This window comes from Lygodium microphyllum, chromosome 15 (assembly GCF_053477565.2).
Source record: "Lygodium microphyllum isolate KBCC chromosome 15, Lygodium_microphyllum_v1.1.10, whole genome shotgun sequence".
Taxonomy (NCBI): domain Eukaryota; kingdom Viridiplantae; phylum Streptophyta; class Polypodiopsida; order Schizaeales; family Lygodiaceae; genus Lygodium; species Lygodium microphyllum.
In genome coordinates, this window is record NC_141149.1 from 21159607 (window position 1) to 21303785 (window position 144179).

The following is a 144179-nucleotide window of genomic DNA, read 5'->3' on the forward strand; positions in this document are numbered from 1 at the left end:
AAACGAATTTTTTTGAAGTCCCTTCCTGTTGTACCCTACAAACTGAAATAAACACTCAAAATAATGCTTCAATACCTCTGAAGAAATGCCTTGAGGGTGCCGAAATGGGCCGGGTAGGTGCTCGGGAAGCCGAGGAGTGACGGGAGCTCGAGAGAGTCAGCTATGGCTACCGGGAAGGAGACCCAATGAGTGTAGGTAATCAATAGGAAGCTAAAGGAGTGACGTATCAAGCTTGAATGCTCAAGCAACCATGCTCTGATACCAGTTGAAAGGTGAGAAGGATCAAAGCTTGCTTGGAAGAGCTATGGCGGGAGAGCAAGAGCAAGAAAGAGAGAGACACAAAATGGGAACTCCAACAGTCACAATGCGTGACCAAGCCTTCCTTTATTCAAATTATCACTAAAAGAATAAAGAATAAAGTGACGATGACGGGCGCCCGCTACCTTCAGTGTGTAGTGGCGGGTACTGTCAATGTAGTAATACACGGGCGGCTAGGCAGAGGCGCCTTTACCCCCAACAGGCCTAACATGATGCTGTAATCCACTTCCTTCATGACAATGAAGTTCACAAAAAACTAAACACCTACGATCTTCAACGACCAATTCTTCAACACTCCAAATGGCCTAACTTTCATTCCATTGGCCGTGTAACATTATACCTAGCATTCTTGACTGGTGGGTTATCCCAAGCCTGGAGTACTACGTGGCTGAATACACTCACTCCTGCTCTTGTGTTTACAATTCCCTTTCTTGTGGTGTCTCTAGAGCTAGGATCGGTAAGGCTGCATACATTTTAATGCCTTCCCAAACAGCATTACGTGCAAGGACTTGGGCACCAAGTGTAGTGTCAGACTCAGTATTTGCATTTTTGCATCGTGCTCGTGTTGGTCAGCGATAGTCTACTCCGTCAACCCTTCAACCCATTTCTTCAGCTATTGCCACAGTGTCGGATGCTGCCTAAGTAGATCTCCTAAGCTTAGAGTCACTAAGGTAGTCACTAGCGTGGTGAGGAGGTTGTTAGTTGCTTACCTCTCTCCTAACTGTGTGTTTCTTGGCCAATGGCCCTGACTGGTTTGGTGGCCCTAGCATGTAGGCTTTGTTTAAGCAGTAATGCTTGTAGTACAGTTGTGTTTCTCGACTTTGGTCATGGAGGGAAGACTGGTGTGCTTACGCTTGAGAGATCATTGATCTCATCTTTCAATATGGACTCAGCATCCTTTAGGTGCGCCTAAGCTTCTTTTACTCACTCCTTAACCTTTTTGATGGCTTTGAGTTGGCGCTTTGGGTTGGGGTACTCCCCGACCTTTGCACTCCCCTTCTTAGCCATATTTGGAGTTACCGTTTTCTACCTCTGTGTGTCTATCACCTTTTTTCTGGTATGTAGTGTCGTGGCACTCTCAGTTTTTAGTGTGACCTTTGTATGAGCTTTCTTTCTCCTTCACCTACGACTTTTCTTTCCAATTGAGGTTGCATCTAAGTTGTTGGGCCCTCGTAATGATATGCTAGCTTGCTTTGTCTATGCGTGGGTCGTGACATGCAACGGGATAGGCATGGCCTCCCCATCTAGTGTCTCGACACAGAACTACCCCAATGGGACATATGGTATAATTGCTGAACTAGAGGATGGTTTTCACTTAGGGCAATGTGCGAAGAGATGAGTGATTCCACACTCAGCACATCTAAGATCGACCTTATCGCGATTTGCTTGCTCCCTTTCAAGGCAGAGCATGAGGAGATGTGTCCTGGGTGACCACAAGTCCAACACAAGATTGGTTCTTGGGTCTGCCTCCAAAGTCTCTACCTCTATCTCTACCTAATGCCATCACCGTTACAGGTCAGTAATCTACAAGGATTGCAGTACCCTCTTCGTCATAGAGATGTGAGGGTGCACGTAAGGCTCTTCATTGTTTAGTGCCAGTGGATGGGTTACGTAGTGTCTAGGTGGTCTAGGTATGCCTGTGGGGTTTATCTCCATCCTAGGAGCGGCTTTGGCGTCATTGGGTATTGGGAGAGCCAATGGGGCTTCCCTTTCAAAGAGGTTTTGCAGCCTATTCATTAGGTAAGGTTGTCCGTATGGTTGCGAGTACTGGAGTCTCCTTGGTAGCTTGCAATGCAAGGTATCATGACTGAACCTATTGCAATTGGGGCAAGATCGGGACCTAGGGTCGTGACACTCGACTGGCAGGTGGTTTCCACCACAATATATGCAGTGGACATGTGGGTGCATTGGTCTCCTCACCATTTCTTGTAGCCTTGATATCTCCATCTTCATCTCTGCTAGCTCCTAGTTCTGATCAACTCTTTCCCTTATCCTGGCTATTTGGGACCGACAGTTCACTAGATGTGGCTGCCCTTTCTTAGGTTCTAGAGCTATCCTTGTCTTGGTTTGAGCTCCTGGAGCTCCTCTCCTTGAGCTGGTCATCCACTTGAATGGCCTTGCTCTGAAGACCCTAACTAGTGCATCTTGTTGCAAGCTTGAATTCCCTGCAAGGCTTTGTAGAGTTCCTCACTTCATATCCCATTGATGAAGACTATGGAGACCGCTCTTTCAGTGGGTCGCTTGCCAGTTGGGATTATCTTGAAGAGACTCTGCATGTGGATGACGTAGTCTCTAATGTCCTCATTGTCTTTCTGCTTGACATTCATTAGCTGTACTAAAAGGTTATCGGAGTGCTTGGGCTCAGAGAATCTCTTTATGAAGAGACTCTTGAGGTTTCTAAAGTTAGTTTGCTCATCAACGTCTAGACTTGTGTACCAGGTCCTACCTTTATCGCCTAAGCATAGACCGAAAGCTTGCGAGTGTTGAGTAAGATCAGTGAGGCCATTGGCCTTGTAGACTTGCTCGAACTGCTCTACAAGGCTGTATGGGTTGTTGTTTGGCTAGTAGTTGTCTAATTGCTTAATCATGATAGGAATTCTCAATTGGCTCTTAAAGCCCTAGTTAACTTCTAATCCTGCAAGCAACGAGGTTGCCAATGCAGCGTCGCTCTACTTTGCTGACAAGTTGTGTAGCAGTCGCTTGGTAACAAAGCTCGCTCAACATGAGATCACCTTCTAGCACTCTTTCCCTCTCTACATCAGGTCCTGTCCTATTTCTACTTGCTAGGGCTTGCACTTATTGAATCTCGCACATTTCTATACTTTGACGTAAGCTCCTAGCTTGTTGCTTATGATTGTAGACTACTATGCTCTAGAGGGCCTTTCACGCTAGTCTCATCTCCTCTTTGAGGTCAGCTACGATTTTCTCATATGGCCTACCGTGGTGGTCCATTTGGGTTTGCAAGTTGTACTTGCTCACCATCTGTTGGATTTCATTCGGAAAATCTCCGAGATCAAGCTCTTCGTCACGTCAGTGGTTCATGCTTTTCTCTATTATATCCACGGTCTCTTGTTCCACTAGGGTGTTGATGAGATTGATCAAGTCAGGTAGATCCACTACTCCAATGGTGTTGGTTCTTACTGTGTCTGACTCTTGTGCTGCATCCTTGCTTGGTCCTATACTTGGGGTTCTCAATCACTCGGCTATGTTTTAGGGTCTTCTCCTACTGGTGGGTTCATTCTGATTGTTAAGTTTGAGCGAGTTCCTTATTATTTACAAATAGTCCTCAACTTACACTCACTCGGCATGTGTGCATGCTCTTTTTTGTGCACTTTGCAAAATTAGGCTTTTAGCTTTTCTTAAGTGCACTTCAAGTTCCGGAAAACAATGTGGGTGCGAATACAAAGTGACATTATAGCTCTTGCACTCTCATTTATGTACTTGGCATAATGGGGCTCTATGATTGACTCCTAGCCAATTCCTGGCCGTTCTTGCTGGTGATTAGGGTATGTACTACGTCATTCAGCTCATTCAAGGTCAAATTGAGGTCTACTGGTTAGCCTACGGCTCTAAGCATGTCAAATATGCTGATATCAGTGTTAGCACTATTCCTGGCTATTTGGCTGTGATTTCTAGGGTTAGATTTGCTTGTAAGGCTTTTGGTGAATTCTCTTGCTGTGATTTGTACTCTCCATCGTCTCGAAGGCAGCAAATTTGTCAATTTTGATGTGTCAAAATCTGGTCCAATTTTAGGAATCAGACGTTCGATTTGATAGGTGTCTGATTTTAGTTGTCCGATTCTGAATGGTCCAATTTTCGTGTCCGATTATGGGATATCCAATTTTCGAAATCGGACAGGGTATGTCCAATTGGACAGGATGGATTAGTTCAATTTGAGTGTGTCTGATTGCCAAAATCGGATAGGGGTGGTGTGAGAGTCCAATTTTCAATATCAAGCGAGGTCACATGTTTGAGTGTTTGATCCTTAGGATCGGACACATGACCGTGGTCCAATTGTTTGGCCATTCGATTCTTGGAATCGGACGGGTGTAGGGTGTCTGAGCGTTTGATTCTTGGAATCGGACACTGGTAAGGTGGTTTGATTCTGCTAGTTGAGGGGTTGAAATGATGAAAAATCAAATTGACGACACGATTATGAGCAAGCTAGCAGTCGAGGACTTCCAGAATGTAGCTATGACCACAAGGCAAGGTTTGTATATACCTGGGATGCGCTAACAATGCCGATGGGAGTTGATCGATTCGTAGAAAACCCTGGCTATCCAAGCTCTCTCTGTCTCTGTCTCTGTCTCTCTCTCAATGCCACAAGTGAAAATGAGGCCTTCCTTTGCTTCTCGGGGTCTTAAGGATTCAACCTTAATTTTCATGATCACTCCCCATGTGACTCTAACACCTCTAAGCACTCTTTTTTCCCATTTTTTCGTGTTTGGGCTTGTTTCACAGCAGTAACCCTAAAGCTTCTCGCTTCAATTTCTCGGTCCTATCCTACTCTAAATGCAACAAAAATCGAAAGCAAAATATGGAAATGATTTCTCCTACTTGCCTAATCCTGAAGAAAACCATAATCCTACCTATCTCAAGCTCCAAGTTGGGGATGAAACCCTTACTTTGTCGCTCAATTTGAGGTGTGCAAGTGCTCAAGCTTGAATCCGTTGGTCTAGACAATGAAACCAAAATGTAGAGGTGAGCTCACGCTTAACTGCCAAGACCCACGGACCGCTTATTGTTCAAGTGTTTCAAGCGAACACCTATGGCTATCTCTCACCTAGCCGACGCACCTTCGATCATATTGGTGTGTAGTGAGCTAACCTCAATGCGCGAATGAGTTGCCTCCTCCCTCAAGCACATCGATAGCTCCACGATTCGAGATGCGAGCTCAAGCATCTTCAAGCCTCCACCTCCAAACTCCATCCTCCATAGCCGTGCGCGAGACAAGAGAAGAGAAGAGAAGAGTAGGTGAGAGGAGATGATGGAGAGCTTCACCTCTCCAAGATCCCTCACCCTCACGCAGTCACTCCTTCACACTCTCAAAATCCCTCTCTCAAGCACACACAAGAAAGCAAGAAGAAGAAGAAAAGAAGACGAGTCCACTTTGTCACACACCAAAGAATGAGCTTCTCATTCACTTTTTGAGTTTATATACAAAACCCTAATCCCTTTTGGGTGGTCATCCCCTTTTTTACATGGCCGACCGTGGCCTAGGCCCTCTTTCCCATTGTCTTCCTATCTTCCTAGTTTGCTTTCTACATTCAGTCTACCCTTACAATTTGCACAGGAGGGATCCTAGCACTCTTTTACAAAAGTTTTAGGGGCGCGTTGCATTTACAAATGTGCCTTTGCCTTTGACTTAGCTTTTGAGATAGTCCTTGCACTTTTTTGACTGTTTCCCTTCCTACTTCTTCTTATGTGTACGATTTCCTTCTAGGTCATGTCTTTCAGCTCCCGACTCGCGCTTTTTCACATTTTTCACTTTTTCTTGTGCTAAGGTTAACATCTACACTTGTTAAATTTAATATTTGCATTTGTCATGTAGCTACATGTGATATAAATACTAGCATACATGTGCAAAGATATCAACTATGGAGGAATAGTCCATTCGAAAGTCATAATAATTGTATAATAATGATTGATTAGATGCAAGATTTGACAAGAGCTCTCATGATAGGTTAGTATAAGATCCCTTGTTCTCAAACTAAGAGAGGTGATTTTGAACCTTTAATGTAGTGTTAACACCTTAATATCAATAATGCATGCTATAGGTGGTATGAAACATGGCATGACTTTTTGGAGGGCAATCTTGCATACATACACAAGAGAAGGGGACATAATCTTGGATTGCAGTGACCTTGCATAAGTAGCATTGGGTTTTGGAAGAGAAGTCATATGCTTGTACTGCTCTACTAAAGAGGGGAGATTTTTGAGAACAAAGGTGACATAAATAGCTAAGCATATATAATGACAAAAGTTGACAACACTCCTTTTTTTATTCATAGCAATGCATGTGTGGTTTTACATCACCTAATGTTCATTTGTAGCTACCCCAACAACAAGGAAGCTTGCCATGTTTGATGTAAATAGGGTGCTTCTACATAGGCATCTCAAGAAAAAGGGATCATTACTAGTCAACAAACCCTTGGAGATAGGTAGATATTGGGTCATCGTAGGGCCAAGCCTCGTGCTGTTTCTAGTGGACATACATGCATTGTTTGATATTTCCATATGGATCTCAATGAAGGAGGAAAGCTTGAATGAGCTACTTCAAGTTGTAAGAAGAGGTTGTATAAAGAAAATTGCATGATCACCACAATTTATCTTTCAATATGGTCAAGGCAAGTGCAAGATAGTTCCTAAAGCTTAGTCTTCAAGAAAAACTCAAGCTATGCCACACTTCCTAAAATGTTTCAATGATATTGAATGGCCACACTTTAGCCCTACAACAACTCTATTTGTGGATGCGAATATAGAAAAGATGCAACATGACCCACCTACCTTCTTTATACATCCACCTCCATTTGAGGGAAATACTATGGATATTGTTTTATTGAAACATATGCTTCCCTATCTGATTATGTTAGCAAAATTTCATGGGGGTGTCTAGGACTTTGCTAGAGAATACCTATTTCAATCTCCAACAATGGAGTTCATTTAAATTTAATATTTGCAATTAATTTAATTCATTTGCTTTAAGCATAATTTCTTTTTCAACTTGTAAAATACCACATATTCTATTTACCCTTGTGAGGTATATTAATGCAATGCAATGTGAAAGACTTTTGTGTTTTGAAAGACACGTATAATTTTACTTTCTAAAGTTTGGAATGTGATAGTGTGCATTCCTTGGAGGAATATTTGACATATGTAATGAAACAATGCAAATTTCAAGTGCTTCTAAAGAAAATGCAAGGATCTATTGCCAATGGATATATGAGTTAAATCCATATATATGCACAAAGAGAGAGAGAGAGAGAGAGAGAGAGAGAGAGAGAGAGAGAGAGAGAGAGAGAGAGAGAGAGAGAGAGAGAGAGAGAGAGAGAGAGAGAGAGAGAGAGAGAGAGAGAGAGAGAGAGAGAGAGAGAGAGAGAGAGAGAGAGAGAGAGAGAGAGATGCTGAGTAGAGAGTGGGGTGGGGGGGAAGAGATAGATGGATGTTGGTGGTGTTGGTGGTTGTGATATTGATGAGGAGGAAGAGAAGGAGATGTTGCTGGTGGTGCTAACAATGGTGTTTGTATATGCCTATAAGAAAAAGTGGAAAAAGTGGCCTATGGAATAAAAATTGGGGGTTTCCATGAAAAACTTACTTGAAAGCTCGCTCTAAAAGCTTTCTTCTCACCCGCACTCTCTTAGCGTCTACTTAGGATTCTCCAAGCGATGCCCATGCATTGTAATGCATGCAAGGCCCCTTTTCGTGTGGAAGAGCTACCATGTGGTTGCTTAAGTAATATTAAATAAGTGTTCATAATGGTTATTAATACATTTAAATGCCACTATGCCACCATATGCTTCCTCCCAATAGCCACCATGCCACTACATGCTTCCTCCCAATGTTGGTTGTATGAATTTCAATTTATTGTTAATATAGCGTGATAACAATCTTCCTTATTCCTGAGCATTGTGAGGCATTATTACATGTAAAAACACCAATATATAAATAGCAATATCAGACAAGCCATAATATATAACTAATATCAGTCGATTTGCTTAATGCCTTTTGGAATATGAGCCACTACTACTAATGAGCTTAAGTTGGTCAAATAGATTGTGAGTCATTAATGATTGCATAGCTTATTTCATGAGTGTATATACTTGTATCATCAATATACTCTCATAATCACGACGATGTGTATTAGCCGTGAACAATTAGATCATTAAGTGTGTTGCTTGAGTCAGTAGTTGCAATATGCTAAAATATTTGGGCTAATCAAGGAAGAGGGCTGACAAGCAATGCAAAAAATAGGTCGTGTAATAGTTCAAGAAACAAGTGCATAATTTTGATGAGGATAGTACCACTCATTTAGTAGCTAAATAGGCCTTACTATGCAACAAATACTTGTTTTCAAGGTCACAAAATCAATAGTATACCCTGTGAGTAGTTCAAGAAATGAGTGCATAATGTTGATTAGGATAGTACCACTCTTTTTTAATAGCTAAATATTCCTTACTATGCAACAAGCACTTGTTTTCATGGTCACAAAAACCAATTGTATAGTAGTCTTTATGAATAAGATACCCTAGTCAAAATCTAAGCAACTTTGTCCAAAATGAATTCGATATGATGAATAGAAAGGTAAGGTTTGGTAATTCAAAAGAACTTGGTGTCTTGATGTAGTTTCCAAGCTCTTGCATAGCTTTTGGTGCTCAAAAGAAGTTTGAAGAGGATGTGTGTTGAGGTTAGCATGCTCTTGGAGAAGACACACAATAAAGTTTTCACCTTGCCAAAGTAGGAAGAAGAGGGTATGTTTGAACCTCAAAGAATTGAGTGGCATGTCTTTATAAGGACACAAGTGCATGGAATCTTATAGTAGGCAAAATCAACATTACACCCTTTGGCCAATAATCTAAGCTACTTTGAGCGGCATGTGGTTGATTAGCACGAAAGCTTATGGAGTCTTACCTTAGCCAAGGCCTCATCTTTTGGCCAAGAATAGGTGCACCACAAAGTGAGTACAAATGTCAATCTAAGTAAGTTAAAGAACTGATAAAAAAAGGGCTTGCCTAGTTGCACCTTAAAACTAGGTGGGGCTCAAGTACAACTTGGAAATAGGTAGAACTTACATGCATCTGGTTGTGTTGCAAACATTTTTTAAGCAAGAAATGGGGCTATAAGAATGCTTAGGATGATTGCTAACACACTTATGTTATAATGAAAGATATACCATAAAATCTTGAGATATTAGCTAAAACATGGAAATAAAACTTCAAGAGTAGCTCACACGCACGCACACGCACGCGCACGCGCACACACACACACACACACACACACACACACACACACACACACACACACACACACACACACACACACACACACACACACACACACACACACACACACACACACACACACACACACACACACACACACATGCGATGGCTGATTATAAGGCAAAATAAAGGCTGGTTTGCTTGGGACAATAAAGCTAAGTGGTATGATCAATTGCTTCAATTATGGAGGTCAAAGCTTCCTTGCTAGAGGAAAGTTTTTATATAAAGGCTTCTTGTTGGGGATCTCTCCATTGGGAATATGCTATGTGGTTGCAAGAACTCCAATCGTAGATGTGTCTTATGCATTACGTGTGATGAGACTCTTGTTCATCCTTTTATCTCTACCCTAGTTACTAGACAAGTTTCGGGTGTCATTTCCCAAGTTTGGACTTCAATGACATGTCAACACACAATAATTTGTTCTTAGGTTTTGGGTAAGATGTCATCCATGACCACTTTATAGTTAAAGCATCCCTATCTTTTTCATTTTATGTGTGTTGGATTGGTCTTTAGTACATCTAGTGGACATGGAACGCATTGATTTTTTGGATCCAACGCAAGTTATCCGCAGTTGTGTGGGCCATGGTTGATTGTTGCTATTATCGTAAATTAGTTCCATAGTTTCCATTGGTGTGATTCTAAGAGAGATGGTTGTTCCAGAGATGTATATCATTTGGACCACTCCAATTGTGTGTTTTACGATCAACTTCTTCTATTCTCATAACCCTGTGATTTTCTACCTATCTTTGAGTCTCCTTGGTCGGTCACAATAGCCTTTGTAAACATTTCAATTCAATAATTTAGAGAAAAAAGAAAAAAGAAGAAGAAAGAAATTGGTTGGCGAATACGTGTGCGTGAGCGCCACCTTGGCAACCATCTATCCACACACAGACTCTCTCTCTGACTCACATACTCCACACACACACACACACACACACACTCTCTCTCTCTCTCTCTCTCTCTCTCGTCTGTCTGTCTGCGTCTGTGTCTGTCCGTCTGCTGGCTGTTAGGACGCGAGGCGCTCCACTGTGACTGGGCATGGCGTCTCCTCTCAGCCTGCAGGTGATAGAGGCGCGCTGCTCTTTTGGCGAATCTCGGATTTTTCTGTCCTTCAATGCTTCATTCTTCCTTCCAGGTTTGCAGAAGCTCCCCTTCCACATGTTTGCAAGCAACATCTTCGCCTTTTCTATTTGGAAGGAGGCGTTCGCTCTCGCAGAATTCCTTTGGTTCCACAGGTTAAGTCTCTCTTTTTTAAGATGTTTGCTCTTCTTGGTTTCATGTTGGAAATTTCAGTTGTGGTGAATATCCGATTCATCCTATCGTACATAGACACATTCATTGTGTAATCTGTTAGAAAAACGTCTCATTCCTCATAATCAATGATCACTTTCACTTGGGAGAATCTGTAGAAGAATGTCTCGTTCTTCATCATTAACAATTACATTCACTTTGTATAATCCGGTAGAATTTGTCTCGCTCGAGATAATCTGTAGCCTACGGCCTTATTGATGTCCTGCTTGTTTGATGGCTATTTTACAGCTGACTGACTCCAACTCATTTTGCCTATAAAAGAAAGGGGCGGGCTACATTACAGTTTTACTGGCAGATTCTTTAGTCTCAAGAGTTAGCGTTCTACTTGTACATTGAGATTGCAATGTATGTGCTTAGTTGTCGGAAGGGGATATCTCATAGGGACAGATTTCGCAAAAAGTCACTCTGCTTGTATCACGTCACTGTTTCACCTGTGGTTCTTCTATTATGTGTGGAGCTTCTACAATGCTCCATACCAGTTTTGACACCAGTCGATACCTTCATTGTACATAGCCTCCCCTTGTTGCAAGCTTCTTGCTGTTCATCTGCCTTTCTCATCTCCTGGGCCATCTTGGCCCATTCTCAACTCATCCTCAGTCCATTCGTATCCCATTCTCAACTCAAATTAGCTCCATTGCAGCATCATGTTTGAGGCGGCAGAGGTAGATAGTTGATCACTTGGCCATGTTAAAGTCAATGCTGATCGCCCTGGAAGTGGTGGTAGATCATGTGGATGGTCAAGCAAGCTGTGCACTCATAGGTGGACACATGAGGCTGTGTTTGACATGACATCAGGCATGAGCCACAAGGGGGCTCCAAGTTAGGTCTGGCAAAAAGATGTATGGAATGGATTGCTCGTTTGATGATGTTGCTGAGATGCGCAGACCACTTCAGTTCTTACTACTCCCAAGGACCCACAGCCTCCCAAGGAGTCATAACGACAGTAGCCTACACGCGATCCACCAGCCCTGCAGGCCTTTGATGCTGATGGTCGAGTGATTATTCTGTGGGATTGCAAGTACCCAGGTTCTACCTCCCACCCTGCAGATGGGCCTTCCTCTTCACCAACTGATGCTTGGTGGCCCGATCCTTTTGCAGTGTTAGGATACTCCTTTGAAGATGTTGTGCTGGAGACATTGGCAAATGAAGGTCCAGACTCATGCGCCCAAATCTTGTCTGCACTCTTGATCTTGTGTGTTGTTCAATCCCGGGGTGCCTCTTGCACACTCGTCCTTTTCTATTTGTTGAATCCATTGTAACCGTTTATATATGATGGTGTAGAGCTATGTAAACCTGTTTTCCTGTTACGTTTTTCATAATTAATATAAATAACCCATTATGAGAGAGAGAGAGAGAGAGAGAGAGAGAGAGAGAGAGAGAGAGAGAGAGAGAGAGAGAGAGAATGAGGGACGTGGACGGAGCGATGGCGACCTGACCTTCCGTTGACCCTGTCGACGCCTGCAAGCCTGCGGTGTCCTGCTCTGTGTCAGCGCGCAGAGCTGAGGCAGCCGTGTTGAGAGAGAGAGAGAGAGAGAGAGAGAGAGAGAGAGAGAGAGAGAGAGAGATGGGGACCCGCGTCGTCTTCGCCTGGCTCGTCGTCGTCACCTGATCGTCACCGCCTGGAGACGCCTTTTGCTCGTCGCTTGCAGGCCCGTCGCCTGCCCCTGACGCCCTGTCCACGGCCGCTGAGTCCCCTGCCCTGCGTTCGGAAGGCCCATCACCTGCGCCCCTCAACCGCCTGAGCTGCGACCTCTGCGCCTGCCTCTTGCCCCTTCGCCTTGTCAGTTAGGGTTTCGCTGACGACGGATCCCTGCCCTGCGCCCCAGACTGTCCCGCTCTGCCATTGAGACGGCCAGGCCTTTGTTTCGCCCTTCTGCTCCTGCACTGCTAGATTTGTGCCTTGCCATAAGGGTTCTTGGGACAGGCCGCGATTGAGGCTGACAGGTAAAGCTCTGCTTTCATTAGCTGCCCTTGCAGAGTACACCCCTGGACAGCGCCTCTGTACAGAAAAGAGGGAGAGAGAGAGAGAGGGAGAGAGAGAGGGTCAGTTCTCCTTTGAGATCAGATCGTGATACACGATGGCTGGTTTGGATCTGGATTTCATAGACCAAACGGTGGTAGCACTTGGCCCAGATTCTGATGCTGAGGAACATGAGGATATGGTTCCGTGCACTGAAGAGATGCCCCCCGGTGCTGACATCCAGCCTGCGGGTAAACGTACCAAGCATACTTCGGAAGAGATAGGTGTTCATTAGGATCGTTCATATGCTCAGGTTGCTTCGGATTCTGTGGACTCTCAGGATGTTGGCTGGGAGCATTTGCTGGAATTTGCCAACACTCTGCTTGGCGATTATGTTCACCATAATCAGGAAGTCTTTTCTGACTCTGCACCTGACGATGTTTTGGAAGCCACCGTGGACCCAAAAACTGTCCTACGCTCCTTTTCGGTGTTTTATGATCGCGCTGTGATACTCTTCTTCACTGGTCGAATCCCGCTGCTTTCCCATATTCGCCAGTGGCTGCACAGTCTGCTACAAGGGGAATGTGTTGAAGAGGATTTTGTTGGCTCCCGAGGTTTTTTTGAGGTCCTGTTGAAATCTGAGACGCACCGTGCTGCTCTCCTGTCTAAACTGCCTTTGTTTTTTGATCGCCGGTTGGTTCATGTGGTTCCATGGCGCCCAATGGCAGATTTTCAGCGTCTGCTGCAACGTGAATGCCCTGTGTGGGTAGAAGTGGAAAATTGTCCGGCTGTTTATTGGCCACTATTGAAGGATGCTATGGCCGCTGTGGGCACTGTTCTGGTCCCTCCCAGTCTCAGGGCTGTGAATCGCAACCGCTTGTGTATGTTATGGGACACTGCAATTAGAAGGCCTGCTTGGTTACGCCTCAATTGCTCTGGCATGCATCCGTTACACTTTCGTTTGAAATGGGGTAATTTTGTAGGACATTGCTTTTCCTGTGGACAGTTGGGGCATTTTATGGCTGAATGCCCGGAACAACAACACACTTCAGATGTTGGCCATGTCGCGCCGCCCATGGAAGATATGGTGTGTGATGCTCCGTCGCTGGATACTATCCACCCGCCCCAAGTTCTGGCCAAAGGTAAACAACAGGTCTCGGGTTTGGATTCCCGTCCCACTGATTGGGTTGAAGTATATGCAAAAAAAGGCAACAGGGTTGTTGCTGGCATGGAGAATTCTGTGTCTACTACCTCACAAGATTCCATGCGTAGATATATGCGCAGGAAGGAAATGTTGTCTTCCGAGCGCTTTGCTCCTGCTATGGTTTCCTCTGCCCCCGGTCCTCAGTCCGCCAGGAAAATGTATTCGGATCGTCCAAAGGGTCCACCTGCTAAGCTGGCTTTTGATACCAGAGGCAACGTCATTACCCCATGGGACCGTCGTTATCCCCGTTCCAACCCCAAGCCAGCAGATATGCCGTCTACTTCCAAATCTGGTCCTCAGAACTCTTTTGCGGTGTTGGCGGATTTCTTGGATGAGGGAGTCCTGGACATTCTCGCCGACAAAGTCAAATCGAGGCAAGCTGTGCCTTGTACCTAATTTTGTTTTGAATACACATGAAAATAGCCACGTGGAATGTGCGAGGAATTTGTTCTCGACACAAGCAACATGCCATGTGGACTGTATTGTATGAGAATCAGTGGGATGTCCTTTGCGCTGTTGAGCACAAGAGTCACGGTGAAGCCGGAAAAGTTGTGGATTGCCATGGCTTTCGTTTGTTCTATGCAGGGACACAAGCCATGCATTATTCGGGTGTGCTCATGATTGTACATGACAAATATCAACCTGTTCTTATTAAAAATGATGTTCATGGCCGCTTTTTGGTGATTGAAATTTTATTCGAAGGGGAAATCTTATGGTTACTTGACCTCTATGCTCCGAATGATTCGTTATCTCGTCAGGAGCTTTGGCAGACTTTGCAGACCTCCTTGTCACTTGGCAGACGGGGCTTCTTCATGGGGGATTTCAATATGTGTGTTGATTCTTCGCAGTCCACATCGGAGCATTCGGTAATGGATGCGCCGGAAAGTTGTATGTGGCATGAGTTGGCTCTTGCTGTTCTTAGCAAGATCTCTGGTCCTGGCTACACCCGTCTTCTACAGGGTTTACTTTCCATTCTGCCCAGTATGCAACAACATGGTCGCGGTTGGACCGTATATCTATCATGCAGAATGATGATTTTCTTCCCGAGATGCTCGAAATAAAAGTGTTGCAGCAATATGCCTTGTCGGACCATTTCCCTCTGCAGCTCGAGCTGCTTGCACAACCCATTGCACCTTTCAAGCAATTTCTGGAGAGACTCCCTTTGCGTTTCAACTCGTCCTACTTGAAGCATGCAATCTTTCAGGGCTATATGCAGCAATTGATTGACAGATTCTTCTTGGACTTCTCCTCTCAGGGCACTGCGTCATTTGAAAGATTGCTCTCTAATGTGCAGCGGGTTGCTCGGCAGTATGGGATCTATCATGCCTCTCTTTGTCGACGGCGTCGATAGGCAGCGGAGGACCTGCTGATTTTGGTTCGTTCTCTGCTGGTGGACACTCCGGACGATGCATTTCTGCTCGCACTGGCCATGCGGGTGGCTGATCTTATTAAAGAGTTCCAGTAGAAATCATATCAGCAGGCCAAATTGCAACATCTGACGGAGACTTTGCAAGATAGTGCATATTAGACCCATAAGTTCTTTCGAGCTCTCCACGCCTCTCCTGCTCGAGAGAATATGACCAGACTTGAGGATGCAGAAGGCCACCTTATCCTGGATCCGCAAACTATTGTGCATATGTGCAAGAATTATTTCCGCGACCTTCTCGGTTCCACTTCTCCACCTTCAGCCCAAATTACTCAGGCCCGTTCGGTTTTTTATGACCTGGTCCGCAATCAGCTTCCGCAGGACATGCAAGCTACTATGGAGTCAGATATTTCTGAGGCAGAGGTTATGGACGTCTTGTTACACTTGCCTAAGGATAAAAGTCCGGGTTGGGATGGTCTCACCAATGAGTTCTTTGAAGCTTTTGCTACCCAACTGGCGAAACCATTGCAGGCTTTGTTTCAGCAGGTGTGGGAAACGGGGATCATGCCTTCCTCATGGAAAGAAGGACTTATTAAACTGCTTCCAAAAGTCCCTTCGCCATCTAAGTTGATACAGTGGCGCCCAATTTCTTTGATGGGTTCAATGTACAAAATCTTTTCCAAAGTAATGGTGAATCGGCTCCATAAGCATCTCCCTGCCATTGTGCACCCTCTCCAGTATGGTTTCATTAAGGGCCGAAATATTCTGCACAATGTATTGAATGCTCAACTGGCAATTGATTATGCAAGGCATTCTAATCAGGAGGTAGTACTGATTCAACTGGACCTGGAAAAGGCTTTTGACTATCTTGACTGAACTTATGTCTGCTATGGGCTTTGGTGTTCGGATGTCTCGTCTAATCTACACCATTAGCGATGCGGTGTCTTCGCGAGTCATGCTGAACGGAGGTGTAACTGAGCCATTTGTCCTTGCCCGTTCTGTCAGACAGGGGTGCCCTTTGAGCCCTCTATTCTTTGCCCTTGTGACACATCCAGTTCTTTCGATGTTATCTCATATGGCAGCCTCTTCTCAGTTGGCCGGACTGTCGCTTCCTACAGGACAGCACTTCATTAGCCAATCCCTGGCGGATGATAGCTTTATGATTTTGCATGCGGACAAGGATAACCTTCGAAAAGCATTGGATGTTTGGGATCTCTTTGGTCAGGCGTCCGGCCTTCGTATCAATGCGCTCAAATCAGCCATTCTCAGCTGCACGGAGTCGGATTTGCAGTCCTTGGACTGGCAGGGTCTGGTTGTTCCTCGTGGCTCCATTGTCAGGCATCTTGGGTACCCTTTGGGTGTTGATGTTCCCCCAAAGCAGCTTCTGCACTGGATTTCGCAGAAAATGGTGGCTAAGTTTATGTAATGGAAGTCTCAGGCCTGGCCCTTCCATGTTCGCCTCAAAGTAGCCCAGACAATTATGTTGCCAATGCTCACATATTTCTTGCCATTATTGCCCTGGACTACTACGACTCTGAATGCTCTTACTCAGTCTATTCGTTTCATGCTATGGAAGAAGGACTCATTGCATGTAGGTATTTCCTGGATCTCTTGGTCGCATGCGTGCACCCCCAAACGCATGGATGGCGAAGCTATTTTAGATGCCCAAACTCACATGCAGGCACTCCGTTGGTCTCTTTTCCGCGCCATGTGCTCGGATCATCATCCATGGGTCGATATAGCCCGTTATTTCCTTGAGGGCCATCGGCTTCTGCATGGCAATACCCAAATCCGGAGTTCTTGGTGGCATGTTCTTAATGCTGATTCGCGGTTCTCCAGTTCTTCTTCATCGCTGCTTACTCATTTGGTATGTTCCTGGAAACAGGTCCTCCAGAAGGCTCAGTGGCATCCAGCGGAGGATCGCTTAGCTACTAACTCTTTTCAATTGGAATTGCTGGCAGTCTCGCATTTACTTTCATGGGAAGGTAAACATGAGCTTAGACCACAATTCAACCGGATGGCACGTTTGGGCTTGTCTTCAGTTGCGGATGCCACCCTTGCCAGTCGCAATGTGCTTATATCGTTTCGTACAGCTAGGAGGATTTTCAGGATCCCTCGTGGATATAGGCCTTTATGGGAACAGCTTTTGAGGGTGCTCCAGAGCAGACAACCCTTTCCTACCCTTGCTTCGGATCATCCCTGGCAGGATTGGGACCTACAAGGCTGGCTGAATTTAAGCAAAGCTTCTGCTAACCAAGTGTATCATCTTCTGATTAAAGATCATCAATGGCTAGTTACTAAAGCGAATGCTTTATGGGGATTGTGTAAATCCCGGTCATGGTGGAGGGCAACTGTGATGGAGGGCTGGTTGAACAAGACACCCTTCAAATATAAAGTCTTTCTTTGGAGAGTGATGATTGGTGGTCTTCCGCTTGCTTCAGCTCTTTCCAAGCGACGAATCTCCAATGGCAACTGTTTCTTTTGCACCACTACTGTGGAATCTGCCCGCCACCGATTTATTTCTTGCCCCATCGCTAAGAAAGTCTGGTTATTTTTGTCGGCTGTTTGGCAAGGGGTGGTTGGTTTCACCCTGCGCCCCTTTGATTGGGTTTTTGGGCAGCCCAAATACCCCACTCCGGCACAGCCACATATGAAGCTCATGTATCACTTTCTTCGATATTGGGGCTGTTGGCATAACTGGACCATTCGGAATGCTTTTCTTTTTGACTCCGCCTATAATGTTCAGCGGCATATTGTGAGGCTTAAGGGCCTCTTGTATTGGCAGTTAGATCTTCTCCAACATTCTGATTTGCTCTCTAGGGAGGACTTACGTCCCTGGCATATCGCAATTTCCTCTGTGTCTTTGCCATGATGTTGTAACCTGTAGTACTTAGAACCTCTTCACATGATGGCTTAGATTGTCGTCATGTATCTTGTAATAAAGTAATCTTGTATTTTTTTCGTAATTAATACAATTACCTTTTACGAAAAAGAGAGAGAGAGAGAGAGACCCTGTAAGCAGGTGCAACCTCCAATGTTGCTGCCTCACCCAGCCTGCACACTTCTCCAGGTCAAACAGTGACTAGAGGGATATGCCCTAATAGCACAACGTATCAGACCTGCAATCGCCCTGCAAATGGAACTACTGACAGCGTGCTATTGAATGGCCAGGAGAGAGAGAGTTCGCGTGCAGTCTGTGCAACCTTGCTCCTCAGGTTGCCAGGAGAGAGAGAGAGAGGTCACCTGTAGTCTGTGAGATCCTGGTTAGGTCGCTTGCAGGCATACAGTAACAGGAATTGGAGAGAGGGAGAGTGCGCCGCTTGAGCTCTTCTCATCGGCCTATGTAGTGGCCATCCTGCTCTATGCCCAGACTTAGGGTTGCGCCTTGCGCTATGTGTCGTCCATACTCCTGCAGGCCTGTACACCCATTGTCTTACCTCTATTGAGTGTAGAGACAGCCAGTGTCACACACACACACACACACACACACACGCACGCACATGTGCATGCACGCACACACACGGATAAAAGAAAGAAAGATACATTAACATCTACAAAAGGCCAATGTGGCCTATGAGACAAAACCAAAGTACATCTCTGTCCAATGTCATCTCATCACGAAAGTGGAAGAAAAATGCATCCTAGTATTAGGCTAACATCTAAAGATCTCTATGTCTAAAAAACTGAATGTATAAAGTGTCTAGTTATAGTAGCTCCTCTCTAAATGTCAAGAACAACAAACGATCCCAACCATGATGTAATCCAAGGCCGCCATGCCAATGTATTGAGGGGCAAGTCTCATGTGTCTTGTAATGATGGCTCTAATCTGACTATAGTATGGGCCCCTCAGTCATCGGCCGCGTGGTCGAGGTCACCATGCTCAAGAAAGTGCAATGGCCCTGTCTAGTGTGACTCCGTGGTGTGGAGTAGGGATAGTTTGGTGAGATGGATCTGTGTTTGCTGAGCTAGTAGTGCCTGTGGGTCTATGAAAGAAATCTGTCACTGCTCTCTACTTGGGTCCCTCTAGGCGAGCTGGTCTCTTGTCTCGTAGTAGTGCCATGCAGCATCTTTGGAGCTCTAGGAGTAGAAGCCCTAGACACCTTTGGTCCTTATGCTCCGTGACATGGCAAAGAGGTCCAAAGCCCTCATGGAAAAGGCAGTGATACATTCCCAATATGTCATAGTACACTACATCTGCATATGTAGTGCTCCTCCATCTCAAGCTCTTTGTCTTACAGAGCTGGCATATCCTATCCTCCACTGGAATATCTGTCCATCTGCCTGTCTCTATCCTCAACTGATGGGAGGAGACACACATCTGTCCAATAACAGCCCACATACCGTGGGAGAGGTGTGTGTCCATATATTGTGGTAGGGCGGACAATAAATCCATCCTCAAAGAGGTGTAGGAAGTGGCTCTTATAAAACTCAATCTTTGGTTCTAGAGGGAGCGACGGTTGGATCCAAGTCCTCCTTGTCTCAACTCTCAAGACATCAGTTCTAATGATTGAATGTAGCTCAGATCGACTGAGAGGGAGTGTAGGACAGACCAAGCTATAGTCAAAGAGCAGGAGTTGGTTGACGTCTAGCCCATGTAAGCTAATCCAAGTGGCCATCTATGAGCACCAGCAGTCCCTCTCACCTATCTCTGCTAGCTTTTAGGAGGAAGTCAATGCCAATTTGGGATATTTGTGGCACAGAAGCTCCCATATCTTGTGTAAGAAAGTCACTGCTCTAAAGAGTGCCTCCACAACCATAGGCACTCCAATCTCTTGCAATCCCTGCATAAAATGTGTTTGAGGTACTGTGTCAAATGCCTTGTGAAAATCCACAACGCAACACTAAATCCTCTTGTCTCGAGCTTGGCCCTTCTCAATGATTGCCGAGAGAGAGAGAGAGAGAGAGAGAGAGAGAGAGAGAGAGAGATGAAATGAAATGATATATTAACGTCTACAAAAGGCCAAACTGACCTATGAGACCATGAGTTACAATCATGTGTATGATGGTACAACTGTCTGGGCAAAATATGTATGTAACATAAAGCAAAATAAGAAAGGAAACTAACTATGACTATGTGTAAAACATAGAGCTCTATCTAGTAACAATGAGCTCCAAATGGTACAATCTCATGCGGGTATGGAGGACCTAGCTCTAGCCCGAGCAATAATCCCGTGTATCCGCCTATGAAGGTGTCGTCCGTGTCTATGTCGAGGCCTAGGACGTTTGGATCAGCTAAGAAAGAAAGAAAGATATACTAACGTCTACATAAGGCCAATGTGGCCTATGAGACAAAATCCAGAGTACATCCATGTCTAATGTCATCTCATCAGTAAGGTAAAGATAACACAAAAATAAGCGGGTGGCCTATGAAACCATGCTGAGAATAACTATACAATGGGACTATACTAGGATTGAACCATGTGCAGTGTTGCCCCATCGGTAGAAAAGAAAAGAAAAGAAAAGAAAAGGAGAACCAAATCTGATAGGACCATGTACAAAGACTATAGGCTATAGCTGATCTCAAGATCTGCACATGATCTCAGCTATGATGCAATCCCTAGCTACTTCACCGATATGCTTGGTGGTGAGTCTTCGGTGTCTTGTGATACTGGCTTTGATTCGACTGTGATGCGGCCTCCTTGAATGTGGTCTTGATAGACGGGGTTGTTGTGCTCGACGAAGGGAAATGACTCTATCCAATGTGACTCCACAGCGTGGCATGCAAGGTGTCTGGTGGGATGGCTCTGTCTCTACTAGGCTAGTAGTATCAGTAGGGTTAAGTGTGCGGAAAAAGTCTGTCCCCGATCCTAGAGGGAGTGGTGGGTGGATCCATGTCCTTGCTGTCTCAATCCTCAAGATATCAGCTTTGATCACCTGGTTCAGCTCTAATCGGCTGAGAGAAAGTGTAGGGCAGTCAAGGCTATAATCAAAAGGTGGAAGGTGGTCAATATCCAAACCATGTAGGCTCATCCAAATAGCCATCTATGAAAACCAATAGTACTTCTCGCCTCCTGCTGCTAGTTGTCTAGATGAAGTCAGTGGCCAATTTGAAGTATCTATGACATGAAAGCTCCCATAATTTGTGCCAAAAGGTCACTGCCTTGAAGAGCGCCTCCGTAACTATAGGTACTGCCCCTAGCTTTGCTATGACAATGGGATCTGGGATGGAGGCTTACTCCTAATCATGCGTGCTATCATCATGATCAATGGCCTTTCCATGCTATCCCAGCCATCATAATAATCCCTCTCTGCTCTAGTCGGATCAATGAGTGGGCTAAGACGCCTATGGTAGAAGCTGCAACCCCTTACCTCTACTCCATATAGTAGTATAGGTGTGACACTGGTGTCAAACAGCCATAGTTTGGTGCAGGACTCCTGGAATTGTATGTGAGCACATTGACTCTCGAGTGCCCCTAGTACTGCATATTCTCGTGGCGGACCTGCCTTTGATACCCCTCTCAATGAAAATCGTGGGCCTGAGAAGGTGACTCACAGGTAGACATATTCCCTCACATGCTTCACTATGTTGCCCCCAAATGTGAATTGGCACATAGATCTAGTCACCCATTCTATTGAAGTATTGAAAACCATGGTTTTGGTCTTCCCAAGGTTCACTGTGAGGGCTCTATCTCTATAGAAGATGTGCAAAGCATCTAGGTGGCACTGCAAACTGTAGATATGTGAGGTATCTTCTATAGTATTTGGGATGTTTAGGGAGGCATGGTGTTTCATGTTACATATGTCCACAAGAGAGCATGAATGTCAAAATAGCATGATCTGTTGCTGTGCCGATTGGTCTCTTAGATATCTTAAAAGTTTTGGATGTCTGGTATCAATGTTGGTGAGCCTATCAAGTAGTCCACAGTACTTGCCCCTCCTTTGTGATTCCAACATGTCAAAATGTTAGATCCTGGCCATTGTGGTAGACCATTAAAGATGGCTAGTCTATGTGTATTTCCCAAAGCCAATCGGTGTGTCCCATAGGTACTCACTTCTTTATCCTGGGCTCTCCTGTGTAGGCCTATTTCATCTTTGTCGATCTCTTTGAACATGGTATTATCATGCATATAAAAGTCACTCTATCTATATCCAGTGCATGCATTGAAATCTCCTACTAATAATATGTCCCCAATGCTAGCATATCTCATTATATCCTCGTAAAGTACATCAAAGGGAGATCCATCCCGTGTGCCATAGATAGAGTTTGCAGGAGGAAAGTAACATATTGCAATGAATATATCCCGTGGCCTTCCTGCATGTATCCTAATCCATAAGTATCGTGCATCATCATCTCTCTTCATTACTTGCACTATCCCTTTGAGGTCTTTCTAGTATAGTTGAGGTCTTTCTAGTATAGTATGGCCATAGCTCCAAAACCCCTGGTGCTTTCTGGTTTTCTAGCTGTTGGACGAAATGCACTTGCCCACCTGTATTCCCACACATTTGGTAATCAACTACCTTTACATTGGTGTGTTTCTGTGTACATTGCTATATCTATGTTTCGGAAGCTATCTTCAAAGTAACTAGCATTCAAGCTTAGGGATCCATTACAATTCTATATTGACATCGGAAGTGTCTCATAGGCCTCGTACTGTCATGAAGCAGTTTTATCAGTAATGATAACTTATCCATCCCTAGAAACAGCCCATTTTCCCTCTTTGCGAACCTCCAATACCTTGGGCATGTATTCTTTGCAATGTGCTATTTGTGTTGGGGTATGGTCCTCATCCAAATAAATCTTCTCACCTTTGAGGGCTCTCCTCTTAGAGAGGAATGTCTTTTTTTTCTATGTCCCCAAAGCAAAGAATTAGAGCCTTGGACCGAGTCCTCTTTCTCCTCTCTCCAAGCATCAACTATAGGTACATCTAAGGCCCCAATTTGGTCGGCAAATGTCTTAGCATCTTCCTGTGGGCTGCTCTTCTCCTCCCATCCTACTACATGTACATGCAAAACCCTAGCCTCTATCTCCTAGCCTCTTCTTCCAAAGTAGCATTCATTGCTTCAATCTTGTTCACTGATGTTCCCTTATTCTTTTTTACTATCTCAATCCATGGGCTGGCCTCTTCTATGTGCTTTAGTGTTGTCTTTGCCACTTTTGCCCATGAGTGAACCTCCCTTTCGCATGCCTTTAGTGCCTCTTTTTCTTTTTCTAGTTCTTCTTGCACGTTCATTTCTTTTTTCTTAAATGTACTCAATTCTTCCCTCAGTTCTAAGATTTCAGATTTGTAGGCATCTACCACTTTATGCATTTCAGTTTTCAGCATGTGCATTTTGGACAGCATTTGTGCCTGTAAGTCATTCTTAATCTTTGTCTACGTGTCTTGCATTTTTGCCTTCTGATTTACTATTAGTTCGGCTTTGACCTGCTCTCGTATTTCTTTTTCCAATTCCTGTCTCATAATTTGTACATCAGAGCAAATCATGAGATGTATTTCTTTGCACTTCCTTTCATTCATGGTCTGTGAGGTCTTTCCATGCTTGTTAGATATTGGGGAGACGGTCCAATCACGGACCCTACGGCCATATGTCTTGTACCGTGTGTTCTTAGAAGGGGTGTTGAACATTGCTTCCATGGATGATTATGTTAGTTCTTGATCAGATTCATCTCCCAGATATTCATTTTCCATGGTTTGATGCTTACATTTGTCTGCATTATCCATCTCTCACGCACTGTATGCAAAGCCATCTCTCACACACTGTTTGATGCTGACATTTGTTTGCATTATCCATTTTTCACACACTGTGCAAAGCCACTCAGCTTGTACTTTGTACCGTCAAATCAGAGCAATGTCTGTGATTCCTGCAAATTTTCAGGGTTTCCCTAAACCCCTCACTAAATTTTTGCAAGCCCATTAATCTTTTATGAGCCCAAATGCCTTCACACTGTTTACAGTCACTGCAGGAATACAAGTCGCAGCCCCAGTCACTGCATTACTGCATTTTCCAAGACTGATCAAAATCAAAGTCAATGCATACATTGCCTAGTGCACAAGTTAGTGCATCAATACATTCACCCAGGTCTGCATTCATGTCATTCTGAGTACATTCATGTCATATCAATTTGAGTACGTCTGCAATCTCAGTACATTACTCAGGTCTGGGTTCAAATCAGTTGGCACAGCATGTCAGGCTTCTGAGTACACTCACGTCACTATGCACAGCACAGCAGTCACTCCAGAGTCACTGAAGACAGTCAAGCATGACCAGAATCAAGGCATTCCCTTATTCACTGTTGATCAGAATCACTGCATTCCTGCGCAACCAGAATCACTGCACTCCCTTATTCACTGCATTCCAGTGCAACCAGAAACACAGCTTCAGCTACAGGACCATTGTGTTAGCATCGACGAATGTTAAAATTGGGAAAGTCAGCATGAGGTCAGGGTGTCAGAGCATCAGGTGTCATGTCCACAACAGGCCATCAGGTGTCATGTTAGAGCATCAGGTGTCATTTCAGACCATCAGGTGTCATGTCACGTCACGTCAGAGAGAGAGAGAGAGAGAGAGAGAGAGAGAACTCTTGCAAGTACACAACAAGATGGAGAGAGAGAGAGAGAGAGAGAGAGAGAGAGAGAGAGAGAGAGAGAGAGAGAGATTCTGTGCAGCACTCAAAGGTTGAGCTTTGATATGGGGAATATGCATGCATCAAGTGGTATTGATGTGGATTTTCTTGACCAGCATATTGGGCATGGGGATGAGAAAGAATCGGTGGAGTCAGATGGTGACTCTTTGGCTGAGGATTTTGGGTAGTTGATGGAAGGGGATGAGATGGGAAAATGCTATAAGATGATTGTTGATGAACCGGTTTTGTGTGCTCCGAATTTGCCTCAGCAAGATGTGCGTGTTTCTTGCTCACAGACTGATGTATCTTTCCTTTCTTTCTCATCCCCATGCCCAATATGCTGGTCAAGAAAATCCACATCAATACCACTTGACACATGCATATTCCCCATATCAAAGCTCAACCTTTGAGTGCTGCGCAGAATCTCTCTCTCTCTCTCTATTCATCTTGTTGTGTACTTGCAAGAGTTCTCTCTCTCTCTCTCTCTCTCTCTCTCTCTCTCTCTCTCTCTGACGTGATGTGACGCCGATATCGAGCAGTCTTCTCCCACTTCTGTTCGTAGGTTTCAGGCTGGAGGCTCGTGCAGATTTCATCTCTGTCTGCAGATTTCAGGTTGGAGATCGTGCAAACTGCAGCGGACTTCGAGGTGAACAGCAGGTTGCATCGTCGAGGTGGAGACACTCTGTCCCGTGTACTGCACCCGTGTACATATCTGTATATCTTTGTATACAGCACACTTTATACAGCAGGTCTTCATCTTCCACTGTCTCTTTCTCTCTCTTCTCTCTGCGTTCTCTCTCTCTCAGTCTTGGTCCCACTCTTTTGCATCGCTGCACTCTGACTGTAGGTACCCTACTCGAGGCTTGGCTCTCCTTGGTGGCGACACGGCACGGGGCTGTTGCGCGTCACGCTTGGGCATGGTTAAGTGGCTCGGGGCATCCCATCGGAAAATATAGGAGGGAAGGTGAGTGACTTGAGTGAAAAGTGAGAGGGGGGGTTTAGTTTCTTCTTGGGTTGAGAGGTGAGGGGGTTATAGGGAAGGGCTGGGGTTTCCACCCTAGGCTCTTGCGTGAGCACCAAAAACTTTCGTGTTACCTTCAAAAAGGCTCCATGCACGTTTGGGGGAGTTTGAAAAGCTTGTCTTTTGGCCCGAAGTTGAGTTGTGAGCTTGTTCCATCTTAACACTTGGTATCAGTCAGAGTGCACCGATGCGGAAGCGTGGGACCAAGACTGAGAGAGAGAGAACGCAGAGAGAAGAGAGAGAAAGAGACAGTGGAAGATGAAGATCTGCTGTATAAAGTGTGCTGTATACAAAGATATGCAGATATGTACACGGGCGCAGTGCGCGGGACTGCGTGTCTCCACCTTGACGATGCAACCTCCTGTTCACCTCGAAGTCCGCTGCAGTCTGCATGATCTCCAACTTGAAATCTGCAGACAGAGATGAAATCTGCACGAGCCTCCAGCCTGAAACCTGTGAACAAAAGTGGGAAAAGACTGATGGAATATCGGCTATAAATAGCCACAAAATACGCGCCTAGTAAATGCAGGTCGGTTGCATTAAATGCAGCCGACTGTCCAGCAACAGGTCGGATTGCCATGTGGTAGTCCGACTGCACTCCGACAGGATCTGAATCTGATCGCTAACACCCCCTCTCAGAGCGTGGGCGGGGCAGAAGCCTGAGGGATCTGGCATGTCTCTGAAGTAGAGCCTGGGGAAGTGCCTTCGTAAACAAATCTGCAAGATTGTCCTCCATCTTGCAGTACTCCACAGCGATGGTCTCATCCAGACGCTTCTCTCTGATGAAGTGGTACTGGATTTCTATGTGCTTCCTTCGGGCATGGAAAACAGGATTCCGTGCCAAGGCAATGCAACTCTCATTGTCACATTGCAGCAAAGTAGGACGAGTCTGGGGGCAACCAAGCTCCTCCAACAATCTCCGAAGCCACACAGCCTCACACGTGGTGGAAGACGCGGCCCGATACTCCGTCTCAGTAGACGAAAGGGCTACCGTGGGCTGCTTCTTGCTACTCCATGAGATAACACTAGCACCCAAGGTAAAACAGTAACCTGTTGTAGACTGCCTGTGGTCCACATCACCAGCCCAATCCAAGTTGCTCCAACCTGCAAGCACAAGATCTGAACCACCTGTGCCTGCTGGATAATGAATCCCTAAATCAGATGTCCCCCTCAAATACCGAAGTATCCTCTGGGCAGCCTGTCAATGCACCGTCTAAGGTTCACTCATGAACCCCGCCAAGAGACCAATAGCAAAACAAAGATCAACACGAGTGTTGAGAAGCCAAATCAATGATCCAATCAACTGACAATAGCGGGAAGCATCCACCATGGGAGAAGCTGAATGTGAAGTGGCCTTCCAGTTCAGATCCATAGGAGTAGAAATGGTTCGACAATCCTCCATTGCAAAAGAAACCAAGAGCTCCTGTACATATCTCTGCTGAGAGATGAAAATCCCCCTCTGAGACTGATAAATCTCATGGCCCAAGAAGAAATGGAGTAGGCCCAAATCTGTCATCTCGAACGTTTGATGTAAAGCTGCCTTCGTCTCTTTGACCTTCTGTGCGTGATCACCTGTGACAATCAAATCATCAACATACAACACAAAAAGCACACAACCAGCCTCCTAAGTGTGTATATAAAGTTGCGGATTGGCCTTGGAACGCCGATATCCCAACTGGGATCGAAGAAACGAATCAATCTTCTCGTTCCATGTACGCGGAGTCTGCTTGAGGCCATACAAAGCCTTCTTCAACCTGTAGACTTTCCCATCTGAAGATCCAAAGCCAAAAGGCTGCTCTACATAGATCTCCTCCTTTAAATCACCATTGAGAAAGGCCGACTTCACATCCAACTGGTAGACAGGCCATCTCCTATGGCCAGCCAAGGCAAGAACAGCTCGAATAGTCGCCATACGAGCAGTGGGGGCAAAAGTGTCATGACAATCAATCCCTGGGCGCTGTGCAAAACCTTTAGCAACAAGGCGAGCCTTGTGCTTGTCCAAAGAACCATCGCTAAGGTACTTGGTCTTGAAGACCCATTTGACGCCAATCACCTTCTTATTCGGGGGGCGAGGCACGAGATACCAAGTGCCATTCCTCTCAATAGCCTCCAACTCGGCCTCCATAGCTTTCTTCCATGGTGCGGATTGTAAAGCCTCCTTCACGGAGGTGGGCTCTCGATCTTGCATAACACGGGTCATCAAACAATAGTTAGAGCAAACAAGCTCCGTAGAATGTGCCTGGTGCCTCCGTGACCGTCGCGGACCATCCTGCGGTCCCCACTCCTCAGGGACCCTCTCGATCCCTGAATCACGGAGTGTGTCACGGGCCCAACGAGGAGGAGGCCAGACTTCTCCTCGTCTCTCTCCATTAGCTGAAGACTCTGGGATATCCACCGCTGGTAACTCCTCGGGGGTGACCGGTGGAACAGTAGACTCTGTATCGGAAACAGAATCGGAGTCAAAAGACGCGGGCTCCAAAGGAACTATCTCGGGAGCCCAACTCTCCCCTGGATCTCCAAGAATGGGATGCTCCTCACCCGCTGCTATGGTCGGAACCTCCACGAACCGCACATCTTGATTGATGTACACATCCTGCTTGACGGGATCATACAAATGATAGCCTTGGGACTGAGAGTTGTAGCCAACAAACACCTGTCTTCAGGAAGCTGCTTCAAATTTATCATGATGAGCCTTGGGAATGTGAACATAGGCATCACACCCAAAAACCCTAAAATAAGGAACATCGGGCTTAGTCCCAAAGTATGCCTCAAAAGGTGTCATCCCATCAACGGCCGAAGTGGGGGATCGGTTAAGGATGTGGATTGCAGTAGCCATAGCCTCGGTCCACAGAAACTGAGGTGTCTGTCGGTGCTCCATCATAGTGCGCACCATCTCGATCACACTTCAGTTCTTCCGTTCAAGAATGCCATTTTCTTGAGGAGTGTTGGTATTAGCAAACTCCTGGTGAATAACTTTATCTGCACAGAAACGAGCAAACTCATTAGAAACAAATTCACCACCCTTGGCGGAACGCAAGGTCTTCAATCGCCGGCCCGATCGGTTCTCCTCAAAGAGAAGCCAATCCTTGAAGTGGGAGAAGGCCTCCGACTTCAACGCCAAGAAATAGGCCCAAGTCATCCTGCTGTAGCCATCTACGATCAACGTGAAGTACGAGCTGCCTCTCAAGGACTCGTTCCTTATAGGGCCACAAAGATCCGTAGATACCAGCTCCATCGGTGATGAAGACCGTCGCGAAGCTTTGTTGGGAATGGCATCCCTATGCTGTTTCCCATGAATGCAGGAGACGCACGGCTGTTGGCTCACCACTATGTCCGGCAACCCTCGAACAAGCTGTCCACGTGACGCCCTCTGAAGATAATCATAGTTGAGGTGACCAAACCGAGCATGCCATAGCTCTGACTGTGTCTGAGAGGTAAGAAGAAGAGTAGGAAGGGCGGTTGAAGATGTCAATTTGTAGATGCCGTTCTCCTGATATCCTGATGAGAGAACCTTCCTTGACGCACGATCAAGGACTCGCACCGAATCACTGTCAAACTCCACCAAAAGTCCAAGGGAACAAATCTTATGAACCGAAAGTAGATGATACCCTAAACCTGGCACATGCAAAACCTCTGAGGTATGGGTACCACCACGTCTATCTGAAATAAGCTGCATCTCACCCCGTCCTGCAATAGACACCGAAGAGCTATCTCCAATGAGAATCTACCCCCGCGAAGATCGCAACTGGGCAACACCAACTGATGAAGGAGTCATGTGCCGGGAGGCACCATTGTCAACGATCCACTCTCGAGTCTAGGGAGCTGTCATCGCAGCATCAGAAGGATTCGAGGTAGCGTCCTCAATGACAGCTAGATGAAGAAACGCAGATGATGAGGGTGCAACCACCACTCCAGAATCCTTCGTGTCCTTCTTGTTGGTGTCCTTCGTGTCTTTGTCAGGGCAATCCTTCTTCCAATGGCCAGTCTTTCCACAAATATGGCATGTGGATTCTTTGTCCTTGTCCTTCTTTGACTTGTTGTCCTCCTTCTTCTTCTTTTGGTCCTTGCCCTTCTTCTGAGAGGATTGACCTGTCAAGGCTTCCGACTTGGAAGCATGCAGTCCCTTCAATTGTTCCTCTTGGTCCAAGACCATAGGAACCAGCTCTTCCCACCGAAGAGTAGACTCACGCCTCGAAGCAATAAGGGTGGAGTAGAAAGCACCGAATCGTGGCGGCAACTGGGACAAAAGTGTGATCGCCATGTCTTCGGAGGAAATCGGCTTCCCCGCATTCTGAATCGCATCTGAAGCTGTCGAAGCTTGTTGATGTGCTCCCGTAACGAAGAAGACTTGTTCACGGACAAGGTCCGCATCTGCACCTCCAAAGAAACCCGCTTCATAAGGGTCATCCGGTTATACATCTGATCAAGCTCTAGCCATATCTCCCGAGCCACCGTCAAGTGCTCTATATGGGCTATCACGGCTGTAGTACAAGACAGAAAAAGAAAATAACGAATCCGGGCATTCAGTTTGTCCCAGTGAGATTGTGCCTTGGCCAACTCCACACGAGCATCGGAAGAGAGTTTGGACTCATCTCTCACCGAGGGCCGCTCGATCTCCTCCTGTACAAGCTCCGCCAAATCGTAGGACTCAAGGATGGCCAACATCATCACGCGCCAAATGCGGTAATTGTCGCCATCGAGCCTTTGATCTGCGGGAAAAGCCGGTAAGACAGGCACCTTCCGGTCCATGATCGTCTGAAACTCCAAGTCAATCTCTGTAGACATCTTCACCTGTAATGCCTTCACAAGTGCAAAAGCAGCCCCCTCTGACTGTGAAAATGCAGCCTGCTAGGGCTCTTTCTTTCGCATCGTGAATCTTCTTCACCCGCCGGAGGTGATGAAAAAGCAAAACCTGCACTTGAAGACTGAAAACACAGCCTTCCTCCTCTTCAAACAGCAGCAAACAGCAGCAAATCCACCAATTGGACTCCTTTCCCTCGCGCCCACGCTCGCTTCAACCTTGTTCCGAGGCGCAGCCCTTCCGCTCACTCTCAAACGCTGGAAACGCAGCCTTGTGTCGCGATGGAAACTCTTCTTCAGGTTGGTTCTTCACTCAGTTAGCCCTTGTACACTGCTTTGATACCATGTTAGAGTGCAGCGATGCGGAAGCGTGGGACCAAGACTGAGAGAGAGAGAACGCAAAGAGAAGAGAGAGAAAGAGACAGTGGAAGATGAAGATCTGCTGTATAAAGTGTGCTGTATACAAAGATATGCATATATATACACGGGCGCAGTGCGCGGGACTGCGTGTCTCCACCTCGACGATGCAACCTGCTGTTCACCTCGAAGTCTGCTGCAGTCTGCATGATCTCCAACCTGAAATCTGCAGATAGAGATGAAATCTGCACGAGCCTCTAGCCTGTAATCTGCGAACAGAAGTGGGAGAAGACTGCTGGAATATTGGCTATAAATAGCCACAAAATAGGCGCCAAGTAAATGCAGGTCGGCTGCATTAAATGCAGCCGACTGTCCAGCAACAGGTCGGACTGCCACGTGACAGTTCGACTGCACTCGGACAGGATCCGAATCTGATCGCTAACACAGGTGTCATGTCATGTCATGTCATATATATATATATATATATATATATATATAGAGAGAGAGAGAGAGAGAGAGAGAGAGAGAGAGAGAGAGAGAGAGAGAGAGAGAGAGAGAGAGAGAGAGAGAGAGAGAGATGTTGCCGCCTGTGCGTGCCATTCGGTTGTTGGTCCTCTGACCTGCGCCTGTCGTCACGCTTGTTCGTCACGCTTGGTCTTTGGCCGTCACGCCTGACCGACCCGAATCACGCCTGTTCCTCTTCGCCTGTCGTTAGACCTGCGCCCGTCACCCGTCCGCGTGAGCCCTGCGCCCCTCGTCAGTCCTACTCCCGTCCTCTTCAGACCTGCGTCCGTCGTTCGTCGTCGTCAGCCCTGCGCACTAGACCTGTGCCCGTCGCCCGTCCGCGTTAGCCCTGCACCCCTCGTCAGTCCTGCGCCCGTCCTCTTCAGACCTACTCCCGTCGTCCGTCGTCGTCAGCCCTGCGCCCGTCATCAGATTTGCGCCTGTCGTCGGCCATCGTCAGTCGTCATCAGACCTCCCCGCTATTAGACACTGCCGTTGGACCCGCTTGCACTTAGACCCGCCCGCCTGAGAGACAGAGAGAAAGAGAGAGAGCGCGCCCTCTGCCTGGACGTTCTGTCGCCCTCTGCTTGCTGCCCGCCCTGATTTGCCCGTTTTGCCACCAAGGGGCAGCAACCAGTCACACCCAGGTTGCCACACAGAGCGCGCAACAGCGTGAGCAAGCAAAGGGAACGAGCCCTTCTCTGCCTGTGGATGTGCCTTCTTTGCACAGCGGCCGTCTGTTTCTGCGCACGCGCTTCCCAAGCTTCTTCGTCAGGTCTGTTTTGCCTAAGAAAGAGGGAGAGCGGCCTGCGCATTTTTGCCTCCCGTGAGATCTTCATTCGGCCTCTGACCGGCATACGCAGTGATACAATATGGCTGGTCTGGATCTAGATTTTACAGACCAAACGGTGGCAGCGCTTGGTCCGGACTTTGATACCGAGGAACCTGACGATATGGTTCCGTGCATTGAAGAGATGCCCACTGCTCTTGACTTTCAGCCTACAGGCAAACGCACCAAGCATACTTCGGAAGAGACAATGGATCATCAGGATCGTTCCTATGCTCAGGTTGCTTCGGATTTTGCGGACTCTCAGGATGTTGACTGGGAGCATTTGCTAGAGTTTGCCAACACTCTACTTGGCGATTATGTTCAACATAATCAGGAAGTCTTTTCTGACTCTGCACCGGAAGATGTTCTGGAAGCCATTGTCGACCTGAAATCTGTCTTGCGCTCCTTTTCAGTATTCTATGATCGCGCTGTGATACTCTTCTTCACTGGTAGAATCCCCTAGCTTTCCCGTATTCGCCAGTGGCTGCACAGTCTACTACAAGGGAAATGTGTTGAAGAGATTTTTGTGGGGCCTCGAGGTTTTTTTGAGGTGCTGTTGAAATCTGAGACGCACCGTGTTGCTCTCCTATCTAAACTGCCTTTGTTTTTTGATTGCCGTTTGGTCCACGTTGTACCATGGCGCCCAATGGCAGATTTTCAGCACCTGCTGCAATGGGAATGCCCTGTATGGGTTGAAGTGGAAAATTGTTCGGCTGTTTATTGGCCATTGTTGAAGGACGCCATGGACGCTGTGGGCACTGTTCTCGTCCCTCCAAGTTTAAGGGCCGTGAATCGTAATCGGTTGTATATGTTATGGGACACTACTAGGAAAAGGCCTACGTGGTTACGTCTCAATTGCTTTGGCATGCATCCTTTACACTTTCGTTTGAAATGGGGCAATTTTGCAGGACATTGCTTTTCCTATGGAAAATTGGGGCATTTCATGGCTGAATGCCCAGAGCAGCAACACACTTCAGATGCTGGGAATGTTGCGCTGCCCATGGAAGATATGGTGTGTGATGCCCCGTCGCAGGATGCTCTTCACCCACCTAAAGTTTTGGATAAAGGTAAACAACAGGTTTCGGGTTTGGATTCCCGCGGCACAGACTCAGTTGAAGTACGCACAAAAAAAGGTACCAGGGTGGTTGCTGGCATGGAGAATTTTGTGCCTTCTGCATCACATGATTCCATACGTACTTATATATGCAGGAAAGAAATGTTGCCTTTGGAGCACTCTGCTCCTGCTATGGTTTCCTCTGCCCCCCGTCCTCAGCCCACTCGGAGAGTGTATTCGGATCGTCGTCCAAAGGATCCACCTACTGAGCTAGCTTTTGATACCAGAGGCAACGTCATTACCCCGTGGGATCGTTGTTATCCCCGTTCCATCCCCAAGCCAACAGATATGCCGTCTACCTCCAAATCTGGTCCGTAGAACTCTTTTGCCGTGTTGGCTGATTTTTTGGATGAGGGAGTCTTGGACATTCTCGTAGAAAAGGTCAAATCGAGGCAAGTTGTGCCTCGTACCTGATTTTCTTTTGAATACACATGAAAATAGCCACGTGGAATGTGCGAGGAATTTGTTCTCGCCACAAGCAGCATGCCATGTGGACTGTATTGCATGAGAATCAGTGGGATGTCTTGTGTGTTGTTGAACACAAGAGTCACGGTGAAGCCGGAAAGGTTGTGGATTGCCATGGCTTTCGTTTGTTCTATGCAGGGACATAGGCCATGCATTATTCTGGTGTGCTCATGATTGTACATGAAAAATATCAGCCTCTTCTTATTAAAAATGATGTGCATGGCCGCTTTGTGGTGATTGAAATTTTATTCGAAGGAGAGATCTTACGGTTACTTGGCCTCTATGCTCCGAATGATCCTTTATCTCGCCGGGAGCTTTGGCCTACTTTGCAGACTTCCTTGTCACTTGGCAGACGGGGCTTCTTCATGGGGGATTTCAATATGTGTGTTGATTCTTCGCAGTCCACATCGGAGCATTCGGTAATGGACGCGTCGGAAAGCTGCATGTGGCATGAGTTGGCTCTTGTGCTGTTCTTAAGCAAGATCTCTGGTCCTGGTTGCACCCGTCTTCTACAGGGTTTACTTTCCATTCCGCTCAGTATGCAACAACATGGTCACGGCTGGACCGCATATACATCATGCAGAATGATGATTTCCTCCCTGAGATGCTCGAAATGAAAGTGTTGCAGCAATATACCTTGTCGGACCATTTCTCTCTGCAGCTTGAGCTGCTCGCACAACCCATTGCACCTTTTAAGCAATTTCTGGAGAGACTCCCTTTGCGTTTTAACTCGTCTTATTTGAAGCATGCAATCTTTCAGGGTTATATGCAGCAATTGATTGATAGATTCTTAATGGACTTCTCCTCTCAGGGCACTGCTTTGTTTGAACGATTGCTCTCTAATGTGCAGCGGGTTGCTTGGTAGTATGGGATCCATCATGCCTCTCTTTGTCGGCAACGTCGGCAAGCAGCGGAGGACTTGCTAGCTTTGGTCCGTTCTCTACTAGTGGACACTCCAGATGATGCATTTCTACTAGCATTGGCAATGCGTGTGGCTGATCTTATTCAAGAGTTTCAGTTGAAATCGTATTAGCAGGCCAAATTGCAGCATCTGACGGAGACTTTGCAAGATAATGCGTGTCAGACTCATAAGTTCTTTCGAGCTCTCCATGCCTCTCATGCTCGAGAGAATATGACTAGACTCCTGGATGCAGAAGGCCACTTGGTCCTTGATCCGCAGACTATTGTGCATACGTGTAGGAATTATTTCCTCGACCTTCTTGGTTCCACTTCTCCACCTTCAGCCCAAACTACTCAGGCCCGTTCAGTTTTTTATGACCTGGTCCATAATCAGGTTCCACAAGACATGCAAGCTACTATGGAGTCAGATATTTGTGAGGCGGAGGTTATGGATGTTTTGTTACACTTGCCCAAGGATAAAAGTCCTGGCTGGGATGCATTATGCAAGGCATTCTAATCAGGAGGTTATACTGATTCAATTGGACCTCGAAAAGGCTTTCGACTATCTGGACTGGTCTTTTGTTGCAGAGCTTATGTCTGCTATGGGCTTTGGCGATCGGATGTCTCGTCTGATCTACATCATCAGTGCAGCTGCGTCTTCGCGAGTCATGTTAAATGGAGGCGTTACCGAGCCATTTGTCCTTGCGCGCTCTGTCAGACAGGGGTGCCCTTTGAGCCCTCTCTTCTTTGCCCTTGCGACTCATCCAGTTCTTTCGATGTTATCTCATATGGTAGCTTCCACTCACTTGGCTGGATTGTTGCTTCGTTTTGGACAGCATTTCATTAGTCAATCCTTGGCTGATGACAGCTTTATGATTCTGTGTGCGGACAAGGATAACCTTCGCAAAGCATTGGATGTTTGGGCTCTCTTTGGTCAGGCTTCCGGTCTTCGCATCAATGCGTTGAAATCAGCCATTCTCAGCTGCACGGAGTCGGATTTGCAGTCATTGAACTGGCAGGGTATCGTTGTGCCTCGTGGCTCCATTGTCAGGCATCTTGGGTACCCCTTGGGTGTTGATGTTCCCCCAAAGCAGCTTCTACAGTGGATTTCTCAGAAACTGGCGGCTAAGTTTCTGTATTGGAAGTCTCAGGCTTGGCCATTCCATGTTCGCCTCAAAGTAGCCGAGATAATTATGTTGCCGATGCTCACATATTTCTTGCCCTTGCTGCCCTGGACTACTACTACTCTGGATGCTCTGACTCAGTCTATTCGTTTGATGTTATGGAAGAAGGATTCCTTGCATGCAAGCATTTCTTGGATTTCTTGGTCACATGCGTGCACCCCCAAACGCATGGGTGTAGGAGCTATTTTGGATGCCCAAACTCACACGTTGGCCCTCCGTTGGTCTCTTTTCCACGCCATGTGCTCAGATCATGATCCGTGGGTTGTTATAGCCCATTATTTCCTTGAGGAGCATGGGCTTCGGCATGGTAATACCCAAATCGAGAGTTCTTGGTGGCATGTTCTTAATGCCGATTCTCGGTTCTCCAGTTCTTCTTCATCACTGCTTGCTCATTTGGTATGTTCCTGGAAATTGGTCCTCCGGAAGGCTCAGTGGCATCCGGCGGGAGGATCGCTTAGCTGCTAATTCTTTTCAATTGGAATTGCTGGCAGTCTCGCTGTTACTTTCATGGGAAGGTAAACAAGAGCTTCGATCACAATTCAACCGTATGGCACGTTTGGGCTTAACTTCAGTCGCGGATGCCACCCTTGCCAGTCGCAATGTGTTAATATCGTTTCGTACAGCCAGGAGGATTTTCAGGATCCCTCATGGATACAGGCATTTATGGGAACAACTTTTGATGGTGCTCCAGAGCAGACAACCCTTTCCTGCCCTTACTTCGGATCGTCCTTGGCAGGATTGGGACTTTGAAGACTGGCTGAGTTTAGGCAAAGCTTCCGCTAACCAGATTTATCATCTTCTGATTAAAGATCATCAATGGCTGGCTACTAAAGCTAATGCTCTATGGGGATTGCGTAAATCCCGGTCATGGTGGAGGGCAACTGTGATGGAGGGGTGGTTGAACAAGACACCCTTCAAATATAAGGTCTTTCTTTGGAGGGTGATGATTGGGGGTCTTCCGCTTGCTTCGGCTCTTTCGGCTCTTTCCAAGCGACGAATCTCCGACGGAAACTGTTTCTTTTGCACCACTAGTGTGGGATCTACTCGTCACCGATTTATTTCTTGCCCCATCGCTAAGAAAATCAAGTCGTTCTTGTCAGCCGTTTGGCGAGCGGTGGTTGGTTTTTCGCTAAGGCCCTTTGATTGGGTCTTTGTGCAGCCCAAATACCCAACACCGGCACAGCCACATATGAAGCTCATGTTTCACTTTCTTCGATATTGGGGCTGTTGGCATAACTAGACCATTCGGAATGCTTTTCTTTTTGATTCCGCCTGTAATGTTCAGCGGCATATTGCTAGGCTTAAGGGTCTCTTGTATTGGCAGATAGATCTTCTTCAGCATTCTGACATACTCTCCCGGGAGGACTTACGTCCCTGGCATATGGCAATTTCCTCTACGTCTTTGCCATGACTTTGTAACTCTTAGTACTGGAACCTTTTCACATGATGGCTTAGTGTCATCATGTATCTTGTAATCAAGTAAACTTGTACTTTTTTCGTAATTAATACAATTACCCTTTACGAAAAGAGAGAGAGAGAGAGAGAGAGAGAGAGAGAGAGAGAGAGAGAGAGAGAGAACTCTTGCAAGTACACAACAAGATGGAGAGAGAGAGAGAGAGAGAGAGAGAGAGAGAGAGAGAGAGAGAGAGATTCTCGAGAGGATTTGCATCCCTGGCATATGGCAATTACCTCTGGGTCATTGCCATGATTGGTGTAACATTTTTAGTGCATTAGTACGGGGATTTCCCACACATTGGCCTAGGGCCCTCGTGTCTCTTGTAATCATGTAATCATGTAATCTTGTACCTTTTTTCGTAATTAATACAATTACCTTTTACGAAAAAAAAAAAGATTCTGCGCAGCACTCAAAGGTTGAGCTTTGATGTGGGGAATATGCATGCGTCCAGTGGTATTGATGTGGATTTTCTTGACCAGCATATTGGGCATGGGGATGAGAAAGAATTGGTGGAGTCAGATGGTGACTCTTTGGCTAAGGATTTTGGGTAGTTGATGGAAGGGGATGAGATGGGAAAATGCTATAAGATGATTGTTGATGAACCGGTTTTGTGTGCTCCGAATTTGCCTCAGCAAGATGTGCGTGTTTCTTGCTTACAGACTGATGTATCTTTCCAGTTTATGCTTGCCATTGCCAACAATCTTATGTCGGATTATGTTCATGCCAATGAGGGTAAAGTGAGCTCTTTACCTGAAGGGGATCATGTGGTTGCTGTCATGGGAACTAACTTGGTTTTATAGCAGTTTTATAGTAGCTTCCTGCCTTTCATGAGAGGGCAGCCATCCTTTGTTTTAAGGGAAGGACTCCTTTGATTGCTAGGATTTGTGCTTGGTTGTCGGAATCTACCTCCTCAAGATAATTCTTAGGTCACTGTGGTTAGATGTAATGCTAGACAGGAATCTTGTTTGACTCCTCCACACCCATCTCCTCACCTTATTACTTAAGACTTTTCAACGCAAAGGTAGGGGTTTTTATATGAAACCTCAATCTTCACGTATACCTACAGTAGGTGATGTGGATGATAAATGAAACCAACCTTTCTTCTGTGGATGGGTGGTAAATCCTTGATTACAACTTAATTATAGCAGCAAACAATAAATGCAAATCTGAAAATACAAAATTACCTACTGATCTTGGACAATACACACCCGATTGGCCCCAAAATTGGCGCCCCTTTTGGTATTTCTTTAGCTTTATTGAAGAAGTTGTTTTACAATGGGATTCTCCTGATCCCCTTCGCAATCCAAACTCCCCTTGCTGTCCAAAGTGACGAGCAAGTCTTCAATCTGTTTTGCCCCCTTGATTCGGGCGCTTAATTGGCCTTCATCCACTTCATAGACGATGAAAATGCCCCAAATTCAATAGCTGGCTAGTCCTCCACCCGAATCTAAAATTCACCTTCAGCCTTGAAAAATTGAAGTCTTGGAGCTTCCAATTTTTGGCATGCTTCTTGAAGTTGTTGCTAAACCCTAATTTCTGCTGTAAATTAGGGTTTACAAAGCAAATAAATTTGTAGTTTTTCAGTCTCCAAGTGTCCAAATACTGAGATCTTTGGAGCAAGGCTGTGAAATGACTGGGAGATGAGAGAGAAAGCTGTAGAGAGAGAAAATTCAGAGTTTTGTCTCAAAGAATGACTGAAAATCAGTCAAATGCAGTTGCTGCCCTACCACAACAGCATTCAATGCTGTCGCCTATAGTTGAGACATCCAAATCAGCTGTCACCTTGTATCTGAATGCAATTGCCCAACTTTGGAGGGTCCGAATCTGCAATCGCCTCCTCAAAACTCACTTGCGGTTGGCAACAATGGCTGAAAATAGGCTGGCCATGGCTGTTCATAGCTCTCCCACATTTGCTACAACAAGAATGATCTCGTTTTTTTTTCTTCTTCAGCCTTTTACTAGCCTATATGGGCGAGTTTGCCAAGTGGCAGCCTTCCCAAATGGTTTTTCCAACATTGTCCATCATTAAATATTAACTTTCGGCCTTTAATTATTGAAAATTAATCTAATAATTATTTTGGTGCAAAAAAATATTTGATTGGCCAATAATTAAATTGGCTAGGCATCTTCCACTCCTGACTCTCTCTATGCCATCTTTAACCATTAGATCGGTGTTAGGTACCACTAAACGCCACATCTCTAGTGTCACCAACCAACTAATACTTATGGCCAAATGAATGACCTAGGCCAACAATTGACACCATATACCATCAAGCACTTGTGCAACATAACTTATAGCAACTTTTGCCTTTGACATCCTGTGATTTTCTCGGGTCTCAGGCTCGTAAATTTACTCTAACTTCAGTTGCACCTCACATGTGCAACATTTACTTAATCATGTGATTAAAAATTAATCCACATGTTAAGTGAGGTTTCGAAAATACATGTCCTCATGACAGTAAAAGTGCTTCGGATTTTGCTTTGTGCTTTGACACACGTGAGAGGCTTTTGCCTCCTCGGAATGTTTTTCATTCTTAGCAACAATAGTTCCCCTCTCGTGCTTGGATTGCTAGATTGTAGAGGTTAGATTTTGTAGATGTGATCTAGAGTGAGATGGAGAGATTCCAGGCTGCTAAAGCTACAGATTCTAAAGGGAAAGGGAAAGTGATGATTCAGTAGTTTTCTCTCTTGTGGTTTATTATGAGACTTGCTTTATGGAATGTTAAAGACATCTCTTTGGGTAGTAAGTAGTGTCGGTTGTGGAAAATTGTGTTAGCTGGTAATTGGGATGTTTTTTGTGCTATGGAGCATAAACAACATGCTTTGGTAGGTCCTTCTTATGTATACAAGGATTATACATTGTTTTTTAATGGTCAGGTTTCTCATAAATGTAGAGGTATGTTGGCTGTTAGATCTTCCTTGCAACCATCATTGGTTTCTTAGGATGCTCGCGGCAAATTTTTGATGTTGGAAATCATATATGAGGGTGAGGTCTTGTGGCTGCTGGGCGTGTATGCTCCTTCTACTACTCAGGAATACCGTTAGCTTTGGGATCACTTGCATTGCCTCTCCATGGCTCGTCAAGATTTTGTTATGGGTGATTTTAATGCATGTGTTTGCGGATCACGCAATTTCACCACACTTGGTCATGGATGGCCTTGAGCGGTAGGCTTGGGATGCACTTGCGGTTGTCTTTGAAACAAGACATGTGGTCTTGGATGCATCCTTCACAGTCTGGATATACTTATTGTTCTCTTCAGCATCCAAACACTTGGGCCAGACTTGATAGGATCTACATTTGTCAGAGCAATTCTTTTATTCCTGCAGTGATTGATATGTGGGTGGAGCGATAGCATGTCTTGTCAGATCACTATCCCTTGGTTTCGGATTTGGCTCATAGGCCGGTTCATGCCTTTAAGGCTCTACTTGCTCGTTTGCCTCTACATTTCAATCAATCTTTTCTGCTGCAAAATCAGTTTTTGGAATGTATCTAGCAATTTATTGCTTCTTTTAACTTGAGGGTCCTATCTGGAGGTATGGAAGCATAGGCTGTTTTTAGGGATAATGCACGTGCGTTGTCCTGACAGTATGATATTTAGCATACTTCTTCTTTTTGAGCTGAATTGTAGCATTCCCAAACTTTGTTGGGTCACTCGCTGTCTTTGTATCAGTCAGGGGATACTATTGATGACTTGGTTACATGCATTGAATGGTTGAAATGTAAAGTTGAATCTCTTCAAGAGGAGGAATATGCTAAATACAAATTGCTGGCCTGAGTGGAAGCTTTGCATGATAATAAGTGTCAATCTCATCAGTTCTTTGCTCGTTTATGGCATAAATACACTTAGAAAATATTATGCGTTTGTTGGAGGAGCAAGGTGTTATGGCTACTGAACTTGCCTCTCCCTTGTTTAAATGTGCATTGACTATTATAAATCTTTGTTGGGTCCACATGAGATTCTTTTTTATGCTATTCACTCTGCTCGTCGATACATTTGTGACTTGGTTAGTAATTAGGTTAAGCTTGAATGGGTTGATTTGATGGAGGCTGATATCTCAGAGGCTGAAGTGGAGGATGTGCCGTCCCATTTACCACGTAGGAGAAGCCCTGGCTGGGAAGGGCTTCCTAATGAGTTATTTTCAGCCCATGTTGAGCAACTTAAGGACCCATTAACTTGCATGTGTCAGACTGGAAGATTGATGTGATTCGGTTGTTGCCTAAGGTTCCTTCTCCAACTTCTTTGACACAATGGAGACCCATTTTTATACATTTTTATATAAAATCTTTTCTAAAATCATTGCCAATAGATTGCAGAAAGTATTCTTGCACTTGGTTTATACATGTCAATATGGTTTCATCAAGGGATGGAATATAATGTGTAACATTTTGAATGTTCAACTTGGGGATTGATTATGCCAAAGCCTTAGGCCAATAGGTTGTTATGCTTCAGCTTGAACTTGAAAAGGCATTCGATCATGTTAGCTAGTCTTTCTTGTGGCAGCTGATGTCTACCACGGGATTTTGTCCTTGCATGACCTCTCTTGTTGATACAATTAGTCAGAGTTTGTGGCTTGTATTGCACTTAATGGGGGAATTATAGATGAAATTGGCTTGTCTCATTCTCTTCGGAAGGTTGCCCTCTTAGTCCTTTGCTATTTGCCTTAGTCACTCACCCAATGCTCTCATTGTTGGATAAGTTGGGTGATCAAGGTGAGATTATTGGTTTGTCTCTTTCTAGTGGTGCCCAACTTTTGGGTCAATCTTTGGCTGATGATTCCTTTATGTTTCCTAAGACTGATCGCACAAATGTTAATTGGGCAATGGTTACATGAAATCTTTTTACTTTAGGGTCGGGGCTTCATATCATGCTTAGAAATCTACCTTGATTTTTCGTACAGAGAGTAATTTGCTGACTTTGGGTTGGCAAGGAGCTATGACTTCTAAAGGAGATATTACTTCTCACTTGGGTTATCGTGTAACCAACCTTCCTTCTATGGATGGGTGGTAAATCCCTAATTACAACTTAATTACATCAGCAAATAATTAGTACAAATCTGAAAATACAAATTTACTTACTGATCTTGGACAATGTACACCTGATTGGCCCCAAAATTGGCGCCCCTTTTGGTATTTCTTTAGCTTTATTAAAGAAGAAGTTGATTTACAATGGGATTCTCCCAATCCCTTTCGGTATCCCAACTCTCCTTGCTGTTTAAAATCACCAGCAAGTCTTTAACCTGATTTGCCCCTTGATTCGGGCAATCAATTGGCATTCACCTGCTTTGATAGAGATGGAAAATGTCCCAAATTCAATTATTTGCTGGCCCCTCCACTTGAATAGGCTAAAAAACAGCTTCAGCCCTGTTGAATCCAAGTTTTGGAGCTTCTAATTTTTGGCACGCGTCTCGAGGCTGCTGTTAAACCTTAAATTCTGCTACATACAGATTAGGGTTTATATCAGAGAAATCTGAAATTTCTCAGCCTCCAAGGGTCCAAATGCTGAGATCTTTGGAGCAAGGCTATGAAATGGCTGGGAGATGAGAGGATAAGCTGTAGAGAGAAAATTCAGAGTTTTGTCGCAAAGAATGATTGAAAATCAGTCAAATGTACCTGCTTCCTTGTCACAACAGCATGTAGATGCAAAAAATTGAAGAAAATCAGTCATTTACTGTTGCTGCCCTGTCTCAATAGCCTGTAGGTGCTGCCACTTGCTGTTGGTTGGTCTTCTTCTCCCCCCTGACTGCCTCAGAAGGTCCTCCAATGGCTGCAAATCAGACCAGCAGCCTTCCCGTCCTTTCTCTTGCAAGCTGAATTTATAAAAATGCTTCTCTCTAGTCTCCAAAGACGTTTTTCAGTCTTGTTTGGGCATTTTTGACGAGTAGTAGCCTTCCCAAATGGTTTTTTCAGCATTTTTCATAATTAAATATTAATTTTCAGCCTTTAAATACTGAAAATTTATCTAAGAATTATTTCGATGCCCTGAAAAATAATTTGACTGGCCAATAATGAAATTGGATAGGCAACTTTCATTCCCGAGTGTCTCTGTGCTATCTTTGACCATCAAATTGGCGTTAGGTACCATTAAATGCCATTTCTCTAGTGTTACCAACTGACACTTATGGCCAAATGAATGACCTAGGCCAACAATTGGCATCAGATACTACCAAGTACATGTGTGGCATAACTTATAGCAACTTTTACCTTTGACATCTTGTGATTTCTTGGAGTCCCGGGCTTGTAAATTTACTTTAACCCTAGTTGCACCTCACATGTGCAACACTTACTTAATCATGTGATTAAAAATTAATCCACATGTTAAGTGAGGTTTTAAAAATACATGTCCTCATGACAGCCCTTCCCCTTGAGATCCTTGCAATTGTCCTCGATTGCACTGCCAAATGTATCAAAAGCAAAGTACTACACTGGAATTTCCATAGGGCATCATAGTCAACACAACATTGCGCACTGTTGTTCAACCATTCCTATGCCCAACATATGTTGAAAATTACGAGCCAACATAACATAGCATAAGACTCATAAAGAATCTCAAAAACATTGCCAGATTATCTTGTGACATGTCCATTTCTCATGAGCTCAACTCATCTGTCAAAACTAGACCATAGTATAGCGAAAACCAAGCATAAACCATGGCTAATACATCTCACAGTGACTAGTACACTAAGTAGTGATCTCATGGCAAACATACTGTCAGCGCAATACCTTGGATGCATGCTGAATACATTCGAGATCCACTACATACGAGAGCTGTTCATAGCTGGAGGAGGAGAAATGCTACCTCCCCCTTGAGCATTAGGCAATACTCCGGACCCTTGCTCTGTTGAACCTAATGGAGCCTGCAACTAAAGTCGGCTCTAACTGAAAGGCATCTAGGCAAAGCTGCAACAACTGAGGATGGTCTGCCAAGTCATCCTTTTTCATCCATTTGGCATCCATTGGTGAATAATTATGAAATTTCACCAAGTAACTTCTGGAAGCTTTACCTTTGATCTTTCTTTCCTTATGTGCCAAAATCTGCTTAGATACCAAAATCTCATCTAGCTCCTCAACCTCAAGTTGAATTTCAGCAGACATATCCTTTGGCACATCACCATGAAAAGGCCTTAACAATTTGATATGAAAGGCGTTGTGTATCCCCCTATGTGAAGGCAATTTCAGTCGATATGCCACATCGCTGATCTTCTCCAACACCTGGAAGCACCCATAGTATCTCATACTCAACTTCGGATACAATCTTTCTCTTCCTTTCATCTTTTTCAGCCTTACCTTTTTAAAACGTAGCAATACATAATCACCCTTTGCAAATTGCAAAGGACGTCTGTGGCGGTTAGCTGCCCTCTTTTGCTTTTCTTGCAATCTCTGATGTGTATATTTTATCTTTGCATAGGCTACATCCAAGTTTTCCACATAACGATCAGCCTCAAAGATTTTATCCTTTGTTTGCAGAATAGGTGGTACCTTTTTGCGACCCTCAACCACCTCAAATGGAGCTTTGCCTATAGAACTATGCATTGTGTTGTTGCAAGCAAACTCAACCAAGGGCAAATACTACTCCCATTGTGTCTTGTGGTCTGAAACATAGCACCTCAAAAGATCTAACACTGTGGAATTTGCTTCCTCAGATTGACCATCTGTCTGCAGATAGAAGGATGATGAGAATTTCAGCGTGGTACCCATATTCTCAAACAAGCCCTTCCAAAATAAACTGATCATTCGGGGGTCTCGATCACTGATGATCGACTCTGGCATACCATGATACTTAAAGATGTGCTGCAAAAACAATCGTGCCATATGATCAACCTTTATTTTCTTCCTCACTGGAATGAAATGGGCTTGTTTGCTAAACCTGCAAATGATAGTCCATATCCCATCATTCCCTGTAGGTGTCTTAGGAAGCTTAAATCTAAAGTCCATTGCAATGCTCTACCAAGGCCTATCTGAAATAGGCAAGGGCTGCAATAAACCCGACATATTTTGCCTATCATGCCTCCTTCTAGCATAGATGCATGTCTTAACAAACTGTTTTACATCATGCCTCAAAGCTGGCCAATAAAAGAAATGCTCCACTTCCTTGAACATGACTTTCAGTGATAGCTCTAGGCCTTAACTGCTTTGTGAGACATAGTCGTCCATGCATCATCAGAAATCCATCTCTTAGCACAAAGTGTTTATGCCTTTGGCCATTGCAAAGCTAATTATAAACATTAGCAAAGTTCGAATCAATAACATACTGATCTTTCATGGCATCAAACTTAGTGTGATAAACCATGCTAACGGTTGAAATTTGTGGCTTACGTGACAACGCATCAGCCACAACATTCTTTTTACCATCAATATATACAATTTGAAAATGAACTAGAGAGAAAATTTGCCCATCTCATATGCTTCTCTAACAACTTTGTTTGCGTTAGAAAGTACCTCAAAGTTTGATGGTTTGTCTGCACTGTAAAAACAGTCCCCAATAAATAATGTTTCCACGTAGACAGTGCATAAATTACAGCGAAGAGCTCTTTTTCTCATAGACCTGCAAATTCTTTTCTGCACCGTGGAGGATTTGGCTCTCATAAGCCATAACTTCGCCGTCTTGCATAAGAACAACCCCAATGCTGTTACCCCATGCATCACATTGAACTATGAATGACTTCCTTAGATCGAGCAACACAAGCACAGGATCCTAAGTCATCTTTTTCTTCAACTTTTCAAATGCTGAAATTTCCATTGCTATCTATCTAGTGGCACATCCTTCTTCTGCAAGGCATGCAATGGAGATGCAATTTCAGCGAACCCGTGTATATACTTCCTATAGTAAGAACATAAACCCAAGAAGCTATGGATCTCATGCACATTCCTCAAAGGTGGCCATGATCATATTGCTGCAACCTTTGCAGGGTCTATGCGAATACCATTAGCCGATACAATATGCCCCAAAAAGTGGATTTCATGCAAGAAGAATTTACTTTTCTTGTCATTGATAACTAGCCTATGGTCACGCAGCTCATTAAACACAATATCCAAGTGTCTTCTATGCTTTGCCTCGTTCTTTGAATAGGCAATCATGTCATTAAAGAAAGTGCCCATAAATCCTCTATGTGGCTTGAAGATACGATCCATCATCCGATTAAAAGTGGGAAGAGCATTCGTAAGTCCAAAAGACATAACAAAAAACTCATACAATCCAAAAGGTGTCCTAAAAGCTGTCTTAGGCACATCTTCTGGTCTAATGCGTATCTAATGATACCCACTTTTCAAATCTATACGGCTAAATATGGCTGCCCCTTGCAATCTATCCATAACATCATGGATCCAAGGAATTGGAAAGCGATTCTTTATTGTGATCTTATTCTTCAGAGCATGATAATCAATGCATATATGCCATGAACCATCCTTTTTCTGAACCAAAAGCACTGGAGAACAAAAAGGAGATGAGCTGGGCTGAATCAACCCTTTTTCTAATAGCTTATTTACGTGATTCATAATCTTCTCTTGTTAGGCTGCACTGACTCTATAGGTGGCTTATTAGGTGGGCTACTTCGAGAGATAAGATCTATGCCATGATCTTCTGGCCTTTCAGGCGGTAGCTACGTTGGAAGTGATTGAGAGAAGCAATCAGCATACATTTTCAGAAATGACATGCGATCCTTCTCTAACTTAGACATGTTCCCAACATTCTCACTATCATCTTTATCCTTAGTAAAAACCAAGTACGTTGAAAGATGATTTTTCATTACTTTAGAAATGGCAGCTGCAAATACAACAGGGACAAGTTCACCTTTCAACTTTACATCAAGTGTGAGTACCTTTCCCTTATGCTGAATAGTGATCTTTTTTGCACGAGAATCAATCACTGTATGCATACAGTGACACCATGGCATACCAAGCAATACATCACAACTGTGAAGTGGAGCAATGAAAAACTCTTCACTGTCCACATATCCTTGTGTGTGCAACCGAAGCTTTCCAATGAGCGGTGTGACAGGCTCTGCATGGGTCCCATCTCATCCTCTCTGATGCCTAGACAGGTGGCCATGTCAACAGAGATGAAGTTGGCTCGTGCACCATTATCAAAGAAAATCAATGCATGTTGATCCCTAATTTTGCTCCATACTCTGCACAACTCAGTAGCATCATCATTGGATTGATCACTAACAACATCGGGCACCAATCCCAATGATATTTTAGGCTTCTTTCCTTTAGAATTTCCCTGATTTTCTGATTTTCCAGCTTGTTACCTATTGGGACAATCCCTTGCAATGTGACCCTCCTGTTCACAAATAAAACATTTATTTGCAGCCATCAATTCCCTACGATGTGCCAATGTTTTCGAGCCCTTTCTTTGTTGTTTTAACCTCTTTTTAGACTGATTTTCAGATCTGTCCCTTTTCTCAGCCTTAAACAACTTTTTATTCAGCTTCTCCCCACTCTCTAGGAAGCCCAAATCCTTCCCACGCAGCAAAGCATCGGCTGTAGCAGTAGTCTCTATAAGTTGAGACATACTAGACGCGGTGGATTTAATGGAAAAATCCCTGATTCCTTTGGGTAGCCCAAAAACATATTTTTCCACTTGCTCATGAAGGGGTACAGGGCGATAAGAACTAATTTGGCAGCAATGCATCCCAAAACTTCTTATTATATTGCTTCAAATTCTTACATTCCTTAGTATCTAGCTTATTCCAAGCTATCATGATGTCCACCTCAAAGGTACTCGTCAACCAATTCAATGCAAACATTTGCTTGAATTGTATCCATGTTGACGGTGCTCTACCTTGCATCAAAAGAGTGGACCACCACTGTAATGCATTCCCTTTCAAGAAAGTGGTTGCCTTTCAAATCTTTGAGGACTCCATGAAGTTCCCCCTTGAATAGGCTGCATCAAACTGTTGAATGAAATTCAAAGCTTTCAGCCTATCTTGTACACTGTTGAAGGTTTCAAACTTCACTCCTTTTCCACCCTCATCATAGTCTTTTACTGTCCCTTTGGGTGTCAAATTGTCATATACTAGCTGCTGCAAAAAGGGTGCATTTGTTGAATTTACATAAAAACCAGCGCCAAATGGAGCATTTGCATGACCAACATTCATTCCTTGAGCCCCATAAGCATTTGGGGATGTAGATGCAGTATGAAACATGTTACTTTGTGCCCCAAGCATCAAGCCAATGCTGCCATACATAGGGTTTTGCATATTTCTAGCCATACCCGAATCATTGGGCCTTGCACTCCATGCATTGGTTATTGCATACCCTAGGGATTTGTGCTATACATTCCCGTACGCGGTCCTTGTCCAACCATAGCATGAAAAATCGTGCTTCCACTAAAACTTGGCTGCCCCATCATAGCATGCATGCCTGGTTGTCCAAAATCCATTGGATCGGCACTTCCGTGATGGCCTTGCATTTGCATTCCTTGCCCCGTAGGTACCAATTGTTTTATTTCATTAGCATCTTTGGGAGCTTCAAATGAAGGGTTTGGCATTATCTTCGGTGCATCTTGCTGTCCCGAAGGTATAGAAGACGTCTTCTTCTTCTTGCCTTTGCTGTCCTTCTTTGGAGAATTTAAAAATCGGGTAGATTGAGTATCCTTTGCTAATTCAGCAAGCAGATTTGTTGCTGTCCTCATCCGATTCTTGAACTGGTCATCAAATTCCTCTTCACTTTGTTGGTCATCAGCTTCCTTATGCCCTGAAGGCCGTGCATCTTGCCCAACGGCAACATTTTCAGCTTGCTGTCCATGGTCTGAGCCAAGGCATTGCATTTCCTTTATTCCCATGTGACCGTTCATACTGAGAGGCATCATCATTGCTTGAATGTATGAAGACATATTGCTGTAATTTCTCAGCTAAGAGTAAAAATCAGCACTAGCACAAAGCTTTGGCTTGCAATTAGGTGCCTTGGGCCCACCTTATCAAGGGATTGAGCGGTATCCCGGCAATGGTACCATGTAACCAGCCTTCCTTCCATGGATGGGTGGTAAATCCCTGATTACAACTTAATTACAGCAGCGAATAATTAGTGCAAATCTGAAAACACAAATTTATCTACTGATCTTGGACAATGCACACCCGATTGGCCTCAAACTTGGCACCCCTTTCGGTATTTCTTTAGCTTTGTTGAAGAAGAAGTTGATTTACAATGGGATTCTCCCAATCCCTTTCGGTATCTCAACTCCCCTTGCTGTTTAAAATCACCAACAAGTCTTTAACCTGATTTGCCCCTTGATTCGGGCAATCAATTGGTATTCACCCGCTTTGATGGAGATGGAAAATGCCCCAGATTCAATTATTTGCTGGTCCCTCCACTTGAATAGGCTAAAAAACAGCTTCAGCCCTGTTGAATCCAAGTTTTGGAGCTTCTAATTTTTGACACACGTCCTGAGGCTGCTGTTAAACCTTAAATTCTGCAGATTAGGGTTTATATAAGAGAAATCTGAAATTTCTCAGCCTCCAAGGGTCCAAATATTGAGATCTTTGGAGCAAGGCTATGAGATGGCCGGGAATGAGAGAGGAAGCTGTAGAGAGAGAAAATTTAGAGTTTTGTCGTGAAGAATGACTGACAGTCAATCAAATGCAGGTTGCCCTGCCACAATAGCATGTAGATGCAAAAAACTAAAGAAAATTAGTCATTTACTGCTGCTGCCCCTGTCTCAACAGCCTATAGGTGCTGTCACATGCTGTTGGTTGGTCTTCTTTTGTCCTTGGCTGCCTCAGAAAAGGTCCTCCAATGGTTGCAAATTAGACTAGCAACCTACCCTCTCTCTCTCTCTTGTAGGTTAAATTTATAAAAATGCTTCTCTCCAGCCTCTAAAGACGTTTTTCAGTCTTGCATGGGCATTTTTGACAAGTAACAGCCTTCCCAAATGGTTTTTTTCAGCATTTTTCATAATTAAATATTAATTTTCAGCCTTTAAATACTGAAAATTAATCTAATAATTATTTCGGTGCCTTGAAAAATAATCTGACTGGCCAATAATTAAATTAGCTAAGCAACTTCCATTCCCAAGTGTCTCTGCACCATCTTTGACTATCAGATTGGTGTTAGGTACCATTAAACGCCACCATTCTAGTGTCACGAATTGACACTTATAGCCAAATGAATGACCTGGGCCAATAGTTGGCACCAGATACTACCAAGTACTTGTGCGGCATAACTTATAGCAACTTTTACCTTTGACATCCCGTGATTTCTTCAGGTCCTAGGCTCGTAAATTTACTTTAATACCAGTTGCATCTCACATGTGCAACATTTACTTAATCATGTGATTAAAAATTAATCCACATGTTTAGTAAGATTTCAAAAATACATATCCTCATGACATATCCTATTGATGTGGATGTAGCTCCTTGTGCCTTGCTTGATTGGATGTCATCTCATTGTTGGAGGGGTTTTTGTCGAAAGGTCGTATCCACCGGGTATCAGAAATAGAAGGAATTAGAGATAGAAGATGGAAGAGAAGAAAAAGAATAGACAAGAGATAAACATGATAAAGAAAAAGCACAATGAATCAAATCACTATGTGTTGATAAAACATGAAATCCCTTGTTTGGCACTACTCATTCAGAAGCAATCTCTAAGCATTAGATCTCCTGGAGCTTCTTTGTAGACCAAAAATGTGCCTAAAAATAATAGTTTCTTCTTTGCTGCACGGAACCCAAATCTGATGGCTCCATTGGCTCCGTTGGCTTTGAAAGGGGGGTAAAACCCAGGACCACTCCTTCTGCCAGTTCAAAGTGCTGTTTACTGCCTGTCAACTGCGATTGCGATAGGTGCGATTTCGCCCATCTTTCTTTTTCATGAAAAATCCCAAAACTAACTGAAAAAGCAACTTGCTTTTTATATGCCACCCTAATCTAGAAGTTTTCCTAGCTTTTTATGATATTTATAAGAAATAATATCAAAAAGATAAAAAATAGGCTAAAATTTTACAAAAATCTAGTATTTTTGGATCATCCATGCCACAGACACTAGCACTAATAACTCAGATGACATTGACTCTCTAGATTAATAAGAAAGTCGGATGATGATGCACTCTAGAGTTTTTCACACTGTGTTCGCATAGTGGCACAACATCCATCCCCTCTGAACTTGCACATCCTCCGGTACATATCAAAATCCTAGTTGTTGCCAAATTTTGAGTCCTCCTCATCCTCTACAACCATATTCTTTGCTTCTTCATGTTTCATATCTTCCTGGCTAGCCCCTGTATCATGGCCACTATTTTCTTCCAATTCTGGCAACTTATAGGTAGTAGATTCTTGCCTCTTGAATAATTAGATTCTTTTTCTTGCTACCGGAAGTTTTATGGCTGTCCCATCCAGCTCATTTAATGCATAAGTAGCATTATTAAACACCTGTCTTACCACATAGGGTTCAAACCATCTTTTGAAAACTTTACGCATGGCACTATGCTGGTTGTCTAAGCTGCTATCATAAACCAATACTCAATCCCCATCTTGTATGGTTCTTGGACTCTATCTATGTCATTTGTCAAACCGTTTCTTGTTCTGTATCCTTGCTGTCCTTAATTTTGCAACTGCTGCCTCTATGTCTTCTAACTTTCTTTCCAACTATCTAATGTAGAAGGCCAACAACTCCTCTCGATTCAACGCCTCTTTCCAAGGTAGCATATTCCATGTGACTGTCATCTCTTCTATTGGCATGATAGGTTTTTGATCATATATCAATTCAATAGGCATATATCATGTAACGGCACTATGAGTTGTTCTATCAGCCCACAAAGCATAAGGGAGCAATTGTGGCCACTCTTTTACCTTCTCTCCACATGCTTTTACCAATGCCTTGAGAATAGGTGGATGATCTCTTTCACTTTACACACACTGCATTTGTTGTCTTAGTACGTAGACTCTAGAGCTCTCCCTTCTACTTGATTAGTCAAGACTTCAGGAGCAAGTACAAGAAATCTCATTTGCCAAAGACGTGTAGGCTTCGTGACTAAATCCACCACCCACTTAAAATGAAGAGACGATGGATATGTGGACTGCAATCCATCCCGATGTCTCACATATGAATACATTTGACATGTCGTACATGTTTCCACAAAGTGAGCGACATCTTGATTCCTTATATATACCTTGCAACCAATATCTTTCTTTGATCTTTGCAAAAGTACCCCAAATACCTCTATGGCCAGCCCACAAGCTTTCATGAAATTCTTACATAACATTTACTTATGAAGCTCTGTCACTCAAAACTCGCTAAATTCACTCTTACAACATCATTTTCAGCTGCAAGAAAGTCATCTTCTTCCTCCTTATCCATCATCCCATCTTCATTCTCATAGCGTGCCCGAGATAACATGTCTGCCACTGGGTTATCTCTTCCTGCAATATGTTGAAATTTAGGGTTCAAAGATTTGATGTATGCAATCCATCAAAGCATAGCAATTTCCACGGTAGCACAACTAGAAATCATGCCTAATACCAGCAAAAAATCGGTCTCAATGACTACATGAGCATCCATAAAATACTCCTTATCACATTTAAGGGCTGCCACAATTCCCCATAATTCTCTTTTTACCTATGGATACCTTCTCTGTCATTCAGTCACTACTTTAGCACCAAAGTAAATTGCATACCTTTGCCCTTTCTCATCATCTTGCCCAATTGCCCATCCAATCCCAATTAGGCTTGTATCAATAGTAATAATGATAGGCTTTCCATGTGAATAATTAGTCATTGTCAATGTAGGAGCAGATTTCAAGAGCTGCTTCAATTTCTTCATTGCTTTCTGATGCTTCATTTTCCAGTGAATCCTTTGACCTTCCCTCAAGACCTGATATAGAGCATTGGCTACATGTGCAAAGTGAGGGATCCAAATCAAATAGAGCACACATGCTCCTAAGAATCTACGCACCTCTGATACATTCGTGCATACATCTTGCATTCTATCAATCCCATCTATTTTTTTGGTGGTCTTTGCCCATAGGGCCTACACATATGCCCAACAATCAAAACCTATTCAACTCCAAAGACAGACTTTTGTCCAGAAAGAGTTAAATGCACCTCTTTCAGACGCATCAAAATCCTTTTACAATCCACAATATGGTCTGCAACAAACTGTCTACACCCATGAGCATCCATCTCTTCATTCTTTTCATCCATTGTACACCCTTTGATTGGAACATCATCCAAGAAGAGCATTGTCAATTGTGGTATAAAATCCGTGAGTACTCTATTCATAGCATTTGTTATGTGTGCCATGGAGTTTGTTGCACCCTTCGGGAGAGTGCACATCCGTACTAACCCCAAGGGAGTCTTCATTGTTGTGATATCCCTGCTTTCAACTGCAAGTTGAAACTGATCATACCCTGAGTAAAGATCACCCAAAGAATAGATCACTTTGCTTGCAAAAGCCTCTACAAATTCATCAACCTCAGTACCTGTACCCACATTTCTTATGGTCACTTTATTGACCAGTTGCATGTCTTGAGTAAATCTCAAAGCCCCATTCTTTTTGGGCATAGTAAATCAACGATTTGAGTACGGGGTTGAAGAGCGCTCCAAGATTTTCATGAAAATCTTCTCATTTAGAAAATCCATTCGCTGTGGCAAGTAAGCTTTAGGCACTAGAATAGGCCTCAAGTTTTATGGTACATGTGGCATAGTAAATATTACCATAGGAGAGACAATATTTGGATCCACACAACCTATTTCAGTTGGTTGAAATGCAAACGCCTTTTCATGCCTAGCCAATATATACATAAAACAGTTTCTGTCAGCAGGCAAAAGAAACCCTTCTATACTAACTTTCAATTCCTGTAATGTTTCAGATGTAAATTGATGACCTATATCTTTAGGATCCCGTAAGTTTTTTGACTGCCTTGACACTTTTTCATAGAGACCCTCACTTTTTGGTGGAAGTGGCAAAGCAATTGGTTTCACCTTTTTGTCAACTGCCTTATACTTTGTCTCCACAAGTGCTTCAGTCCATTGTAATCCTTCGTGCTAAGCAAACAATGCTATAACATCATACATGTCCAAAGAACATTCTAACAACACTGTTTTCAGCCTCATTTTTTGCATGTATAGTTGCTGAAATATCAGCCATAGTGTCATTAATATTCAATCTATAAAAGATGCTTGAAATGCCTTCATTTTCAGCTAATAGTCTCAATGCTCTCAGTTCTTTAGTAGCCGTTTTATAGATATGCATTCAGCCTTGCACATAGCTTCTATAGGCTTAAACCAACATGAACTATTTGTTGTAAACTGAGAATAACCAATAGTAAATACATGCTTCATTCCATCAAGAGGCAAGTATATCCTCTGAATTGCACTACTGTAGCCTTGCATTACAGCAGTGCTTAATGAAAATCCAGGTCTTTGAATTCCCTTGCATTTGGAGGCAAAGGAGAATCTCGAAGCGTATCTCGATTTCTAGGATGATTAACACAAATAGTAAGAAATTGGACTGCTTTTCTCCCATTCTTGCTTCTGACTCTTGCATAAGCAGAACCATCATCAAGCATCTTTGTTTCCATACGTACTCCTATAATATAGGGCTGTTCCAAAATCACAGCATATGAGAAATTATCTTGCACTAAGAGTGTTGCTCTTCTTGTACATCACCAATCGTCACTTTTACATTAGGACATGTAGCATAGAGCTCTCCCAAAGAATTATTTACAGCCCTCATACGCTAACCATGACCAGTGCCCACAGGCCATGCACCATTTTAATACAATCCATGCTCAGTGACATTAATCTCAGATCCATGGTCAAGTAAAGCAACACAAGGAGTTTCACGCTCCCCTATTTTTACTACCGTTTTAGTGGTTGCCTGGACTCAGTGATTTCTTGTGTAATGACTTCGAGGAATAAATCCTAGAGTCTCTTCCCCATATTGCTACATCTGCCTTACTCCACCATGTATATTGCTACAAGACAATGCATTTTCAGGCACTTTCTTCTCTTTTTCACATGTTGTCCATTGATTAAGTAGCATCCTGCATAGATAATCCAATACTTACTTCATGCTCATATTCAACCCGAATACCCAACAAACGAGTTTCCTCTTCAAATTGTAGCAATGCACTAGTGTTATCACCAAGAAACATACACTTCCTCTTAATTATGTTAATGATCTTATCATAAAATTCTTGCTTAGTAATGCTAAGCACCTCTTTGAAGGTGAATTCCACGTGACTATTTAAGATCCGTTCTTCAAGAACCTTCTTAAGATCTGTGAGACTGTCTCAATGTCAGACTGCAACTTATATCGTGGTTGCTTGCCTTTCTTTTTTCCCTCTTGTTTACTATCCTGTTTTGGCTCCTGACTGACCTCTTCCATAACATGCTCGGGAGGTAGCTAATTTATAGCTTTAGGTTGATCCACACTTTTTCTTGTTACTCTTTTAGATGTCCCTGCATTATCTTCATCTCTCTTTCGTTTCTCTTCCACAAGTACATTCGTGTTTTGTACCTTTGCTAAATATGTAGACACTAAATATGCATCTACTGGTGATTCCCAACCAGTTATGTCACGAATGTCTTGCCCTACATGACACATTTCACTATTAGTAACTTTTTGCTTTTCAGTTGCATGCAAAGCATATGTTCATATTGCAGCCTTTGGACCAACCATCACTTAGCCATGCAATCGATCCTGTAGACCAAAAGTAGAAGTATGTACAGTCGCATAAGCATTTCGGACAGCCAAGTCTTCCAACAACTTCTGCATACCTCAATTTTCAAAATTCAAAGCAAGAGGCAATCCGGTTTCTTGTGCATGGATCTTGCCATCTTTCCAAAAGATGAGCTGTCGTGCCAAGGCCTCGTGATAGGCAGTACAATCCTTTCTCTCATGCTGCAAACTATCACATCACATACATCTTTTTCTTGGCTTAGGGACTGCTATCCGTCCCCTTTTCTCTTGTCCTTTTTTATCCAATTTTGCGACCTTCAACTAAAGATCGTGCATGCCTTTGACCAATTCATCTAATATATCTTTCCTAATAGTGGGAACAATAGCAGGTACAGTCATAGGGTTAGCCACAGAAGTGGGTGGCTTATTGGATACATAAACTATTTTGCCCATAACAGTGGGCAAGCTAGAGACATGCAATATTTTTCTTCTTCTATGCTTTTTCACAAGTGCAGTAACAACTTCCTTGACATGTCTCCATTGTGTTTAAAGACTTGTCTTTGTAGTCTGATTCTCTAGCAAATTATCAAGCTTCTCTTGAAGCTTAGGATCTGCTGCTTGTAGAAACAATTCAATTTTTTGACTTGCAAGAGCTTGTGGCGCAATGCATTCATTTTTGATACCACCTCAGGCATTTGACGTCATGCTGTGAAGCTTAAAGGACTTCTCTAGTGGTAGCTTGACCTTCTATAGCATATCTTTGCAAAGGTATTGGCAAATTGTCTTCACGAGCAGTTACTTGGCCTAGTGCATCCTCATGAGTATGGCTTCATTAAGGGTAGGAACATTCTGAATAACATTCTCAATGCCCAAATGGCCATTGATTATGCACAAAATACACAACAAGAGGTGGTCTTGGTGTAATTGGACTTGAAAAAGGCCTTTGATTTTCTAGAATGGTCTCGTGGATCTTATGCAAGCTATGGATTTTGGGCCTCGTATGGCTAGGTTGATTTGTACCATCATTGTGGGGACTACATTCTGTGTTATGATGAATGGTGGTGTCACTAAGTCCTTGTCCCTTGGACGGTCGGTTTGCTAGGGCTGCCTAGTGAGCCCTCTTCTTTTTGCACTTGCCACGCATCCCATTCTATGTTGTCGCATGTTGCTAATATGAGACAATTGGGTGGTTTACCTCTTCCTTCACATCAACAGTTTATTGGTCAGGCACTCACTAATGATATCTTCATGGTTCTGAAAGCAGATGCTACTAATTTTTACAAAGCTTTGGATGTTTCAGATTTCTTTGGACATACATCAGGTCTCTGTATGAATATAGAAAGTTTGGGGCCTCCCAAATTAGGATTTACATGTGGGACACTAAAACTCTCTCAAACTACTCCCAATTTAAAAGAATGGTTAAAATTCATTAATTAATTTGAGTTTTGGGCTGTTTAATGAAGGCTAATGGTATTTAGGTCAAATGAGACCACCTCTTATTGTCCCAAGGGAGGCACCTTGGGGATATGTGGTAGCACACCCTTATTGCCTTCTTCAAAACTGCAAATACATTGCAGAGCACACACTCCAAATTGACTTGTAGTTGGAGTCACCTTATACAGAGCCACTGAGAGATGTGTGCAATGCCCACGGCCCACTAGTACATGTGTTTGCTCTTGGCACTTATAGAGGATAGAGACGATATTGGCATGCTATTGAGTACCCCTAGCTCTACACTTCAACTTATCCATTTTGGATAGACCCATGAGAGATATACTGGGATGATACTAATCCTTATATTAGTTCCACATTGTATTAGATCCCTAGTGCTTTTAGTCTTTTTTAGTTAGTTATTGTTTCCTTGGTAGATGTTTCCTAGCCCGTGGTGTGAAGGCCATAATAGATGAAAATATGCAACTAATGTTAGAGTGCAGTGATGTAGAAGCATGTGACCAGATGGAAAGAAGAGTGAGCACGGGGGGAGAGAGAGAGAGAGAGAGAGTAGAACACTGAAGACTGCTGAGAATGAATGCTGAATACAAAAGACAGTATGTACAATGGGCTGTGGAAGTATATACAGCTGAATACTACTCAAATTAGGTGCCATAAGGTGTCTTCCCAAGCACCGCAACTATAAGGGACTAGTTATCGATGTTTATTATAGTTGTAAAAGCCTCGGCCAAAAGAGTACATGGAAGCCCATTGACCTCAAGCATGGACCGTGTTGTCTCTAGCGTAGTTTTATTTTGTCACTCCACCACACTATTCTTTGATGGGGTGCATGTATTGGCAAACTATATATGAATGCTATGGTGCTTACAAAATGCATCAAACTATATGGAGCAAAAATCGCCTTCAAGATCGACACAAACACCTCGAAATGTGAGGGTGGACTGATTCTCCACCAATGTTTCCATTCATAGATAGTAAAGAAAGGCTCTAATTTGAGCTCAAGAAGAAAGCCCAAACAAATCTTGAAAACTCATTCACAATCAGCATCAAGTAGATGGCCTTGCCCAATGAAGGAGCGAGCATGGAGCCACATAAATCTATATGGGCAAGCTCCAAGGGTATCGTAAATCAATGTGAAGTCTACTTGGGCATAGGTGCCCTATTGTTCTTTCTCCTAAGACAATTGGGCAAAGCAATGAATGTCAAGTAGAAAAGTTTGATTTGGCATGTCGTAAACATTTGAAGCTGAGATGATCACAATAGGTATGTCGTAAGAATAGGCTGCCAAGGCGTTGAGCTTTTATAGTTCACTCTCTTACTGATTAGTCCAAAGAGTATTTGTAGTGAAAGTGATGGTGAGAGAAAGAGAGAGAGATAATGGACAATGAGATAGAGAATGAACCACACGCTTGTAATGCACACTTGCTTACACTCTTACATTGCAATAACTAAGAGTACATATATATACAATAAAGGTGTGGATATAGTAGGTCTTCTCAGTAAAGTATCCTCCACATGTTCTCGATCTATCTTATCTAGTTCTCCTAAATATCTAGATATTATCTTGCTAGATATTCTCCAAGTACATGTTTATATAAGTACATCCAATCATTCTAACATTCCCCCTCTCTAGAAAAGGTTATTAATATCTTCTAACATTCTTCCTCCCTTCTCAAAAGAAAATAGGATTTTCTTTTACAATACAAATACTTTCTACAAATCATCTTGGCTACAAGAGTAGTAAGATTACAATGATGAGTATAGCATGAAACCTTGTCCTTGTTGTTGTAAAAGATATACATCAATCTTTGCTTGCAACGATTTAAGGGATGTGAGTTGATGATGAAGATCTTTTGGCTTTGGTTGATGGATACCTTGATGAAGAGCTAATCACCATTGTTTGCTTCATGATAGACTTGATATGAGATGGGCTCATCATATAGATAGATGATGTATTTCAATTGAAGCTTGATAGTTGTGGAGTGAAATAACTGTGAGAACATGTTTGTAGATGGAAATATGATCCCAATGTCATTAGATACCATAGTAAGATAGAGCTTGATAAGGTATTTGTGACATGATCTCAATGTCATTAGATACCATGGTAAGATAGAGTTTGATAAGGTATTTGTGACATGATCTTTGGGAAGGTTGCTAATGAATAGCTAGTGATTGATGAGGTATTTCAAGCATATTATCTTTGAGAGGACTCCAAGAGTTAGGCATAATATCTTTAGCAATAGCATATTGAGTGTCAGTGTGTTTTTTTATCCATGGAAAGTAGTTTATACCAATGTGCTCATGTATTTCTTTGTACTTTATCCATTCCTTTCCCCTCCTTTGATAGGCTAAGATAGTTTGCTGATTTGAGAAAGATACAATTTGTGGATGATGATTTGGGTAAGGTAGGAGGTAGACCATTTCATAATGATACAGAGAGAAAATTGGAAGAGAGAGTACTTGTGATTGTTGATAAGGTTGTTGCCATGTAAGGTAGACTTATAATTGAGATTTGAGTATATAATCAAAGCAATATGATTGTAGGAGGAAGGCAACTATGTGGATGGTTGGATAGGTTAGAATAGATAGAATGATGATTCAATGGATTGGGAGATAAATAAACAGTGTGGATGGAATGTGATGGTAGGATAAGGTTATGTGTAGGTATTTAGGATTGCACATTGAAAAGCTCAAAGAGATTGGATTTGATGTGAATTTGGAAGCATTGTGAGTATCCTGAATATGTAGGAGGAAGCAAAGAGTGTGTGTAATTGCATTTGGTCAAGCGATTGTAGCATACAATTGAAGTGGTGTGTGCATGTGACCATAAGAAGATGAGGATATTGAGCCCATAGAGATAGTGTAAGATAAGGACCATGATGTGGCCTTGAGATTGAAGTGGAGTTTAGATAAAGACTAGATGTTGACTGACAAATGTAAGGAAATAGGACAAAACTTAGAGATGTAAGAGAAATGGAAGCGATGTACCTGATGAGGGAATGACCTTGAGGGTTGGTAGAAATATCCAATAAGAGTTCATGAGGAATGGTAGGAGTATCTAAGTTGTCAACTGAGAGAGTGATGAGGTTTTGCCATCTTCTTGCCACTATAGTACCATCCAAATGTGTGAAAGGATGTAGTCCAATAGAGAGGCCACAGATAATGTCTTCTTGGGCCTCGAGATATAGGGTGCGAAGGGCGTCCCCTATTCCAATTGAGATAGAGTCCTCTATTTTAGGATGCAAGAGAAGAGACTGATAGGGGTGACAAACATTGTAGAATTGATAGTGAATAAGAGAGCTAGAACATGCTTTGATGGATGAGCTAAGAGTACGAGAACTCAAATGGAAAGGGTCATGAGAGGAATGGATATGAGGGGCCTTCAGCTCTGATAGAGGATTGGGATTGTCCATCAAAGAATTTTCTATGTATCCCACTAGTTGACAAGAGAGAGTGAGCAATGGACTTACTGAGGATACAAGGATAGAACATATGTGTTGTATGATGTGATAGAAATATCTTGTGACAAAGACTTTAGATAAGGGATAACATTTAGAGTTTAACAAAAGAGGTGAGAGTAAATATGTGGCAAGGGCAAGGAGCTAGGAAACTATGCGAAGCATATGCATGTTGGCACAAAGTAATAAGGTAGTTTATGTAAGTGAGGATAAGATTAGAGATAAGGTTTGTGGATAAGGATCAATAAAGTGGAGGAAAATGGGAGGTAATGTAAAGATTTGAGCTAGATTAAAAATGAGTGAAGTATATGTGACATGGATAGCTCAATGTCTCAAGGCGAAGAGAGTGAGGTTGGTTTAAGAAATGATAGAAAATATGTGTGGCTAGAAAAAAGATTCTTTGAGGATAAGGTTGGGTGAGAATTAAATGGATTGTGTGTGGGAGATCACTTTTTTGGGTAATGGATGGGTGGGCCACAAATGAAGGTGAGAGAAAAGGGGTTTAGACTTTAATATGGCAAAGGACCAAAGGGGTAGGTAGGTAGAGAGAGAAGTTAGGATGAGATAAGGATAACAATAATGATAAAGAGGTTAAATATATATCTCTCTCTTAAGGAGAGGTGACAATGAAGAAGATAAGAGTAGGTGAAGATGATAAGAATAGACATGAAGTTGGTGGATAGAATAAAATGAAATCAAGATAATGAAGATAAGGTGCATGTGGATAAGGTTAGTTTACCTTGACATGGATTTAAATCCTACTAATCTACACACAATGCAATTGATTTGGATTGCATGCAAGAAATAAATCTAAGGATTAATTGAGAAGACAAAAGGCTGGAAGCTAATAACCTAGGCCCTTAGGAGCTTGGTGTGCTTTGATACCATGTAGTGAAAGTGATGGTGAGAGAGAGAGAGAGAGATAATGAGACAAGGAGATGGAGAATGAACCAAACACTTGTTATGCACACTTTCTTACACTCTTACATTGCAATAGCTAAGAGTGTATATATATATATATATATATATGTAAAGGTGTGGATATGGTAAGTCTTCTTAGTAAAGTATCCTCCACATGTTCTACATCTATCTTATCTAGTTCTCTTAAATATCTAAATATTATCTTGCTAGATATTCTCCAAGTATATGTTAATATGAGTACATCCAATCATTCTAACAGTATTTTTTGATGAAGCTTCCTCCACCCTAACCTCCTTAGTGAAGATAAGTTGGGTGCCAAGCTGAGTGAGGCCATAAGTGGATGGAAAGGTGAAGCCCAAATTTGGTATATACAGGATTTTGGTTGCCACATGATGCTTTTGATCATCCAAAAGAAAATAAATAATGCCCATACCTCGAACAAGCATTGTAGAATTGTTGCCCATGGTGATAGAACCTCCCACGTCACAGACGTCTTGGAGCCAATCACATTTGAAAGTTGTTGACTCGATGTATCATTATCCACAAGCCAAGGCTTATTTGATGAAGGAGAAGCCAATGTAGTATCCTCCACCTCATGTAAGTATATAAAGGTAGATTCTATCATCTTGACCATTGTAGCCTCAGACGCCTTGCCTCCTTCCTTCACCCCAAGCTGGAGTTGAGGCTAATTCTTTCAACATTCCTTCTCAAGCTGAGTGGACATCCCATAGCGAGGGCACTTAGGATGACTCCTTTTCCCATCCTTGTATGTGTCTTTGTCGACCTACTCCTTGTTTTGTTTCTTTCCCTTCTTTTTCTTTTGTCTATTCCTTGGTGCGCCAACACAAAAGCATGGCTAGTGCTACCTACTCCTTTAGAACTTGTATTCTACTCTTCTTGTGTCTTGCATCCTACTCTATGGTCATTGTCATTAAGTCGTCCCATGTAATGGTATTCCTCACTCCACAGGTAAGGAGGCTTGTATAGAAGACATCATACTTGGGTGAGGGGAGATATGATAAAGAGTCATAGCCATATCCTCAAATTGAATGGTCTTCTCTCATGGGATGCAAGCTCACACAAAACGGCGTAGGTGAAATAGGTTGTGGGCCACGGTGCGTGATTAGAGGGGATGGGATTCAGCGGGCGTCCGACAAGTCACACGTGAGGGATGCAAGCTCACACAAAACGGCGTAGGTGAAATAGTCACACGTGAGGGCTGTGACCAGGCGGGTCATCACGAACCTGACGGTCAACGTTTTTCTTTTTTTTTTCTGAAATTTAAAAGAAAAAAAAGGAAGTTTCCTTTCGTTTCCCTACTGGATGTTCGTGGGTACAAGCACAGAATACAAATCTATGCGCATTTGCTCTTGAAAAAATTGGGGCTTTTCCCGGATTTGGGGATTTTAATACAGAAGTCAACAATCTGACTCAGAAACTGCAAAATCAGTGCACAATTGCCCGTCAAATTTTGGGGTTTTTTCACATTTCAATAAAATTTCTTCAATTTCAGTGAAATTTGTGTACACCAGACCCGAAAAAATTTGGGGATTTGTCCAGATTTGATGCGAGCAAGACACAACAGTGATATTTGTCTCAGAAATTGCGGGAATTTGTGACATTTTGCCTCCAACATTTGGGGCTTTTCATGTACATACAAGAATTGGGCTGAAATTCACCCAATTTCTCGACATTGATGCACATTAGACCCCGTGCAATTTGGGGCTTTTGCTGTTTGGGCGAAATTTGTAGGCCATTTGGTCATTTTATGTACATGCGGGTTTAATGCCATGCAATTTGGACATCTAGCACTTGGAAAAATTTGGGGGTTTTGTTGAAATTGCTCTATTTTGCCAAAATTGGCCTATTCTATGCATGTCAGAGACTGTGCAGATGTATGGTTGATGCTTTAAGCACAAAAACTTTGGGGCTTTTGACCGTACGTGTCAAATTTTGTGCCCGTGGGTGCATGTACAACAGAAATTGCAGCTAAAATTTGGGACTTCTCATGTAATGTGATGTATTTGTCCTTGAAACAATTGTAATCAGTTGTGGAGTGCTATAGCACAAGGTTTAGTGCTTCTGAAAATTTATTTGCATATCTGAAATTTCTACTTTTACATTGTTATTTATTGTTGGTTGGTACTTGTTTATACCTTGATCACTTATGTGGTAGTTTGGGCCTGCATTTGCTGAACTTTTTTGGTCCCATTTGGGCTGAAAATCATGGCTGGCAGCAGTGACGCAGTCATCTCATGCACATTAAGAAGCTTGAAGAAGCACATAACTTTGTAGTCTGGCAAAAACAGTGCTATAATATCCTGTTGCAGAAGAAGCAGGCAAGGCTGATTAAGACCAAAGGGGCAAAGCCCACAAATATGGAACGGGAAGATTGGGATGAGTTAAATGAGCTTGCACGCTCAACCATCGAGCTATTGATTTCTAACGCCTTGTTGTTTAACATTGAAGGTTTGTATTCTGTCTATGCTATTTGGACTTGACTGGAAGAACTGTATGCCTAGAAGAGTGCTGCAAGCAAAGTTTACTGGTGGAAAAAGCTTATGGATTTGCGTATAAAAGAGGGTACATCAATGTCTACTCACTTGAGTGAGTTTAACTCCATTTTCAGCCAGCTGGTTTCCTTGAAGTTCATGATTGATGAAGAATTTAAGGCTATGTTCTTGCTTTGCACTCTGCCAGAGAGTTGGGATACATTCAGGACTACTGTGAGCAATTCTAATGCGATGGTTGTATGCTAATGTAGAGAGTGCTGTACTCATGGAAGAAATAAATCGGTAGAACAATGCATCCAGTAAGTCTTCTAGTGCTTTGCATACTAGGGGCAAATCATAGCAGAAATTTAAATCTGATAGCAAGGGACGCAGTAAATCAGGTGGTAAGTATCTTGAATGCCATCTCTGTGGCAAGAAGGGTCACTTTAAATGTGACTGCTACAAATGGAAGAAAGAGAAAGGAAAGGGCAAGAAGACAGATGATAGCAAGGAAGAGAAGAAAGAGAGCCAGTCTAAGAAGAGTAGTGTCAAAATTGAAGAGGTGAATATAGTCACTCATGATAGTGACAGTCGGAATGACGTACTCTTTGTCTCTTCACACTTTAGTATACATGCTTTACTTGCAGATACGGATGATGACATGCACACCTGGATTCTAGATTAAGGTGCTTCCTTTCATGTCACTCCTCATCGTGAGTGGTTTTCTAACTATACATGGGGTCGACATGGTGTTGTCCATCTTGGAGACAACTATGAATGTGACATTGTAGGTATTGGCAGTGTGCAGTTGCAGTTTCAGCATGTTTCTGTCTTCACACTTCAGCATGTTCGACATGTACCTCAGCTCAAGAAGAGCTTGATTAGCATGGGGTAGCTAGATGACGATGGATTTCATACCACCTTTGGTGATGGGAAACGGAAGATTTGTAAGGGATCTAGAGTGATTGCCAGAGGTTGTAAAAGTGATACCTTGTATCCTCTCCATGTATCTAGTGTGCGTGACCATGTTGTTGCCGTGACCGAGTAGCCAATTGTTTCTTTGTGGCATAGCCGGTTGGGACACATAAGTCAAACTGGAATGAAAGTGCTTTCTCATTTGGGTTACTTGCCTTGTCTTCATTATGCTAATTTTGATCATTGTGATCATTGTGTTTATGGTAAACATGCACAGGCGTCTCATAAGAAGTCTCTTTCGTTGAAATCTTCTCCTCTAGAGTTAGTGCATTCTGATGTATGTCAGATACTAGGGTTATCTTTAGGGGAAAAGAAATACTTTGTCACCTTTTTCGATGATGCTACACAGAAGGTATGGGTTTATGCTATTCGTAGCAAGGACGAAGTGCTTGACAAGTTTCAAAAATTCTAGGCATTGGTTGAAAATCAGATTGATAAGACACTTAAGTGTTTTCGCTCTGATAATGGTAGGGAATATGTGTCCAAGGCCTTTCAGGCATTTTGTGACAGCAAAGGGATAAAGAGGGAGCTCACTGCCCCTCATAATCCACCCCAAAAATGGAGTTGCAGAGCATATGAATCTGACCATATAGGATAAAATCCGTACTATGCCGTCTCATGCTGCATTACTTCCTGGCTTTTGAGCAGAGGCTGTTGTGATAGCTGTTCACTTGATTAATCGGTCACCAAACAGTTCTTTGGGGGGGGGGGAGGGGGGAAGGGAATCCCTTAGGAAGCGTGGTCGGCGGGCAAGCCACCTTCATATGCTCACCTAAAAGTGTGTGGCTGCGAGACTTTTGTGCACATTCGTAAAGAAAAACACAGCAAACTTGAGCCAACGTCCTGTAAATGCATTTTCCTAGGATATGGTGACGAGGGTGAAATGGGGTACAGATTATGGGATCCTGAGAAAATGAAAGTAGTACGCAGCAATGATGTTATCTTTTGGGAAGATCGCATGCATAAACAACCCAAAAAGACTAAGGAGGTCCGTAGGGTTGTAGTACGGAAAGAAATACCTCTTGGGCAGCAAAATGTGCCTGCTGTACAACAACAAATACATGCTGTAAATGAACTTGTAAATGTAGAAAATAATGTTGGAAATGATCAGCCAGCTATTGCCCATGATGATGAGCCACTACATGTGCAAGAATAGCCAGAACAACAAGCTGTTAATGCTAACTTGCAGGCTGAAATGCCAGGACAGCAAGCTGCTGAGAACATGGAAATTTGCAGGCTTAATAGCCAATAAGCAATGATCAATGGGTTAGGAGATTATCTAGGGCTACTAGACAACCTGATAGATTTATTCCTGATGCAAACAATGTGGTTGATTATGTCATGTTGACAGACTGTGGTTAATCGTCTTGCTTCAAGGAAGCAATGGACAGACAGGACAACAAGAAATGGTATAAAGCCATGTTGTCAGAGATGGAAGCTCTTGAGAAAAATGGCACTTGGGACTTGGTGTAGTTGCGTAAAGGGTAGAAAACCCTTCCATGCAAATGGATTTACAAGATGAAGGCCACTTGTGGTTCCTCGCCAAAGTACAAAGTGAGATTGGTTGCGAAGGGATACAAGGAGAAACATGGAGTTGACTTTGATGAGATTTTCTCCCAATGTAGTCAAGATGACTACATTGAGAACCATTTTGGACTTGGTTGCAGCTGAAGATATGGAGCTCATATAGATGGATGTAAAGATTGTATTCTTACATGGTGATTTGCATAAAGATATATATATATATGCAGCAGCCTGAAGGGTTTGTGGAAAAAGGGAAAGAGAAGATGGTATGTAAACTCAAAAGGAGTTTGTATGGGCTGAAACAAGCACCAAGAGAATGGTATCATAAGTTTGATACATTTATGTAGTCTCAAGGTTTTCATAGAAGTCAAGTGGATCACTGCTTGTACACCAAGAAGATAGTAGATTGGCAGCTTGATTATCTTGGTTCTGTATGTTGATGACATGTTGATTGCTGCCAGGGATACTCATGCCTTGGACTCACTAAAGCAAAGTCTTCATGGTAGCTTTGATATGAAGAATCTTGGTGATGCAAATCACATTCTTGGCATGCGAATACTCAAAGATAGGTAAAAAAGATTACTCTATCTATCTCAGCAAGAGTATATCTCCAAGGTTTTGCAGGGTTTCAATTTGGAGGGGGGAAAAACAATTGGGGTTCCATTGCCTCCATATGTGAAACTTGTCGCAGAGGACAGCCCTACATTTGATGATGATAAGGCTGAAATGGCCAAGATACCATATGCTTCAGTTGTTGGCAGTTTGATGTATGCTATGGTTGCTACTCGTCATCCTGACATTGCCTTTGCAGTGGGAGTGGTTAGCAAATACATGGCAAACCCTGGTAAAAAGCATTGGGAAGTAGTGAAAGGTATTATGAGATACCTCAAAGGCACAAAGGATTTGTGTATATGCTTTGGAAGCAGAAGGCATCTGTCATTGGCTTTACGGATGCAGACTGCAAAAAATCCACTTCAGAGAAGGAGCAGTCTCTTGGATCTCCAGGCTACAAAAGTGTGTAGCATTGTCTACTACAGAGGCAGAGTATGTGGCTGCTAGTGAGGCATGCAAGGAGGCTTTATGGCTTTCACGTCTAGTGGGAGAGTTTGGCATTACAAAGTTACCTGTTCTCCATTGGGATAGTGAGAGTGCTATCATGCTAGCACGGAATCCCGTCTTTCATGCAAAGACGAAGCACATATTGGTGAAGTATCACTTCATTAGAGATGTCCTTGATAGCAAGAGCATTGAGCTTATCAAAGTGCATACAGATGATAATCCTGCAGATCTTCTCACGAAGGTCTTCCAGCACAGCGGTTTGCTCATTGCCGACAGATGATGGGAGTTGGATAGGTATATGTATTTCAGCTTTGTACATACCTAGACTTTGTTGATTCTTTTCTCCTCTTAAGGCACATTGCCTTTAGGTTGGAGGTTGTTGGGATAAAGGGCCATCGTGCCTTTTATATGTGCACGGGTGTGAACACACCCTTAGCACATTTGTTTTCATATATATCTATCTAAAGCCTAAAGAGGTACACACACAAAAATTGTACCCAAGAACATCGTGCATCTCTCTCTCTGACTCTCACTCTCTACTCTTGCTCACGTTTTGCTCTCTACCTGACATTTTCATTGTAAGACATTGCATCACCACTGCACATTGCTCACTTCATCATTTCATGACAATATTGTAATTTTGATACCACTGGCTACTGCTGCCAATTGGTGATGGATGTTCCTACTGGTAGTGATTGTGGTTGATGTCGATGCTCTTACTTCTAATCAAATTGGCTTTCCAAGCTGTTAATATGGGATTGTTGGTCAAGGGCTGATGGAATGAGGTCAACTTGTGAACTTTACTAACATTCATGTTTGTTTGAAGATAATGATACCCTTCTTAATGGGTCACTATATCAGCTATTTGTGGCTGCTCATTTGTTGAATGCTTTAATAATGGTACAAGACTGTAAGACCCTCCAAGTGCACAACCCGAAACTTTTTTCCAGCAAAAATGCAGCTAGCAACAGGCTGAAGTTTCCCCTAAAGAGTAGTCCCGGCTCCATTTTGAGCATTTCATATTTTTTCTTTTCAGAGAAGGTTGAAGTACATATGAACCAGTCACTTGTATGTGAAGTAATACTTATGGCTGTGATTTGATTTTGACTCATACTTACCTGAAATCTTTTTTTTGTGTGTGAGCAGTTTCAAAGGGAGTAGTGGCAAGACAGCAATTTACTGTGAACTGTATCCTTACTCTAGAGAAAAGGTAGCGAACAAACATGTCTTAAGTACTGTTTACTCTTGCTTTCATTCTGATCACTAGCTAGAAGAAAATAAAGTCATTATGATTATTCGAAAAGGTCCTGAGACATATCAAATGAAAGCAATGTTACCATGTTGTACCAATTCATATTTGGTAAGAGAAATGGGAACAATGGGAAACTCAATACTACAGGCTGTGCTATGCACAAACAGTAGGACTTTCCATGAGTGAAAATCTGAATTCAAGCTATATAGGTGACATTTCATGAATCAAGTGTTAATTTGACAGTATTGAAAACCAAGTCCCTTGGATCACACAACTTTCAGTCCGTTTACCCAAAGAAAGTATCGATTTGGTCCTTTGAGTTAGTTGTGGCCAGTTCTATATGGCCAAACATCTATTAATTCACCTTAATGGCTTGTTATATACCCTAATACTAGCACCAGCAATCACATTCTGAGTGTTTTCAATGTTCTTTAGAATCTTTGGTGTGCTTTCTTAGAAGCCCTTCAGTTATCTGCATGTTGAACTCGTTCAGAGCTGCCACATAGTATTTTGCCAAATGTGGAGTTCCATGGCTTGATTCAGTCGTGTCTTATTCCTTCTCTTGTGACACACTTTGACAAAGAACCCTTGATTCTAGCCATTGCTAGGCTCAAAGTGAAACACATGCAGATTGCTGTTGCACAAGAGTTGCATAACAGGCTGTGCATTGCAACTTTGGTAACTTGGACGGAGAACAAAGCCATTGGGAGATATCTGCAGAAAATGCTTACAGTAGAAAGCCATCTTCGCCCCTAGATCCTCAGTATTTGTCATCCCTGTCTTGGCTGTGTGTAGTTGAATAATGTCCATCGTGATGATGCAGTTCAGCTCCTCTCGGCTGAGCTCCAAGTGAGGGCAATCCAAGCTGGGAGGTGATCCATGTGTAATCCATGTAGCCATAACCGTGCCTCTATCTGAGCATACGAGCACCCATATCCCTTTGTGATGCTAGCTGTCTAGACAACTCTAGTGTGAGCTGGGAGTATCTATGTCTCGGCAAGTTCCAGAGCCTATGCAGGAGAGTCACTATTCGGAAAAGGGCCTCTGCCACTATGAGTGGTACTCCCATCTCTGCTTTGACGATCTCATGTGGTATAGAGGGCTTACTTTAGATCATCTATGAAACCATCAAACTAGGGATCTCTCCATCTGCTCCTATCTCTCATATATCTCCTCTCCCATGGATCCGTGTAGCTCTCCTCATATAATAGAGGCTTGATTCTCATATGTGGACCCCATATAGAAGTACTGGTGTGATCAAAATGTCAAAGAGCCAAAGCTTCATTCCAAGCTCCTGAAATTGTATGCATGTGCATTGGCTCTCCATCAACCCTAGGGCCGCATAGCTTCATGTCAATCTACCCTCTGCTGCCCTCCTTAAAGTGAATCTCGACCCTAAAAATGTAATCCCTAAGTAAAGATATCATTGGACCACCTCCATTGTCTCCTCTCCATATGTGAAGGGGATACTGATCACCGAATCCACTAGGTGGAGGTATTAAACACCATAACCTTGGTTTTCCCAAGGTTGACTATGAGATCCCTATCCTAACAAAAGGCCTGTAGTACATCTAGGTGGCGTTGCAATCCCTCTGGTGTACTGAATATAAGGACTATGTCACTTGCATACAAAAATATAGGTATCAATGCCCCTCCCAGCTTAGATCCCTCCCCTCCATGTCCATCAATGTAACCTAATATCGCATCAATATAAAGCCTAAACAAAGTAGGTGAGAGTGGGTATCCTTGAGACTCAATGAATCGTACATCTCGGCTCGTATAAACATCCCGTGAGATGGGAACATAAATCTTGTACCCCTATGATTGAGAGTTGTAGCCAACAACCACCTATGTTTTGGAAGCTGGCTCGAAAAACTTATCCCCTTGCTTCTTTGGGATGTGAACATATGCATAAGACTTGAATACCTTGAAATAGGAGACATCCGGTTTTAGTCCAAAACATGCCTCAAAAGGAGTCATACCAACAATGAGGGATGTGGGTGAGTGATTCAGGATATGAACTACAATGGCCATTGCTTTGACCCAAAGACACTGAGATGTTTGCCGATGCTCCGTCATAGTCTGAGCCATCTCGATCACACTCTTGTTCTTTTGCTCCAATATACCATTCTCCTAAAGAATGTTACTGGTGGCATACTCGTGATGGATCCCTCAATCCACATAGAACCGAAATAATTCTTTGGAGACAAACTCCCCACCTTGTTGGACCTTAGTGTCTTACTCTTGTGGCCTGGACAGTTCTCCTCAAAGATGAGCCGCGATCCTTAAAGTGGGAGAAAGCTTCATACTTCAATGCTAGAAATTATACCCATTTCATCTTGTTGTAATCATCCACAATCAACATAAAGTAAAGACCTCCCTTGAGGTCCTCATTGATCTACACAAATTAGTAGACACAAGCTCCAAAGGCTCCTTAACCCATCTTGAAGCCTTGCTGGGAATCGCATCTCTATGTTGTTTACCTCAGATGCAAGATACACATAGCAGATGGCTCACCCCAATATTTGGCAGTCCAGAGGCACAAGCTGATCATGAGCTACCTTTCGAAGGGATGCATAGTTGAGGTGGCCGAACTGAGTGTGCCATAGCTTGGTCTAAGATTGGGTTGTGAGAAGAAGATAAGGATTGAAGAACTCCATATCTTGTAGAAACCATTCTTGTGCCCTTGGCAAAGCACCTGTCTAGTCTTTCCATCAAGAACCGAAAAGGAATCCTTGTCAAACTCAACTGTGAGGCCAAGTCCACAAATCTTGGTTATTGAAAGGAGATGATAGCCTAAGCCTTGAACATAGGGAACCTCCAAAGTGTAAGCATTGTCATGCCCATCTAGAATCAACTACATGTTACTCTTGCCTTGTATTGGAACAAAAGAACTATCACCAATGAGAATGTGCCCATGCATCAGACGCATATGGGCAATGCCATCTTGAGAGGGGGTCATGTGTTAGGAAGTGCCATTGTCCACAATCCACTCTCAAGACTTTGGGACCATCATTGTTGCATTAGATAGATCTTGGGAAGAAGGCTCAATAATCTCCAAATGTAGAAAAGCTGCTAATGAAGCAGCAGCCACTGCTCTTGAGTCCTTTTTAGTCTTCTTCTCCTTTTTCTTGGTGTCCTTCTTATCCTATCGGGGCAATCTTTCTTCTAGTGACTTGTCTTACCACAAATGCGGCAAGTGGACTCCTCATCCTTCTTGTTCTCATCGTCCTTCTTTTGGGAAGCCTGACCTGTAAGAGCCTCGGATTTTTGAGAATTTGTACCCTTGAATTGCGCCGTTTGAACCAAGACCATATGAACTAGCTCGTCCCACTTAAGGGTCTTTGTTTACTCCGAGGAAATCAAGGTGGAATAGGATGCACTCATTCTTAGTTAGTCTCGGTTTTATTCTTTCCACCGTTTGGTCAGCACTTTCAGGTGTGTTGGGTTTACAGGCTGATTTGCTCTAACTTTTAGGAACGACTTTGGTGACATTCCCCTTTGCTTGCATCTCAATCTTCATCCCCGTGGTTGGATTGGGCTTTTGTGAAACCAGATTAGAATATAGATATTGGACAGCTTCACATTAGTGGAAGAGTGAAAAACACTAGGGACTAAACTGAGGATATGGCAGGTGGGAATTTGCAGCAGAAATCAGCAGCCTGAGGCTCTAGGATAGCAGGCATCAGCTGTTGGACAGTCGTGGATGCAGCAGGGGCTTCGTTTTTAAGGTTGGACAGGTCTGAACATTAGCACCTGATTATTTGGCAGCAAGGAGGATTGACGGAGTAGTGGAGCAGCAACTTGGAGCTGGCAATGGGCTGCTATAACCAGCATTTTGGGGCAGGACAACAACATGCAGCAGTAGGGAAGATCAGCATGGCAGTAGAACAGTCAGGGATTCCTTCCATATGGGATCGCCCCAGTGTCGGCATAGCAATCCCCAACCCCCTAACACCCCAGCACTCTCTCTGCTTCAAAATGTATCTCAACTTTGTGTGTGATAGAACTTGAATGATATCCTGCAGTTTATTTAGAAGATTGAGTAAATAGTTGACCTCAAGCCAGTGATACATTAAGTTCATTGTGTTCCTAATTTTTCAATAAGCGATTTCAATGATGCACAGACTATAAACTTCATGTGATTGGTCTCTAAGTAAATAAATATAGAGGGAATTTTATTGATTGTGGTGCAGATCACAACAATTTTTCAATACTGTATAATAGCACGTGATTATACAAATGTCTCAAGTGCTAATTGTGAAAGCTTGTTTCAAAATGTTGTATCAATGTTTACTTTCATCAATGATATTCCTAAAGAGGTTTTATATTTATCTTTTCCCTAGCAGTATTGGAGCAGCTGCTGTGCAAGGCACAGACAGACCAACAATGGAGGACACATATAGCTTCGTTGTAGATCCAAAAGGATCCGGCCCTTCATTTTTTGGGGTGTTTGATGGCCATGGTGGAATAGCTGTTGCTGAGTGAGTGCCTTTAACTTTGGTTCTGCATGCTTATCTTTTCTGCTTATCACTCAATGAATTAGGATCAACCCAAACCATTGATTCCTTCCAACTGTGTTTTCATTGTAGTTTTGTGTGGCATAGAATCTGGTAACATTTCAGTGCTTTTAAGAATGGGCTTTTCCTGTCTTCCATGCCAGTTTTCCCTTCTTTTTCTATTTCCAAGAGAGAATTGACTAAGCTTTTCCAATGAACTGTTTTTGGTGCTTTTGGTATTCCGTAATCCTATTTATCATTGTGGTGAGAATTGCAAGTCTTACGGTCATAGATCTCCTGTGCAGGATGTTGAAAAACAGCTTTTGGACTGTTTATAAGAAATATCTTTCAGGCAGGTTTGCCTTATTTGTTTTCTCACCAATTTTTATGACTTTAGATTTTGTTTGAGACAATAATACAATTACAAATATTTTCTGCAAAATGGCGGCATTCTGGGGTGTTCTTGACCAATTTCTTTTTGTATGACATCTGTTTTCTGTTCCAATGCAGAATCTGATCCTGTTAAGTCTACCATTTCTGCATACCTTGAGTTTGACAGTTTGACACTGGTAAGCTATGGCACCAGAGTTGGGAGACAATATGATGTATTGTACAGTAATTTACAAATACTGTAAAGGTTGGTATCTGATCTGCATATGCTGTAGGCCCAACCCAAGGGTTTCTTTGGAGCTCTAAGAGAGAGAGGGGTTGGTGGTTCACGATGTGGAGCTACAGCTGCTACGGCTGTGCTGTTACCTTCATCAGGTCAAACTCCACAAATTTTCATTTTAACATATCCACACTATCTCAACAAATTAGATCCTTCCTGGATGGTTGGTTTTCTTCACTATTTAATTTCAGATGGCAAGAAAAGGCTAATTGCTGCTAATGTTGGAGATGCTCGTGTTGTACTTTCACGTGGTGGTTCTGCCATTCAGCTGTCTTTTGACCACAAGGTAAATATTCATAATGTGATGGGCTTACATTGTTGCTCTTCCATAGCTGAAACCTCCCTCTCCACACACTTTTTGTGAACAAAGCTTCCATGAGCTAAGCAAACTAATGACCTTTTTGCCACCGTATCTCCGTTTCCCAAAATATGAAATAATCAAAAAGCTTTGTCTTGTTCAATTCAGCAAAGGCAAATAATAATGAATGTAATAGTATAATTGTTTGTTCTGTTTTAAGCCATCTATGCAATGGCAAAGTCGACGTTTGCCTAGCTAGCTTGATCTTTTAATGACTTCTGCCAACCTTATTGCATAATTCACATGCCTGCATGACAAACTCTTGGGGCTCAACAGTGGATCTAGAGCAGAAAATTGAAGGCCTCTCAGAAAATGTTGAGCTATATCATCAAGTATGTTCAAGGCCTTTAAGGGCAGTGTTAGGGAAATGGTAGAAAGACATGGGGGGCATTGTAAAGAAACACTCAAACACAGAAGATAAACACAAATATACTACAAAGCAGAGTGATAACAATAGAACTGAGGCAAAGAGTAACTCAGAGACATTGAAGATGGAGTAAGAATGAGTAATGCATAATACAATGCTCAATGCAGTAAACTCATTGTGCAGAGTGAAGACAAAACCTTGAACTCCCATGTCTCTGAGGACGGGCAAAGAGATGAACTAGAGAGTGTGTCTTACTTGAACTGATCTTGTAATGCAGCAAATAGTCTCTGTATGTGATCAGCAGCTGCAAATGCAGATTAGGGTGATGAACCTGTCCAGATCAGGCTGATCAGAGTCAGCTACAGCAGGGCAGCCTCCATAGACTCCAGAGTGGAGAATGGCAGGGCAGCAGCCAAAGAACACAGATCTAGCTGAAAACGCAAACCTGGCTGCAATGGCAACAACTCTTGGAGAGTGTGATGATGCTGGGGGCCGGTAGACAGCTGCAAACACAGCCTTTTGGCTGCGAATCTGGTGACTGCTTGCGAAGGGAATGGCCAGGCTTATCATGGCAACAGCATGCAATAGTAAACGTAGGTATTTGACAGCTCTGGAGTGCAGTAGACTGATGGTAACAGCTGCCAACAAGGGACACCTCAAGTTGGAGAAGGGCTGACTGCAACAAGAAATGAGGTATACACCAAGGAGGGGCATAGACAATAGAGTAGATTGGGCACTAGCTGGTGGAGAATCTGCAAAAACAGGATGGGCTGAGTGGAAGGGCAACCTTATTAGGTTTATGGGACACTAACACTCTCGACAAATCTTTGCCCCATCCATAAAATTCAAGAGACCTAGAGATTTTTACCGTAGGTATCAATGGCAGGTTAGCTTGGCATGGTGCTAGGTTCCCAAAGCCCTCCTTTGTGCTCAAGGATGTTATGTTGGTAATTTATGGATTTGATTACCCAGACCATGTAAACTGACTTCTCCTACACTGCAGTCCATTCCTCAGTAAAAGTTGATTCAAGCCAAAGAGCAAAAAACATAAGTCAGCACCATCCATGAAGCCCAACTAAGAAAACCAAAAAGGTGGAACCAAAGAAACTAGTGGCCAAAAAGCCCATGGTTCTCTTTTGAAAGAAGACACTAGAATCTCCTAGTGTCGAAGCATAACTGCCCATGGCTGTTAATTTCCATCTCGCATGAGGAATTGAAGGTGTTGAAGAAGCCTACAATGCCAAACCCAAATAAGAAAACGGAACCTTAACAAACCCATGCTGCTACTCAACCTAAGACATTGGGTTGAAAAGCAAAAACATTAGAAGTATCCAATGCAAAACAGCAATAGCCCTTGGTAGTTTATGGGTCCAACCAAACAACAAAAGGTCTCTAAAGAATTAGCACCACCAAAACCAAGATAGAAAAACGAAACAATGATAGACTTGCACCACTACCACAAAATTGGATTCTATGGGAAAACCAGTTGAAATACCAATAAGTTCCTTGAAGTGGCTAGGATATGAAGCAGATGGAACTTAGAGCCCTCAAATGTCGCCTAGTAGAGGAAATGTGTCATCATATAGAAGCCACTAGGTTGTACCTCGCCACAAACAATCACTAATCATTGTTCATAGTCTCCCTTGAAGTGGCTAGGATATGAAGCTGCTAGATTTTAGAGCCCTCAAATGTCGGCTAGAAGAGAAAATGTGTCATCATATAGAAGCCACTAAGTTGTACCTCACCACAAGCAATCACTAAACTAATCATGGCATCAAACACCTTGATCGTGGTCATTACAAAGATAACTACTCGCTCCAATCAATAAAGCTACTGGATGGATGATAGATTCATCCCAAGTAGGGGGACATAATGAGAATCCTGCAATGAAGCGAGATCAAGACCTGTGTTAGTATATCAAACTAATGTGATTGAGACCTTGGATCTTGCCAGCAATTTAATTCCATGTCAGCATTTTTATGCAGGTCTGACAACATTTATGACCCTATTTATTGCTGGTCAGCCAATTTCCAGGATTTTAGGTTATTTATAGCTATGTCCACTAGTTGGCAAACCATTCACTCCTTTGCTTCACAGGTGCTCCATTAGGTAGCTGTAGTCTTCTTTGTTGGATAGCAAGTTGGATATTCTTTGTCTCTGTCATAGTCTCCATCACTGTCACACTTTGGAGTCGAGAATGGTGTTGAGAATAAAGGGTCACCATGCCTTTTATTGTGTTCGGGTGTGAACGCACCCTTACATTTTGTACTTTATATATATTCAAAACCTAAAATGTGGTACATTGTCATTGTACCGAATACCCATTGTGTCATGCTCACTCTCTCACTCTCAACTGCTCTCAACTCTTTGCTCCCTTCACTCTCAGCTCACGCACAAACTCGTTGACTACAAACTGGTATCAGAGCTCACAAGCTGAGCACGCTTCTCAAAGCCAGTGAGACGGTTGTCAGGCCATGTGACAGGCGAGCGAGAGCTTCAGGCACCAGTCGTCAATGTCCAGCAGGTGCTGGAGAGGCAGTCGGCGGGCGGTGTTGTAGGAGTTGCACACGCAATCGGGCTCAACGTGAATGTGACAGGCAGGACGCGATGACCAGATGGGCTAATCCGACGGGATAGGCGGTGACTTGTTCGAAAGGTCACCTGTGACTAGGCGGGTCACGGACCCATTCGCCAGTCAACGTTTCTTTTTCTTTATTTGAATTTTTAAAAAAAGGGTTTCCTTTCCTTTTCTATTGGATGTTCGCTCGTACAAGCATAGAATACAAATCTGTGCACATTTGCTCCTAAAAAACTGGGGCTTTTTTCAGATTTGGGGACTTTAATACAGAAGTGGACAATTTGACTCAGAAATTGCAAAACCGATGCACATTTGCCATGGAATTTTGGGGTTTTTTCACATTTTAGTGAAATTTCTTCAATGAAACAAATATCGTGGAAAGAATGTGGAGTACCATCATTGTAGCAAAAAGGGGCACTACAAAAGGGATTGCTTGGAAAAAGAAGGGTAAAAACAAAAACAATGAAGCCAATAAGGTTGAAAGCAAGGATAGCCAACATGCCAAAAAGAGCAATGTGAAAATATAAGAGATTAATGTAGTCACTCATGATAATAATAGTGACAGTAATGTACTTCTAGCTTCTTCTTTGGATACACATGCATTGATTGTAGATTCTGAGGGTGACATTCACACTTGGATACTTGATTCAGGTGCGTCCTTTCATGTCATGCCACATCATGAGTGGTTCTCTAACTACAATGGTGCTGTATGTGGTGTTGTCCACTTGGGGGATAACTATGCGTGTAAAATTGCAAGTATTGGTAGTGTGAAGCTGGAATTTCAGTATGGCTCCATGTTTGTTTTGCATAATGTGAGACATGTATCTCAGCTCAAGAATAGCTTGATCAACACACAGGACAACTAGATGATGAAGGCTATCACACCACCTTTGGGGATAGCAAGTGGAAAATATATAAGGGCTCCCACATTGTTGCCAAGGGGTCCAAAAGTGATACTCTGTATCCTTTGCATATATCTAGTGTACATGACCATGTTGTTGCCATAACTAAGCAGCCAAGTGTTTCTTTGTGGCATAGCCGGTTGGGACACATGAGTCAATCTGGAATGAAAGTGCTCTCTCGTTTGGATTATTTAGCGTGTTTGAGGTATGCTGATTTTGAATAGTGTGATCATTGCATCTATGATAAACATGCTCAAACGTCACACAAAAAATCTCTCTAAAGTCTTCACCCTTAGAGTTAGTACATTCAGATGTATGTCAAATGCTAGGGTTATCTTTAGGGGGGAAGAAGTATTTTATTACCTTTGTTGATGATGCCACACGCAAAGTTTGGGTTTATGCAATCCGTCACAAAGATGAGGCCCTGGATAAATTTAAAAATTTGTGGCACTTGCTGAAAATCAAACTAGGAAGACATTAAAATACCTTTGCTCTGACAATGGTGGGGAATATGTGTCCAAAGCCTTTCAAGACTTTTGTGATAGCAAAGGGATTAAGAGGGAGCTACTGCTCCTCATAATCCGCCTCAAAATGGTGTTGTAGAGCGTATGAATGAGACCATTCAAGACAAGGTCCGTACAATGTTGTCACATGTTGCTTTACCCCATGGTTTTTGGGCAGAGGCTGTTATGACAGCTGTACACTTGATTAATTGGTCAGCAAACAGGTCTCTGGGGGGGGAGGGAGTTCCCCAAGAAGCATGGTTGGGCAAGCCACCTTCGTATACACTCTTGAAAGTATTTGGTTGCGAGGCATTTGTGCACATACGCAAGAAAGAACGCAGCAAACTTGAGCGAAAGTCCTGTAAATGTATTTTCCTAGGATATGGTGATGAAGGTGAAATGGGGTATAGATTATGGGATCTCGAGAAAAGAAAAGTAGTGCGCAGCAATGATATCATCTTCCAGGAAGTTTGCATGCACAAACAGCCAAAAGAATAGAGGAAGTCAGAAGGGTTGTATTCCCGGAGGATGTACCAATTGGAGACAAAGAATGCCCATTAGACAGTAGCAAATACCTGCTGAAAATGTCCCTGAAAATGTAGGGAATGATGCTGTAAATGATCAGCAGGATATTGCCAATAATGTCCCACAAATTTAGCAAGAACATGTGCACCTCGAACAACCTGAACCAGTTATACAGCAAGCTGTATCTGTAGAACAACAAGCTGTTAATGCAGATTTACAGGCTGAACAGCCAATAAATATTAACCACTAGGTCCGTAGGTCGACCAAAGTGCAAAAACAACCAAGTAGATTTGTTCCTGGAGTAAACTATGTGGCTGATTATGTCATGTTAACAGATTGTGGTGAAGCATCATGTTTCCAGGAAGCAATGGACAGACAAGAAAGTAAGAAATGGCAAAAAGCAATGCTATTAGAGATGGAATCTCTCATGAAGAATGGCACTTGGGATTTGGTACTTTTGCCAAAAGAACAAAAACTGCTATCCTACAAATGGGTTTACAAAATGAAAGTCACTTCTAGCCAAGTACAAGACACGCTTGGTTGCTAAAGGGTACAAGCAAGAATATGGAAATGATTTTGATGAAATCTTTTCTCCAATAGTCAAATTGACTACTCTACAAACCATCTTGGGCTTGGTTGCATTTGAGGACATGGAACTCATACAAATGGATGTAAAAACCACCTTCTTACATGGTGATCTGCATTAGGAAATCTATATGTTGCAGCCTGATGGTTTTGTTGCAAAGGAAAAAAAACACATGGTATGTAAACTCAACAAAAGTTTATATGGGCTGAAGTAGGTACCATGCGAATGGTATCACAAATTTGATACATTCATGCAATCTCAGGGATTACATCGTTCTCAAGTTGATCACTGCTTATATACCAAGAAGGCAGCAGATAGTAGCCTTATTCTCTTGGTATTGTATGTGGATGACATGCTAATTGCAGGCAAGGATATTCATTCCTTGGCCTCCTTGAAGTAGAGTCTACACAATAGCTTTGATATGAAAGATCTTGGTGAGGCAAATCACATTCTTGACATGTGTATACTCAGAGACAGATTAAAGGGTCTTCTTTATATGTCACAGCAAGAGTATATTACAAAAGTTCTACAACGCTTCAATATGGAGGGGGAAAAAGCTATTAGTGTACCATTGCCTCCATATGTGAAACTTGCTGTAGATAACAGCCCTACATCAAATTATGGTAAGGCTAAAATGGCCAAGATACCTTATGCTTCAACTATTGGTAGCTTGATGTATGCTATGGTTGCTACATGTCCTGATATTGCATTTGTGGTGGGAGTAGTTAGCAGATACATGGCATATCCTAGTAAAAAGCATTGGGAAGCAGTGAAGCGTATCATGAGATACCTTAAGGACACAAAGGATTTGCGTATCTACTTTGGTAAGAAAAAGTCATATGTTGTTGGTTTCACGGATGCAGACTATGTTGGCCATCCTAACTACAGGAAGTCTACTTCAGGATATGTGTTTATGTTCACAGGAGGAGCAATCTCTTGGATATCTAGGCTGCAAAAGTGTGTTGCAATGTCTACTACACAGAGACAGAATATGTGGCTACCAAAGAGGCATGCAAAGAGGCTTTATGGCTTTCATGTCTGGTGAGAGAGCTTGGGATTACAGAGGTTCTTATCCTCCACTGTGACAAACAGAGTGCTATCATGCTAGCACGGAATCCTGTCTTTCATGCAAAGACAAAGCACATACAGGTGAAGTATCACTTTATCAGGGATGTACTTGACAACAAAGGCATTGAGCTTGTCAAGGTACATACAGATGATAATCCTGCAGACCTTCTCATGAAAGGTCTCCCAGCCGAGTGGTTTGCTCATTGCTGCCAGATGATGGGGGTTTGATAGTATATGTGTCTTACAGCTTTGTACATACCTTAAGGCACGTTGCCTTTAGGTGGAAGGTTGTTGGGAATAAAGAGTCATCGTGCCTTTTATTGTGTTCGGGTGTGAATGCACCCTTACACTTTGTACTTTATATATATTCAAAACCTAAAATGTGGTACACTGTCATTGTACCGAATACCCATTGTGTCGTGCTCACTCTCTCACTCCCTACTGCTCTCAACTCTTTGCTCCCTTTACTCTCAGCTCACGCACAGACTCGTTGACTACAAATGGTGTCGATTGTGATGGCTAATTGGTGGCATTGTGTTTTTGAGATCTCCGTTGCCCCTAATTTTCTTGGTAGCGAGCACCTTGGCTCCCTTATTGGGTTTACTCTAAGACTAAGGGAAAGGGGTCTAATTTTGTTTTTGTTTAGGTTAGGTACATTTAGCCTTTTGAGTGACCTCATCAGCGGTACTTGTTCTTCTTGGGTACATTCTACCATCTCGGTTTGACTTGAGATTGGGTATTCTGTTGTGACTCATTGTTTTGATTTTGGGTTTGGTTTTGGTTTTGACTCTTCTTGCCTTTCCCTTGTTGCCCCTTTTGAGAAGTGGTAACAAGAGCCTCCTCTTAAGGATGAGAGAGAGATTGTTTTATGGAATTAGTCAAACAGCAGAGTGTAATGCAGCAACTCATACACAAAATCATAAAAGGTAGGCATAGTAGACTTTGAGATCACTTGTTGAACAAAATTAATGTATTTATTGTGGATAATTTGTTCAAGAACAATGCAATTTGGTTATTAGGAAAGTTAGAAAGCCCTATAGTGGTGGTGAGAAAATACGGGTATTCCATTAGCGTGACCTTAAGGTGCTACCACTTTGTGATTTCCAGGTCTTGGAGGTCATGTTCAAGATTGATATAAGGCATCCTATCTCGATCAGCATAGTGGTCAGCCAAGTATTCCCACCACTCAAACGAGGTCAAAATGTTGAAGCTTTGGGTCGAATTCTGATAGTAGTTCTTGCATTAACTCAACTCTGGGTGAACAATTATGTGTTTTCCAAGAGTGGAAAACCTTTGGTGGACCAAAGTGAGGGTTTGGTTGGGGGTTCTAGCCGGTATACTAAGTTCTAGAAGTTCTGTGAGTCAAGGACATATACGGCATCAAATTTGACCCATTAAAACGAGTCTTATCATTGAAAGCATCTTGGCAGATGTAGATGAGGAACTATAACTATGAGGTGTTGGGAAAGTAGGGTAACTGGGACAAGGAAAGTGGATGGGTAGGATGGATAGGCAGGAATAGGATGCAAGTTTCCATGAGGAGGAATTGGAACTTGATATCCTTATCCAACTATTGCTTGAGGCATAGGGATATAATGAGATGGTCCACTAGGAATTGCCATGCTGACAAACTATGGTACCAAATTGTCAACAATCAGGAGGGGGAGGGGAATGCATGGGCAGGTAATCCATGCAAAGAATATCCTGAAAGTGCTCAACTAGGAGGATGAGCCTCCACCATAGGTGCACCTCCACCACCCAAATAAGCAAAGGCTTAGGATCTAAAAGGAAGCGAATTGCCTATGATTGAAGATCCCCCAATGTGGTATGTTGTGAAATAGGTGGAATGGTGAAGGATGATGTAAATCAAGGTGTGAATGTAGATGTGCATGCAACAAAAGAAAAGGGTGGGATTTGAACTGATGGTGTAGATGAAGTGAATGCATTTGATAAATTATGTGAATTAAATGATGGAGATTAAAAAGTATATGCAGATGGAAATAAATATGAAATACCAACACTAGACTAACTATGTGAAGCAAAAATCAAAGAAAGAAACCTAGAAGAAGAATTGAATTTTTTCTTATAGCCACCTATACGTGTGTTAACACATAGGAATCAACCCTCTTTAGGACTTTTCCCATAGTAAACAAATTGAAACTTATCTTCTTCATAACCCATTCAGAATCTTGCATAGATATAGGAGCATAAGAAGAAGAAGGGTGAAAAGTAGAGACTTGTGTACCTTGCATCCGAGGTGGATGGATCAGACCTAAAGAATGGTACATACTCCGTATTTCTTTCTCCAAGAGGGGGCGAGCCCATTTGTGATGGAGTCTTTGACGATCCTACAATGTCTCCAGATTTGTGCACAACATCTAAAGGGAAAGAATCATATTTATCTTCAATAACTTGTTGGGCTTGATACATGAGAATCAAATTGTACTCAGCCCGTGAAATCTCGAATGGTCAGTATGAACCATGATAGGCAGTTTCTCTGCTAGTGTTGGAATCTTGTAGAGCAAGCTATGAAGCCCACTCCAGCTTAGTTCTCAGCATAGGCAGCTTTGGAGACTAAAGTGGCGAGGAAGCATTTGAAGTCATCTTCCCTTAGAGAGTTTCTATTTTTTATGTTAGCCTTTTAGATCAAGGCTTACGTTTCTTTAAAAAGTACTAGCTCTGATATCATGTAAAGAAACACTCGAATACAAAAGATAAACACAAATATATAACAAATCACAAAGTGATAACAATGAACTTAGAGGTGAAGAGGGAAGAAGGATGAATAATGAGTAATACAAATATAATGTTCAATGCGGTAAACACATGATGCAAAGTGAAAACAAGACCTTAAACCCCCTTGTTTGGGAAGGACTGGAGTAGAGAGACAAGTTGGAGAGTGTGCCATACTCCAAATGAATCCTGAAACACAGCAAACAGTCTCTGTGACTAGCAGCTGCAAACACGTATAAGGTGATGAACCTGTCCAGATCAGGCTGATTAAAGGCAGCAGCAGCAAGGTGTCTGGTACAGAGTGGAGCATGGCAGGGCAGCATCTAAAAAATGCAGATATGGCTGAAAAAGCAGACCTAGCTGCAGTGGTAGCAGCTCTTGGAAGATGTAATGAAGCTGAGCGACAGCAGACAGCTGCAAACGCAGCCTCCTGGTTGTGAATCTGATGACTGTTCGTGAAGGGAATGGATGGGCTGATCAGGGCAACAGCATGAAACAGTAAACACAAGTATGTGATAACTCTGAAGTGTAGTAGGACTGATGGTGACAGCTGCCACCGGGTACCTCAGGCTGGAGAAAGACTGGCTGCAACACAAATTGACATGCCTACCAAGAAGGGGTGTAGACAGCAATGAATATTGGGTGCCAGCCGGTGGAGAATTTGTAAAAATAGGATGAGCTGGTGGACGGCAGCCTTCTATTGATAGATGCGTGGATCCTCCCAAATTAGGGTTTGGCTTACGGGACATAGACACTCTAAGAAAGTTTAGTAGTTGTAATGCAAGTTTGGTAATACATACATTGCCAATGATCTAGCTGTTGCATTATGGTTAGATGACCAAAGTCCACCACAAGCATGAAGTGCCCATGCCATAATATACACAACTAGTGGGACTTATCTCCTTTTATTCTCAACCTTGTATGCATCGTTTGTTAGGTTAGGATTCAACAGTAAACACACACTCACAGTGAACAAGTGAATAGCAAGAGAGAAGAGAGTGCTGGAAGGTCACATTCACTATGTGAGAATGAATGAAAGTATAATCCCTAAGATACTAAGTACCACACCCCCACTGACGGGTGTTCACAGAAGGAAAAAACCCTTCTCTAGCAAGAAGGTAAAAAGTGCCCATGGGATAAGGGAGCCTTCACATTAGAACTTACGAGAGGAACACAATAAGTGTAACAAACCCTCATGAGTGAATGATATGAACGTATACAGGGAATAGGTAGATTAATCCCCAAACGGTATCAAGCCGAGAGCCTTGCGAAAGGCTTCGAACTTCTCTCTAGAGAGAGCTTTTGTAAGCACATCTGCCAAGTTGTCCTATGTAGGGACATAAACCAAGTCAATCTCCCTTGCATGGAGCCTCTCTTTGACATCGTGATAATGCACCTCAATGTGCTTAGTGCAAGCATGAAAAATTGGATTTCTCGCAGCTGCCATGGCACTTTGACTATCGATGTAGATAGAAGTGGGTTACTACAGTTACACACTAAGATTGGCCAAAAGGCATCTAAGCTATACACATTCCAATGTAGCTGTAAATGCTGCCTTGTATTCCACTTCACAGCTAGATGTGGCCATTGTAGACTACTTGCTCAACTAAAAAATGTATGAATCACCAAGCATGAAACAATTGCCACTATTGGACACCCTCTTGTCAAAACAACCAGCCCAATTACTGTCTATAAATGCATGCAATCAAAGAGTAGTGCCTTTAGAATAGAAAAGGCCTAATGTTTGGGTGCCTTTGAGATAACAAAAGACACATTTAACTGGTTACCAATGTGTAGTACTAGGGCTGTGTATAAAGTGTGTTAGCTAAGAAACCCCAAACTAAATATCCGGCCGTGCATTAGGTAAGTACAATAAATAGCCAACAGCCTAGAGATAAAGAGAAGCATCAAAAGGTTCTCCAACATCTTCAAGTGTAAACGTGTGGTTTGTCTCAGCAGGAGTGGAGATAGGCTTGGAGTCTTTATCTAAAAATGCTCAAAAAGCTACCTAATGTACTTAGACTGCTGCAAAATAATGCCCCCATCAATTGTAGTATGTTGAAATGCATGGATTTGAGCATAGCTATGGTGGCTTGAAGACATAGAGTGAACTCATGAAGACATAGAGATGAAGATAGAGTGTCACACAAGTGAATTAGGTTCCAAGATTGAGACTCGGACTCATAAATACAATCTTGTGTGTGTAGACAATGACACAGACAATTGAGTGGAAGGACAAAAGTATTATGACATTGCATTCAAAATGAAAGGAAAGTAGAGAACCTAGTGTTTCATGCATGCACAAAACACATAGAGATTCCCTATCACTTTATCAGAGAGAGGCTATATGTAGGAGATATCAGCCTTGTCTACTATCCTACCACCAACAATGTGGCAGGCATCTTCACCAAAGCTCTTCCTCGCGACAAATTTAAAGCATTTCGCAATGCTTTAAATTTGATCTCCTTTGGTGGATGATCCTTGTATGTTGATCACTTTTCACTTCAGGGGGGTTTGTTGGGTTTGACTCACACCTACGCTCATAAAGGAGTGTCAGTGATTTGTAGTAGAACATTAGGGCATTTTTTACTCTCCTTATGAGAGGTTTTTTTCCCCAGTTACATTGTCTTCTATTTTATGTGCTTATGATGCACAGTTTGATCACTTATCATGTTTTACACCTTTTGGGTATGAATGCACATTAACAACCCTAAGGTTTAAGGGTTGTACTTTGTACTTTCATTACACTCTTGGTAATTGCATTGGGAGTTGTGCTGTGCCTTTACTCTCTCACTCTCTACTATCAATTGTGTACTCTTATTTGAGAGCTTCGATCTTCACCCCCTCATGATACTTTCCTCTCAAAGAATTACCCATTTTACGAAAACTACCAGCTCATTGAACATACTAAAGCACCTATTTTCAATATTACATTAGCCTTGTTGTGTGGGAACTGTCATGCTTATTACCAGCCATTTTTGCAGCAAGAAATCATGCTAGATGATAGTGTATTCTAAGAATATATTTGGCTTACCATGCATCTTCTCTGAAAATAACTTTTTTAATTATCACCAAATTTGGCATTGTGATCCAAAAGATTTCCTGTTTTAGAAACATAAGGGAGTCAATTTGTGATTTTGACTGGACTATCAATGGCAAGAAAAACCATATCTGCACAAACAATATGGACTAAACAATTCTTGCTGACATGTAGAGGCCAAGTAGATATCCCAATAATCTGATTGAGCCCAAATTTTGTTCATCACTTCATCTGTGGTTAGCATGTCTGGAAACATTCGAATCCAATGGATAATCCAATGTCTCACTATACCATTCATAGGTCATATAATATTAGGCCAAGTTATGCCCAATCCTCTTCCTTATTTGGACAATCTCTCTGACTTTGAAAGAAGGCCCATTGCCTCTCCATACGAATGCAATGTTGATGTCAAAAATTTTAAATCTTGCCAAGTATTCTCAGACAGGATAATTATGGAATCTCCTATTGCTGAATGAGAACATCAAAACTTGTATTTCTTGCTAAGTATTCTAAGGAAAGAAAGAATAATCAGCAGCATATGTATGTTTAACCAAAATTTTCTCAATTGGCAATAGAAAACTCTGTCATTATCCTTGCATAGTTAGATAATTGATATGAATGAACATTGGATGAATAGCAATGACATAAAGCAATTCACTGAGAGTTTGTCTTTCTTGCACCAACCTTGCCAATGACCGTGAAGCAGACAAACTTTTGCCAAAATACATGCGGATGAACTATCTTTGTGCAGCAAGTATGAGCTTAGAGCCTTAGCCTTTACTCCTGCAGTAAATTTCAAATGAACGGTTTCAAAGGCTTTTGCCACATCTTCCTGTGACAAAAGATCATCCTGCATTGTGTACTTTGCATACTCAATACGCACACCCATATTGCAGATATCTTTGATAATTTTCTGTCAAAGTTGTGAAACTAAACTGGGCATCATGCAAACCTTTGTGTAGAATGTTCTCATGTCTTCATGCAACAATTTTAGTAACCAGCACATAAAATGCTTGGCGTAAGAGTGATTGGTCTCCAATTTGAGACATTTTGACACAATTGGTTTTTATGCACAAGCTCTTTCTTTAAGAAATTTTGGCATGTTCATAAATTCAGTCTTATAATGTAGCGTTTCTTCCTTTCAGTTAGACTAGTGTTTTAGTCTACCTAACACTGAATTTGTTCACTCACAGCCAAATGTAGAAGCAGAAAGAAAGCGAATTGAAGCAAGAAATCCAACACCGAAGAAGCCACTGGTACCACCGCTGCTAGATTATTTCCTGTATATAAAGCTTTTGCTTTGTATGAACCTGTTTTGTGATAGTTAGTCCTACGTAGAGGGATACAATACCTCCTCTAGAGCCTGTTTGAGTATCTGATTCAGCATTAAGACCAATTGAAATTGATATAAAGATTGGTTTAACACCATAATCAGCGGTATGAAATCTGTTGTTGCTTTCCAGGTGATTAATGTTGATGGAACTTGGCGAGTTGGGGGCTTGCTTGCACTTTCAAGAGCCTTTGGAGATGCCTACTTAAAAGAGTACCAAGCATGACATTTACTGCCTGTAGGGAAAAGGACGTCTTAATTCAGTTACTTACTGGTAATTAGATATAGAGAAAGTGTCATTAGTATCTACACATGGGTAGCAAATGGAATGTTAGTACAGTTTGTTCCTGGTAATTACACCTGCTGACATTACTGTCTTCTGTACTGCCCATTTGTGCCTGCGCTTTGAGTTCTCATTTTGATGATGAGAAAAAGTAATTTGGAGCACTAACAAAGATATGTAAGCCAGTAGAATATAAATCTTCAACTGTCTTGGAAGTCCGATGTGCTCACAGATGGTTCTTATAGATCTGTCAGCCAGCACAATATTCACATGAATTTATAGATGCACACTTGTATTTCTCAAACCAGACTTCCCTTCCAAACTTCCTTCTCTGTGCCTTAGCTGTTTGAGGGCAAACAGCATCAGGCTTCCATGCCCAAGGTGTCCAGTCCAAGAGCATCTACTCCCTTGGAGCTAGTTCATCCAGATTTGTGCAGCCCCATGTGCACGGCTTCATTCATTGGTTGGTGACTTATCCAAATATGTTTGGGCCTACTTTTTGGAGTCAAATCAGAGGCTTATTCTCGATTTTGGGCAATGGGAGTGGAAGACCTTTGTTGAAAAACAATGTGCCTTCAGGGTTCGAGTTAAACCAATTTTGAAGAAGAGTTTGCCTCTAAAGAGTTTGACAGGTTTCGTAAGCAGCATGGAGTTTGATAACACACATATGCTTTGATAACCAGCATTCTAGAGGATCATGAGTCTACCACTCTTGAGGGAGGCTCTTGTAAAGGAGACATGGTGTCATGCATGTAGGAGGAGCTCAGTTTCAGCAAGTGGAATGAGACATGAGAGTCAGCTTCACGTCCCCAAGGTAGTAGATCATTGGTTTGAAGTGCTCTTCAAGACCAAATACTTAGGAGATGGCACCTTGAACAAGCATGAGGCAAGGCTTGTTGCTAAGGGTTTCATGTAGAAGGCAAGATTGGACTGCTTAGAGACTTTTGCTTTGACGGCTCAAATGTCTACCATTCGGATTGTGTTAGCTCTTGCAGCCCATTATCATTGGCTCATATATAACATGGACATAAAAGTCCATATTTTTTGAATGGCATTTTATAAGAGGAGATTTATGTTGATCTATTTCCAAGCTCCAATGTGTGCAGCAAGCACGGTTATATGTATTGTATGCAAAAGGCTGTATGGTCTAAAGCAAGCTCCTAGAGTTTAGTGTCCATGGATTGACCTCTTCTTCCTCAAGCATGATTTTAGGAGATTGGATCATGAACCCAATGTCTACTTTCTAGTGGAGGGTTAGGATTGCGTGCTTATCATTCTTTATATGGATGGTCTAATCTTGATAAGTTGCCATACATAGAAGATAAAGCCTGCATAAGAGATTCTTAGCTAGGGGTTTGACATGACCAACCTTGGCATGCTCCACTTTTTTCTTCGTCTTTACATTTACCAGCTATATCTTTGCTACATGAGAGAAATCAGAAGGTTAGTTAGATATGATAGTGGTTGAATGCCACTACCTAATAAAGTTGTAAAAATTACATGATGCAACATACAAAATTTGAGCAAAGAATAGAGAGTACACGGAAAATAAGAGAAAAATAGAAACTTCTTTAATTTCAAACAAACAGATACAAAGATGGCTCTATCTACACGTGCACTTGCATTGTGAAGCTTAGATGGCAATCTAAACAGATAATAGGGGGAGAGCTTAAGGATAGCTGAAGAAACTTTGATTGGGTAAAATATATACTGATGATGGCCTTGGAGGGATCTTTCTTTTATAGCCCACGAAGTCGATCAAGTCGGCCTATCCAACCTACCATATTATAAACCTCCCTAATCAATTAGGGAATATACTCTTTACTGTCAAACTGTGGACATTGCCCCCAGATATCCCCGTTGGGGGGGCTCTAGCCTCCATGTGACCCTCCAACCAAAGGCCACTTCCATCACCCTATGACCTCAAAATAGAGGTCCCTAACAACTTTCACACCCTCACAACTTAATGTAGTGTGCCTTTGGTTGTTAATAGCTTAACTACTCTATCTAATCCAAAGGCTAGACCCACAAAAGGTCACCTCTTTGCTATCCGGTGACATAGACCTCTACAAGTTAGGACCTAACCAATGTTTGGCTCACACATGGCTTCTTCTCATAATGGGGGCCTTACAACTTTGAGCACCATGGATCATTGGTGACACATTATGAGGGTGGGGTATCGAGCATATCTAACAAATTGGGTGGGAGGAACCACATCTCCTCTTTTAAGGAAGTCACCCATTGCAATATTATTTATGCCAATGTGTCCTTAATCGAAGATTCCCATATTTGGACTAGCCATCTAGCCTCCAAAGCCTTAAGGTAATACATAACCTTTGGTCTATCCGATTATAGAAATCTTCTGTCAATTGGCTTAGGATTCAAACCCACTCTCAATGTATCGGTGTTGCATCGACACTGAACTGGTTTTCTCTAGCAAGTGTCGATTGCATTTTCAACACCCCTCTCTAGCCACACATTAGTTGAGATCCTAATGCTACCCAAGTTTAGCAACTTGAGGTTTGATATCATGTTAGAAATTGGGTGGAGGGAAGCACACCTTCCCTTCCCAAGAAGTCAACCATCCTAGTATTGATCATGCCAATGTGTACTTTGTTGAGCTAAAACACACTTTTCAGCTGATTAGCATTCTTAAACAACCCCAAAATACACTTAATTAATGAAACACCCTAAAAATGGGAACAGTCTGAGAGAGTTTCACCGGTCCCCCAAAAACCCTAATTCTTTGGGGCACCCTTCAACATCTATAAATAGACAGGCTGGCCACATTCAGCCTAATCCCTTTTTGTAGGTTTCTCACCCTTGTGTGCAGATTTTAGCCATCAGTCTACCTCCACGTGGCTGTCCAGCCTTTGCAACTGCTGCCACCTCTCCATCAGCCCTTGCAGTGCCTTGGCGCCTTCCTCCTGGCTGTTGCCCACTATCTGGTGCCATCCTCTAGGTTACGTTGTGAGACGGATCGAGAATTCACATCTCACAGTTCGATTGTTGGAAGGTGCCAAGCCTTTGTTTGCTCGAGATCACAAGCACGAAGAAACCAAACACTCAAAGAACTCAAAACGATATGATTTATTGATTCACAAAAGTTGATTACACAAACTCGAATTCGTTCAACTACTCAATGCTCGGAACAAATTCTAAACACATTTCAGAGTTGTGCTCGCACTCCATGATGCTCGCTCCAACTCTTTGACTTCAGTACATTTAACATGGTAGTCCACTGCAGTCACACAATTATAGTGCTTGAACTTGAAGCAATGAATCAACACATAATAAGCTCTCAGAACCAGTATAGCTGTCAATACAATAAAAACCGGTGTGTATTGGAGGTAAAACTCTATTCCAAATCCAATATGCTGAAGGCCTTTAACAATTCCAAGACTTCAGAGCGCATTCATGTTAAAGACAAGATGAAGAATGGTAAGCCAAGCTCCTCTCGTTTGTTTCCTTGTCGTGGAAAGGTAACAGCAACTCTCAAAAGCTCCAAGCTTGCATCTATCACACACCCTGCAGCAAGATCAACAGTTTTCAGTAGAGTTTGCCATGCTTCAACTGTGCTTTCTCTCCATGAGTTGTTCTCTGTTATTCCACAGAAGTCCGAGTTGCGAGACAAAAGCTTCACCTGCGCATTCCATTCTTCACTACACCAAACAGAAGAGATCGACCAATCTTACAATCATGGCATTTCCTGGTCAGCAATCAGACTGTCCCCGTTTTAAGCTGGCTGTCAGGAACATTCACTCCAGGGTTTTGGCTTTGCATATCCTCCTTTTGCTTGAAGCGCTGTGGAGGCTCTCTAATCCTGCAAGCAGTGCAAGTTCGTACTCTCACTACATGGGAGTGGATAGCACATGAGACACAATACTGCATCTTGTCATATAGTTTAGGCAGAGTGTACCCATCATAAACACAAGCTTCTTGAACATCTCGAACAGCAGCTTGCTCTACAATATTTCTGACAAGGAACTGCTTCACAGCCTTGTCCTCGAGACAACAACAACCGCAGTTGGAACACCTGATTGGGTTGGTATCGCCTCTGCCATGCTTGTTGCGGCCTCCATTTCTGCCCTTACAACAGCTGGCTTGCTCCCCCATCCAGTGCCCCTGTTTCGTTAAGATAGTCACCCTTTTCTCGTGCATACCCTCTCCAAAAAAGCAGAGTCTCCCATGAATAGCATTGGCTCCCAGAATATCCAAAATGTCGGGACTTCACAAAAAGAGCCAAACCTTTTCGAGATCCCGGACTCCAGCAAGACCAAAATAGACTCGCAATTCAAGACAATCCGTGGTAGCTTTGAAACCAAGAACTCAGTTTATCTCCATGATTGCTGCAGGAATGTTCAGCTCATTCAGGAGCTACCAAGTCAATTGATGCATCAAAATCTTGCCCACAAAGAAGACCACTTTCAGGAAGCTCTAAAGTAACTGCTAGATCAGAACCCAGCGATCCCCTCCAAAGTGCATTAATCATGTCCCGAGGCCAAAATATCATCCCGTTATTCTTCAGGTGCCATATTTTTGTAAATTTTGTGCCAGGAGCAATCTTTGTGCCATCAGGTATATTGACATCCTTCAGAAATCTAGCATTTGGCTTGTTCTTGCCAACTTCTGGTGAAAGACGTTTCATCAACTGACCACTGAATGGGCACTCAGGCTCCCATACGTTTGTGTGACGACCAAATGATGACCACCAAGGAGAACCAATAGAAAACCTTGGCGCCCTCAAAAGCAACCCAGACCATAGACACGAAATTGTGTACCCTCGGGAGTCACAACCTTCTGATAATCACTTTTGTTTCCTATGCCTTCAAAACAACTTGAGCAAAGGTCATAGTTCTGCACCCTTGTGGATTTATATTGTGGACCTCAGATTGGATGTATCCAGCAGCGATCACACTTTATTCCATGATGCACATAATCATTAGAAGAACTTGCATTACTCCTTATTATATGATTCTCTGGAAAAGGTACTGGAGGTGTGCTGTTTACATTTTTAACATTTTCATCCTTTGCAAGTGAATGTTGAAACCTCTGGCCTTGTTGTCCACAGTCTTGGTGCAAAAATTCTTTGAAACACTTATGTACTAATTGTAGCAAAGTTGCAACAGGCACCTCAAATATAAAGATTGTGCATGTATACGTAGGAACTGTCTGATTTCATCCACACTAGCCTTAGGTAAGACAGTTTTCAAAAACGCCTCAGTACTCCTACTTTTTATGAAGTTTGGAGGAGCTAGCAATGATTTCTCCTCGTGAACTTGCACTTTCAAGGTCAATGGATTCAGGTTCTGAATAAAGAAAGCATCTAAAAGGTCTTTATCGTCACCTAAAGTTATGATATCATTATCCTTGTCAACATAGGTGATAACAAGCACTGAGGCAAGAGAGAGATTAAACAATTGTTTAATCTTAAGCTCAACTTCCTGTAAAGTCAAAGAAAAGGAGACTTCATCAACTGTCTCACAAGCAATCCATCTCCAAACAGTGTCCTAAAGGATGCAAGGAAGTTCCTGTTTGAAAAAGCCAGTATCTCAAGGAACTCTTTGGGTTCAAGACAAGATAATCTACCTGTCTTGCTAAACTCATCCACGCCACGCATTGCCTCCACAGAAATACCACTCTGAGAGAAATCAATATGTTGTGTTCTAGATTCTGTAAAGCAGCCATTAAGCATGGCATCAAACGCAACTGAAAGGGCATCCATTTTCTGCCGACCACAGATGACTGTCATCAGAACTCTCTGAAGTGACTTCGCAGTGGTGGATGTGCAGCGTCATGACAATGTTTGGCATCCACTTACCATCGCTAGCATCTCCACCATCTCTTGGTGCCTGTGTTTGACCCACATCAGCTAGGCGTGAGTTTCCACACCCTCCAACTGCTTGCGTTTGGGCTCCCTTTGCTTGGCAACAATATGGTTGCTCGCCTCTCCATTAGGCGACATCCTTCAACTTGCATTTGTACCCTTCTGGAGCCGCTTGGCATTATCTCTCTCTTTTGCAATTGTTGCCTCAGTCTCCTCAGCCTCCTTGCATCAGCCTTTTGCACATTTCTCACTCCGCACTACTTGTACAAAAGCAAGTCCTCCAAGGTGAGAAAAAGAAATAAACGCATGAAAAGGATTCTTTCAATGCATTTTAAACACAAAAGCTTATTCTAATATACATGCATGGGCAATGTGCTCACCCGTGCATGGGGGGAGATTGTACCCATTCTTGTGTCATGCATGCTTTCTCAATTCTCTTTTCTCTTATAATTTGTGTTTCTTTCAATTTTGGTTAATAATTGGTTGTTGTATGGTCAAGGATCTCAATGAAATATCCCAATCCAAAGTAACAATTAGCCACTATAAATAAACTAAAGGAATGGATCAAAGTAGCACAAGAGGAATTTCTAGTATCCAAGGTAGCCATGGAGCCTCTTAGTCTCCCCATCCTTTCTTATGCTTCTCATACATAGGGGATACATCTATAAGAAATCATCTATACAGGGTGTGTTCAAAGGGTGTAAAGAAATATCATTTCGTTATATGCTATAAGGCCATAAAATAACTCTATTTACTTTACTTAACTCTTTTTTTTCAAATTGTAATTAAAAAATATCTTTTGTAAATATAATCTGGTAAATTTTACTAAATAAAATAATTCTTTGAACTCATATGGTATCTTACATGTTTTATAAGGTGCAACCCTTGAGCCATACTTTTTCCCCTGCTTCACCTCTAGGGCTCGGCAAATCTACTATTGATTTGCTATATTTTGGCTACTAGGCGTGTGAACATGAGCCTATAAATCCAAATGATGTAGGATTATTTGTGTGTTTGAGTTTTGCGTTTAGGGTTTGAGTTTTACTTTTTGTGTCTATGTCTGTCTCTTTGTGTTTTTGTTGTGGTCGTACACTCTGTATTTCCTCAGCAAACCCTAGTTGTTTTCTTCACATGGTATCAGAGCCGGTGCTCTTGTTAAGAGTAGCCTACAGATATTGTGGAGAGCTTGGTTTTGCGCGAGGCACACAATACGACTCGTAGCCGAATCACAATGTCACAGACATCCTCTTCTCCAAGTCCTATGATGTTCTATCAGGCTTCTCCATCACTGGAGGCCATGAGATGACATTATGGACTCAGTGAGGAGGACAACACTCCACCTTCACCGTCATTTTCTTTTTCTCCTTATATTCCAGATTTCACCCACATTGCAGAGGAGGACTTTGAGGAGTACTATCGTAACAAGTACGGTGATGTTTACACCCCTCCTACTAGTTTTACTCTTAGACTGGTTGGTGAGGCTGGCCACCTCTCTGATCATGGAGGATATACGACATTCGAAATGTCTAGTGATCCATCTTCATCATCTAAGCCAGGTCCAGTGTCAAGTTTGTACAATCCTTTTGAGTTGCATGAATTAAAACCCTCGCTTGTTTCTTCTTTTGAGGTATAGTATCCGGATGGCTTTGCGTATGTGAACTTTAATAGAGGGGGCTCTCAAAGCAGACATAATCTAGGTATATCTACAGCTTGTGTTTTATTTGAGCATGTAATATACTCTTCTCAATTTCCTCCCATCCCACCCTCTTCTGCATCACACCTTGATTACCTCTCATCATCTTCCCAAAACCTTGGATTATTCTCTACCTCCACATCACACACACTAGCGGTTGGATCTTTCATCTTCGCTCCTAGTACTATCTCAATTCTCTACCTCTTTGTATCTTGGTACTTCGTTAGGGGGACTGTCACCCTTTAACACAATGCCTCTCACCTTTCTGCAAATGGGCACATCCATAGCACTTGGGACGATTGTGATGGACATCCCTCTCACTATCCCCAGGTTCACATCTCACATGACCACTCAGACACAAGGGTTTCCATTTTGAGTTTATGGTGTGTCTTCACACTCTCCTTGGGTTACACCTACATAGGGTTTCCATCTTTTGCTCCACATGTTCTCATCCCATCTCCTTGGGTTACTCATGTGGCTACCATGCCTATGCCTTGTCAGCCCATCCCTACCTATGGATCCACCTTGCACACTCATCGTATGTCTGGTGGGCACTGTGGGGCCCTTTCCCGAGTGTACTCCACTCTCCCATCCTACCCACATTACACTTTCCCCCATTATCCCTCACCTAGCACTACCACTCTTGTTACAAAGCTCAAAAATGCCTTCACGAATAAGACTCGTTTTAACAGGTCCTATTTTACCACTTGGTCAAATTTCATGCAACAAGTGCTTGAGTCTCAGGGTCTTTGGGACCTTGTCGTTGGTCTAGAGCCTATGTTGGATCCTTGACTAACTCACTGTGACTACATTTGTCAATGGAGAGCTCGCAATGCCACAACCAATGTTGAGCTGATATGTAGGGATTGCTTCCTAAGTTTCACTCTCAATTACAATACTTTCTGCTTGTTTCAACGTGTTGGAGTCACCTTCTCAACCACTATGCAGCTAGAGATCGTACTAGGCACATAAATCTCGACTTTGAGCTTCAAGAGTTCTCTATTAAGAAAGGGGATGATGTAAAAGTCAAGTTACCTGAATATAGGCAGTTACTCATGGAGTTCACCACTATTGGACTCTCCAAAGTCAGACGACGATCGGGTTACATTCTTCTTGAATAAGTTACCTAAAAAATACGTCAATTTTATCCAGTACATCATCTCACAACCTAGACTATCGACCTCTACGAGTTTGAATGCCAATTCTTGCGTTAAGCGAGGCTGCACAATCAAGTCCACAAGAAATCCTCATTACAACCTTATTCTAAGTAGAGGGGGTTGGTTGCCTCTTCTTCGAGAGGAAAAATCAAACAATGGCAAGAACTTGCAAGATGGAAAGGCAAGCCTATCCAATGGTGACACCTCTTTCTCTGATGGAACCAAAGAATCAATACCTATTTGGTAGCAACTTCCTGAGAAAAATAGGTTTTGCGCAAATTATCAAAGATCCGGTCATGTGGACGAGGAGTGTCGCTCCAAGGCCCGAGGTCTCCCAACTAAAAAGCCTTAGCGGACCGTTGCGATTGCAGAGTCTAGTAGGGCTACACCTCTTGCTTTTGCTTTATCTGCTCTCTCCGCACCAGTTGTTGCTGCTGGACATGTGGCATGTGGACAACCTCAGAAGATAGTCTCTTTCACTACCCTTGAGGGATTGTCTGATTGGTCTGTAGATTGCGATCCCATTACACTTCATACATGAAACTCACCTCCCTCTCCACCTCGTCTTGGCAGAGATTTGCTACTAGATGTATGCGATGGTGACCACACTCTTAGACTAGCATGTCTCTAGGTCCCTTAGGATACCCTTGGTCAACCTAGCACTTTTTTTTTTGTACTCTTCAAGTACGGCCTATAGGATTCATTGTCCTTAGCTTTTCCACTCTCATGCCTTTTGCCACATTTACTCACACACATATACATTCATTGCATTATACTTTTAGTTAGTTTTGTTTTGCTTTGGAGCATCTCACTACTGACCTCTGTGCTTGCAAATTCTCATCTCTTTTGCAGGGTTTTGTATTACAGTCAGGCTAACTTGCAGGTTTTTTTTTTCAAGTAAAATATGGCTGATTATATTACTCAAAAAAACTAATTACAACAGAGTACTCATGCTCAACAGACAAGCTGGAGCTAAAGAAAGTCACAAAAACATCATGTATACAAGCCTCTGAAGGCGGTTATTTTTTTCCAACAAAACGTGGCTGATTATATTACTCAAAAAAACTGATTACAACGGAGTGCTCATGCTCAATAGACTAGCCGGAGCTAATGCAAAGTCACAAATACATCATGAATACAAGCCTCTCAAGGCGGTCTAGGGGGGATGGGGGCAAGAAGCCATGGAGAGGGGGGGTGTATCGCCATATGGGGCTGCCTGCCTACATCACGAAAAATAGGTCCTGGCCACCCTGGGTATGCATGAAATGACTACGGAGTTCGTGACGAGCCCTGGACTCGCCGTACATTTGATCCCAACGGTCGCAGAGGGAGTGGATGATGGAGGTCCAGAGCTCTGCTAAGGTTGCCTGTGCTGAAAGTCTCTCTCCGTTGAAAGTCTCCTGACACCACGCCTTCCAAATATGCCATCCAGTAAGACTCCCTATGATCTCCCATACCTCGGAGCGGTCTGCTGTGGGCTCCAGTACCTGAGGGATGGGTAGAGCCTCCAAGCCAACCACTGTGCATGACCTTGCCTCGATGATGAATATTGTGTCTTGCATCCCGACCTCATACAGAAGGTGACGGCCTGGCTAATTGCCTGCCAACAGAAAGCTCCCCATGAGATATATCCAAGGCTGGGTGCTATACGGCGAAGGATGCGGCATACTCCTCTCCACACGAGTTGCGCCTCCTCACATGACCAAAGGCAGTGCTTTGGGGTTTCGAGAGGCTTCTGTGCGCAGCGCTTACAACCTCTCTCCTTTTGCATCTGGGCAAGCCAACTTTCCACTGCCAAGCCTCCATGTGCCACCAGCCATAAGAAGTATGATATCCTCCTCGGCCTCCAGCTATCCCATAGGCGGTGCGCCAGAAGGTCCGTTGGAACGGCTCCGTGATGCTGTCCTCCACCCAGTGCCTGCTACGTGATGGCGCCCATCCATGTCCTCCTGCATCAGTACGTGTGTGCCAATCTTGGTAGTGTATTCCAAGAACCTCGGTGGCTTCTTGGCGACTGCCGTGGCCAGCCATAGCCACTCTCGTGAATCCCACACCAGCTCATCAAGTGATCTGCCCTCCCAAATCCAAAGCCGCCACTCCCTGAGCTCCTTCTAGAAAACATAGGGGTCCAATCGCCATGTCTTCCCTTGAAGGCCCACCACCCGAATCCTCCTCCACGAAAGGGCAACTAACCCCTCATCTTGCTGCCTCTATCAAGGGCCAGACGCCCCCCCTCATGAACTGTAAAGAAAGTCCCCTGCAGGGCGCCGCCCACTCTACCTGCCACCTATAGGGGGATGCCTGCTGGTGAGAACCTAGCGGCCCATACCTCCTCGGGCTCTATTGGTACTCGTATCAGGGGAGCAAGCCACTCCAGAGGTATTACTGCGTCTATCTCCTTTCGCCTCAACTCCACTCCTCTCTGACAGCCTGATACTCACTGCAGCACCTCCTCGTCCATCATCCTGTACAGCTCCCTCCATGTCCTGATGGTACGAGCCGGGCCGGCCTCCCAACCAGCCCACTAGATGTGGGGGCAATCGCCAATGTGTGCCCCTTCCCAATCTTTGACCTGGGGATTCCAGATCATTGGCTGATGGTCTATCTCCTCGTGGCAGCCTAGGGGGCTTTGGATTAGGGCCTTACAGAGGCCCTGCCACACGCAGAGTAAGCTGCGTAGGAAAGGTGATCTGGGGGGGGGGGGGGGGGGGTGTGATATGGGCTGACGTGAAGATCCATCTCAGGGACAGCCTCCACTCACCGCCAAGCTTCGGTCTACAATCGTAAAGACCCTCCTGCAGTAGGACCTTCTAGGTCTGCCCTCCGGGTGTGAGGCCGCGTACAACTAGCTTGCCCAAGAGGGCCATACTCTGAAACTCTGGGTCTATGATCCCGAGCCCTCCCTCTGACCAATGCCATATGATGGTCTCCCACGCCACCTTGGCTCGGGAATCCGTAGAGCCGTCAGACTTGGACCAAAGGAAGTTCCACACTAAGCGGCAAAGCTACACTATGCAAGACGAGGAGAAGCACCAACACGAGGCGATGTACCAGGCCGTCGCTAGGAGGACTTGGTTAACCACCAAGGCTCGACCGGCTAGTGAGAGACGAGCCATGCTCCAATAGATCAGCTTTCTTCGAATAGAATCGAGGACTGGAAGAAACTGCTGGGCAGGAGTGATATCGAATCTCACTTGGAATCCTAGGTACTGGAAGGTCTGCCCTCTACTGACCCATCTGAATCCAAGGTGGACACCCCACTTTGTGCTAGAGTTCGGGTCTATGAGGAAACCAAGCAACTTTCGCCAGTTGATTTTTTCTCCCGTTGCTGAACAGAACGCCTCAAGAGCCAGCCTCACTCTCTCCAACATCAACTCATCGTCCTCTATGTAGAGTGTTGTATCGTATGCATACTCTGAGTCTAGCAACTCAGTCCCCTCTCTCAGTGGAAGTCGGAGGCTGCGTAAACCGCTCACACGGGACTTGAGGAAGTGAGACATCGCATCTACAAATAGTAGAAACAGGTACGGGGTCAGCTCTCCAGTCGAAACTCCTCCCCACGCCTACCACCTATGAGAACCCTGCTGGTGACCGATCTATAAAGTGCGAAGAGCCCGCGAATCCAAGCCTGTGGAAAACCCAACCTCGCCATGGTGCCCTCTAGGAAATCCCAGTCCACCCTATCATAAGCCTTCTCGAAATCCAAGAGAAGTACGGCTAGTCTCTGCCCACTGTGGTGAGCCCACTCTGTCGCCTCAAAGAAGGTAAATACATTGTCCAGGATACTCCTATCCTAGACAAAGCCTGTCTGTGTGTCATGGATAATGTCTGGCAACATGGGACATAGTCGCCTACCAATCATTTTTGTCAGTGCCTTATAGAACACTGACAATAAGGTGATTGGTCTCCACTAGGAAAGCTCCAATCAATCTCCCCCTTTGGGGAGAAAACTAATAAGGCCTGCCAAAAGACTCCCTAGCATCTGTCCTGAAGTGAAAATCTCCTGGAAGGCCATCAGTAGGGGGGTCCTTCACCACTTCCCAATAGGTAGTAAAGAAGGCCTTAGAGAGGCCATCCTCTCCCGGGCATTTTTGCCCGTCTTGTGTATGGAAAGTCTCTTCTAGTTCCTTCTCTGTGAAGGGGGCTAGGAGGGAGCGTCCCATCTCCTCTGTGATGAGGGACGAGATGTGATCCCAAACTTGCTGCCTACATCGTTGTCCTCTAGTTGAGGCTATCTCCTGCTGAAAAAGGCGACCGTAGTAGTCAGTGGCAATCTCCATCACCTCGTCCGGGCTAGAGCGAGTCCTCCCATACTGATCTCGAAGGCTGCGTATTTACTGTCCTGAGGTGCGAGGCTGGTGCACCTGGAAAAACTCCTTGCACATGGTATCCCCCTTTCGTGCCCAGAAAGCTGCTGAGGTGCGGGAAGAGAACTCTAAGCGTCTGTCCTCTAGGCCCGCAATGGCTACTCGCGCTTGCACTCCTGTGCATGGAGGGTGGGATCTCTTGGTGCCTCCTGTAGTAATCTCTTCGTGGCTGCAAGGTCCCGCCGGAGTGCTCTCTCTTCTGTGAGAGTGCGCTGCGGAAGAGGGAATACGAACACGGAGGGAGAGAGAGAGAGAACGCAGAAAATAAGGAAGAGAAATCTGCATTGACTGAAATGAATGCTGAATACAAACGAGAAGGCAGAAGGAGACTGATCAGTCCCTGCACGCAGCCCACAGCGTCAGTGAGGGCACCAAATCAGGCTGATGATGATGGCAGCATCACCATGGGGGAGAAGGAGTGTCGGAATTTGCAAGAAGACAAGTGATCAAGTGGGGAGGGGGGTTGCCTATAAATAGGCAAAAGGACAAACCCTAACCCTAACCCTAAAATGGGTGCAAACCCTAAAAATGCCCTAAAATGGGCACCCCACATCAGTGACCAAAAAAGTGGCTGGGCAGCCAGTGGCTGCCCACTAAAAGAGGCCAAAAAGAAATACACATCCTAAGACAGCCAGTCAAGAGTGACTAGCCTCCCCCATCATAACATATGACAGACATGTTAGAGCTCCTAATGTCCTAGTCTGACTCAGACTGAGGCTCACAGGTAGGAGATGACAAGGCATGATAAACATGACTGCTAACACCCCCTCTCAGATCCTAGATGTTGCTGAAGGCCGAAGAAGAAATAGAGCGTGGGGTGGCAAGAGGAATGCCAATGTCGATGAAGTCCGCTGCTGAAGGAGCTCCTCACGATCCTGGGAATCCCCCTCTAAAACACTAGGGGTCAAGGAATCCACAGCCGCATCACCGAGATCGTCCCCCTCTGAAAGGGATGGGGGATACGAGGAAACCACCGGAGGAGAAGGTGGAGGATGGGAAGGAACCTGTGGAATAGAAGGTGCACAAGCGGGAACGGGTGTAGCAATAGACTGCCTCGGAGGGCCCTACATCAAAGAAGGGGAATGGAGCCTGTAAAGCCCGCTCTCCTGCCAACCTGCAGATAAGACAGCTCCTGTAAAAGAATCCTGAATAACAACGGCATGCTCGGTGAAGATCACTCGTGTGCCAAGCCTCGTAAGGCCAGAAACTTAGAGGAGGGGAAAGCCCAAATCCGGAACATGTAGGGCCTGTGAAAAGAAGCTCGAAGGTCGGTCGGTAAACAAAGGCAATGTGCCAACACCACTAATAGGCACCGATAAAATGTCACCAACAGTGACTGAACCCTCTGATGCACGGAGATCCTGTAACAAATCACCTCGGGGAGTCATATGACTCGAAGCACCACTGTCCACTAACCAAGGCTGCGCAGAAGACACTGCAGCCACAGAAGAAAGATCCTCCTCCAAAGCATGGATATGAAGGAACACTGACTCATGGGTAACAGCTGGTGTAGAGGTAGAAGAAGGCTCCGATGTAGATCCACCCTTCGCTCCCGGACGAAGGTGAGGGTACTTCTTCCAGCATTTCTCCTCGGGATGTGTCCCTTTCCCACAATGTGGGCACTTTGGTCTCTCTGAATCTGAGTCAGAGCTTGAAGAACTGTCCTTCTTCTTAGCCTTAGACTTCTTCTTCTTCTTCTGTCCTCCCGAACCTGCAACAAAGGCTCTAGAGGAGTCGGATCCACTAGCACTGACCTCTCTGAGTCGCTCGTCATGCTCCAAGACAAGCGGGGATAGCTCCTCCCATAGAAGCTGGGCACGGATCCTCGAAGTAAGAAGGCTGGTGTAGAAGACATCAAACCGAGGCGATGGCAGCTGAGTCAAGAGAATCATAGCCATGTCTTCAAAAGATATCGTCCGACCGAGGGATGCAAGCTCATCCCTCATATCCTATAATCTGTTGATGTGGTCCTTCATGGAAGGACTATCATCAATAGCGAGCATCCGCAACTTCTTTTCGAGAGATATCCGGTGGGCAAACGTCTTCTGTTGATAGAGAGACGCGAGCTTTCTCCACACGTCTACTGCAGTCTTCAACCTGTGAACATGAACAAGGACAGAATCCTGCAAACTCAGAAAGAGGAAAGATCGGGTTCTAGAATTGAGCCGATCCCATAAGGCTACACGATCCATAGAAGTCCCATCTGCGGGATCCACCTTAGGCCGGGGAATAGGAACAGAAACAAGCTCCCAAAGATCGAGGGAGTCCAAGATACACTCCACCTTGCAGGACCATAGAGAAAAGTTGGAGCCATCCAACCGGTCCTCTTTGGGCAGTTGAGGAAGTACGGGTACCTATACAGGGGGTACTAAAGGCTGCGCAGATCTTCGGCCCACTGGAAGGGGCTCGCCAAGATACATGAATAGAAGGGGGACGGGAAAGAGGAATAGACTCCGGACGACGATCCTCGTGATAGAAATCACACCTCCGTTCAGATGAGTGTCGAGACAAAAGCTCGTCATCTGAGTCATCAAAGCCCGTAAACTGATGAGAAGACATCTTCCAATCTGCAAAACACCAAAGAAAACTTTGCCGATGCCGAAGAATGACCAGCAGTAAACGCAAAGATTTGGGTGATCTCCCGCGTAAATCTCAGCTCCGTGTACTCTCCTTCGGCTCTAATATCATGTGAGAGTGCACTGCGGAAGAGGAAATACAAACACGGAAGGAGAGAGAGAGAGAACGCAGAGAACAAGGAAGAGAAATCTGCACTGACTAAAATGAATGCTGAATACAAACGGGAAGGCGGAAGGAGACTGATCAGTCCCTGCACGCAGCCCATAGCCTCAGTGAGGGCACCAGATCAGGCTGATGATGATGGCAGCACCACCACGGGGGAGGAGTGTCGGAACCTACAAGAAGACAAGTGATCAAGTGGGGAGGGGGGCTGCCTATAAATAGGAAAAAGTACAAACCCTAACCCTAACCCTAAAATGGACGCAAACCCTTAAAATGCCCTAAAATGGGCGCCCCACATCAGTGACCAAAAAAGTGGCCGGGCAGCCAGTGGCTGCCCACTAAAAGAGGCCAAAAAGAAATACACATCCTAAGACAGCTAGTCAAGAGTGACTAGCCTCCCCCATCATAACATATGACAGACATGTCAGAGCTCCTAATGTCCTCATCTGACTCAGACTGAGGCTCACAGGTAGGAGATGACAAGGCATGACAAACATGATTGCTAACATCTTCTTCCCAGCTCTGCTCCCTAGCCTATGTGGCTGCCTCGTCACCTCCTCTCTCCTATAGATCGAGTCAGGGATCCGACAGGATCGTGTGTCTAGGGCAGATGCTAGGGGGTGTAGTGTTAGGAGAACCGGGCAATGATCGGCAACCTGGTGTCCACCAATTGCCCAATCTAGCCTCCACGAGAGCCTCCCCACTCTCCCACATAAAATCTATCCAACCGCTCTAACAGGACTTCACCTAGCCGCCTATATCCCCAAGAGAAGTCCAGCGACCTCTCCTTCCTATGGAAGACAAGGTCTCTCCAGGTATCGCATGCACCTACTGCCAATAGAAATACCTCCCATGCCTCTTGCTCCTCGCCAACCTTGCCCTGGTAGTTTCTGCCTCTGCCCTGTTGGTCCTCCAACGCCTCTAGGTTGTTGAAGTCTCCTCCAATGATCCAAGAGTCCACCTCTGGGAGTCCCTCCTCGATCTCCACCGAGAACCTGCTGCATGGCCTAACCTCCGTAGGGGCATAGACATTGAGAACTCCCGGGCACGAGTCCCCAATGTCCAATCTGATCCATAAAACCCTCCCTGCCACTATCGTCCCGTGGTCTCGTACACAAGCGATGATACTCAATAGAGTTGCATACGCCTCCACTCCTGCCATGGGCACCTATGGCGTGCTCCCAGTAAGTGCGGAAGCTACCCGAGAGTACCTTTCCTACCTACTAGGCCTGGCTGGGCGTGAGCTTGTGCTACTATAGAAATAGGATGTCGATCCGTTTGGCAAGAGCAGGCCACTGCTCCTGCCAAACAATCAACTTTCTAGAACCACGTTCCCCACTGTAGTGGAGACTATTCACATTCCATGATGCAAGGTGTAAGCTCATGGGGAAACTTGTGACTGACCAAATAGGTATCCATTCGGTATGGAAGCTGCTGATGAGGAGGAGAAACTATGAGGCATGCAAGTGCGCTTTGCCGCAGGTCTGGATGGTGAACTCCAATCCCCCATGGTGGCCCTTGACCGGACCATAGGGGCGATAGATGCTCTAGGTGGTACTATCAATGCATCTATCAGCCATGCTAAGAGTTGTGACTCTGTACACTGGTAGAAACGGGCCGCCTGTGCCAGGGGCCACTCAATCACATCCTGCGGAGCTTTCCACTGTGGAGAGGCTCGAAAGATGATGCTCAAGTACGGGACCTCAATACCAGACCACCAGTTAATGTTCATCATGCAGCCAAGCTAGTGCTGCGCAAACAATGCTAGTCCTTCATCTCCTATCCATTGGGAGATGTGGTCCTCCACCTGACTCTTCAACTCCTCCTCTATCTGCGGTTGTCCAAACCCCTGAGTGGGAGAACTGAAAGAAGATGGCATAGTTTAGTCCATTCGGTGGTGCTAATAGATCGACCTTGCCCCTCCTTGACTTGCGAACCACGAAGATCCCCACCTCTAGAGGTAGTGGGAACTCTCCGCTCTCCGCAACTCTCAGGTAGGACCGTGGGTCACTGTGGAAGAACTCCTGTGGCAACAATTGTTCTTGTCTCGGGAAAGTGTGACGGGCGTCAGGGGCAGATGAGCTGGTGGCTGTGTGGGAGGGGGAGAATTGCTGGTGCGAGGAGGATGTAGGCATGTGTGGCTCATCACCTCCTGTGGGAGGAGGAGGGGTGGTGTGGGGGGGGATCACTAGATCGGGGGCGGATCGGGGGGGTGCTCGACAGGGGAGGTGGTGGGGGGGAAGAAGATCGAGGGATGGTGGGATGGTCGGAAGTACATGGCCGGTGGGGGGGGGGGTGTGGCCCTGGAAGGGGGGGTGGGGCGTGGGCTCGGGTCAATGGGGGGGGGCATGGGAGGTGGGGGCCGGGGGGTTGGGCGCTCTCAGGTGAGGTAGTCTGTGGCGCGAGTGGTGGACGTGGGGGGCTGCGGCCGTACCGAGTGGGGCGGGTAAGGGGGGCTGTGGAGTGCTCTGCCAAGGGGGCGTCGCTCGCCCTCCTGCTCCCTATTGTCGAGGTTGTGTTTGCGGAGCTGGCTACGGCCCCCCGTGTCGTCTCCCTCTCTGCTGTCGTCTCTGCACCCATGTGAAGCTGTCAGCATCCACCTATGGGCCTGTCAATGGATCCGCCTTGGCTCCGAAGCATGTATAGCCTACTGCCTAATGCCCAAAGTCATGGCAGCGCAGACACTGCCCTGGTTGCCGAGTCACAGTGACCTACTACCTAAAGGAGTGACCTCCAACCTCTATCTCCAGGAACTTGGGTATACTCTTTGTGTATTTTATGGCCACTCGTACCTTGGGGACTCCTACAGCTATCACAACATCTGCAAAGGAGGCAGGGAGAACTGTGCCGAAGAGCCAACCAAAGTCCTCCACTAATTGGCGGTACTTTACCACCAGTCCAGGAAAAAGTAAAGTGACTGGGTGTCTAAGAAAACTGCTGTGGAGCTCAAATGACTCCACTGTGAATCCGTTTTACCAAGGGTTCATGTGAATGACCCCCTTCATGGAGACACAGGGCAAGCTCTCCACTAACTCCCGAGCTGCGTCCACGAAGGTGAGACAAACCATGAAGATCCCATGGCCCATGAGGACTGCCTCCACGATCTGCGCTGTGCCAATGCACAGCGTGGAGTGGAGCCAATCCTGAAGCTGGGCCCTGGCTGATTGGAGAGTGTCCTACTACCTGACGGAAATTTGCTATTTCTTTAAGCTCTAACTCAGTGGCGCCAATGGCCAAGAGCTGTTCCTCAGAGAGGACAACGCGCAAGGTGTTTGACTGGGGGACACTCGCAGAATTCACCGGCGTCTGACCAGAGGTTTCCATTGTGCTTCCCTACTAAGAACCTACCAAACACATTGCTGTACTGCTGGAGGGGGGGGGGGGGGGGGGGGGGGAGAGTTGCTGCAAATGGAGGGAGCAATCAGGGGAGGGGGTGAGGGCGATGGCAAGGGGGAGGGGGGGACACCCTTTAACATCTATAAATAGACAGGTTGTCCCCATTCAGCCTAATCCCTTTTTGTAGGTTTCTCACCCTTGTGTGTAGATTTTAGCCATCAGTCTACCTCCACGTAGCTGTCTAGGCTTTGCAACTGTTGCTACCTCATGCATTACTAGGTGCATTTTTTCTCATGACCGGTATCATAAGTTTGATACTTCATGCAATCTCAAGGATTCAAAAGGAGTCAAGTGGATTAGTGCTTATATACCAAGAAGGCCGCAGATGGCAACCTTATTATATTGGTTTTGTATGTGAATGACATGTTGATTGCTGGTAGGGATGTTCATGCTTTGGACACATTGAAGCAGAACCTACACAACAGTTTTGACATAAAGGATCTTGGTGAGGCAAATCACATTCTTGGCATGCATATACTCAGGGACATATCAAAAGATCTTCTTTATCTATCACAGCAAGTGTACATATCCAAGCTTTTGTAGTGTTTCAATATGGAAGGGGAGAAAGTAATTGGCATACCATTGTCTCCATATGTGAAACTCTATGCACAAGACATCCTTCATTTGATAATGAAAAGGTTGAAATGGCCAAGATTCCGTATGCTTCAGTTGTGCGTAGCTTGATGTATGCTATGGTTGCTACACGTCCTAATATAGCATTTGTGGTGGGAGTGGTTATTAGCAAGTACACGGCATATCTTGGCAAAAAGCATTGTGAAGTAGTGAAAGGTATCATAAGATGTCTTAAGGGCACAAAGGATTTGTGTATCTGCTTTGGAAAGCAGAAGGCAACTGTTATTGGCTTTACAAATGCAGACTATGTTAGTCATGCCGACTGCAAAAAGTCTACTTCAAGGTATTTATTCATCTTCATGGGGGGGGGTTAGTTTGCTAGATTTGCAAGCTATAGAAATGTGTTGCATTGTTTACCAGAGACATAATATGTGGCTGCCATTGAGGCATACAAGGAGGCTTTATGGCTTTCACATTTGGTGGGAGAGCTTGGCATTACCAAGACCCATGTCCTCCATTGTGATAGTCAGAGTGCTATCATGCTAGCACGGAACCTTGTCTTTCATGCAAAGACGAAGCACATATAGGCAAAGTATCACTTTATCAAGAATGTACTTAATAGCAAAAGCATTGAGCTTGTCAAGGTACATATAGATAATAACCATGCAGATCTTCTCGCGAAGGGTCTTCTAGCAAAGTGGTTTGCTCATTGCTGACAAATGATGGGAGTTGGATAGTATATGTATTTCAGCATTGTACATACTCAGACTTACATGATTCTTTTCCTCAACCTTAAGGCACGCTACCTTTAGGTGGGAGGTTGTTGGGAATAAAGGGCCATCGTGCCTTTTATATGTGCACGGGTGCGAACGCACCATTAGCACTTGTACTTTACTTATATCTATCTCTAAAACCTAAAAGAGCTACACTCTATTGTACCCACACATCGTGCATCTCTATCACTCTCTACTCTCTACTGTTGCTCACGTTTTTCTCTCGATCTGCCATCGCCATCGCTGACCATTGCATCCCCACTACGCATCGAGCACTTCAAGATCAAACTTGGGATGGTGAGTGACCATAGACATCCGAAGAATAGTACCCTTTCTGGTCACTCACCATGAGCTTTTGGACCCTTGTAAGCCACTATATGGTTGCTGTAATATTGCTGCTGTACCATGACTGCTGATCTCTTATAATTGAAGCCTTGCTTTTTAGATGCTACAAAAATCTAATAAATTATTAGTCTCCAAACTTATGTACTCAATGTAACAATGTAATTTGAATTTTGAATATAGCTTAAGGACTTTCAATGCCGGTTTTCTTTTTTGGCTTTGTGATTAGTCAAAGAAGGTCGACACTGCACATTGTCATTCCTTATTAGCTCGAGTATTTCAATGTCAGTGAAGGTTTCCCTTTTTGGTTTGCAGTTGTTCAAAGAAGGTTGACACTGCAGAAGTGTATTTTGTAATTTGCCAAATATTCCAATGTCAGTAAGGTTTCTCTTTGTGGGTTGCAGTTGGTCAGATGGGAAGGTTGATGGTGCTCGTGGTGGATTTGGACTCACGGCGGAGCCAGATGTGGCTGTGGAGGATTTGGGTCCTGGTAAATGTGGTTGAATTCAGTAGTTATATAGAGACCTTCTAAGCATTTTTTGATATGGTTTCTATGATACAGAGGATGAGCTGATCGTTTTGGGAACTGATGGACTATGGGAGAAGTTGACCAACCAAGAGGTTGTAGACATCTGTAGAGCTAAAAGGTATGGCAGGTCAAACATACGCATTACATTTTGTAAATTAGTAGACCATGTCCCACATTCTTTTGAAGTCCTTAGTGCTAGTAAATACATATGCAATGTTTTTTTTCTCTTCAATTCTTTCTTCTTAATAAATGCAGTTTAGTGCATCAGAAAGATCTCTGTGCAATTGATACTCTTTGTTTTCCATGTCTAGATCAACCACCTCATCGGAAGTAATAGCAAAAGAGCTGATAAAGCTTGCCCAACAACGTGGTGTAACAGATGATTTATCGGTGGTAGTGGTTCTTTTTCCTCAAGACCTCTAGTTCAAAAATGAACTGAATTGCCTTTGGGAATAGAAGACTGTTGGAGCCTTCTCAGGTGAGCTTCATTTGGATGCATGGGCTTAAGTGCCTCACATCTTGGGAGCAACACTGCATACATTGTGTATGAAACTGTAATCAATGGGGAAAGGAGTTGATCAGTAAATCTTGCCTCTGGAAGAGGAGACTAACTGGACATGATGTATTTGCTGTCACGGAAACTTGCCCCTTGTAATCATGGGAAGTGAGCTTGGCATGCTTTGAGAGGTTGTATGTATTACATCTCTGTATGGAAATTTAACGTATATCTTCTTTATTTGCATTGCCAACAAGGGACTACTTGAAAAACATCCATTTCTCCTGCTAGACAGCCGCAAAGTTAATTGTTGGTGGGGCTTGGAGGATCATCAAATGCTGATCTGATGAAGGCTTGTGCTAAAGAAGCAAGTTAAGTTTCTTTTGTTTTTAACGGATTTGACGGAGGAGAGTCAGCATACTGAGCTCACGCTGTGCAGCTCAGCCACATATATACGTTAGGCCCTTGTTCTACTCCAGTTATCCGGCAAAAACAATGTTTCCGGTTTAGTTATCGATCATTTTGGTGGGTGTCCTTACAGACAACAGGATATTGCTAGTAACATTTCTGTTAAATAATCAGCCTTGATGACACTCCTCTGGCACCGAGAGGTACCAGCATCTACTTGCATTGTTAGCTTTAGTAGAGTTCAAGTCAGAGAAGCAGTACTCCGCCCACATGTGATATCATCAGGTAGTAGATCAGGTTTAAAATAACCATGTCAATGGTCATTCGTACTGATATATAACGCAACTCTGATTCCATACTTCACAAGTAAAAGCTAAAAATGAGGTGAATTTTAGCGTAGTGCTTTCTATCGAAAGCAGCCCGGCTATTAATTGCCAGTAGTATCTACAATAGGTTTTGGGAATTGTTCATAGTTAATTTAAAAGGAGAACAGACTACCTGGCAAAGCTATTTTAAAGCACAAAAGCAATGTAATATGAGGTATTGCACAGGTGTTGTCACAGTGCTTTGCAGAAAGGTTCGAAGGCACGTTTGATCATCTCTGTTTCAGCCACATAACATGTTCATCATCTTTTCTATTTACCAACTTTACAACGTAATATGAGCCTCAAGTAGTTACTTAAATAAACATGAGGTTACGAGCCTTTACTTTTTTGTTTGGGTTCATTTTGGTCTTTGTATGCCGCTACTTCCAATACTACACAAGCTATTTTATTCTTTTGTATAGAATTTTCAACAATACCCAACTGTGCACATAAGAGTCTGTTTAGTCTCCATACTATGCTACATAGCATGATTTAGCTTTGTATATATTTTTCTCTACACAAGTAACTTTTGTATCAAGTATAGTCAATGGCCATGGCTAGCAACAATAATGTATTCCCTATGTTGGCTATTGAGGACAAGTTGGATGGAACCAACTATCCATTGTGGGCTTGTATGATATATCGTGCATTGGTTGGAAAAGGTGCTTTGGAACATTGTATATGGAATTGAAATACAGCCTAATGATCTTTCAAAAGTTGCAAGTACAAAAGAAACAATAGAAATAGATGTTGAGAATATTGCTAATTTTACTCGAATTAATGCTAGAGCACCACCATAACCTACTCTTGAGTAGATTCATTGGGATGGCAAAGATGCAAAGACTCATGCTTTGATTGCATTGTCTCTTAAATGTACCATGATTCTACATATTCACTTTTGTAAAAGAGTTAAGGATGCTTAGGATATATTTGTATGTTTTTATCAATGAAGAAATGAGTCGTTGTTGGAGCACGTAGGGTTGAAAGTCTATTGCAAGGGCAAGAGACAAGGGTGTAGAGAGATTGAGAGATGGAATGAGATAAAAGAAAGAGAATTTGGAATTTGGAAGCTTTAATGGAGGTAGATAGAGGTGAAATCGAGTGTGACAGTATTTCATATAGCTCATTAATAGAGCAATCAATTGACAATACATTTGATTGATCTGATAGACATGCCCAAGACAAAGGCACATGCACACACTTGGGACTATAGCCCAACACTCACTAAGATTGTAGCTCAGTATGCACACTAATACGTGAATAATCTCTACTAAATACAATCCAAAAGTTGTAGATAGCACCTTAAAATTTCATGCATATATCAATCTGTTGATGGAACATGATAAATGGCACCACCATAGATAAGATACATGAATCAGGATGCATAGATCCTTGTGAATACCCTCTATAGGCCTTCAAAAGCACTTTAGTTGTGTAAGTATCATTTTATTACAGCAACAAAACATGGTACATATGCTACCCCAAATCTAAGAAAAATCTATCTTTGTTACCTATACTATGTCTACCAAAGGGAGAGATCAAGAATCCAATGGTAGATCTCAAGAGAAGCCCTATTTGAGCATCAAATCTCCATTTCTAGCGTGATGCCCTATTCTTGACTATTATTCACAGCTCAAAATTGTCCACATAAAGAGTATAAATCCATCAAAACTTCTCTTTGATGTGATCAAGGAAGCATCTCTTGATGTTCGAGACTAAGAATGAAGTGAGAGATTGCCTCAAAGACCTTAGAAGAGATGAAGATATTTAAGGACAACTTGCTGCATTCTCTTTCCCTACCTTTTTATATTTAAAATAGTCTCAATACTTGCCTCTCTTCTGTGCAATGCATGAGCCTACAACCCACTTACTTCTTTGGCTCTTTCCCCCACATTTTCCTTGTGTCCTCTCCTAGTTAATATGCCATTGCCTTTACCTTGGTGGCCATGTTGGACAACAGTCACCCAATTAGTCCTATTGGCACCCCTAAATCTATGCATTTTGTAGACAAAGCATGAACTCTTCCACAAGACAAAGCATATCCCATTTTCACACTCCATGTTAAAAATCCTTTGACATTGCATTACTATGAAGAAAATACCCTAACATAAAAACACAAAAAAACATGTACAACAAAGCACAGACTAATAGAAGAACACAGCTAGGGTTAGGGTAACTCAGAGACAATGAACTCAAAGAAAGAATGAAATGATATGACTATTGAATATACAATGATCATGCTGCAAACACACTATGCAGTGAATAAATATTGTACCTCGAACTCTTGTATCTCAAGGATTAGGGCGGAGGTAATGAGCTGGAGAGTGTGTCGTACTCCGAATAGTGCCTGATGAGTAAAGACTGCAATGGTAGACATGTTGGATTGTGATGTCCTCCACGAATGGGGTGTGGGTAGCAAATTGAAAACACATGAAACCTTCAAATATGTGATTAGGACTGAATGGAGAGTAGTATACCTATTTATAGAAAGTTTGGGGCCCCCTAAGTGGGTTTACACTTATGGGATACAAACACTCTCTAGGAATGCATTTCTTTTTAAATAAACAATGTTTCTTCCTTAATTAAGATTGTTTTGGGATTGTTTAAGTGAAGCTAATGCTAGTTACCTTACCAAGGGAGCCCAAGTGATCACCTTAGAGAGACTAAGGCATCAGACAAAGGGCGTATGTCGGTTGCCTAGTGGCCTACTACCAAGTCCTACAAAGATGGATGGAATCAGCTATTGACTTTTTTTTTAAAAGGGCTTTTTAGTTTTGATAGATTTAACAATGAGTGTTTCAAATCAGTTTTCTTCCTATTGAGTATCGTGCCCAAGGGAGAGTGATAAGGGAAACCAAGACCTTCACAAAATAAACATACTGCCCCTACCATTACTGGGTGTCGATGAAGAAGAAAAATGGCTAAGGTATGGGTGACACAAATATAGCAAAGATGTGAAGCAAGGAAGACAAGCAAAGCAAGCAAGCTAGCTAGACAGAATTGCCTTGGACACTGCCATGTGCAATGCTACGAATATGGTGGATCTAAAGTCGACCACTCAAAAAAGTGAAAAGGGATAAATGCGCAAAGATGCATGTTTACATGAGCATAATGCCAATGCATGGGGTAATGCAAAGGGAAATGCAAGATGTCATACTCACGCAAAATGCAATACAATAATGCCACTTAGACAGCGCCCTTGCAGGGGAATTTTTCACTTGCCCAAGTGCTCTTTTACGATCATGTCATCTTGACAGTGCCGATGAAGTTACAAATGTCCATAAGTACAATATAGAAGAATAAATGAATGAGTGAATGTCTCAAACTAGAAGGGAAAGCAAGAGGAAAACACCCTCTCCTCCCCATCAATCTGAAGAAGTAAGGGAGAGTATACCCAAGCTGATCTTGGGTAGAAGGTACTGAAGAACCGCCTGCTTAACTGCTTTGGTCAATTTTTTTGTAAAATTGTATAATGAAGGCCCAAACTCTAGGTGGAGAGTGCCTAGCTCAACCTGCTCTTTAGAAAAGTGAAACTAGACTTCCACATGCTGCGTCTGTGGTGTGATGATCGGATTGCCGACAAGGGCAATGGCACTTTGGTTATTGCAATAGACAAAGGTGTGAGAGTCACAAGGGAAGTGAAGCATTGCCAGTAAGCTCCTCAAGTAGATGGCCTTGGTGGTACCATCGAAGAGAGCCCTATACTTAGCATCAGCTGTGGAAGCCGCCACTATCTCTTGCTTACAAGGCTGGACCAAGAAATGGGAGTCGTGCCCAAGGTGAAGAGATTGCAACCATGGGAATGTCAGGTGTCAGGATCTCCTTCCCAATCAAAATGAGAGTACCCTTGCAAACATAAACTAGAACCATAAGTGAGGCCATAAGAATAAGTACACCATAAATAATTCAACACACGAGGACATGCAATCCAATGTGACATCCTAGGTGCTATGAAATACCGACTAAGTAAGTAGTTTTTCTACAAAAAACCTATAGGTATGTCCATATCGAAGGGCTAACCTAGGGTATTCTTCGACAACTAGATAGTAGGATCAAGAGGTGTGGCCACACTGGTCGCGTGTGATCCATAGTGAATTGTTCCACAAGTTGAAGTGCATACTTTTGATGTTGTGACACAAAAATACAACCCCTAAATCGAACTACCTCCATCCTCAAGAAGTAAGACAACAAACTAAGGTCTATAATCTCAAATCTAGAACTAGGCTTTGCCTTGATTTCCACTATGGCAGCAGAATCTGAGCCTGTGATTAGTAAGTCATCAACATACAGTAGGATTTGCCTTGATTTCTAGTCATAAGGGGTAAATTGGTATTTGTGAGTCTATAAGAACTCATCCATCCTATGGAACCAAGACTGTAGTGCTTACTTCAACCCATAAAGAGCTTGCTGCAAGTGGAATACCTTATCTCTTGGGTTCGCAGCAAAAGGAAATTCTGGTGGGTGCTCCACATAGACTTCCTCCTCCAGATAACCATTTAGAAAGGCACTCTTGACATCCATTTGATATATTGGCCAACCGTGGTGAGTGGCTAGTGCAAGTAATAACCGAAAAGATGTCAATCGTGCAATAGTTGCGAAGGTCTCTTCATAATCAATACCATGCTTTTGTCGAAACCCTTGCATGACAAGGCGAGCCTTGTACTTGTCTAAAGTCCCATCATGCTTTAGCTTGGTCCTAAAAATCCACTTCGTCTTAATGACTTTCTTGTGGCTCGGACGATCCACCAATGTCCAAGTCTCATTTCGATCAATACTCTTTAGCTCCTACTCCATGGCCTCTCACCATTGAGGGTACTGAAGAGCCTTGTGCCACGTATCCGGCTCAGAATGCGCTATGTAATCAACTATAAACAATTACACAAATGATGCCTGAGGTCCAAGTTGGGCAAATCTTCTAGGTCTCTTCGGAGTGGAATCCGGTGTGGTAAGATCTCCAAATCCTGCATGGTTTTCTCGTACCAACGAGGTAACGCGTTTCATGGAGGAGGCCTAGGAGTTGAAGAATCCACAAGTAGGGCAGGAGAGGGTAGTAGACCAGGCTCAATAGGCACAATCTCCAATGATGTGGAAGGAGGAATCGGATCAGAATATGGTGCAGAGGATGGCATGATATCCCTCTCGTCAAAGATGATGTCCCTCCTACGATCACCTTATTCGTCTGAGGATCAAAAAAATGGTAGGATTTTTCTTCGGAGGAATATTCGACAAAGATAAGGAGATCATCTCGTGGAGTGAGCTTTCCTATTATATCATTAGGTGCGCGTGTGTATGCATGACACCCAAAGACCTTGAAAGTGGGGTATGACAGGCCAAGAGCCAAAGAATGCATTGTACAGGGTCTTCTGAGGAAGAGCCGCATTTGGTCGGTATAGGTGGAGGATGTACACTGTTGTGTTAGCAACCTCAATCCAAAGCCACTTAGGAAGCTTTGTTGCAAACAACATAAAGCGTGCCATTTCCATGATTACCCGGTTCCTATGCTCTACGACTCCATTCTGAGAGGGTGAGTTGGTAGATGTGATTTGTTGAGAGATGCCATGCTGCTATAGAAACTTGGAAAACTCGTGGGAGATGAACTCACCACCACTATCACTCCCCACATGTATCTCGAATGATCATCCACTATCAAAAAGAAGTGCAGTGTGCTGTTCAAGGCGGGAGTGGATGTTGGCCCACAAAGATAACAATCAATCTAAGAGGCATCTCAAATCTATGTGTAGACTATTTAGGGAAAGGGGTGTAGCGCTACTTCGCAAGCTGATATGCTTTACAGACATCTCGAGCTAGCTTCAGGCGAGGAAGGCCCTCAACCATCTCATAGCAAGACAAATCTTAAAGAGAATCATAGCCAAGATGCCCTAGGCAGAAATACCAAAGATGTTCATTGTTTGTAGGCTCCTGAGATGTGGCTAATGCCTAGAAGCTATGGAACACGGAGCCCTCGTCTTGTCAACTTGGAAAGAAAATGGGTCATGTGGTTAAGGCCATTAGGCTGTGTCTCACCTCGAGCAATCACTAAACTAGTTTGAGAGTACGGGATCGGTTGGGATTCTAACCCCTGCACGAGATCCCATAGGTTCTGTGAGTCAAGGACATGTCTCATCAAGTTCGACCAAGTTGTAAAGTTTGACTTGTTAAAACGAGTCTTTTCATTGAATGCATGCTTGGGGAAGATGAGGTAGAACTGTGAGGTTTCTGAAATGTGGGGTAAGATGGATGTGGAGGATAAGCTGGTGGTGGTGGTGGTGGTGGTGTCTAATAAGATGGAGGAGAAGGAAGAGGTGGGTGGTGTCTAATAAGATGAAGGAGAAGGAAGGGGTGGCTGGCTGGGCAAAAATAGGTTGTGAGTGTTCAATGAGTATCAATTGATGAAGAGGCACTGGAATATGAATGTTTCCATAAGGTATCAGCGAAGGTGGAGGCACTAGGACACGTAAACCCTATCCAAATGTGGGTTGGGACACAACATAATGACCAGAGGGTCCATTAGGTAATTCCATGGAGGCAAAATATGGCACCAACAATTGATCCACACTTGAAAGAGACTAGGGAGAATACCTAGGCTGCAATGATTCAAAAAGTGTGTGAGGAAAAGATGGAACACCACTTGACTAAGAAAGAGATGAGATCCTAATGCGATTGTGCCTAAGTTTGAAGAACCCCTCGGTGTGGTAAATGAAAATGCATGTGATCCTACATGAGATGCAACATGCGGTGCACTTAATGGAGGCTAAAAGGATGTGGCAACAATAGAATAAGAGGGTGGGATGAAAGGGAGATTAAATGGATTTGTGATAGATGTGGAAAATAGTGTGGGTTCCTTTTGTCCATTAAATGCATTAAATTGAAATGATGATGATGAAGATGCACCTGCACTGCCTCGCACCACTTGGACATCTGCACTCTTTCCAGTCTCGGAAGCATCATGACTACCAATGAAGACCTTTGAAAACAAAATTGTTTGAAGGAAAATAAGGGGAACAAGTACTCACACTTTCTTGTTTCAATTGCTTACCTAGTCTTGAGTTCATAAAGAAATATATGTCTTCCTCATTACTCATAAACCAAAAATTATTTTGCATACATCCTTCATCATGAAAATCATCCATACCAATAGGAGAAGGGGAATCATCATTAATAGAATCTGAAATGGTAGACATACTTAGCACTGGAGAGAATAAGTATGAAGGCAATGGAGTGTACTCTATGCCAGTTTTCACTCATGGATGGCAAGTCTTAAGTGGGGATTCTAAGACTTATATATGTTGTTGGGTTTGATGAAGGCGACTACATGGACCATTTTTTAACAAAGGTTAAAGATCTTAGGCAACAATTGATTGTTGCAAATGAGATTTTGCCAAACAATTCACATGTGTAGACCCTTCTCAATGGTCTTCTTGATTCCTATCATATATTTACATATGTTTGATGTTCAATGGCAATCCAAATGCTTTATCATTTGATAAGTTAGTTTTTTTTTGCTAAAGAAGAACAAACTAGGAAAAACGAGTCCATTATGCATGTTGTAGATCAATTTTTTATGGCTAGTCAAAAATATAAAGAAAAAGCTTCCTTTTCTACTAGTAATTAGAAATCTGAAAACATTGGACAAGCAAGGTTGATAAGGATAAGAAAAAAAGAGAGTCAAAAGTTAGAATATGCAATGTTGTGTAGGATACAGAGTGGGCATTTATTGCACAATGCAGGTATGACCCTTCTTCACATGATTCATGCATGTATATTGTGGATTCTGATGTATGGTACTACCATGAAGCATATTACTTCTTATGCCATCTGTTCACTTCTCTTGAGCTTGCCCCTAAGGGTAGTTTCTGACATGTGCCAATAACTCCTCTTATCCTATTAAAGGAGTTGAAAATTTTGTACCAACTATTGTAAATAGCGATACTTTCACACTTGTGAATGCTTTATATGTAGCAATGATCAATAAGAATTTGTTGTCTGCTTTTGAACTTGCCAAGATTGGCTTGATTGTGAAGTTTGTTGATGACAAATATACAATCCATGATATCTCTTGTGATGATACAATTATTGCATGTGGTTCACTATGTTGTGGGCTCTACAAGGTAAATGTATGAAAGATATGGCACACACAAGTGTAGATTTGCAAGTTATTTCCAATGAAAAACCTTGGCATGCACATTTTGGTCATCTAAATTTTGTTACTTTGCTACACCTGCAAAAATCCGATATACTATCTTCATTGCCTACTCTTGAGGAACCTGAAAAGCACATTTGTGAAGGCTACATATTGGGCAAAATGCAACATTATTCATTTTCAAAAGATGGTTCAATAAGAGCTATTCACAAACTACATCTTGTACACAACAATGTTTATGGTTCAATGCAAACAACATCTTTTGACAACTATTCCATGCATGAAAGCTATATCCAAAGTAATTTTGTGCTTCAAACAATTTGTTAACATGACTAAAAATTTGTCAAGAAGCAATGGGTACTCTTCATCCAAGTCAAGGGGAGAAGTATATGTCTAAGGATTTTAATGCATATCTAGTTGAACATGAGATAAAACACCAACATAAAGTTGCCATATACACCACAACAAAATGGTGTAGCTAAGAGATGGCATGATATATGATTAAGAGTTGCGCTTTGCCATATAGTCTCTAGCTTGAGGTTATTTTATGTGCAATCTATTTACTTAATGGGTGTCCCACTAAGGCTTTGCAGTCTATCACTCTATATGAGGCTTAGCATGGTAAAAAGTCATATGTGGCTCACTTATGTGTTCTTGGTTGCTTGGCTTATGTTCTGGTACTAGTGCAACAATGCAAGAAGTTGGATAACAAGGTTATGAAATGCATTTCTATTTGGTATAATAATGAAAGCAAAGGTTATAAACTATACCATCCACAAAGTAAGCATATCTTGGTCAATTGTGGTGTCGTCTATGTGAAGGATATTATTTCAGCCTTCAATTTTATATATGTGAAAGAGATTGATGTATACTCATAGGTATCTTGACACTTTGTTGCCTCTTTTTAGTGGTGCATAGTCATATGCAGCACCAAATGAGTTGGTTTCTTACATATGCATGTTTCTCATGATAACACAAATCAACCTGTTTCTAATGCCTTTGTGAATTATGAGAGTAGAGATTGAGCAATCTAGGATGCTGCCAAAGTGGCTAGTGCAAACATTGTGTGCTAGTAAGCTAGATGCACCTTTTGCTAGTCATACTCATACAAGCTCTCATAATGCCTCATATATATCGGATTGTTCTGCATTGGTTGTTTCTAGTATGTGCGATGAGGATGAGGCTATGTCTTTTGAAGAGGCATGTATTACTTTGTGTCAAATAAAGTATGTGGATGCATTATTATAGAGATTTGGTCTTGAGAATTGCAATCCTATTGCTATTTCTATGGAGACAAGTTTGAAGTTGAGCCTTCATGATGCTAGAGATTGGTTTGATGTCTTTCTCTATTAGTAGGATATTGGATGCTTGATTTATGTATGCATTGCAAGGCTTGGCATTAAGCTTACAATCTCATAAATGAGCCAGTTTATGCATAGCCTAGACATTAAGCATTGGCTGGCAGCAGTGAAGCGGATCTTTCTATACTTGAATGGTATAGTACTTAGCACCTTGCACTATTTTATCCCAAGGGGAGATCACTATCGCCAAACTTACATGCTTTTTTGGATTTTGATTAGGTATAGTACTCAACACCTTGCACTATTTTATCGCAAGGGGAGATCATTACCATTAAACTTACATGCTTTTTTGGATTTTGATTAGGTTGATTGTTATGAGACTTGTGTATTAACAAGTAGTTTCTTCTTTATGCTTGGCAACTCATGCATACCATGGTTGAGCAATAAGCAATCCACTATGGTCACTTCTAGTTGTGAAGCTATTGGGCTAAATGTAGAACAATTGAACACTATATCAAGGAATTTTGGAATTTTCATACACTTTGGAAACCCCCAATACCTTTATTATTTGACCACATGGTCAAATCTTGTTGTCTTACTTAAAGGTGGAGTCTATCCTAAATGCTATATAAGCTACCTTCCTAAATCCCACTTTCAAATATGGATCAAGATTTAGCCACATGGTCAAATATTGATCACTTATTAAATTTTCAAATTCTCTAATATGGTGTTGTTGCGATTATTTCAAAAGATGCAGCTCACTTTGGTGACAACCTCTCACCTTGTCTTCTTGATAATCTACTTTAACTAAACATGCATTCTTCTCTCCAATCCAAAAATCAAGATTATAAGACCAACTTCAAGGTGTAGTGAGCTCCCCAACTTACTTTCTAGCATTGTTGTCCAATGGCTTGAAGGCTTGAAGATGGTTCCATGACCCAAACAACACAATCCAATGTCATTGCTTCTCTACATCTGCCCACCAAGCACACTAACGAGTCAAGAGACAAATTAAGAAGAATAAGAAAAGCAAGAAGAAGATGTAGAGCTTCACCTTTCCTCAATCCCTCACTCAAACATACCTCTCACTTACTCAGTCACTCAAACATGCATATACACATGCACGTACACACGCACACACACACACACACACTCACTCACTCTCTCTCTCTCTCTCTCTCTCTCTCTCTCTCTCTCTCTCTCTCTCTCTCTCTCTCTCTCTCTCTCTCTCTCTCTCTCTCTCTCTCTCTCTCTCTCTCTCTCTCTCTCTCTCTCTCTCTCTCTCTCTCTCTCTCTCTCTCTCTCTCTCTCTCTCTCTCTCTCTCTCTCTCTCTCTGTGTGTGTGTGTGTGTGTGTGTGTGTGTCTCAACAATCGAAGCAAGATGATGGAATAAAAGAAGTAAATAGAAAGCTTCAGTAGTTGCACTAACAGAGCTTTCGCATCATGGATGCACCAAAAGGAAAAATGCAGCTGAGACCTCCCACCCTTATATAGACAAGATTAGGGTTAGGGCTAGGTCACCTCTCTAGGGTGACATCCCTATGATTTAGGGTTTGTGCCCCACTTTGCATTTTACGGTTTCAATGACTATGAAATAGGATTTGCACCCTCTTTTGGGCATCCTACCCACTTTATGGGCCCTAGGACATCAATCCTAAAAGCATGGTCGCACCTTAGCATAATTAAATCTAGCCTACAATATTGCAAGTACAAATTCATGTGCACAACCCACACAATAATTACAAGTGCAACAAGTACAAGTGTCGGTAATAAATACAATGTGCATGAGAGTGAGCTTGACTCTCACAAAATAATACATCCATGATAGTCTAATGTCCATGAAGTACAAAAATAATATGAGTGCCCAAAAATAATACATTGAAGCACTCCAAAAACAATACTTTTCCATAAAATAAATCTAGCAGTTGCAAATTACTTTGCCTTATTAAAATTTTGTGAACATTATCCTCCTCTGAGACAAGTATCAATCCTATAAAACTCACATCAAAGTAGATGAAAAATGTTAGGAACATTCAATGAAGTAGTCTTGAAGAAGGGATGGTCATGATGGATGAGTAATGTATATAGGTGTCAATCCTATAAAACTCACATCAAAGTAGATGCAAAATGTTGGGAACAATCAATCAAGTATTCCTGAAGAAGGAATGGTCATGATGGATGAGTAATGTATGTAGGTGTTAATAAGAACCAATAATAATGATAATATCCTATTGGTCGTATGGATGACAATGTCAAAGGATGATTGGGTCAAGCCACAAATCCACTAAGGATATAAAAGGAAGCAAGATGAAAGAAGGGTCCCAAATCGACAATAGGCAAGAGTTATCAAAGTTTGTAAACACCATGAACCAGTGGAATTCCTAATACATGTAAAAGTGCATTTAGTGCAAACTTATTCAGAATGCCAAGGATGGATCCCTATTAAGGTAATACAAGAAGTAACACGTGAAGATAAGGACCATTATACGTTCAATCAAAAGGGAAACTATATTTCTGGTTGCACTTTAGATCAATCTAGAGAAACCAGAAATGATGCTTTCACAAGTAGTTGTGGAAGTACTCCATTGAATGTAGGCTAGAAGTTGCATGATACCATCACTTGGTTTTAAGGAACAAGATGGAAGAAGGAAAATGTTTGTCTCTAAAGTTGATATATGGTTAAGGTCCACAAGAGTAGGTTGAGTAGGTACTCCCAATACTTTCTCAAGGTGATTGTACAAGCTTGTAATATGGCAACTCATGATAGCTCCTTCTAGTACTTCAACATTGAGATACGACTATTGAGTCACTCCATCTTTTGCAGTTGCTTCCTTCTCCACCTCCGACAATGCATTGCGTTGTCGTTGCTGGTCTTCATGATCTATGTCTTTGTTATGGGTATTCTCCCTCTTCAACTAACTGCAATTCAAAGTGAGGTGCACTAATTGTAGCCTTTGATCCCTTGTTGACATCATCAAAAACATGTGACACCTATAGTATTCTTGCTACCCTTGGGGCTCAAATCTAGATAGCTTCCTGCTTGATACTACTCACACCATTGATGGATGATTGAGAAAATCAGAGGGAAAAGCCTCCATTGTCATTAATAGTTAATGAACCTCGCAATAGCTTTGATTGTTGCAAGCACTTTTGCTTCATGATCTACTACCTATACACTTGGCATGGTTGTAGCATGCTAGGTTGACAACCATGAAGCATATATTTTAATGTGTTGAACTGAGACCAAGAGAAGACAATGTAGGAATCATATTATGAGATCTCTCGGAGTGCATTGTTAGCTTGCAAGGTCTTTTGTCTTCCAAACTCATGCTGATCTTCAACACCCTGAGTCCCCCAAAACTTTCATAGCCACCCTCTTTCCCCCATCGCCCAATCTCGTCACCCTCACCCCCCCTTGCAGATCTTCACGAGACTTCAAGTCATAACCTGCCATGTGGCACAAAATAGCACAATGGAAAGGCACACAAGATATATCAATAAGGAATCCTTTGTATTCATGATATCAAAAGATATAACATTGAGGCACATCTCAAGACTACACCCTCGCCCTGGTCTTCATCTTCATCTTCATCTTACCATATTTCTTCTTCTTCTTTCACCTATTTCTTCTTTTCTTGGCTCCTTGGTTCTTCTTTGGTTGGCTTTGCTCCATTTTTTAGCTCTTGAACCCTTTCGGCCCTCATTTGCTTCAAGTATGTTTTGGCCCTCACTTTGGCTCCTTTAGATCCAAAGACAGTCTCCTAGTTCCACCTCAGCATGATTTTCTCTTGTACCTCCATGTTGTCGAGGTCTTGGGCCATCTTCACTTACCATAGCCTGTTGGCTCTCTCTAACACCATGATCAACTAGTAGTCAACCTCCTCCAATTCTTCATCCAACTCTTCAGTCTTCTCTTCAAGATTGCGTAGCACATATGTTCCTTTGTGGGTCTTCCTTAGTGCTTTGATGGTCTTCTTTGTCTACTTGATTAGTTGAGCCGTAGCTCTTTCTTCTTGTATGTGATTTTAAGACAGTGACATAGCTCGTCTTCCTCTTCAAAGAAAGTGCCCTCCCACAACTTCAGCTCTCTCCAATACATTTTTTAATGGTATGCTATGCATCCCTATCACACCATCTCTCCCTCTCAACTTTGGTGGCACATTAGGTTCTCTTCCAAGTTTTAGCATGTACCATGCCTGAGGGGCATCATGACATGGGGCGTTGTGATGTGTCATATCGCATTGTGTTGTGTTGCATTGTGTCGGGGTCATCACATTGCATTGTGTGATGTGTTATGGTATGATCTCCTCCACATCCATGAGCCTGCTCCCCTCTCGAGCTAGTATGCTCCGAGCTAGAGTTTCTCTGATACCAAGTGTTATGGACCTTCACGGGACTTCAAGTCATAACCTGTCATGAGGCACAAAAATGACACTACAAAAAGGCACACAAGATATATCAATAAGGAATCCTTTGTATTCATGATATCGAAATATACAGCATTGAGGCACATCTCAAGACTACACCCTTGTGATGATGCATATGTCCTCAGGGTTCACCACTAAGTATAGGGAATCCCATGTAGAGCAGAAACCAAGTAGAGCTCAAAGTCACTACTACTCCTTGTATAGGTGTTTTTTGGCTCCAATGCCATGGTATAGCTACAAAGCCCATACTCTTACACCCCCCCTCCCCCAAAACGCAAAAGCTGGCTGTTTATTTTGCAAGATACAAAAGCTTATAGTTAACTCTTCGTAAGCTTAGAGTTAACTCTAAGCCTAGTTACCTTGTTTTATCAACTTAAGTTCCAAAGCATCCATGTATGCAAGGTGCTAACTTAACCTTAAAAGGTTAAGCTTCTTATATTTCTTCTTCCAATGTGCATAATAAACTTTTGCACAAGCTCACAAGTAGAGCTAAGTTTTGGGATGCTCATGACTCACACATAAGAGTGCCTCTATTTCAGGATATATATTTGTGCAACACAAACCTATATCAACACGTTATTCACATTTTCCATGCTTCCTATCAATGTGTGCTTCAAACATAAGCACATGGTCTAGGGTGAAATCCCCTCTCCTGCACATGACTCTTTGCAATTACTTTAATCCACCAAATTTTTATTTATATATGCAAATTACCTAGAAGCTTTATTCAATTTGTGTAGCTGCAAGTTCACATGGTGGACTAGAATCAACATGACAGTGATAGGTTGTGGTAGGTGGAAAGGATGACAATATTGTTGGTGACTTTGCTTATAAAGGATGGTATTGTGGATGGCACAACACTTGATCGATGGTCCTTCTTTTTGGATAGAGATCCAATGGTCATGGAAAATGAATAAGAGATTGTAGAAGTTGGGAGAGTTGGTATTGTGACAAAGATGTACTGGCACTTGAATCTCCATTAACTTTTGTACATGTAAAGTAAAACCTTCTTGCTTCACTACCTAGGGGGAGAGTGCTAGTTTTTGTGCCATGTGCATAGGACATAGGATGTTATTGGTGGTTGGGGAGATGGGTTGAGCCTGAAGTTTTGTCCCACACTTAAGGACCCAAAATTGTGAATAGGCTATGGTGCAAATACTATATGAGTAGACTAATACATAGTTAGAATATTGCTCCATGGACTCTTCTATTGATGGTGGCTGATGAAGTAAGGTAATTGGAACTAATGAGGATGGGAAGAATTTTTGTTACATAGGAAAAAGGAAATTGTTAAAGAAGAAACTGGAAAAACTTTGAAAGGCGGGATGGACAAAAGCTAGGGACAAAAGTTGGAATCCAATCTGAGTAACTATTGAAGTGCTTGATTATCTCCTGGATCAACCACATGTGGAAGTGTGATCTTGTTTCTTGAAGCACCTTTTCCGTCTTGCTTTGAAGTTGAGTTGCTAGTACCAAGATAATGAGATGAGAAAGTGAAAAGTGCAAGTGGTTCAAGGAGACGTGTCTAACTAAGGCAAGTCGAGACTCCCTAGGTATGTTTTGACCTTGATATATCCTAAGTAAGTGTGGGGAATGTTGGAAAAGGAGCTAAGAGTTTAGAGACAGAGCCAAGAAACCAAGGTCATTAGACATATCCAACTTGAGGACCCCTAGGTACGTAGTGCATGATGTGAGTCTATACATCTTTTTTTTCTTGTCTTTTTCTTCTCACTCTCTTTTCACTTTTTCTTTTTGAATAAGAACATGCTTGGACAACTTGGCTCAAGTGGGTGTTGTGGAGACACCGATGCAATGTCTTCATCTCTGTTAACCCTCAAATGAACGAAGGTGGAAAATCTAGAAAAGCTAAAGCAGAATACAAAGACAAAGGCCAAGGCAAAGAGAAACGGAAGACAAAGACGCACAAGGAGAAAAGTCCTAAATAAGGGAGAAAGGCACGCAAGAAAAAGCGCAAGTCAATACTTTAGTAAAAGAGCGCAAGTGCATCATGGTTTAATTCAAGGAGCGCCGGGCTCTCACATGTGCAATTTGTAAATGTAGATGGGCGGTGGAAAGGAAGCTAGGAAGATAGAAGGACAATGGGAAAAAGGGCCTCTAGGCCACGGCCGGCCATGTAAAAAAGGAGAAAAGGGGATGACCGCCCAAAAGGGATTTAGGGTTTTGTATATAAAGTTGAAAAGTGAATGAGAAGCTCATTCTTGTGTGTGGCCAAAAGTGGCTCTCCTCTTCTTCTTCTTCTTCTTCTTCTTCTTGCTTGCTTGAGCTTGTGCTTGAGAGAGGGAGTGTGAGAGTGTGAGGGAGTGAGTGTGTGAGGGTGAGGGACCGGGGAGGAGAAGCTCTCCATCTTCTCCTCTCTTCTTCTCTTCTCTTCTCTTCTCTTCTCTTCTCTTGCTCGCGGCAATGGAGCTTGGAGCGTGGAGCTTGAGGATGGAGCGTGCTTAAAGCTTGCACTTGGATCATGGAGCTATCGAAGTGCACAGGAGAGAAGGTAACTCGATCAGCATGGAGGTAAGCTCACTATACCCATAGATATGGATGGCGTGTCGGCTATGTGAGAGGTAGCCATTAGTGCTTGGCTTGGAACGCTTGAAACAATAAGCGCGAACCGATGCTTAAGATAGATAGGTAGGAAGCGAGGGAGTTTGAAGAGGTATTTGATCTCCTTGGTAAGTAGGTTTTTGATTTATTGTTGAATATTAGAGTAGGACCATTCATCTCCATCTCTGATTTTGATTTTTATTGATTAGGGTAAGGTTAGGATAGGAAAAAAGAAAGAAAATAGCAGGGTTTTCTGTTGCTGTATAACAAGCTGAAATAGAAAAATAGGGGCACATATCCAGATTTCTGGCTGGAAGAGTACGAGGGACTAACCTCTGAGGTCACAGTAGGCTGGAATGGGACAATAAGAGGCCCAGGGAACTAGGACAGGACACATTCAACATCCTACCCTCTGAGAGGAGAGTAAGCTTGAGAGCCAAGAAGAGAGAGAAGAGAGAGAGAGACCTGCAGGGAGATCGTCAGTGTGCTGGTCGATTCGAGCGCCACACCATTTTCAGGTATGCCATGCATTCCCCTCTGTGGCTTTGCATCTAATTAGGCGGCTCGACACGATTTGGTGAAGTAGACGTCAATCTAAGGCATTGCGTGCAACTCATGGGCCGTCAAGTCGCGCAGTCGGACCAGTGCATCTGAGTCCCAGAATAGGATTGCCCTATCTCTGGGGTCGGACCGTCTAACTCCGAAAATTGGACCACCTTTTCAATCTGATTCCCAGAGTCAGACCACCCAGGGTCCACCCAAGGTTGGACCACCCAGAGTTGGACCACCCAAAGTCCACCCAAGGTCCCACCCAGAGTTGGACCACCCAGGGTCTAACTCTGGGTGGTCCAACCCAGAGTCGGACCACCCAGAGTTGGGGACCACCCAGGATCAGAGACTAGTCCCAGAGTCGGACCACGTGTCAAAATCGGACCATTCGTCTTAGCATAAAAATTGGACCACTTTTTCAATCCGACTCCCAGAGTCGGACCATCCTATCCGATCCAACCACTCAAAATCGGACACCTGTCAAAATCGGACGTCCGATTCCAGAAATCAAATGTGACCAAAATCGGACCACTGGGTCGATCGGACCAACCAAAATTGGATGTCCGACCCTGATAATCGAACTCCTGAAAATCGGACGTCTGAGAATCGGACAAAAAACTATCAAAATCGGACAGGTATCTGGAACACAAATTTTGACGCATCTAAACCCTGAAATTGACCCCAAAGGCTACGTAGAGCTAAAGGCACATCACAGATCCATCATCGAGCTGAAACTTAGAGCAAGTAGTTCAAAATTTGGCTATAAACGGTCCTCCAAATTGGACCCTAGTGTAGTAATGGCTCTACATGAGCATGGATTCTCACTTCCAAAAGAGCAACCAAAAGCCCATACCCAAACAAAGAGAAACAGAGACCCTAGAACATCAATGGTCCAATCTAGCCATCAAGGGAAAAAAGGCCACACCACGAGAACACAAAGACATTGTGTTCAGACCATGTTTAGTCAAAGTGAAATGCAACATCAGCAAGCTACAAATGCCAAGATGACTAGACATGACACTCTTGACGAGAGATGTACCTTGAGCAACACTGCACAGACGACCCAAGACATTGGTGGAGAATCCACGTCTGGTCATGCAAGTGGGGACTCAAGGCATCTGTAAGAAGGCTTAAATTTACAAGCCAAGACCCGGAAGATGAAGACATAGTATCACCTGCTTATCTTAAGGTCAAACTCTCCGTGAAAAGAGAGCATACTATCGATGCTCTGATTGATGAAGGAGCAGATTTTAATATCTTGACCTATGAATCATGGACCCTACTAGGCCAACCAGGGCTCACACCGACTAGTGCAACTCTTAGCCCTTATGGGGGACACCCACAAGCACTCATAGGGAAGTGCAAAATCCTTGCGACAATTGAAACGAAAAGCTTGCCTATCCTACTTCATGTTCCTTCAAATAGTGCTAGCTGCGGGAAAGAAACCCTCCTAGGAAGACCCTTCAAAAGGGTGACCAAGTGTGAGGCTAACTATGTAGCACAAAGGATACACCTGACACTATCGGGTGTGAGGATAGTCACAACCTTTAGCAAGGGTGACCTCATTGAACCTCGAGGGAAAGGCAAGGAAGGTGCTGACATAACAGTCAAGCCTACTAACGAGAGCAAGGACTTGTTGGAAAAACTGATACAAGCATAGGTCGAACAACAAGAACCAGTGATGTGAAGCCATGCCTAAAACAAGAAGGTCAAGAAACAATGCCAAGGACGAGCTTTGGACTTACAAATATCGTAGAAGACCCCAAAAGAAGCCCAAGCCTTATAGATGAAGGCATCGATGGAGGGTCATCACAACACCACGATGGATATCCAAAGCGTTGCTACGTGCTCAAGGGTATTATGCAGGTAACCGATGGATTTGGATACCAAAACCACCTCTATCAGCTGAAGGTCAGATTGCACCAAAAGCAATGAAGCATAGGAGGAAACCTAAGAGAAACTCCAGATCTCGAGGCAAGAAACCAAACATGAGCGTTCTAAAGAAAGAGCCTCAGCCTAGCATGCTTAATAAGCAGATGTCATATGTGACCATTGAGTGTGCACAAAGACCATTAGTGCTCAAGGAGCTTTTGACTTCCCAAGAGGATGATAAGCACTAGAGGCATAGCGCTGCTCGTAAGAAGGCTGATTTCTCAACAAAGCAAATAGCACAATCGTCCAATAGCCTCGAGCAAATCATTCAGCTAGTGCCAAGTCCACCTAAGAGCCCTAGATCTCCTACACCCTCTTTTCCAAACGGACATAGGAAGCACTACAGCAATCGTCAAAGGCGACTGCTCAATCCCAAACTCTATCTCCATCTAAGCTTCCAAATGTCCAAGATATGGGACATGACACCATCCGTAGCTCTCAGCCCAAGGATATGCCTGAGCAACCTAATGTGGCTAGATCATGCTCGATCTACACATACGAATGCTCAAAGGGTAACAAAAGACACGACCACTTACAATCGCCCTAGGGACATGACAACGCAATCCATCAAGAGTAGCCATCCTATTGAAATAGCCGCCACTACTTCCAATTAGGGATCACAGCAGTCACAACCCTTGGCTGTGACAATGCCCCTTGCGGAACGTGTCCTTAGTAGCTTACCTGTGGGGAAGGTGTCGCAACCAACTTCCTTGAAAACTCCAGCACTTCCAAAGTGCCTAAAGCCTAGGCTGGAGGAGTTAAACACACACGAATTGGCTAAAGAGCTAGACTCTCCGAAAAGGGAGACAGTTGTACCCACACAACTTGGCGAGGCTATTCAGCAGGCCACGACTATATCCCGTAAGGACACACTAGAGAGAGAGAATGTCGAGGCCCAACCAAGCACATGAACGGTTGACCTAGTCCAATCCTGAATCGTTGAGAGATGCACCTTCACTGACCAAGAAAAAGAGGAGAAAACAATGGAGACAACAGTAGTCACAGGTGGTTGGGGATCCCGAGAACATTGACGCCAAGAGCGCTGGAGAGCTCAAGAATAAAGCATAGAGTCCATCCACCAATGATCCCATTGATGCCTCTCCTAATAGCGGGGAAACCTTAGACACGTCCGTGTGCTTTGAAAGATCAAAGCATTCCTTACCATCAATGGTTGTTTGCAACACTCAATCCACTGGCAACAGAACTCGCACTGACCAATTAAGAGTGGATACAATGCCGTCACAATAGGGTGACAAGTTTATACCAGTCACATCCAAGGAGAACCATGACGCAATGACAAAGCCTCGAGAGAAACATGAAAACCCCAAGAGTATAAGAAATCCTACTTGCTCGTCTAGGCTTGAGCCCCTAGCTACGCTAAATCCCAGGTAAACTCCTAGTACCTTGCATGAGATGGCAACTGAGCATGCCCTCGCTGAACATAGAAGTGTCACAGAGTGCTTAACTAAGTTGGATACTAAGCTCAAAGTGTTCGCACGTGTCTATGTCATGGTAGACATGGGCGCATTCCCTAAAGAGCAACTCGAAGAATACTTACCATTTCCCTTATCCTGGGAAGAGCAAGAACATCTTGACGAGCACTATAACAGGCTCACGTATGAACGCATGCGACTCATCTCTGACGAGGAAGCCGACGAACTGCGCTTAACTATCACATTCAATGATGTGCTCTACCAACCAAATCTCTTAGAGATAGAGCAACTAAAGTGACTATCAGAGGGTTGAAGTCAATTTGAACAACGTTGGTGTGAAAACTGCATTGCAATGGCCAAACTAGGAGCCCAGATCATGACGGCCTCAGAGGAGTGATTGGCCAAATGGCGATCTCAAAGAGACCCAACCTATGTGGCATCAACTTCCTTTCGAGTGCTGACTGCCATTCGAGGTAAGGACTTGGCTGAAACTAGCCAAGAGAACTCTCTATCTAATAAGGTTCTCACTAGGGGGAATTACATGTTGCTAGTAGACTCGGAAAATGTTCCATGCTACTCGATGTTGCAAAATATCTATCGATATTGAGTAAGCTGCCACAAATACTAGATGTGTGTGCCATGCTCTAGTACAATCCGGAGTTCTACAATTGGCTTTTATCCTCATGAAGTGACATGGATTCATGGATATGTATATAAATAAACAATGACTTTGTGACCCTGTATAGACACTATCAACACACACAAGCAATAATAGTCAAGCACAGGGAGAAGAGTTGGGTTCAACAGGCTAAGCTCCTCACGTCCTCCTCTCACCACACAATTAGAAGTTGTGTGACCATTCCCACCTCTAGGCGGAGGGCATGAAACCCTCATTACCACCATAGGAAGCCCTAACCAACATCTCCGATGGTGTAGACACGGTACCGTCCCTTTCTATACACATTTCCCCCTTTCCGGTCTATCCTTCCAAGGATGAGCCCCCCACTCCATGACAACCAGTCCTGCCCACTCCATGACAACCAGTCCACGTAACTTAGCATGAGCCAAGATCTGCTAATGGCTGGAGGCCAAATGAACATAATCATGGGGGCCATCCCTCTACAGAAGCACGGCATGCCTGACCCCTCCCCTTCTTGCCATATGCACTTGATAACCCACACTATAATCCTTTCCATGCGAATGGTTTTATCCTGTATCAAGGCCTAATCCTTGGTTTCCATCTTGCAGGTCCCCCTACGAGGAAGACATGGATAACCTAGGGCAGCTGGCTTGCAAAGACGCTCTCCGCTGTTGACGGGAACATGCAGCACACGCCCCTCCGTCGGTGCGCTACATGCCTACCCTCAAAAGGTATGCAAAGAAACGAGGTCCCAAGCGACACCACCCCGGTTGTAGGCCGAAGAATCCCCAGGTCAGGGGAGTAGAAGCTCAAAGAAGCACACAAGGTGTGGCAACACCGGTTATGCAAGCCCCCAACAGGCGCTTGAGCACCAGGTGCTCAAAGGCTGAAAGGGACGAGACAAGGAAGAATTCGATGCATTATTCAAAAGCATCTTGAAAACGGTCGTGGCCAGAGACTACACCATTCAGGTCCCGGTCGACATCTTCCCTGCCCAACCTCACAAGAGCCCCTCACCAGCAGAGCCTCAGTCGCCTAACCGCCCGAACTCACCCTGCCTTGTGCAAATCGAGTAGCCCCTATGATATACAAGCAGCTTTACAAGCCATCCTGCCATAACTTATTGTCTTTTGATGATTAAAGGGGTAAGCTCCCCACTTGTACACACTTCCTTTACCTATCATTAATATATGCCACGTCTTTAACAAGCACTGGAATGGGCATTGCAATCAGCATAATAGCATTTTGAAAAGTTATATCTTGACATGATTGCATTTGTTCATTGTACTTGACATATGCGATTTGCATATACTCTCATGAAGTGACAAGTGGATGCAGGATGACACAGGTCTTCGTGCAAACGTGTTCAATGCTCAAGTCACCGCAAGAACACCAACCACACAAAGAACTACAACAAAGCCACGCTGCCAAACGTGAAAAATCACCCTTGCGAGTGCCCACATCGCACGAACCAAAGCATAGTCATGGGCTACGCTCTCTTATTGGGTCAAGCTCTACAGAGTGAGCTCACAACGGTTGTTACCTCAATCGTACCAACATCACAACAATGGCTTCTCTAACAATGAGGATAGGGCACAATCATTATTGTAATATCCATTTCCTGAGCCATCGAAGCTTGACATTGCCCAACCCATTGAAAGGCTGATAGCCTCAACATATTGCACTGGTTGTACTCAGGCAAGTCAAAAAAACAAAAAAACAAAAAAAAACCCAAAAAAAAAAACAAAATAACGAAAAGATAAGAAGCACCCACGATCACAGCACTACACCTAGGGGTCCTCAAATTAGGTGTGTCCAGTGACCTTGGTCGGCTGGCTCCATCCCTAGTCCCCTAGCCCCCTAGCATCACCCACAATAGTTCAGGGCACATCAAGGGCAGGATAGACCTAGGGAGCTTGTCTCACCTATGGTTAGACCTATCACCCTGATCCATTCACATGATTCCCTCTTGCACTCTGCCTTAATACCATTGTAATCAATTGTGGTAAGCATTGCATGAATGGCCATGAAAAGTACACTGTCCTCATCGCACAGGCCCAATGTCTACCAGCTACCGATAGTGCAGTGTCCCTGTGTTTAATTATGTTACGTCGTGCAGTCACAATGCAAAGGATGTCGCATACACCTTCACGTGTACTTCTCATCATGGACAACTTTGCTTCATCCACACATCTTTATGAGAACCCAGCCTGCGGTCTTCTAACTACATAATATCTAAGTATGCACGAGCACTCACATAATATCTGCACCAAAATATATACATAGTTTGGGTCCTCAAGTGCAGGACAATACTCTCAGCTTGCTTAGAGTTCAACTTGTCTCCCAAACTAATTAAACTATGTATTGTGCACGATAGAGAAGACTAGCACTACCCCTAGGGAGAAACCACCTATGAGAGGTTTTCAATTGCAGGTATTGAAGACTCCAACGAAGGTGTCGTTCGCTCTTCATCAACACTCAACTCTGAATTCTTATCCTTTATCATCCTGCACGCCCGCTAAGACTCGTCATGTGTAAAATCCCCAACAAATCGCCACTTGTTCTCCATCAGTGCAATCCCCACAGAGAATAGCCCTACCACCAGCCACCTAAACCACCAATGTGCCCCCAACGACCTTCCTCCCCACCACTACCAACACTCCACCATGGCAACCACAGACGTCCTTTCCACCCACATCCTTGGTGCATGCTAAAACCTGCTACCTACGACGGTGAGTGCCATGGGATTGGCACTTGTCTAGGAGGGGGTAATGTTAACCCTTAAATGAATGAAGGTGGAAAATCCAAAAAAGCTAAAGCAGAAGACAAATACAAAGGCCAAGGCAAAGAGAAACGGAAGACAAAGACACACAAGGAGAAAAGTCCTAAATAAGGGACAAAGGCGCACAAGGAAAAGCGCAAGTCAATACTTTAGTAAAAGAGCGCAAGTGCATCATGGTTTAATTCAAGGAGCGCCGGGCTCTCACCCGTGCAATTTGTAAATGTAGACGGGCGGTGGAAAGGAAGCTAGGAAGATAGAAGGACAATGGGAAAAAGGGCCTAGGCCACGGCCGGCCATGTAAAAAAGAGGAAAAGGGGATGACCGCCCAAAAGGGATTTAGGGTTTTGTATATAAAGTTGAAAAGTGAATTAGAAGCTCATTCTTGTGTGTGGCCAAAAGTGGCTCTCCTCTTCTTCTTCTTATTCTTGTTCTTGTTCTTTTTCTTGTTTGCTTGAGCTTGTGCTTGAGAGAGGGAGTGTGAGAGTGTAAGGGAGTGAGTGTGTGAGGGTGAGGGACTGGGGAGGAGAAGCTCTCCATCTTCTCCTCTCTTCTTCTCTTCTCTTGTCTTCTCTTGTCTTGCTCGCGGCAATGGAGCTTGGAGCGTGGAACTTGAGGATGGAGCATGCTTGAAGCTTGCACTTGGATCGTGGAGCTACCGGAGTGCGCGGGAGAGGAGGTAACTCAATCAGCATGGAGGTAAGCTCACTACACCCATAGATATGGATGGCATGTCGGCTATGTGAGAGGTAGCCATTAGTGATCAACTTGGAACGCTTGAAACAATAAGCAATCCGAGGGTCTTGGCTGTTGAGCAAAAGCTCCCACATTCTCATCAATCTGGTGGAAACTTGTCACCTCCAAGATTTGTCACACCTGTAGGGACATCTAGTCCCGTGATTCTGGGTTTTGCTCAGTCGTGCACAAGTGGCACCCCTATAGATGCTACTCCAAGAGATACTACCCCCACATGTATGCCAGACATATAAGGGTCTTCTGGTTATGCCTAGGAGTGTGGTCACATGTGTGAGAGGACACACCTTAGACATGCGCTAGTAGGGTACATATACCTCGTAGATAATAGGACAACAGGTGCTGTAATCATGAATGATGAGGGAAGGAGGGTGATGTCTCGCATGAGAGAGTTGTGCCAACAAGTATTTAGGCACAACGTTGTTCTGGACCATTGGAAGAATATACCCCAAGGGAGCAAGGACTATGTAGTGGTATCTTTACATGAGGAGTTTCTAGTACCTATAGTGGGGCAGAGAGGTTTTCCACTAGGTGGATGATGGAGTATATATGTGTATACATGTCACACATATGATAACACACACGCAAGGCAATCAAGAGTGGTGCCTCAAAGCCCAAATGTCTAGATGCAAAGGATTGCAGAGACTCGTGGAGAAGGCCACAAATTCTCCAGTACGATGGTGGCAGCAATGGGAGGCAGCGAGGGCACGATTGTAGGTAGGGGTCATGCATCATTTGGAGAGTGGCAGAGCCACAGGACTTATTTAGAGGACTTTGTAAGTTTTCTTTTGGGTTCTTCTCACTTTCTTATTTGGAATATCACTTATACTAACAATCATGTTTCTAACAATGCTATTCTATTTTCTTTGTAGTACTCTATCATAAACTGAGATCCCACAGGTTTGGAGACTAGATATGTAGAGAGACACGGTCTCATTGCACTTATTGATAGATTGTACACACGTGGTGGCCCAATAAGTCAATCCTCTTTCTTGTCAGTAATCACTAGTTTTTTTAATGATGCATTATGTATAGTGGACTAATGTTTGGTTGTTCGTTTTGCAAAGTCCGTTCAATGCTCCTTTGCATCGGCACGAGCTTTCAGATGGCAAGGATCTGTAGCATGTGCTTGGATTCATGGAGTGAATCATCTTCTTTTTTGGTCTTGTGATATGTGCAAGCCTCTTCCATGTAGCATTCCTTTGATGTACTTATCATCCTTTGTGTAAAATCGCACTTTGCAATATTTACAGATAGATTTTCATGTTTGTTATGCTCTCCTCTCCATGATTCCATGTAAATTCATGAGTTGTAATCACTAGTCTTGTACTTATTTTATGAGTTATCAGTCTTATGGTTTTAATTAGTTTTTGCACCCGTCTTGACGATGATTGTGTATCTAATATGTAATTTCTTTATAGAATGCTATACATCACATGGTGCTATGGGTGAACTACCCTGCCACAAAATTTCTTTTTTCTCTATAACTGTCACTATTCATGTTGCTAATTTACTGCACGTGTCGCTATCGGTGTCACAACTTATATCGACTCTTTTTAGTGACGATAGGGGCATGAACATTTGTGTCACTTTGAATTTCAATATGAGGCATGTATCTTGTAGTGATGGAAGTGAGCAGTTATTTGCTATGCAACACTTAATGAATACCATGACTCCTAATGGCTCATCAAAGAATGATGTATGGTATGTAGATTTAGGTGCCTCTAACCACATGACCTCTCATAGAGAATGGTATAGAGAGATGTGCAGTCTAGAGTCCATGGGCTATGTGGGGACAGGGGATGATATAGCTCATTCCATTACTCATGTTGGAAATGTTCCTTTGAATATGTAGGATGGCAAAACTAAGTACTTGGCTTATGTGCTACATGTATCAAATATTACAAAAAACCTTCTAAAAATTTATTGAAGGTTGATTGCAAAAAGAAAATGTAATGGCAAATTATTTACGCTTGATCTACATCTACCTAAATGGGATGCTACCATATGTGCACAAGGTTCAGGTGTTGTGGCTGATAATGAAATTTGGCACAAGAGAATTGGTTATGTGAATGTGCAGCGGCTCAAACATATGCAATCAAAACAGATTGTGAATGGCTTGCCTAAGTCTAGAGTTGATGAAATGCACAAAGTATGTAAAGCATGTCAACTTGGAAAGCAAGCAAGACACACGTTTCCAAATGAAAAGCATGTATGTAAGAAGCCACTTAAATTGATATAATATTCTAATATGTGGGGTCCTACAAAGACTGCAACTTTGAGTGGTTGCAAGTATTATGTATCCTTCATTGATGACCATACTTGCAAAGTATGGGTTTACTTTATGTATGAGAAAAGTGAGATATTCACTCCCTTTAAAAGCTTTAAGGCTTTGGTTGAGAAAGAGACAACATTGCATATTAAATGCCTAAGGTCAGATGGAGGGAGAGTATATCTCTCCAATGAGTTTTTTATTTTTTACAAAAAAATAGTATACACAGGCAATATACATGTAGATATACTCTGCATTGAAATGGAGTTATTGAGTAGAAAAATAGATATATTGCAGAGGTTGCTCGTGCACTGATGTCAGAAAGAAACTTGCCTCATTACTATTGGATTGAAGGAGTATCTACTATTGTATATGTTATGAACAAGACACCCATTGCTAATGTATATGGTATGACACTTGAAGAAAAGTTTACGGATAGAAAGCCAAATCGATCACATCTAAAAGTATTTGGATGTATGACTTATGTGCACATTCCTGATGAGTTGCACAATAAATTGGATCCCAAAGCAAAAAAAATGTGTATTCATTGGATAGTCTCTTGGACATAAGGGATATAGATACTATATCCTTGTTACACACGAGCTGAGAGTTAGCAGGGATGTTATTTTTTATGAAATGAGTAGCTAGTATAGTAATGTCCAAAATGCAGTTGGGGTCAATGAGCATGAGAGTGTGGCTGTGTAGAGAATGGGGCAGCAATCATAGACATCAAGTGGACCATAAGAGTCTCCTAGTTATGGTTCTATTGATAGGCCTTAGAGTAGTATATTGAGGTCATAGGTTACACCACCAAGTACATCATACATGTCAAGAAAAGAGAAAGAGAAAGTTGGGGACTCACCTATTGTGATAGATGTAGCATCAAGTTTCTCTCATGTTGAGGCTAATTCAAATGACTCTAAGTTGAGCTTGGATGAGGAGTTTGGGATCCCAACTATTAAAACACCTAGTGTATGGAAGGCACAAGAGGATTCCAAAGCATCTGGTAGTGATCTGACTCCATGCAGGTCAAGTAGAGTGAGAAAGCCAATGCAGTGATTGGCATATGATAGCTATCTAGCTCATCGCTATGCATATATGGCTAAGATTGTGTAGGATGTGGAACCCACTTGTTTTAAGGATATAGTGGATAACAAGTATTGGGATCATACTATGGATGAAGAAATGGCTCCACTTATAGTAGATAATGACACATGGAAGTTAGTACCATTACCTAAAGGCAAAAAAGCTATTGGCTGCAAATAGATTTATAAGGTCAAGCATAAGTCAATTGGATCTATTAAGCACTATAAGACACAACTAGTTGCCAAAGGGTATGTGCAAACTCATGATATTGATTATGATGAGATCTTTGCTCCAATGACTAAAATAGCCACTATAAGGTCTGTCATAGTAGTGGCTACATCAAAAAGTTAGATCATGTATCAAATGGATGTTAAGAATTCCTTCTTATAGGGATATCTTGATTATGTATGTAGGCTTCATAAGGGCTTGTATGGGCTAAACTAAGCACCTAGGGCATGGTTTGATAGGATTGTAGAATGCCTTATTATTAGTATTGAATTTCGTAGAGCACAGGCTAATCACTCACTCTATATATGAGAGAGTTATGCAAGTATTGTGTTCATTACTATATATGGATGATTTGATCTTTGTGGGTGATAGTGAGATAGAGATTGCAAATGCGAAGGGTCTTCTCAAGGCTGAATTTGAGATGAAGGATTTAGGAGAGTTGCATTGCTTTCTCAACATAGAGATAATCCAGGCTCTAGAGGGTATAAGGTTGTCACAGAGACAGTATGTATTGGATATGTTGAAAAGGTATGGTATGGTTGCTTGCAAGCCTATTTCTGTACCTTTGGATTTTAATGCTAAGCTTAGTGCACATGAGGGTGACTTGATTGAGAATGTCACTACGTATTAGAAGATTGTGGCCAGCTTTATCTATTTGACAATCACTAGGCTAGACCTAAACTACATGATTGGTTTGGAGAGTCAATTTATACTACTTCCATGGAAGCCACATTTGGATGCAGTGCAATGCACATTGTGCTACGTTAAAATCACTTCAACTATGCCTTATTCTATTATGCAAGTGTTCCATTACAGTTACATGGTTATGCAGATGTGAATTGGGCTAGTAGAATTTCAGACACAGGAAATCTACCAATGGTTTTATGTTTTCCTTTGGGAGTGCTACTACCCAAGGAGTTCATCTATAAGAAACTATCTATATAATGTGCATTCAATGGATATTAAGAAATACCCTTTCTTTACATACCATAAGGCCTTAAAAATGATCCCTTTTACTTTATTAAACTTATGGATTTTTTCAAATTGTACTTTAAAAACCACTTTTATAAATATAATCTTGTAAATTTTACTAAATGTAATACCCTTTCTTTTGAACTCATGTGGTATCTTACATGTTTTATAAGGTGGGCCCCTTGGATGCTACTATTACTTGGAGCAATAAGAAATAGCCAACAATTGCCTTGTCTAGTATAGAGACAGAGTACAAAGGTGGTACGATTATAGTATGCAAGGTAGCTTGGTTATGCAAGGTACTTAGTGATTTGGGGATGTAGGTGGATAAGTAGGTTATCATCTATCATGATAACCTTCGTAGCATTCAATTGGCTAGAAATCCAGTGTATCATACACTGACCAAACATATAAAGGTCCATTACCATTTCATTTGAGAGCAGGTTCTAATAGGTGATATTGACTTGATTTACATCAGCATAGAGGATCAAGCTGCTGGCATTTTCACCAAGGCCTTGGGAGTTGAGAAGCTTCAATGCTTTGGGACTATGCTTGGAGTTCACAAGCTCATGTTGAGCTCGAGGAGGGGGAGTGTTGATATGATGTGGAGCTCTACATGAGCTAGCATTCACTACATGCCTTGGTGATGTAGCTTGATATTATTCACTAGCATGTTAGGTTTTTGACATGAGGATATGTAGTGATTCTACAGCTAGACTACACCCACACAGTCTATCCTTGGTTATGGCATATTTATTGTGCCACTCTTCTTTCCTAGTAGGCTTACACTTAATGGCCGATTGTATATACATTGTGCTACTTTTATATTAGTCTTTTATCATGTTGTAGACTTAGTTATTTTGTGTGAAGAAGAAGAAAGAAGAAGAAGAAGAAGATTTCAATCCTATCTCTCTATGTTCTCAAACCTCCATTGCTTTTGTGTGTGTATGCTCTTGGGTGATTCACCTCTCTCCAATCTTGTCTATTTTCATTATGCTCCTAGATGTATTTGTGATACACTTGGGCTTTCCAAATGCTTTGATGTATATATCTTGAGCTTTGCATGCTCACTTTGCACTTCAAATTTGCTTCTGGTGGGAGATGTTTATACTTACTTGGTAGCTTGGTTCCTTGAGATAGTGAGACTTTTGGTTCATGTATATGCTCTTATATATGCTATTGGATGTAGTTACCTCCACTTGTGGACTGATTTGATTCCATATACTTTGGACACCAGCACTCACCTCTATCACCACTTTGTCACTGATGTATATGATTATGGGATGTATGGTTTACTGACACTTTGAGTTCATGACAATCTTTGGTACAAATAGTCTATGCTTAATTATTGCTAGTTGCATCCTTTATATTCCCATTGCTATCAGATGTCCATGGTAGTGGGAGCTTTATTTCTTGGCCATCTGCCCATAGTTGGATTGACATGTACTGCTGCCTTTATTTTAGCATTGATGTAATTACAATTTTTCACATTTGAGAGCAAACATTATACTTTGATAGTCCATTGCTTGCAATTGGTAAATAGCTCTATATTTTGGTATTTCCTTCTATTTTTCTCTTGATTTGATTGAGTTTTAGGGGCTGATTTGCAATCATTTAGAGTAGTCTATTCTCTTAGATTTTACATTAGTATACTTCATTATGGTTGATTCTTTGAATAATATTGAAAAGCTTGATGGCAAAAAATTCACCTATTGGACGACACAAATATGGCAAGTACTTCTTCAAAAGAAAGAGGTTAGTCCTTTGAAAGCCAAGAGTATAAATCTCGAAGGCATTGATCGAATACTTGGGATGAGTCGGATGAGCTATATATATCCATTGTTATATTGTCATTTTCAAGACAAACATGCTATTAGTGAATTGGGGAAGTTCCCACAAGTTTAGGACTCATGGTCAAAACTTTCTCTTTGCTATAACTCTCACATCATGGCTCCAAATTTTGTGTTCAATAGCTCAATAGATTCCATTTTTTATAAGGTTTCCAATTATGTATTAGATTGTAGCTTTGGATGACTTGAAGGCATTTTTTTAGTGCCAATGTTCTAAATAATAAAAAATAAGACTTAAAAGTTTCCCAAATTCACAAAATTTGTGTTAACATGTTTATTTTAATGTTGTGGAACTTGAGGATAATGCTTGGGGTTTATGAAAAAAGATGTGCAATCTTTATGACAATCAAAGTATTACTTTGCAGATATACTAGTTGAAACAACTCATGGACCTTCGCATGAAGAAAGGGACTAGTGCATTTGTGCATTTGAATGAATTTCATTCTTCAACCACTTGACTTCTCATGGTAGAGCTCAAGAATAATCTCCCTCCCTTGTTCTTGCTTGTGACACTTTCTGTACTGCCATGTGTGCTAATATACCTAAGAATAGCTTGAAACTCCAAGATGTTGAGGGCCTCTTACTCACACAGAAGATAAGTAGAAAGAATGTGGATGTAGTCCATACTTCTCATGCATTTATTGTTAGGGATAAACATGATGGAAAGAGTAGTAATGACTACCATGGTAGAGACTCACAAAGATCTCAATCTCGCAGTAAATCCAGTGGTCGTAAGGCCTCTCTTATATGTCATTACTATGGGAAGCAGGGTCATATTTGGTCGCAGTGCCACAAGATGCAAGATGATAAGCATAAAGAGAAAGGCAAGGACAAAGTGTAGGAAAATTTTTATGATTACATTATTGTCTCTAGTAAGTCAAGTATAAAGATTGAAGAGATAAATATAGTGCAGCCTGAATCTGATGATGATTACTTCTTGGTAGCCTCTTTTCTCAATGCTAGTCAGTTGGCTGATGCCTCGTCCACTTTTTCTCAATGTTGGCTATTTGATTTGAGGGATTCTTTCCATATTACCCTACATAGGGATTGGTTTCAATCCTATCACAACATGAAAAGTATTGTGAGACTAGAAAATAACTTGGAATTAGATATTATTGGCATTGATGATGTTAGACTATAGTTTGCTTCAGGTGGAACTTTGTTTTTCATGATATACACCATGTTTTGGCTTTGACCAAAAGCCTACTCTCTACTAGAAAATTGGATGATATAGGGTATCATGTATCTTGTGGTGATTCAACATGGAAGATTACCCATGGGAATCTTGTCTTTGCTCGAGGTGCCAAGGCTAGTAGCCTTTATGCCTTGTTTGTATCTTTGTCTATTGACTATGTGTTGGCTATAGCTGACATGCCACATGTATCTTTATGGCATCATTACCTTGGGCACATGTCCTTAAAAGTTATGAAAATTCTTTCTCTCTTATAGCATCTTCCACCCCTTTCTACAAATGTTTTGACTCATGTGATCATTGTCATTATGGTAGGCAAACATACAATTTTCAATCATAAGAAGTCTAGAATTACGTGCATGGGTGATGGCTCTTGTGCATTCTAATATATGTGGTTCCATACCTTTCCATCACCAAATGGCACAAAGCATTTTATGACTTTCGTTTATGATTATTTGCATAAGGTCTAAGCATATCCCATAAAGCAAAAATTGGATGTATTAGACATCTTTTGGATATATTGGCAACCTTTTAGCATTGGCTTGCTTTTATTGATAATTAATCTAGGTATAGGCTGAAATACCTAAGTTTAAATAATGGGGGTGAATATATATCTAAAGCATTTAAGTAGTTTTGCAATTAGCAGGTATTAAGCATAAGTTTACTGCTCCTTACACCCTACCCCAGAATGGTATTGTAGAGTGCATGAATAAGATGATTCAAGAGAGAGCCCACATTACGCTTAGCAAGGTAGGCTTATTGTATCATTGTTTTACTGATTTAGTTACTACTATTGTACACTTGATAAATAGATCTCCATGCACTGCTATTGATTGTCAAGTTGTAGAAGAGATACGGTCTA

General features: G+C 43.0%; 1 protein-coding gene across 2 annotated transcripts; it reads left to right on the forward strand.

Annotated features, from left to right (window-relative positions):
* Positions 1 to 10184: 10184 nt before the first annotated feature.
* LOC148024328 (putative protein phosphatase 2C 45) lies at positions 10185 to 110702 on the forward strand. Of its 2 annotated transcripts, none has more exons than XM_087693946.1 (13): positions 10185 to 10379; positions 10453 to 10552; positions 68991 to 69054; positions 73443 to 73580; positions 73901 to 73947; positions 74106 to 74164; positions 74261 to 74360; positions 74457 to 74551; positions 88119 to 88181; positions 88389 to 88468; positions 109810 to 109895; positions 109968 to 110052; positions 110246 to 110702. In XM_087693946.1, exons 1-13 carry the CDS (start codon positions 10356 to 10358, stop codon positions 110355 to 110357), a joined length of 1053 nt encoding a protein of 350 aa, XP_087550072.1. In that variant the 5' UTR covers positions 10185 to 10355; the 3' UTR covers positions 110358 to 110702. The 2 variants fall into 2 exon arrangements, with proteins under 2 accessions (XP_087550072.1, XP_087550073.1); XM_087693947.1 differs by having other exon boundaries at positions 10189 to 10379; positions 73446 to 73580.
* The last annotated feature ends 33477 nt before the right edge of the window (positions 110703 to 144179 follow it).

Coding starts and splice junctions, on each gene's coding strand:
- LOC148024328 (XM_087693946.1), top strand. CDS start 10,356: ATGGCGTCTCCTCTCAGCCTGCAG. Junction 74,552..88,118: donor AGCTGTCTTTTGACCACAAG/GTAAATATTCAT, acceptor GTTCACTCACAG/CCAAATGTAGAAGCAGAAAG. Junction 109,896..109,967: donor TGTGGAGGATTTGGGTCCTG/GTAAATGTGGTT, acceptor TCTATGATACAG/AGGATGAGCTGATCGTTTTG.